The following is a 137,171-nucleotide window of genomic DNA, read 5'->3' on the forward strand; positions in this document are numbered from 1 at the left end:
TTCCGCGTTTACCGTCTGTAGAAAGCTAGGTAGTATATTGGCAACGTAATCCTCTAAGTACTGAGGTGTCTGCCGTCTACGCTGCGGGCGATCTACTTTAGGAGAACCGTTTTGTGGAGTGTTCATCATAGGCCATATCAATATTAATACCACTATATTAATATTACACTAGTTACCCTCCGGCTCGAAGGACCAATTGTAACTGAGGGGTACAATTCCCTGACTGTATTGATAAGTATGGTATCATTAAACCACTACCGCTTTATGTACTTTAATTACTGGCCATACAGTACATGATATATAAATATGATGAACACTTCCCACAATGAATCGGTTCCACACAAAGGTGTAATCAAGTATTTATTGCAGCAAAAGGTACATAATATACTTCTCTGTATTTTACTTTGGATGCGCTTATAAGGCAAAGGAATGTGCGTAGGCAAATCAATAACGAATGTCCATTCTCTGGTTACGCAGGAGGTAATTATACAACCTGAATCTTAGGGAATTATATCTATGGTACACTAGTAATATATAGCGGGAGATACTGGAAGGGTCCCCCCGGTTGTAAGCCAGCAGGGGTAGAGGATCTGTCGGTAGTAGAGAGTCTGGTCAACGATGACTAAGGAGACTCCAAGTACTACAGTCTACGGAGAACAGCTGTATTCGTCTGTGGATCAAGAGACTATTGCACCGTCTCCTGATCCACAGACGAATACAGCTGTTCTCCGTAGACTGTAGCTCCACAGTGAAGAAAGCTAGCCGGCCTCAGGCTCTCTGAGGCGCAGACTCGACTGGTCTCCTCACAGGGTAAATCCAACACGTGTAGGCGTCGGCGATTCTCCGCTCCATAAATCACAGGACCAAAACAAATATAATCCAGCCGCAAAGGGCTATGTAGTCGTCGGGTAGATTAATCCAGTGTACATGTCCACACGGTTCTCGTCTAGGTCTCCTCGGGTGAAAGCGGCATGAAAGCAGCCCAGCCTGGATAAGCACTCTAGCTGATACGAGGAAGCGTTGGTGATGCTGGTCACTGTAGAACTTTAGCCGCACGATACACTATACACAAATAGACTATTACTGACTTAATAGAAATATGTCGCACTCGACGGTATAGCGCCAAACTCTGACAATTCAGTTATTAATTCGCACGCGGTCTCAATGCTCTATTTGGGGCCAAACAGGCCATACTTCACCGCACGGAGTATCGTGGGTGAGGCTTCAACTTATTGGGTAACTCTACTTCTGTATTCACCTGCGCCATATTTATATGCACGGCGAACAATCTAGTGCCAACCTCATTTCTGTCTCGTATCCCTGGGCAAGGCCGGGCATGTACAGACATGTCTTGACGGTGGCTTTGAACCTGACTCTGGAGGCACGGCCCCGGCGCCTGTGGACCGCTGTCCAATAGGAGAATGAAATACCATGGTCTGCACTAGGCTAAAGGGATATTCCGTGTATATGTACAAGGAATATACAAGGGATATCAAACGATATACAAATACTATGCAATATATATCAATCAATAAATATATATATTCGGTTTAATCTGATCCTTTGTAACACTAACTATGTATACCTCATACTATAGTCTACCCATATAAATCTGATACAGTAGCATGTACAATAGTGCTGTATATACCATATACAGTACATACATTTATATATTTATATTTACCACTTATACACCTGCAATTATAGACCTGTTCACTGTATACATCAGACTCAGACTCAGTATGCGCGTGCATCAAGTGGGCATGGTTTCTCCATAGAGCCCCGTTGTACTTTTTTTGCACAGCAGCTCGCGCAGGTAGTGGGCAACTTAGTCACGTGACTCGGTTGGTATTGCTGATTGGCTCGAACGCGGTATGTTTGTAAACAGCGAACAGGTCTATAACCCATAAAACTCTGTATGATAGCATGTACAATAATGCTGTACATACCTTATATATATATATATGTATTCTTACCGTATATATATACTGTACTGTATAGTACGCTGCTGGCCAATATGACTTACTATCATAGTGTCTTTATACCTGTATCACTGTACATAATAATACTACAACTCTGTACATACATAATCGCTAAACGAACAATAATCACTATGCAACAACCATCAAATGCACACAGCACACACACCCACAAGCACACACTCACTCAAACAAACAACACACTGCAGCACCCACTCTCCACACTTTAGATCACACAAACACACTTACACTTTATATTTATTGATAAAGGATTTGCACTACAACTCGTACACCTACTGTGAATTGTACCTAAACTGCACCTCGTCCATTTATGCCTTGCACTATATAGTATTGTATATTAGTACACTGCACAGTATTGTATATTGTATGGTAACTACGTCTACGAACATTGTACATATGTCTAAACTGAACACTGTGACCTCTTTTTTTACTTCTAATTTTTACTATGTTTTTATTTCATACTTATCTTGTCATGCACAGTCTCTGGAGCGCAACAGTAAGAAGCATTTTGTACAAAAGTATTCTGTACTTCTGTATGACAACTATTAAAGAAACTTGAACTTGAAACTTGAACATCTGAGCACTATTACTCAGTAGTACTAATTTATATATTTGATATCCAGTTTAATCACCTGTACATTGTATATTACTATTGCACTTTACTGTTACATTTGCACTCTGGTTAGATGCCAAACCTCTTTTTGTTGTACTGTACTTCTGCTGTGTAATGATGACAATACATTTGAATCAAGTGGAATCGAATGAAATCGAAATGGAATGGAATCCAATCTAATATCATGTAAATAGTTTGAGTCAATCTCACCTACTCCCCCCTGACAGCTCTCCTCAGAGGTCCTCCCTCCGCTCTCCACTCTCACCACAGCCTTGTACAACCTCCCAGGAACCAGGCCCAGCCCGGAGAAACTGTGCTCCACAGCCTCTCGGCCCACAGCGGTGCTGGCCACCTCCTGGGACCCGTTGTAGAGAAACAGCCTGTAGTTCTCCCAGTGGCCAGAGGGGGGCGACCAGGACAGCGTCAGGCTGTCTGAGCCGCTCAGAGACGATAGAGTCAGGTGGGAGGCAGAGGCCGGAGCTGAGACCGATGAGACAAGAAGGCCGATTAGAGGACAACTAGAGACACGTATTAAATATAACAGAATGATAGGAAGACTGATTAGAGGACAACTAGAGACACAGTAACATAAAATATAACAGAATGATAGGAAGACTGATTAGAGGACAACTAGAGACACAGTAACATTAAATATAATATAATTATATTATTATTAATTTAAGATGGAGGTAACTAACTATTTATTTAGAGGTAACTACCTATTAATTTAAGATATAGGTAACTGCTTATTAATTTAAGATATAGGTAACTAACTATTAATTTAAGATAGAGGTAACTAACTATTAATTTAAAACGCTGTCGACGCCTTGAGAGAGCGCTTTATCGGCCCAAAACAGACGATAAGTGTGACCGGGTCGACCCGCCCCGCCTAGCCGGAGATGAATGCCTACAGCCGGCATGTTTTCATTAGCTCAGCTAGCTCCCCGGGGGAGCATGTCTATGTTCCCCGGGTCCTATGTTCCCCGGGTCCTATGTTCCCCGGGTCCTATGTTCCCCGGGTCCTATGTTCCCCGGGTCCTATGTTCCCCGGGTCCTATGTTCCCCGGGTTCTATGTTCCCCGCTTTGATTGATTGATTGATTGACATTTTTAGACCACCAGCCCTGATTCCAAACTCTAACCTTAACCAGTTCGAAAGAGGGCCTAAGCTTAACCGTTCGAAACAAGGCGGACATTAATAATTAATAAAATAATAAAAATTTATAAAAATTTCAATCTATTAATGATTAATCAATCAAAGCGGGGAACATAGAACCCGGGGAACATAGGACCCGGGGAACATAGGGATGATCCCTCCCCGGTTAGCTGCCGCTAACGTCAAGCTAGCCCAGACCCAGACCCAGATAGCACTGCTGCTAACCCAGGGAAGATGCTTGTAGAGAGGCAGAGGGCATAGAGCAGGGCTATTCAACTGGCGGCCCGCGGGATGATTCTGACCGGCCCGCCAAAGATTACATGATAATAAAAATAAATAAATAAATAATTTTTTTTTTTTTTTTTTTTTTTTTTTTTTACTTTTTTTTTATGTCAACGTTAACACGCACAATTGAGCCAAAAGTCACTCAATTAATGATAGATTTCATTGATAAATTGAGGGAAAACTTTGCAAGTCGATTTGATAAATTTGACATGTCCAGAGAATTGATGCATTTTGTGAGCAACCCATTTGCCAATGTAGCTGCTATTTCCACAAAAGGACAAGAGTTCCTTGCATCACTTCACATTGATGAAGGTCTCCTGCAACTTGAAATAATTGACATGCAAGCATCATCTGCTCTGAAGCAGGCACTTGAGAATGAATCCACCACAACATTTTGGATAAAGTGTATTCATGTCAAGACATTCCCCAAAATAAAAACGCTGGCAATATCTGTGCTAACAATGTTTGGCTCAACATACACCTGTGAATCCAGTTTCTCTCACATGAATGCCATTAAAACAAGCAACGTGCCTCCTTGACAAAATGAGCATTTGCATCACTGTTTGCGGGTAGCCCTCACTTCCTATGAACCCTCTTTCTCTGCCATTGCCCAGTCAAAGAAGTGCAATCGCTCTCATTAGATGTGTGTATGTAGGCTAGGCCTGTCTGCCCCCCACCCCCCTGATGTTTGAGAGTTAAGAGTGGACAATAAGTGCTATAAGATGCTGTGATTTGCTGTTGTTGCACAGACATGAAGCACTTTTTCATAAGCTCAGCTGCACTATAAATGTGTTTTTTTGTTCAAGTGTTGATGTTAGAATGTTCAGATGCACATCATGCACTTGTTTGTTTTTTATTTTATTTTTATATTGAAATGTTGAAGAGGAGATGTTGCAGTTGTTGCACAGTCATAAATGAAGCACTTTCTGCAGGAGATGTTGCAGATGTGGCACATAAATGAAGCACTTTTTTTGAAAAGTATACTACTTTTGCAATGTAGTTAAATAAAAGTTGTGAAAATGTGGTTGCGTGTTGTGTCAAGTGTACATATATTCATAGCACGGGGAGGCGCCGTGGCAGTCCGGCCCCTGGCCCCTTGGGTTTCTGACAATGTGGCCCCCTGAACAATTTAGTTGAATAGCCCTGGCATAGAGGAAGACAAGGCTCGAGGAAGAGAACGGGGTAAGTTTGAATAAAAACTTTAACACACACATAACATTATTTTATGAATAATTTGTAATATGTGAAATATATATATATAATTAATTCATTCATAACTTTCGAACAATAGATGATATTTCTAATCTTTCTGTTCCCAAGTAAGGAAAGTGCTTGAAAATTCATTTGTATCTTCAAGTTCAATTTCAACAAAGTGCAACTACATATGAAGAATAATAACAATAATACTGATGATAATCATACACATATTTTATATCATTGGAAAGCCCTAGTTGTTAGCTTCAAAATGGTACCAAATATGAGGTACTTTGACATACCCAGTAACTAATAATCTATCACAAACCGATGTACATTCAAGTTCATGAATTTTCGAACTGGGCCAGTAGTTGCAGGAGGGATAAGATAGAGGTAATTGCCTATTCATTTAAGATAGAGGTAACTAACTATGAATTGAAGATAGAGGTAAATAACTATTAAATTAAGATAGATGTTATGGTTTGTAACCGACCCCAATCGCACAACACAAGACAGGTATGAAAATAAGCCAAGAACGGGCATTTATTGAACAAACAAGAAAAACGGCACTGTCCCTTTAAGGGAGAACACCAATACTGGATAAACAAGAAAGGGAAAGGGCCCAGTGCCTTTAAGAGGCGAGCTGGCTAAGGGGAAGGCAAAGGGAAGGCTAAAGGGAAAAAGCAATAAAGAGCACAGAATAGGAAAGTCTAAACAAGACAGGAATAAGCAAGAGTGAAAATGTTCTGCTGCTCTGCAGCTTCTCCCGTGGTGGTAGTAGGGGGTAGCAGATGCTGACGTCTGAGCCGCTCTGCAGACTTCTCTCGGCAGAATCTCCGAGGTGATGCGGGACCGAGAGAGAGAGAGAGGGAGCGAGTCAACACAGGGTGCAGGTAGAACGAGCAGGAGAACGGGAGAGGTGACTTGTACCCAAATACAAAAGTTATCCAAGTGAACTAATCTTCGTGTAACACACACAGTGAGCAATGTTCCAAAACACAATCCCAAGTGAAATATCTTCGGTGCAAAAAATAGACACTGAGAGTGAAGTCCAAAAAACAATCCAATGTGATAATATCTTCGGTGTGAACAAACACACAGTGGGAGATGTAAGGTCCAAAAATATTATCCCAGTGAAAACAACAAAAAGGCACACGCTGGGTGAGTGACTGTCTGATAAAAAAGGTGGTAATCTTCAGTGTTATAAAAACACACGAAAACGGAATTTGATCAAGACAGTCAGAAAAAACTCACCCAGACGTAGTGCGTAAAGAGCGCTGGAAACAGGAACGGAACGGGTGCGTCGCCACGGGGAAGCGGGTTGTCCAAGCGGAGGTCTGGGTGGTGCGCGACTGCTTGGAGTGCGCGCCGGTACAGAGGACGCATCTGGAGAGCGTCTGCGCGGAAGAGCGTGCCAGGCTCGGAGGTCTGGATGGTGCGCGTCGCCTTGAGTACGCGCCGGTACGGAGGGCGCATTTGCTGCGCGGAGGTCTGGAGTGGAGAGCGCGTCTGCGCGGAATGCGCGCCGGTACGGAGGGCGTATTTGCTGCGCGGAGGTCTGGAGTGGAGAGCGCGTCTGCGCGGAATGCGCGCCGGTACGGAGGGCGCATTTGCTGCGCGGAGGTCTGGAGTGGAGAGCGCGTCTGCGCGGAATGCGCGCCAGGCTCGGAGGTCTGGATGGTGTCTGGGCGTCTGCTGCGCGGGGGTCTGGATGTGCGTCAGGACGCCTGCCGCGCGGAGGTCTGAAGTGGAACACTGGGATACCTCCCGTGGAAGTCTAGGGAGCGCAGTCCAGTATCTCCCTCAGGCAACGGCGACAGGAGGCGAAGGCTGGAGCACATCTTACGCCGGAGAAGAAAACAGCAGAGACAGACAGAGGACCTCCCGAAGGAGTCTTGGTGATTGAGAATCTGATACGGAATGATACGGCATGTTACTGCATGTTACAACACGACCCCACGAGGAACAGAGGGGAAGAGCCAGGTACTTAAAGGCCACAGGGGAACTAATGAGAATGCACCACAGGTGCGTGAAGGTAATTGATACTTGAAACTAAAGTGTGTGTTCGGCACAAGACCAATCAAACACACAATGACAGGTAGTCCAAGGTGTGGCCGCTGAGAGCAAACGAGAGTAACGAACGAGAGGGTGGGGGCTAGTGAGAGTGAGTGAGAAGGGAATTCCTTAACAGCAGGCTAAAAGGAACAGAGAGAGTAGGTGAGCAGCGGACAAAACCTCACAGTACCCCCCCCTCAACGGGAGCCACCCGGCGACCCAAAAAATACAGACAGAGTGGCAGGGGACAAAACAAGGCAAAAAAAAACAAAAGGTACTGGGCCAAGCCAGCAGGGGAAGCCACAACAGAAGTGGGGCAAGCAAAAGAACAGGGTAGCCGAGGGGTAACTAGAGTAGCAGAGGGGCAAGGTAGGGTAGCTGAGGGGTAACCAGAGGAGCTGAGGGGCAACTAGAGGAGCTGAGTGGTAACCAAGAGGAGCACCGGGAAAAGGGCTAGCAGAGGGAAAGGGTAGCTGCCAGGGCACTGATAGCTACAGGGCCTATGCTAGCTGTACTGCTACATCAACATAGAGGCTGCGCTAGCTGCCGAGCTAGGCTAGCAGGGGGAAAGGGTAGCTGCCAGGGCACTGATAGCTACAGGGCCTATGCTAGCTGTACTGCTACATCAACATAGAGGCTGCGCTAGCTGCCGAGCAAGGCTGGCAGGCAGGGGCCATGCTGGTAGTAGAGGCCCAACAAGCTGCAGGGGAGTCAAACAGGGCTAACAGGGAAGCCAAACCGGGGAGACTAACAAGCTAACAGGGGAGCTAACAGGGCTAACAGGGAAGCTAGAGGGGAACAAGAAAAAAAAAAAAGGCAAACTCAACATACACCGTCTGTGCTGGCTGGGGTCGTCGATTTGGTGGGGTCGTACTGTTATGGTTTGTAACCGACCCCAATCGCACAACACAAGACAGGTATGAAAATAAGCCAAGAACGGGCATTTATTGAACAAACAAGAAAAACGGCACTGTCCCTTTAAGGGAGAACACCAATACTGGATAAACAAGAAAGGGAAAGGGCCCAGTGCCTTTAAGAGCCGATCTGGCTAAGGGGAAGGCAAAGGGAAGGCTAAAGGGAAAAAGCAATAAAGAGCACAGAATAGGAAAGTCTAAACAAGACAGGAATAAGCAAGAGTGAAAATGTTCTGCTGCTCTGCAGCTTCTCCCGTGGTGGTAGTAGGGGGTAGCAGATGCTGACGTCTGAGCCGCTCTGCAGACTTCTCTCGGCAGAATCTCCGAGGTGATGCGGGACCGAGAGAGAGAGAGAGGGAGCGAGTCAACACAGGGTGCAGGTAGAACGAGCAGGAGAACGGGAGAGGTGACTTGTACCCAAATACAAAAGTTATCCAAGTGAACTAATCTTCGTGTAACACACACAGTGAGCAATGTTCCAAAACACAATCCCAAGTGAAATATCTTCGGTGCAAAAAATAGACACTGAGAGTGAAGTCCAAAAAACAATCCAATGTGATAATATCTTCGGTGTGAACAAACACACAGTGGGAGATGTAAGGTCCAAAAATATTATCCCAGTGAAAACAACAAAAAGGCACACGCTGGGTGAGTGACTGTCTGATAAAAAAGGTGGTAATCTTCAGTGTTATAAAAACACACGAAAACGGAATTTGATCAAGACAGTCAGAAAAAACTCACCCAGACGTAGTGCGTAAAGAGCGCTGGAAACAGGAACGGAACGGGCGCGTCGCCACGGGGAAGCGGGTTGTCCAAGCGGAGGTCTGGGTGGTGCGCGACTGCTTGGAGTGCGCGCCGGTACAGAGGACGCATCTGGAGAGCGTCTGCGCGGAAGAGCGTGCCAGGCTCGGAGGTCTGGATGGTGCGCGTCGCCTTGAGTACGCGCCGGTACGGAGGGCGCATTTGCTGCGCGGAGGTCTGGAGTGGAGAGCGCGTCTGCGCGGAATGCGCGCCGGTACGGAGGGCGCATTTGCTGCGCGGAGGTCTGGAGTGGAGAGCGCGTCTGCGCGGAATGCGCGCCGGTACGGAGGGCGCATTTGCTGCGCGGAGGTCTGGAGTGGAGAGCGCGTCTGCGCGGAATGCGCGCCAGGCTCGGAGGTCTGGATGGTTTCTGAGCGTCTGCTGCGCGGGGGTCTGGATGTGCGTCAGGACGCCTGCCGCGCGGAGGTCTGAAGTGGAACACTGGGATACCTCCCGTGGAAGTCTAGGGAGCGCAGTCCAGTATCTCCCTCAGGCAACGGCGACAGGAGGCGAAGGCTGGAGCACATCTTACGCCGGAGAAGAAAACAGCAGAGACAGACAGAGGACCTCCCGAAGGAGTCTTGGTGATTGAGAATCTGATACGGAATGATACGGCATGTTACTGCATGTTACAACACGACCCCACGAGGAACAGAGGGGAAGAGCCAGGTACTTAAAGGCCACAGGGGAACTAATGAGAATGCACCACAGGTGCGTGAAGGTAATTGATACTTGAAACTAAAGTGTGTGTTCGGCACAAGACCAATCAAACACACAATGACAGGTAGTCCAAGGTGTGGCCGCTGAGAGCAAACGAGAGTAACGAACGAGAGGGTGGGGGCTAGTGAGAGTGAGTGAGAAGGGAATTCCTTAACAGCAGGCTAAAAGGAACAGAGAGAGTAGGTGAGCAGCGGACAAAACCTCACAATAGAGGTAACTGCCTATCAATTTAAGATAGAGGTAGCTAACTATTCATTTAATATATAGGTAACTGCCTATTTGGGTCAGATTAAACCGAATATATATATTTATTACTTGAGATATATTGTATAGTATTTGTATATCGTCTGATATCCCTTGTATATTCTTTGTACATATATACGGAATATCCCTTTACCTAGTACAGGCCAGACCATAATATTCATTCTCCTATTGGACAGCGAACCCCTAGGCGCCACGGCCATACCCCCAATGTCTAGTTCAAAGTCACCGCTAAGACAACATGCCCAGATTTGCGCAGTAATACGAGACAGAAATAAGGCTGGTACTAGATTATTCACCTTACGTATAAATACGTTGCAGGTGGATACAGCAGTGTGTTACCCAATAAGTTGAAGCCTCACACCACGCTACAACGTGCTGTGAAGTGGGCCCGTTTTGCCCCGAAATAGAGCCTTGAGACCGCGTGCGAATTGATAGCTGAAGTGTCAGAGTTTAACGCTGTATCGTCGAGTTCGACCTATTCTATTATTAAGTAATAGTCTATTATGTATAGTGTATCGTGCGGCTACCGTTCTACAGTGACCAGCATTACCAACGTTTCATCGTACCGAGCTAGTGTGCTTATCCAGGCTGGGCGGCCTAACCTTGTGCCGTCATCCGAGGAGCCCTAGACGAGAACCGTGTGGATATGTACACTGGATAACCTACACCGACGACTACAGAGCCCTTTTCGGCTGGATTATATTGCTTTGGTCCTGTGGCTGCTGGAGCAGAGAATCGTCTACCCCCACTACCGTGTGGGATTTACCCTGTGAGGAGCACCGTCGAGCCCGCCTCTAGGACTCTGAGGCTGGCTAGCTTTCATCCATGCGGCACTGCATACCGGAGAATAGCTGTTGCTTTGTCTACGGATCAAGGGATTATTGCACCGTCTCCTGTACCTGGAGTCTCCTTATTCCTCGTTGATCCAGACTTTTGCTACCGACAAATCCTCTCCCCTGCTGGCTTACAACCGGAGGGAACCCCCCTAGTATCTCCAGCTGACCTACTAGTGTACCTTACATAATTCTTATGCTACAGGTGGTATTAATTATCCCCTTCGTAATATGCTCATGGACTTACGCTCTTGACCTATTCATGCACATTCTTCGCCTTACAAGCGCAACTCTCATTCTTAATAAATGTAAGATAATCTTGGTGCTCTTCTAATAAATATTATAAACAGTACTTTCTTGTTAAGCCGTGTTATTGTGTGGGTGTTCATCTCATATACATGTGTACTGTATGGCCAGTAGTAATGTACATAACTCAGTAGTGGTTTAATGATACCATACTTATTCAATACAGTCAGGGAATTGTACCCCTCAGTTACACTATTCATTTAAGATAGAGGTAACTGCCTATTCATTTAAGATAGAGGTAACTGCCTATTCATTTAAGATAGAGATAACTAACTATTCATTTAAGATAGAGGTAACTAACTATCTATTTAAGATAGAGGTAACTGCCTATTCATTTAAGATAGAGGTAAATAAATAACCATTCATTTAAGATATAGTTAACTGCTTATTCATTTAAGATGAAATTGAGAAGTGATCTGACCTTAAAAGTAGGGAACTACATTTCCCATGAGTCCTGTGTCTCACCTGTCCTCGCCATGATTGCTGTTTGTTTGGTTAGTGCGCCGCTCTTGGATGTAACAACAATCTGATAGGCTGATCCAGGGGTCAGCTGATCAAAGACGGCCTCTGTTGCATCAGGGGGGAGGTTCCTCTCCTGAGGGCTCGTCCCATTGGCTGAGAGGGCGATGACGATTGTGTCCAGGTCCCCCTCGGGTCGTTGCCATGACAACAACAAGGTGTTACCCTGACTGCTGTTGTTCTTGACCACAGTCAGGTTTGAAACAACAGAGGGGACTGGAGAGAGAGAGACATAAAGAGATATGAAGAGATGGAGAGATAAAGAGAGAGAGAGAGAGAGAGAGAGAGAGAGAGAGAGAGAGAGAGAGAGAGAGAGAGAGAGAGAGAGAGAGACATAGAGATATGGGGAGAGAGAGAGAAAGAGAGAGACATATATATAGAGAGAGACAGAGACATATGGAGAGAAAGAGACAGAGAGGTATGGATAGAGAGATAGAGAAAGAGAGAGAGGGGGGAGAGAGAGAGAGAGAGAGAGAGAGAGAGAGAGAGAGAGAGAGAGAGAGAGAGAGAGAGAGAGAGAGACAGAGAGATGTTTCTGTTTTACCATTCATCATTGAGCTGTAATTAACACAACACAAGCATTCAACATCTCAGATGACATCACTGGTGGCCATATTAAAACAAATTTCGGTCAAACTAAAATGAATGTGTGCAAAACCGTTGTGTGTTGTGTTGTGTGAGATAATGCGCAAAATAAATCAGAATCGTTTTTTGGTGAAGTGCCCCTTTTAAGGAGCAATATTTTTTTCCCATGAAAAAGTTCCGGTTTAAAACAGTGAAATGCCTACCTGTCTGAGCCTGGATGGTCCTGCTGTGCTGTAGTCCGGATGCCTCTGTTACCATGGTAACATTGTACTGCCGTCCCGGTGTGAGGTCATGGAGGATGTGCTGTGTTGCTGTGCTTCCCAGGGTCAGGTTGGCCACCAGCACTAAAACACAACCAGGAGATCAACGTTAGCTAGTACTAATAATACACAAGTCAAGTCAAGTCAAGTCAAGTCAAGAGTTTTATTTGTCACGGCATACAAGTATACAATGAAATGCGGGTGGTCTTGCCCGCAACGATGTGCAATACAGTGGTACAACATATAATAGAATCCAATAAAAACAACATTGTGCAATAACAGGTAACAGGTAACATGGTGTGACATCTCGGTATCTGTACATAGTTATTTACAGAGCATATAGGACATGCTAGGTAGCTTTGGTAGTGCAATACACTGTTACTGTTGCTATACTAATTTAAAGTGGCCTTTCCTTTTGGCAATAAGTGTGGGTGAGTGCGGCATGAGTGTGTGCCCGCTCATGTTAAAGTGTTAAAGTGGCTGCTAGTGCACAGCGTGCGTGTCGTGTGTGTGCTCATGTGTGCTTGTGTGTGGATAGTTCAGTGTTCTGTGGCACACAACCAGGAGATCAACGTTAGCTAGTACTAAAACACAACCAGGAGATCAACGTTAGCTAGTACTAAAACACAACCAGGAGATCAACGTTAGCTAGTACTAAAACACAACCAGGAGATCAACGTTAGCTAGTACTAAAACACAACCAGGAGATCAACGTTAGCTAGTACTAAAACACAACCAGGAGATCAACGTTAGCTAGTACTAATAATACACAACCAGGAGATCAACGTTAGCTAGTACTAAAACACAACCAGGAGATCAACGTTAGCTAGTACTAAAACACAACCAGGATATCAACGTTAGCTAGTACTAATAATACACAACCAGGAGATCAATGTTAGCTAGTACTAATAATACACAACCAGGAGATCAACGTTAGCTAGTACTAAAACACAACCAGGAGATCAACATTAGCTAGTACTAATAGGGAGCATGTCTATGTTCCCCGGGTCCTATGTTCCCCGGGTTCTATGATCCCCGCTTTGATTGATTGATTGATTGAACATTTTAGACCACCAGCCCTGATTCCAAACTCTAACCTTAACCAGTTCGAAAGAGGGCCTAAGCTTAACCAGTTCGAAACAAGGCGGACATTAATAATTAATAAAATAATAAAAATTAATAAAATGTTCAATCTATTAATCAATCAAGCGGGGAACATAGGACCCGGGGAACATAGGACCCGGGGAACATAGGGATGATCCCGTACTAATAATACACAACCAGGAGATCAACGTTAGCTAGTACTAAAACACAACCAGGAGATCAACGTTAGCTAGTACTAATAATACACAACCAGGAGATCAACATTAGCTAGTACTAATAATACACAACCAGGAGATCAACGTTAGCTAGTACTAATAATACACAACCAGGAGATCAACGTTAGCTAGTACTAAAACACAACCAGGAGATCAACGTTAGCTAGTACTAAAACACAACCAGGAGATCAACGTTAGCTAGTACTAAAACACAACCAGGATATCAATGTTAGCTAGTACTAATAATACACAACCAGGAGATCAACGTTAGCTAGTACTAATAATACACAACCAGGAGATCAACATTAGCTAGTACTAATACATAACCCGGAGATCAATGTTAGCCTATCTACGCTGTTAGTTTGCATATCATTAATTTATATTAACGATATGCAAGCTGCCTGTAATGTGAACCTGTTTCTCTACGCGGATGACTCTGCTATCCTTTCCTCCGATAAGGATGTGGACAAGCTACAGGCCACTCTCAGTAAGGAATTCTCTACCATAAAACATTGGCTCATTGACAATAAATTATGTCTGCATATGGCCAAAACAGAATACAGTACATCATCTTTGGTTCCCAACCTAGGCTGCGGAAGCTGCTCTCGCCCAGCATAAATCTCGAGGGCTGGCTTTTTGCAGCAGAAAAGTCTATCTAGGTTGCCACCTAGACAGCAGCCTGAGCGGGGAATCCATGGCTCTCAAAACTATGAGCAAGGTGAATGGCAGAACTAAATTTCTGGCCAGAAAAGCACATTTATTAGACCCTGAAAGTCTTCGCATTCTGGAAAATGCACTTGTTTCTTGTTGCTTTGACTATGCTATTTGTTCTTGGTATGGAGGTCTGACCAAAGTTTTAAAAGATAAGTTACAGGTTTCCCAGAACAAACTCATCCGATTAACTCTAGGACTAGCCTCCAGAGCACATGTGGGCAAACAACACTTCCTGTAAGCCAGGTCCGTTCAACTTCAGCTTAATATAGTTCACAACATTTATAATAATAGGGCCCCCACTTATGTTACAAATTATTTTCAGTGGAACAGGGACATGCATACCCATAACACCAGAGCCAGCATTGCCGACCTGTGTATTCCAAGGTTCAAAACAAATATGGGCAAATGTTCTTTTAAATTCTGGGGAGCCACACATTGGAATTTGCTACCTTCACAGCTAAAATGCATTAGTAGCTGACACAATTTTATTTGTATTTATTTAAATTTATAAATTTTAATGTATCAGATGACATTTTCATGCATTTAAAAAAATAGTTCGTTTTTAACATTGTTGAGGAGCCATCAGCCATGGTTTGAAAAAAGTCAAATCATGGCTGATGGCTCCTCAACAATGTTAAAAACTAGATTTTAATCGCCTGTTCGAATCCAGCTCACAGCTCCGGGGTTGTCACCAGCTTGGCTGGCCGTTCACACTAATACAATTGGCAGTATTAGAGGGTGGGAGAAGCTGGCGGGGTGGGTCCGGGTCGTTGTAAACAGCGACTCCTACAGTTCGGTCGGGGCGCCTGCTCAGCGCGGATAGGATCTAAGTGGGATAGTGTGATCCTTCCACACGTTACACCCTCTCAGTGAGAATCCGCGCTGCCAGGTGAAAAGAAGCGGTTGATTGGCTGGACGTGTGTCAGCGGAAGCACGTGGTAGCCTCCACTCTCCCAGACCGACTGTGGGGGGTAAGTGCGCAGCGACCAGGAAGGGGATTGGGAATTGGCATAACGACTAACATTGGGATGGGAGAAAATCGGAGGGAAAAGGAGGGGGGGAAAAGATAAAAAAAAAAAAAAAAAAAAACTAGATTTTAAAATGCATGCAAATGTCATCTGATACATTGTTGTCTGTGGCTACGTTTTTACTGCATTTAAAATGTACATGTCTATGTAGTTTGTCAAATTGTTATTTGTGGTCATGTTTTGTATTGCCTGTCTGTCTGAGACCAAGGACCACAATGGAAATAAGTCTTGACTTTTTTGTGTAGCATCCTTGATGTTTTCTGGAATCTTGTATTTTTTTAAATGTCAAATAAAATAAAAATAAAATAAAATCAAGCCAGTACTAAATTACTAATACATAACCAGGAGATTAACGTCAGTGAAAAAATATATAGATAATAATAAAAAAAAAAAAAAAATATATATATATATATATATATATATATATATATATATATATATATATATATATATATATATATTATTTTGTTTTATTTTCTTCAAAGACACCTTGTTTTCATGTAATAAATCAATCTGATAGGCCTACTACTAGGATAATTGGTATTATGAATAAAGATTACTAGGGCATACAGACCCTCATCTGCACCCTGATTTACACTTGCCTACTTGATCATTTATAATGTTAATTATATTGTTATATTGTTTACACAGCCTATTTTTATTTTAACATTTCTACTGTACTATACTTTTATGACCTGTATCATGTCTTCTACTATTACCATGTACCTGTACCTCCCCTCCCCCTCCCCCCTCATGCTGCTATGATGCCTGAATTTCCCCAAGGGGATCAATAAAGGCACATCTTATCTTACTGTATAAAGCTTTTTTAGAGACCAACATCACTTGACTGGACACATACAATAGTTCCTCTGACTTACCTCATTACACCTTACTGTAAATTGTACCTAAATTGTACCTCATCCCACTTCTGCTTTGCACTGTATAGTATATTGTATGGTAACTCAGTTACTTCTACTCTACATAGAGCATTGTATATATGTATATACTGAACATTTTTGTCTACGTACTTGACTTCTATTTTATACTTGCTATACTTATTTTATTATCTATCTTTGCCTAGCACAGTCTCTGGAGCGAAACAGAAAGAAGCATTTTGTATAAAAGTATTCTGTACTTCTGTATGACAACTAATAAAGAAACTTGAACTTGAACTTGAACTTACCTCGTCCAGACCCAGACCCAGACCCAGGCTCTTCCCACAGCTGCAGCCTGAAGCGCTCAGTCCTCCCTGGGCCGGCCTGCCAGGACAGACCCAGGCTTCTGGAGGTGCTGGAGCTCACAGCTAGGCCGCTGACCACTGAGGGAACTGGATAGACAGACACAGAGGTCAATAAGACATGGACATGACAACAGGTCTGGATATATCACTCATTGTAATCAGTTTTTGTGTGAATCTAGAAACAAGATTCTAAGATTAAACAGTCCGTGGTCCCTGCCTGCTTCAAGGTGTCCACTATAATCCCTGTGCCAAAAAACTCCTCCCCAGCAGGCCTAAATTACTACAGACCGGTGGCATCTTACATCTGTGCCTCCCTCCCCAGTAACACGGACCCATTGCAGTTTGCATACAGGAGACAAACAGGTCCACTGACGACGTGGTCTCCCAGATACTGCACAACACCCTTTCTCACCTTGACAGTCAGAAGGGGGGATATGTGAGATTGCTGTTCATTGACTATAGTTCAGTTTTCAACACCATAGTCCCAACCAGACTGGTTGACAAGCTGATTGATCTGGGTCTGAACCCCGCCCCAGGCGGTCAGGGTGGGTGGACACACCTCCAACTCAATCACCCTGAGCATCGGGTCCCCCCAGGGCTGTGTTCTCAGCCCCCTGCTGTACTCACTGTACACACATGACTGTGTGGCCAGGTTCAGCTCCAACTCCATAGTGAAGTTTGCGAACGATACAGTGGTGGTGGGGCTGATCTCTAACAATGACGAGAAGGCCTACCGGGAGGAGGTTGATTTGAAAGTTGGTGCCGGGATAACAGCCTACTCCTGAACATTGGTAAAACCAAGGAGCTGATCCTGGATTTTAGGAGAATACAGCAGGGGACACACAAGCCACTGTGGATAAATGGGGCTATCGTAGACAGGGTGAGCAGTTTTAAGTACCTGGGAGTCCACATCACAGAGGACCTGACATGGACAACTCACATAGACACTGTGGTAAAAAATGCGAAACAGCGCCTCTACCACCTGAGACAATTAAGGAAGTTCAGAGTATCAGGGAAGATACTCCACTCCTTCTATTCCAGGGCTGTAGAGAGCATTCTGACTGGGAACATCACTGCCTGGTTTGGAAACAGCACAGCCCAGGATAGGAAGGCCCTTATAGGAAGGACTTATATAACAGGAGGTGCAAATCCAGAGCCTGCAGAATAATGAAGGACCCTCACCACCCCAACAACAGCCTGTTCAAGCTGCTGCGGTCAGGCAAGCGCCTCCGTATACACACGGCAAGGCTCAGCTTCTTCCCTCAAGTTTCAAGTTTCTTTAATAGTTGTCATACAGAAGTACAGAATACTTTTATACAAAATGCTTCTGTTACGCTCCAGAGACTGTGCTAGACAAGATAAGTATGAAATAAAATAGTATAGCATGTAATAGAAGTAAAAATAGAAGTCACAGTGTTCAGTATAGACATATGTACAATGTTCGATGCAGAATAGAAGTAACTGAGTTACCATACAATATACAATATACTATGCAATGTACTAATATACAATACTATATAGTGCAAAGCAGAAATGGGATGAGGTACAATTTAGGTACAATTTACAGTAAGGTGTACGAGTTGTAGTGCAAATCCTTTACCAATAAATATAAAGTGTGTTTAGGTGATCTAAAGTGTGGAGAGTGGGTGCTGCAGTGTGTTGTTTGTTTAAAGTGAGTGTGCGCGTGTGGATGTGTGTGCTGTGTGCATTTGATGGTTGTTGCATAGTGTTTATTGTTCGTTGAGCAGCCTGATGGCCTGGGGATAGAAGCTTCTTCTGAGTCTTTCTGTGCTCGCCATGAGACTTCGGTATCGCTTGCCTGACCGCAGCAGTTCAATTACTTGAGTAATTGTACTTTGTTACAATACTTAAGTACTGTTTTTGGGGATTTGTACTTTACTCAAGTATTATTAGGTTTGTATACTTGTACTTTTACTCAATTATATTTCAGAGATTTTTTTTTTTTACTCCTTACATTTAAAATGCAGACCTACAAAGTACAAAGTACAAATCTCGCAGGTCCAACCATTTTAATTAGTATATTTATTTCTCTGGCCGAACTAACGTTAACGTTATTAATCCTCCGGACGCACTTTATTTAAAAACAACCAATCAGATCCCCATCAATGGAAGATTAATCCGCCCATACCCGTGCTGATTGGACCTTGTGCAAGACTAGAAAGCGGGGATCTTTGATTAAACACCTGCTATCAGAAGAATAGACAGTCAGAGTGACAAGCTACATTTTTACTTTTACTTTTTAGTACTTAAGTACATTTATAAGTAGAAACCTTTTGACTTTTACTCAAGTGTGTTTTTAGCCAGATACTCTGACTTTTACTTGAATATGATTTTGAGACAGTACCCATACTTTCACTTAACTCTTTCTCTGCCACACCCGAGATTTCTCGGGTTATCTCGCCATGCGTTGAACGCCAAAACCCAAGAAATGTTGTTGCCGAAGCGGATTTCACATATAAACGTGTATAGACATATACACTGATAATCGCGATGGCGATGCGATCACTTGGAATTATTCTTTTTGGAATACCTTCTGGCTAAGGTAAGGTATATTCTATGTCTATTTTACCGAACCTGAAACATGTTTCTGTAATGATCACAGTTTTGTGTTTTACTGGACGTAAAACATGCTTGACAAACACGATCATAGTTTTGAGTTAAAACGACCCCCCGCCCCCCTTGATGATTTTGTGAATGCACATATGTACATGGTATATACCTTTGATTTGGGAGTATTTGGAGCTTCAGGCGATCAACCAGAACGATTTGGGCTTATTGCATATAATGTGTCATATCTCACGATCTATGGAAAAAGACTAAATTAATTAACTAATTAGTCAGTAATGGACTATGAACAATGCCTGTCAAATGAGCTACTATTGTCTCCATAGCTATAATACAGAACACACTATGGGTCTACAAACATCGCAAACATTTTCAATAACACTGGCGCCATCTTTGCTAACGAAAGCTTATGGCAGTCAATGAGTTAAGTATATTTTCTGGGTACTTTTTGCACCCCTGATAGTTAGTAACAGCAAGTATAGCATAGGGACATAGAAGAAAAACTGCACATTGTATAGGAGTGTACATAGGATCCAGTGCCTTTAAGCGATTTATTAACATGTCTATTTACCATGTCTATTCTAGTATCTTATTATTATTATTACTACTATTACTATTGTTTTATTGCACAATCATAGCGGGCATGGCCAACCGCATTTCACTGTATGCCCTGGTATGTATGTGATGAATAAACTCTTGAATCTTGAATCTTGAAAACACTGTCTAGCATACTTCCTTTGTGGTGGTTTATGGCTCAGTGTGTACGTGACGACCAATGTATAAATATATGTACTCAATAGACTAGAGAGCAACCTGTGAACCTGCCTTGGTGTCACTTTGTTCTCCGAGCGCATGCAAATGCTTTTGGGTAAAACCATTCATTGATGAACTGCTATAAGTTAAGTTGAACCTTTATTAATCCCTGTAGGGGCAGCCACACAGTGCGGCACCCAGGGCCCAACTCCAGTTGTATTACCAGTACCTTGGTCAAGGGCAATGGCAGGAAACCTAGCATGCATGTAATTATGGTGTGGGAGGAAACCAGATTACCTGGAAGAAACCCACACAAACACAGGGAGAACATGTTAACTCCACACAGGCCTTGCTGTGAGGCAACAGTGCTAACCACTGCACCACTGTGCCGCCCTGGTCTGCTGATTGATCACAACCACAATGAATTCATAACATCTAGTTTCCCTGACTGAAGCAGACAGACAGCTTATTGCTCACTAGGAGCGACACAACATGCTGGGCACAAAATGGCTTCCATTGGAACCTGTAATGTAAAGTTACTGAAGGACATCTAAACTCAGTTGAACTCTGAGAGTTGTGTATTGCGTGTGTTTGTGTGTGTATGTGTGTGTGTGTGTGTGTGTGTGTGTGTGTGTGTGTGTGTGTGTGTGTGTGTGTGTGTGTGTGTGTGTGTGTGTGTGTGTGTGTGTGTCACAGCATGGCACTCAGGTTGAAGAGAAAACAGATGTCGGAGAGAGATATTATTGTTCTCTGTTTGTTTACCATGGCCAGGGTGAATACTTGATTCTGATTGGTTGGAGGGGTGTTGATTAATTTCAGATACTGCACGGCTGGAGCCTCGTCACAGTTCAAAATGATGCACTTGTACACTGGTGACCACACTCCTCTCACATCAGCTGTTCAGCTGGTCTAGCTAGCTTAGGATGACCATATTTTGATTTCCAGAAAGAGGACATGCTGGCCCCAGCCTCGAGATACATAATGTCGGGGTGGGAATCACCAGTTTCATCACGATACGATACGATATCGATTCTTTGGACAACGATACGATATTTTCCAATATCACAAAGTCTGCCACGATACGATACGATTAGATTCAGGTGCCTGCGATCGATATGAGACGATATTATATGCCCATTTAACACAATCAGTAACATTTAAATCAACAAAAAAAAAAGGCAATGGAACTATCATTTGACATTTTTATTTTTGAGCTCTTCCAGACATTTAAATGAAAAACAATCTATTGTTTTTAATACAAATAGACCTCCTGTTCACTGTTTTTGGTTCGTTTTTTATTTTTATATATATATATAAGCTATTCTCCCTCTCGTGTGTGCAGATCTTTATGCAGTTTTAAAGCACCTTGGCTTTGTTCTGAATGCACTTTGTTGTAGCTATCCTACAGAGAAAAGAAAATGCACTTGACTTTAATGCACATTTTGTTGTATGCAAAGAGAAAATGTTTAAATTGTACAATCTTTCAGCAGTCAGTCTGGAATTAATGTTTGCATTCAAAAGTGCTGAATAAATGTTTTATACATACATAATAGTGATTATTAATATTATTTAAGTTAAGTTTTGCCATAATCATGTCTTTTGTCATAATCAGGTAGCTGAAAAAAATACATTATACTGTATATATATTTCTATTAATCATTTTCGGCCTTTCGGTTTTCGGCCAACCGTTTCCTATTTTCGGTATCGGTTTCGGCCAAGAATTTCCCATTCGGTGCACCTAAAATAATCTCTCTGACAAATCTTAATGGCACAAGAATAACTTAAAAAGCAACCTGTAACAAAATAATAGCTCTCTTTTCAAGTCTTACTGGACAACAATAAATAACAAAAAAATATGAAATAATGTTCTAAATAATACCTCTTCTTTAACAAATTATCTCTGTATCTTTTCAATGTAAATAATAAAACAGTATAACCTCACAAAGATACTAATCTAATTATTTTAAAAGTGCACTATGCAGTTTTGGATTTGGACATTTGCATAACTTTCCATTAGTGAACATGACATATTTATTACCTATGCTCATTATATATACCAAACCAAAAACATTTTGAGGCACCATGAACCAAATATAAGGCTACTAAACATTTTGGCAGTGTCAGAGTCTGGAAATGTCTTTTTTCCAATCCATGCATCTGTAGCTGTTTCACAGTATGAAATGAAAACGCATTTACAGCATGCTCTGTTTTCCTGGGTCTAACAAAGAATTCGGTCAACTTTGCAGACGAACTCTCACCTTACACAGCTTTTTAACCTCTTAACCTGTGCCCCCAAAAGTGGCCTTTTTAGTTTTCATTTTTGAGGACTGCATACTTTTTTTGCAAACCAAAACAACATACTTTATCCTTATAGCACATGCATGAGCCTGGTCTCTTTTGAAATATGACATTTTTTTGTATCTACTTTTTTCTCCCATTTTTCTCCTATCCCAATTTCGTATTGTCCAATTCTACCCTCCCCTGTCTCGAACGCTGGTAGGCCATGCCTCCCACAGGTCGGCTGCAATGTGGACCAAGCCTTGCATCACGTGTCCCCTCCGGTACACGAGGAGGCAGCTGTCGCATCTTTTCACCTGCACAGCGCGATCTCTCAGCGGCGAGGGTCTGCGTGGGAGGGACACGCCGCCCCCGTTGCTTCTTGATTCTGCTGCGCAGGCGCACCAACCGACCTGTAGGAGTCGCTGTCCACAACGTCCGATCCCCACCCACCAGCTTCCCACCCCTAACACTGCCAATTGCGTTAGTATGAACGACCAGCCAAGCTGGTAGCAATGCAGAGAGCTGGGCTCGAACCCAGCATCTCCTGCATTAGTGGCGGGCGCCTTGCCCACTGCGCCATTTAGCCGCCCGAAATATGACATTCTGAAGTTTCTGATTCCAGAAAGAAAATGTAATTTTAGTGCTAACGTAATAGAGTAACATAGATCTGAACTTCAGTTGTAGAAAAACTTGTTACTCAAGTTTTTCTGTAGTAGTTAGTAGTCCAGAGGTAGTATTTCCCCAGAATGCCTGGAGGCTTACAAATCCATACGGACCCATAGCCTGAAGCCTTATGTAGTACATGTCCAAATAAAGATCCATTCAGAAATGAGTGATTAGGAGTGATTTTGGTAAACTGTGTACATAAGAAAAACTGAGTTTTCTCATAGACTTCAATTCATTCGGCTGTTTTTCTCTTCCTGTTTTCGCTCATTAGTTTTTCACCAGATCCATGATTCATACCCCATGTGGGGTATCATTGGAAAGCCACACTCATTGGCTACAACCCTCCACAATCATTTTTGAGATCGGATCTAGATTGACGGAACTAGAGCCCCAAGAGTCAGGAGTGGTATTTTGCGCAATACCGTGTACTTTGCACAAGCCTCAAATACCGGCATGTAACTCGAGAACCGCTGAATGGATTTTGTCGGATTTTGTCGCTATCGACAGGCAACAAATAAGCCTTCAATTCGATATATATATTGTATTACAAAATATGCACACCCGAGCCACTAGGGGTCGCCAAAATGCCGGTGGGCAAATCGTCCTAAAAAGGGCCCACATGTGGGCCCCCGCAAGGTAAGAGGTAATGTTTTTCTGTGTCCATGTGCCTTTTAATATTAACAGGTGGGGTACTGCGTCGGGCCGTCATGCCCGTGTGCTGAACGCACGCAAGTCAAGGCACTTTGCGAGTGTCTAGCGGCTCAGGGTTGCATTTTTCGCCGAACATATAATATACTGTTCGACAGATATATTTGTTGCTGTTTGAATGCCACCTCACTTGACCAATTCCGTGCCTCGGTTCTCGAGTTACATGACAATATGTCAGGCGAGCGTCTTTTTACGCACTGCAGTTCTTTAAAACCCCGGACAAGGCGTGAAAAGAGGACATGTCCGGGCAAAAGAGGACGTTTGGTCACCCTAAGCTAGCTACCATGACCCTCTCACATCAGCTGTTCAGCTAGTCTAGCTACCTACCATCCACTCTCACATTAGCTGTTCAGCTAGTCTAGCTAGCTACTGTTTGGTGCTCGCTATTAATGATGACACTCCATTGTAGTTCAGACGTGTACTTTATTGAGCACTCGCATCATGTCCAGCTCTGGATAATAATAGCCTGTCTTGCGGTACTCTCTGTATTGTACGCTCAGCCTCTCTGGGGTTGAGAGTGCCCTGATCCTGACCTGGAGGTATCGTAACAGGCTACCACGAGCCTCTCACATCAGCTCTTCAGCTGGTCTAGCTAGCTAGCATGACCCTCTCACATCAGCTGTTCAGCTGGTCTAGCTAGCTACCACGACCCTCTCACATCATCTGTTCAGCTGGTCTATAGGGGAGTGTATCTATGTTCCCCGGGTCCTATGTTCCCCGCTCAATATGTTGCATGTTTGTATAGGCTATGCCTATAGAATGAAATCTACTGTAAATACAGTCAGCTTTTTATTATTGCGACAGGTCCGCCATTTTGAATCACAAGCCCTTTTCACAGACATTGTGGCATTATAAGTCTTGGCTTTCAGAATATTTAGATTTTATCATCAAATGCAGATGACAAATAAAATGTTGACGCTTGTAAAGGCATGATGACAGGTGGAGAACGGAGCAACTTAACCACAGCACCAGGCTGTTTCTCCCCTGCTCCTCGCCTTTACTACAGGTGTCCCAACATCCCAAAATAACCACCACTGCCTAGCAGTTGAAAACAACAAGAAAAACAATAGCACTAGAGACAGAGAAAACCCTAGAAGCCTGAGCTTGGGACACTCCTCTACTATTGAGGGAAAAACATGAAAACAAGCATCTGAACACAGTCAATCAAACCTACTTAAAGGCACTGCACACCTGACACCAATCAGGTGGCAATCAAGCCCACACACCTGCCATGCCGCATGGCAATTAACTGCAGAGGCCAGTGATTGACAGCTGTCCCTCACAGAAAGACGAAATAGACAGCTGTCCCTCACAGAAAGACAAAATAAACTAAAATAAAACCCACATAAACCGTGATCCATCACAGTTCATAACACAGCAGGGTCATTACAATAGGCTGAAAAAGTTAATCTTTGCCCAATAATGTTAACATCGGGAAACACACAGACAGTAACTTTCCGACATCATCACAGCTGAGCCGAAAAGAAAATACAACCCTCATCCTCTACTTTAGTTAGTTCCTAGTAGGGCTGTACCGAATGCTTCGAAGCTTCGAAGCTTCGATCATAATGTTGACATTCGAATTCTAAATAAACATTCGAATTTTTTATTTTTAATAAAATAAAATAAAAACCACGACCCTGGTCCAACTAGCCACCACGACCCTCTCACACCAGCTGTTCAACTGGTCTATTAGCTAGCCACCACGACCCTCTCACATCTAGGGTGACCAGGTGTCCCCCTTTTGGTTGTACTGTCCCACCATTTGACCGAATGTCCCGCGTCCCACATATTGAGAGGATGTCCCTCTTTTCGAAGCAAAAAAAAACATTGGTCTAAAAGCCCCTCCCTACAGTAAACGTAGCAACCCGCCTCTTGTCCACACACATTGCTCTGCTTGTGTCGCTACCTCATATCGCAGATCTGATTGGTTAGGTAGTAATTTAGCGCTCTGCTCGTGAGAGTCGTGACGCTACCTCATATCGCAGATCTGATTGGTTATAGTAATTTAGCGCGCTGTCTGGGTGAGGCCGATGTCAGGCAATCCTCAGGGAGCTTTCTGTGTTTTGTGTCATAGTTCGTTTTTCAATTGCTCATGGAGGAGAATACGACTTGAAGCGCCACAGTGGACGTGAGTCTCACATGAAAGTGGCTCACCAAAAAGAAACATCCAGATCTATGGATATGTTTCTTCTTAAACCAAAAAATGATAGCCAGACGGACAAGGTCACTGCAGCGGAGATGACAAGCGTCTATCACACTGTACAACACTCCCATTCATACAGGTCAGCCGACTGTGGTAGCAAGCTAGCTCCTGTCATTTGGCCAGACTCAGATATTGCAAAAAAAATATTGTGTGGTCGTACAAAAGCTACATCCATAGTTATCCATAGTTATAGAGAAACACAATTTATTTGTATTATTATTTTTGTTCCCTATAGTGTTCCCTAGTTCTGCATGTGTTAACAGGGAATATCGAACACAAGACATTCCTGTCGAGTGATAAAGTTTGGATATTTAAAACAGATGTTAGGTGGTAACAAGCCGGCTGCCAGTGCCAAGATGAATGTGGAGAGATATAATTCTGTTTAATTAATTGTTTAATTTGTATTTATTTTCGGTGAAGACGAGTTATTCTAATAAAAAAATTTACATTATCTATCTGTCCCACTTTGTCCCACTTTGTCCCACCAAAATCTTACTGTTGTCCTGCTTTTGGACTTTTTGCATCTGGTCACCCTACTCACATCAGCTGTTCAACTGGTCTATTAGCTAGCCACCACGACCTTCTCACATCAGCTGTTCAACTGGTCTATTAGCTATGCATATTCTTCCTATGCTTCCTGGCATCCTTCCTATGATTCCTAACATCCTTCCTATGCTTCCTATGCTTCCTAACATCCTTCCTATGATTCCTAACATCCTTCCTATGCTTCCTATGCTTCCTAACATCCTTCATACACTTCTTATCATGCTTCCTATGCTTCCTAACATCCTTCCTGTCACCATTAAGGTGCTTCCTAACATCCTTCCTATGCTTCCTATAATTCTTTCTATGCGTCCTAACATATTTCCTATGCTTCCTAACATCCTTCCTATGCTAACATGCTTCCTACGCTTCCTAACATTCTTCCTGTGCTTCCTAACATCCTCCCTAATATGCTAACATCTTTCCTATGCTTCCTAACATCTTTCCTATGCTTCCTAACATATTTCCTATGCTTCCTAACATGCTAACGCTAATAACTATAATGAGAGTGGTTAGTGTGTTTGTCTGTCTGTATGCCTGGTAAAGATTTGAACTCTATAGGCCTACTGGGCGCTCCTTTCTGAATTAGACGCTGTACAAAACCCACAAACGCTCGGAGTGTGTTGCATATTTAGAAGGTCATTGTCGAGGCTCAATTGGGCACAGTAACACCCTATTTCCTCCATACACGCACGCACGCGCGCACACACACACACACACACACACACACACACACACACACACACACACACACACACACACACACACACACACACACACACACACACACACACACACACACACACACACACACACACACACACACACACACACACACACACACACACACACACACACACACACACACACACACACACACACACATAGTGAAACCAGAGATCACACACACACTCACACACACGCGTCTATACTTTCCGTAGCCGCATTTCTGGCAGACGCTCTCTGATTGGCCACTGTTGCCCAATCGCGTGACGGGCTGTGTCTTTGCCCATTTCCGCGTCAAACAGCCTGCAAACTACCTGGCGTTCTATCGCCATGCTCTAAGACAAACTCTAACCTTAACCAACTTCGAAAGAGTGCCTAAGCTTAACCAGTGTAGAAACAGGCGTCGGCCAATCAGAGAGCGTCTTGCCAGAAATGCGGCTACGGAAAGTATAGACGCCACACACACAGACACAACGCCCTTCCTCGTCGCTTTCTCTCAGTACAGAAACAATGGAGACAGGAAACAGGCCTCAGTCTGACACTCTGAGGTCTGACTTCTGTTCTGGAGGTAAGCCAGGACATGCACGCACGCACACACACACGCACGCACGCACGCACGCACGCACGCACGCACGCACGCACGCACGCACGCACGCACGCACGCACGCACGCACGCACGCACGCACACACACACACACACACACACACACACACACACACACACACACACACACACACACACACACACACACACACACACACACACACACACACACACACACACACACACACACACACACACACACACACACACACACACACACACACACACACACACACACACACACACACACACACACACTCACACACACACACACACACACACACACACACACACACACACACACACTCACACACTCACACACTCACACACACACACACACACGCACACACACAGTGCATTTTCCTGTTCTATCAGCCTCTCTCAGCAGGACTCTGGTTCCTGTCATTAATCACAAAGTCACACAGAAGGAAACTACATGAGATTCACTCAATATAACTCAATATAAGACAATAGAATAGACATTAAAGCGGCAGTTCACCCAAAATTAAAAGAATATTTCCCTGTTAAACCCTAGCCCTATTTTCTGAAAATCCGCCTAAAAATACATACCTAAGTAAATGGAAGACTGCTCCACTTCTACAAGTCCATTTGCATGTTCTTGGTATCTAGGGACATCTATGGATATCATGGAATGTATTCCCAGTGTCAGAAATATTGTGTCTGTTACCAGGCTTGAGTAAATTGTGATGAAACAAAGGAGAATATAAATTATGATTTTTCTTTGCATCTTTGACAGTGAATAACACCATGCAAAAAATTACCAGACATGAAAAACTGGGCTCGTTCAGCACCTTCTTGAGAACATGCCTACAAAAAATCTAAGCAAATTAATAAAGGGAAGATGATTAAACAGAATGTTTTGTAGATACAGTACTGAATTCTGCCATCCGGACACATGCAATTTGAAATATTATTATAGAATTTAGAATACCAGGCCTATAAATTACCTTATTATAGCCAACTCGCACATCTATGGATCGGGCCAAATCTCCTCTTTCAAATGGCAGAGTTCAATTTGGATTTAGTATCTCCAGGCGTGCAGCAAAAACCGCTAATGAAATCTACTGTATGTACAGTTCCATTCTAATAATGGATATGGCTCTGTCATTTTGGATCAGATTGCAACGCTGATTGTTGCTAAATGTTCACAGAAGGTAGACACACTATGCCAATAACGTTTTGTGATAGAGCATCCCGAGAAATAAGATAAATGAAAATAAATTTATACAGAAGTAATTTGCTTGCAGGAAGCTGTAATCGGCTAGGAAATGTAGTTTTTCGAAATGTCAATGCTCATTGAGAGTTCTGGATGCCCTCTCCTCATATGACTACAAAGGGCGATGCGATGATAATTCAAAATGGCGGATATTCGCTAAATTATGAAGACATTCCATGAACTAAAATCTCCCTAATAACACTTTAGACTATTGGTAAACAAACGTATTGTTGAAAATATACCCTTTTTTGTCATACAGTCTGGAGGCGTGTTGCTTATTAACAGCGGAAGAGTGCAAAAATGCTTCCGCATTCGTCACCGCACGCCACTACGGTAATGCGCCTTTCCTTTCACGCCGCTCAGACAAATGCATATGGCATTTTCGCGTACATTGCAACGAATCACTTGGAACCTCGGCTGTCTTTAACTATGAGTGAACACAACGCAACATTGTAACGTTAACGTGTACTTTACTATGGAATATACATGTATATTATCGTGACGCGTCGTCAGACTAAACAGTGTTGTGAACACAACACATTGTAACGTTAACGTGTACTTTACTATGGAATATACATGTATATTATTGCGACGCGTCGTCAGACTAAACAGTGTTGTGAACACAACACATTGTAACATTAACACTTTCAGTGCCACTCACGAGATTTCTCTGGTTTTTTTTATAGGTGGTTGCATGCCACTCACGAGATTTCTCGGAATTATTATTATTATTATTTTTTTGCTATCTGAAAAATTATTGCATCACCCGAGCCTACCCGAGTATAGCCGAGGGGCGCCGGCGATCACTGTGGAAAAAAGCGCCCCCTGTCGTCTCCCAGATGACATAAGTGATTTTGGAATGGACTCAATGAAAATGAATGGGGAAAAAAATCCGGTACTCCACATTTTCCAGTTCACTGATCCAGCCGGGGTTACTAGAGTTCATTCTGGAGCCTCAGATCCCCGCGGATCATGGAGTTCTACTGTATCGCGTTGGATCCATACACGTATCGATTTTTTCGAATGGTGATCAGGAATTGGAATATACCAGTTGGATACCATCTGATGTCAGGTAAGGACTCTATGTTATCAGTGGTAGGATAATCAGAGTAAGTTTGATGAAGTTATAAGCTGTTTTGTGAAATGTCTTCTTTCGGTTTCACTGTAAAAGTCCGTGAGGAAATCAACGGATCGATTATCAGTGCGCGGCCGTAATGTGCGTGCGTGCACGTATAATATTGATCATCTAGCGTTTATTTGAACGAATATCAACGTTGTGGAATATTCCACTAAAAGACGATTTTCATAGAATGCTCCAGAATGAGCTGTTTTTTATATCAAAACGGGGGCTTTTCTAACTGCTCTGAAACGGCAACGACGCGATAAAAAAACAATCTGCCTTCACAGCACTGACTGGAAAATAGTCTTTGATAATGCGATGGGCAGATTAGACACATAGCCATAATTTAAAACATAGATTAGGCGATATTAACGTTAACATTGGCGCCGATGGTGGCATTCAAGCGGTAAAACGGAAAACCAGGCATGGCGCTGAAAGTGTTAACGTGTACTTTACTATGGAATATACATGTATATTATCGCGACGCGTCGTCACAGACTAAACAGTGTTGTGAACACAACACATTGTAACGTTAACGTGTACTTTACTATGGAATATACATGTATTGTTAGAAAATGTTTTGGATCTAAATCACTTGGAGTTTGAAAGTGATATCAGAAGAAACTACTCAACCTCGGCTGTCTTTAACTATGAATGAACACAACACTCTAACTCACCATGTTTAGATAATAAAGTACTCAACCTCTACTTGTCTACTGTCTGACTGAACACAACACTCTAACTTACCATGTTTAGATAATGAAGTACTCAACCTCTACTGTATTTAACTATGAGTGAACACAACACTCTAACTTACCATGTTTAGATAATGAAGTACTCAACCTCTACTGTATTTAACTATGAGTGAACACAACACTCTAACTTACCATCTTTAGATAATGAAGTACTCAACCTCTACTGTATTTAACTATGAGTGAACACAACACTCTAACTTACCATCTTTAGATAATGAAGTACTCAACCTCTACTGTATTTAACTATGAGTGAACACAACACTCTAACTTACCATCTTTAGATAATGAAGTACTCAACCTCTACTGTATTTAACTATGAGTGAACACAACACTCTAACTTACCATCTTTAGATAATGAAGTACTCAACCTCTACTGTATTTAACTATGAGTGAACACAGCACTCTAACTTACCATCTTTAGATAATAAAGTATAACCTCTACTGTCTTTAACTATGAAGGAATTACAACCTTTATTTAATGGTTAATATTTTGATAAAAGGTAATTTACTATATTTGTATGGCATTTACACTTAAAGTAGAAAAACAAAAGTAATCTGTAAAATAATAGTGAATTTCCTGTGAAAAAACATTTATTTTTTACAGTGTACGTTACACACACAAATGCTACATTATGACACATTTTACAAAGAAAGGCCTATGTTAAAGTGCAGCTTGGCTTAGAGGATAATGTCTTGTATGAACTACCAGTAATATAAATAATATTAGCAACAAAAATGTGTTCCATCTTCATGTCAGATGATTTTCAAAAAGGAAAATGTACTACGCCTCTGTCGTCTACTCTAAGCCATCCTAGGTTGTCAAAGTGGGCAGGGGTGAGGTGGGTTCTAGACCCATGTTACTGACCAGACACTCTATATCAGTGATGTCTGTTTACTGCAGAGTGGCAGCGCTAACAGAAATCAATCAATCAATCAATCAATCAATCAATCAATCATGTACCTCGGCGCAGCTGAATAACAGTAGGAGTGATCGCCTGCTGCGTCCATCACGTGTATGGTGATTAATATGAACCAAAGCGTGATTAAATTGAACCAAAGCGTGTTAATATGTGTCGAACCAAGCGGGGATCTCATGCGCGCGCGAGCACCTCGCGGGCACCTCGCAAGCACGCCGGTGCACGCCGGTGCACCTGGGCGAAGGAAAAGGAAAGGCGCATTACTGTAGTGGCGTGCGGTGACAAATGCGGAAGCATTTTTGCACTCTTCCGCTGTTAATAAGCAACACGCAGTCTGGAGAGATAGAGATAGTCATCTGCGGTCCATCGGTGGACTGCTCAGGCTAAAGAGGTTAAAGGTGCTATAGATAAGATGTGTATGTACATTGTACAGCCACAGAGCTTTTAGAAAGGAGTGGAATAAAAGTGTTGCTCCCCCCTCCCCCCCAAAAATTTATTAAAAGATGTTGGCAGGTCCAAAATGTTATTATTCACATGTATCCCCTCCCTACTTCCCATTTCCCCTTGTGGAATGTACCTGACAAGATACACGTGCTGCTGGTTGAGAGGTCCCTGTTTCTCTGCTCCCATTTTCATAGTGGGACCAGTCAACTTTCTCTGTTTCAACCTAAAGTTGAAGCTCAAATATGTGTCTGACAACTAGTATAAACTGGTTTGGATCTGAACTTAGTTAGATGGTACAGCGTACGGTAATTACAATAATTGTTGTACCCTATGTAATCTTATGTAAGCACACCATTGTTTTGGTCTGACATGCTGGTGCTGTAGTGCGAGTGGCTGAATGTTATCTATAGCACCTTTCAGAATAATGAAATAGATTTTACACACAGTTTATGTCTTATAGCAGGTGTGCTTTGGTAGAAAGTAAAATCAGTTATTTTCATTGTCACATTTGTTTTAACATACACATACAGTATCAGTGCCCTATGTTGAAATGTTGAGAAGTTGGACCGTTTTAACAACTTTCGGGGTAAGTGTTTGACATATACTGTAAGTGGCCCGGATTTCATGTTTAGGTCAAATAAAATGCTTCTGAGTAAGTCAAATTAAATTAGTAGATGACGTACCGTCGCCCGGGAGTATCCAGTATAAACAAAGTCTCAAGCGTGTTCCTGTAGTAACGCGAGAAGTGAAGCGTTGGTCTGTGGAATCGGGGGAAACGCTCCAAGCTGCGCTAGAATGCACAGACTGGAGCGTGTTCCGCGAGAACACAGACAATATTAATGACTACACTGAAACAGTGCTGGACTTTTTTTTTTTTTTATCCACTTTTTCTCCCATTTTCTATATTTTCTCCCATCCCAATTTCGTATCATCCAATTCAACCCTCCCCTGTCACGAACGCTGTTTCTTGCCTCCCACAAGCCGGCTGCAATGTGGACTAAGTCATACCACAAGTCCCCTCCGGTACTTGAGGTAACAGCAGTTGCATCTTTTCACCTGCGCAGCTCGATCTCTCAGTGACGAGGAGTAACGCGTGGGAGGCTCACGCTGCCCCCGACACTTCCTGATTCTACTGCGCAGGCGCACCAACCGACCTGTAGGAGTCGCTGTCCACAACGCCCGATCCCCACCCATCAGTTTCCCACCCCCTAATACGGCCAATGTGTATTAGTATGAACGACCAGCTAAACTGAAAGCAATGTGGAGCGCTGGGCTAGAACAGGCGAGCCCAGCGTCTCCGCATTCGTGGCGAGCGCCTTGCCCACTACGCCACGTAGCCGCCCACAGTGCTGGACTTTGTTTGTACTCTGGTAGAAGAAACAATCCCCTCTACCACAATTAGAGTTTACCCAAATCAAAAGCCCTTGGTAGACAAATCCGTCCGTGAGGCTCTGAAAGCGCGCACCTCAGCTTATAACGCCGGACTTGTGACAGGCAACATGAATGAACACAAGGCGGCGAGATACAACGTAAGGAGGACAGTAATAGAGGCAAAACGGCGCTACAGGGATAAGGTTGAACTTCAGTTTGAACAGGCTGATTCCAGAGGTATGTGGCAGGGCCTCAGAACGATGACAGATTACAAAGGCACCTCCCTCAAACTGAACAGTGACATCTCCTTAGCAAATTATCTCAATACCTTCTATGCGAGGTTTGAGGCTGTGAATAACAACATCAGCCTACAAGCCACGGCAATGGGGGGGGGGGTCTGCCGATGGAGACTCAGTGTTCAGGATAACAGAACATGAGGTGAGGAGGACCTTTAAGAAAGTGAATATCAGGAAGGCAGCAGGACCGGACGGTATCCCCGACCGCGTCCTAAAAGTCTGTGCCGACCAATTGGCCCCGGTATTCACTGACATATTTAACCTGTCCTTAGAACAGGCTGTCATCCCCACCTGTCTGAAGAAGTCCACCATTATCCCTGTACCCAAAAAATCCACGCCCGCTTGCCTCAACGACTACCGCCCTGTAGCTCTCACCTCCATAGCCATGAAGTGCTTTGAGAAGCTAGTGAAGGGCTACATCTGTTCCTCCCTCCCCATCAACCTGGACCCCCTGCAATTTGCATATCGCCCCCCCAACCGGTCCACGGAGGACGCCATAGCCCATGTGCTGCACACAGCAGCATCACACCTGGACAAGAGGCAGGGGAACTATGTGAGAATGCTATTCATCGACTACAGCTCAGCATTCAATACCATAGTCCCCTCCAAACTCATAGCCAAGCTCAGGGACCTGGGCTTGAACTATGACCTCTGCCAGTGGGTCTTGGACTTCCTGACGGGTAGACCCCAGGTGGTGAGAGCAGGCAACTGCACCTCCTCATCCATCACCCTCAACATAGGGGCCCCCCAGGGCTGTGTTCTGAGTCCCCTCCTCTACTCGCTGTACACACACAACTGTGTGGCACAGCGGAACAACAACACAATCATCAAATTTGTAGTGGTGGGCCTGATCTCTGCAAACGACGAGAGGGCCTACCTGGAAGAGGTAGAGGTTCTGGCGCGGTGGTGTCAGGAGAACTGCCTCTCCCTGAACGTCAGCAAAACAAAAGAGATGATTGTGGATTTTAGGAGGTCGGGGGTCAGGGACTACAGCCACCTCAGCATCGACGGGGCACCGGTCGAGAGAGTGAACAGTTTTAAGTACCTCGGAGTCCACATATCCGAGGACTTGACATGGACCACACACATTGACAGTGTAGTCAGGAAGGCACGGCAACGCCTCTACTTCCTTAGGCGCCTAAGGAAGTTCATAGTGAGTCAGAAGATCCTTAAGAAGTTCTACTCATGCACAATAAAGAGCATCCTGACTGGCAATATCACCTCCTGGTTTGGGAATAGCACCGCACAAGACCGTAGCAGACTACAGAGAGTGGCCCGTTCAGCCGAACGCACAATTGGAGGTGGGCTTCCCACTCTCCAAGACATTTACAACAAGCGTTGCAGGGGTAAGGCTAAGAGAATAATCAAAGACTCTGTATTGAGCTGTACTGTACTGTACCCATTCTGCAATCTGTTAATAATGTTTTCAATCAATCAATCAATCAATCAATCAAGCCACCCAAACAACTGCCTCTTTGAACTGCTGCGGTCAGGCAAGCAATGCCGGAGTCTCATGGCAAGCACAGAGAGACTCAGAAGGAGCTTCTATCCGCAGGCCATCAGGATGCTCAACGACAATAACACTATGTAACAAACCATCAATACACTCACAGCACACACATCCACACGTACACACTCACTTTAAATAAACAACTCACTGTAGCACCCACTTTACCCACTTTAAACACTTTAACACACTTTATATTTATTGGTAAAGAGATTTGCACTACAACTCATACCTCATTGCACCTTACCCTAAGTTGTACCTCATCCCATTTCTGCATTGTACTGTATATTGTATTGTAACTCAGTTACTTTTTTTTCTACTCTGCATTGTATATTGTATATATGTATATTGAACACTTTTGTTTACACTTGTTTACATACTTTTGACTTTCTATTTTATACTTATCTATTTTTATCTAGCACACTCTCAGGAGCAAAACAGAAAGAAGCATTCCATATAAAAGTATTCTGTATTTTTGTATGACAACTAATAAAGAAACTTGAACATCAACTTGAGATCTAAAGTTAATTTCTATGGTCATTTGCCCGGCTGTGATATGAAGCTAGCAAAGTGTCGTGGACCGTGGTACATATACAGCTGTGATATGAAACCAACAAAGCATAGCGGTATATATACAGCTGTGATATGAAGTTAGCAAAGTGTCATGGTACATTATACAGCTGTGATATGAAACCAACAAAGCGTAGTGGGATATATACAGCTGTGATATGAAGTTAGCAAAGCGTAATATATAATACACACAGCAGGGAAGCAGGTTTATACATAGTTGTATACAGTAACAGCCTGAGAAGAGTGCAGGGTATGGTTTAATCCTAATTTACATGACATACCGTTGTGAGTTTAAATGCCTTTTCTATGTAAATGTAGTATATTGAAAGGGTTTTGACCCCATGACTTACTGGTGTGCAGGGTGAGGTTAGCCGTTTCCTGATCCGTCAGCGATCTGATCTCCAGATGGTAAGAGGTTCCAGGCTCCAGATTCGCCACTACACACGTAAAGACGTCTCCTAAGTCCTTATCTCCTGCATCCTTGCCCGGTATGCCCTCGTCTTCTCGATCCTCGCCTCCTATCTCATGCCTTTCCACCCTCTCTCCTCCATCATCATCTTCTCCTCCTCCTCTGCCCTCTCTGTCCTCCTCTCCTCTCCTCCTGCAGGAGTGCTGGTCGGAGCCGGTGACGTTGAAGGAACAGTGGTGTCCAGGTGTCCTCAGACTCAGACGTATGAAGTCGGCGTGAGACTCAGTTTCGCAGACTGAGATGCTGCAGGACTGTTGCTCTGTGGGGACTGTCACTACATACTGGGAGAGAGACATACAGTAGAGAGAGGTAGAGAGACACACACACACATTTGAATACTTTATTTGGTTCCACAAATTATATTACATAAGCAGGGAATCATATATATCGGGCCAAGCAGCACTGAACACTTAAGGGACACATAGCACCTCCTTCTCCACGCGGCTAAGCTGCCAATAGTAGCTGAGACAGAGCAATATTTGGCCATTTGTTTTGCTTTTCTCTTAGACATTGCAGCAATTCTCAGACCAGTCATGGTGCATTTGTATACATGGCCAAGACTTCTGAATATAAGTGCACTATATCTACACCCAAGGCCGGCCATCACATTGAGCAGTGGTTGGTATTTTTTATATACTTGTCCCAGAAAGCCTGGTCCATGTACAGGTCAAAGGCACAGCCTACTTCTATGATTAGCACCTCCATGTGGCTGGTGTCAACAAAAACAACATCAGGTGTATTTGGTATGTTAGCAAAGACATCATCATCAGAGAGAGAGAGAGAGAGAGAGAGAGAGAGAGAGAGAGAGAGAGAGAGAGAGAGAGAGGAGAGAGAGACACACACACACACACACACACACACACACACACACACACACACACACACACACACACACACACACACACACACACACACAGATGCCTTTACCCTCAGTATCTGAATGACAATGAGCTCATTCACTTGATGCTTGGTGCTAGTCCTGTAGTGGTTGCGGGTCACCATGCAGATCTTAGCATGCAGTACAAATGAGTTATTTTAGCCATTTGGGAAAGAATGTGCCTGGAAAGCTGCGACTGTTGTGTATCCAATGAGCCCATCTGTGTTCCTTGACTTATTGTGCCCTCTAAGTGAATCACACAACATCTTTACACTCATAAACCAGGGACCTGCTCTAATAAGAGGTTTGGTTTGTATACATGCATTGTCAACATAACATATCATAACTAGGGCTGTCAAAATTAATTAATGCTTTAACTTTGGAGATTAATTTAAATGATTTAAAGCATTAAAATAAATGAATCTAGATTAATCTATGGAGTGAACAATTTTCAACTTTCTGAACTTTCAGCAGTATATTTGCTTGTTCTTTTTTTGCAAAATCATCTGACATGAAGATTGAACACATTTTTGTTGTTAATATGATTTATATTACTGGTGGTAGTTCATACAAGACGGATATAAGAAAGAGGTCTAGCTTAGTCAATGTTTATGGTTTTGTTGAACATTTGTAGTTCACAGGAGAGAAACTGTATTCAAAGACAGCTATTAATATAGTCTTTGAATCTAAATATACTTTCTTTGTGTTGATTTTACATTAATTCCATGACTTTACTCAAGTAAATATCTGTTACAAGCTTCGGTCTTAAGTAGAAAAATGCTATTTTGAATCTAGATTAATCTAGATTAATTACAGAAAATTGTGAGATTGTGCGGCTGGGTGGCGCAGCGGAGATTGCGCTCGTCGCCAATGCAAGAGACTCCGGTCTCGAATCCGGGTGTCAGCATTGCCTCCGGCTTGGGCCAGCCGTCATACTAACTCAATTGGCAGAGTTAGAGGGTGGAAGTCGATGGGTGGGGATTTGGACGTTGTGGACAGCGACTCCTACAGGTCGGTTGGGGGACTCCTGCACAGCAGAGACAGGAAGTAGCAGGGGTAGTGTGAGCCTCCCACACATTACACCTCGCCACTGAGAGTCCGCGCTGGCAGGTGAAAAGATGTGACAGGCTGCCTCCTCGTGTACCGGAGGGGACACGTGATGCAAGGCTTCTATCCTCCCTACAACCGACCAGTGGGGGGCATAGTCGAGCAACGTTCAAGACAGGGGAGGGGAGAATTGGAAACACGAAATTGGGATGGGAGAAAAATAAGGAGAAAAAGTGGATAAAAAAAAGTGAGATTAATTAGTTAATTATTTTGTATCTATTGACAGCACTAATCATAACATAACAGATGTGTTATTCAAGGTCTTCAGGTCTGTATGTGGTGTTTTGGTGGGAGTCGGCATAAATGGTGCAGTAATGCAGTAAATCTGTGTAACTAATGGTATCAAGTCAAAAACCTGCAGCATGAATCTACATAACAATCATCAATCATAATGTTCAGAGCCCTCATACACTCTAAACCTAAAAGATCTTAATAGGCACAAATATAAACACGTTTATTATATATTTAAACAATGTATATGTATTAAACAATACAAATAAGTCTATTATATATTCATGAATCGAAAAAAACACTTGATTTTGCAGTGACCTTTCTATAGTGCTGGTTTACAGCAATTGCTTAAAGTCTGCTCTGTGTATGGTATACAACAGGATATCAAATTCAACCCTAACAAGAGTGTAGTTATGATTGTGAAAACTAAGGAGGACCAGAAGTAAAAGTTTCCCTCCTTCTTGCTGTCTGACTGCGCTCTAGATGTGGTGAAGAGTGTGCGATATTTGGGTCACAATATCACTGATGACATGTGTGATGATGTTGATGTGCAGCGCCAGTGCTGCAGACTGTATGCACAGGCCAATATGCTGGCACGAAAATATGTTTATATGTATACAGACAATGTGAAAATAAGCCTGTTCAGAGCCTATTGTACTCCGTTTTATACTGCCCACCTCTGGTGTAATTATAGCACAGCAAAAATGAAAAAAAAAACTGCAGGTAGCATATAATGATGCATTTAGGATCCTCCTTAGCTCCCAAGACGGACTAGTGCAAGCCATCTGTTTGTGACTAAAAATGTCCCCACCTTCTATGCTCTGCTGAGGAACTTGATGTTTAAATGTACGTGTCGACTATTACAGTAAAAAAAATTATAGTAGGTGCCATTACTGATGTCAAACAAAGCGATACAAGGTACTCCTCTGGTTTGTGGAAACATTGGAATCGATGCCTTTATGTATTTTTTATTTTAATCTACGTTGTTGTCCTTGTTTTTGTATTGTTTTTATGTGTGTAATATGGACCTTGAGTCTGGAATAAAGTCTTCATCATCATCATCATCATCATCATCATCATCATCATCATCATCATCGTCATCATCATCACATTATTTTAATGCAATTTGCAATGTTTTCTGTGTTTTATTGTGGGGACATTTGCTGGATATTGTTGTATGTGGCTACAATGTTGTGAGATGACTTTATTTTAATTTTTTATTATTATCTTTTTCCCCCCTCCTTTTTCCGATTTTTCTCCCATCCCACTGTTAGTCGTTATGCCAATTCCCAACCCCCTTCCTGGTTGTTGCGCACTCCCCCCTACTGTTGGTCCGGGAGGCCGGAGACTGTCACATGCTTTCCTCCGACGCATGTGCAGCCAGCCGGCAGCCAGCCTGGCAGCGCAGATTCTCACCGGGAGAGTGTAACGTGTGGAAGGTCACACTACCTCCGTCCAGATCCTACCCTCGCTGAGCAGGTGCCCCGACCGAACTGTAGGGGTCGCTGTCCACAACGCCCAGGACCCACCCATCAGCTTTCCCACCCCTAACACTGCCAATTGTGTTAGTATGAACGACCAGCCAAGCTGATAGCAACGCCGAGAGCTGGATTCGAACCCAGCGTCTCCAGCGTTGATGGCGAGCGCCTTGCCCACTACACCACCTAGCCGCCCGTGAGATGACTTGTTGAAACTGCCGATGAGAACCACAATCAGAATCCCAGTGGCGCTTCTAGACCCTTGTTAGGGCGCCTCAAAATAGTTACCTAAAGTATTTTGTTCCCTCAAATTAATCAATTTGAGGCCTCAAAATAGTATTTTGTTACCTCATGATTTGAACAAACCTTCACTCACTGGAAATGTCTTTTTCCCATAGATGGATATACGAAAATGTGAGTCTCTCTCTCCCTCTCTGGAACGCAGTGAGCGCTCCGTAATATGATCATGATCATTATGATCGACTGGAATAAAAAATTATAATAATAATAGGTTTACTATACTTACATACTGTAGTTGTCTCCTTAATACTGTAGTTGTTCATTAATGTTACCTAAATGTCATAAGTGAATTGTATAGAAACAACTCACCAAAATTGACTATTGGACAACTGATTTGACAAAAAGAATCACCCTCCCTTGCCTGACCATGGCATTTAGTGAAATTATGCTACTGCTCTGGGGGCTGAGCCCCCCTAAAGGTCTGATGCTAGAACCGCCCCTGCAGAATCCCAAAAAGAAATGTCTTTTTTTTTCATAAAAATATTGTGAACCAGAACGAGAATCACAACCAGAATAAAATGTTTCTGTCAAAATATTGTGGGGATCATTTGTAGAATTTGCACGCTGTCACAAAAATTGTGGGGTTAACTTTTGTTTAATTTGCATTCATTTTTGCAATTACAGAATCCTGGAGGGACTGAGATACTAAAATATATATATAATATATATATATACATTTACAGGTGTGGAATTCTAAAACAATTTTAAACTCTCTGGAAAAGAAACTCTGAACTGACTGATATCGTTCTTCATCTGCAATAGTCATGATTGAAATTAAGTATTAAATAATATTCAATTATTATTATTATTATATTTAAATCATTTGTAATAGATTAAACACTCACCATGAAGACTCCTGAGGTCACCCAGAGGGTTAAATAAAGACTTTTACATCCCAGCATTGTGATCGTTCTGCAGTGGTTTATAAATACTATTCACAGTAACCATACTCCAACCGCCGAGGTAAAGGACGCGTTTGTAGACGTCCTTCAGAAATGACCAAGAACAGATTCTAGAATTAAAAACATCCAAAGGTATCTTTTCTGAACTGCCCCGGGTTGAAGTTGTGCAAAAAAAAAAAAAAATCCAGAAAAAGAAGAATTCAACAGTTATTCCATGGAACGTTGGTCGAGAGGGAATTATAGAAGGTCCAGTCGTGTTTCTTCCTTCGGTAAATAGTTGTGTATTCTTCTATTCTTTTCTCTGTCTCTCTCTCTTCTTTGTCAATCCTTCTTTCCTCCACATGACTCTGTCAGACACAACTATGTCTGTACTAGACTCTCTCTCCAGGTCTTTCTCAGACACAAAGCTAACTAGTCCCTCTGTGCTCTTCTCTCTCTCTCATTCTAAGCTGCCCTCACTCTCCCTTTGTCTCTCTCTCTCTCTCTCTCTCTCTCTGTGTCAGACAGTTAAAAGGTTTGCAGTCACTAACGGACATCCTCAACTCTCTCTCTCTCTCTCTCTCAGACAGTTGAAAGGTTTGCAGTCACTAACGGACATCCTCAACTCTCTCTCTCTCACTTCAAGTCAATGAGTTTCATAGGCATCATGTTTTGATCATCCATGTGGCCAAATCAGTATGTCACCTAGTATTTGCGTATTATATTTTACATTCAAACATGTCACATTGTTTTGCTTTGCAACATGTGGCCACATTACTGCTGTCCTCTCCTTGAAGGGGTTAATTGTTCTCTGACCATTCCCTCTCGAATGGAGAGCAGTTTCAGCTTTATAGTCACTCTCCTGAGACAGTAGTCGAGAGGTCTGTAGTCACTAGCGGACATCCTCAATCAGTCCTACATCCCCGTGACTCACTCTAAAGGCACGACAAAACACTCTCTAGACCGCTATTAATACCACCAGGCCACAGTAGCCTATACTCATACATACATTTACATTTATTATTATTAGTCATTTAGCTGACGCTTTTAACCAAAGCGACTTACATGTTTTGTGCAACAAGTCAGTAGGAAGGGTACTCTGGCAGCTAAGGGTAAGTAACATTGTTTGTCAAACAGTGTTGAACTTGAGTGCCACAGTCTTGTGTGTATAGTAGTAAAGACATATTAGCATAGTAGGTAGTAATATAGGCCGGTAGATTCCTTAGTAGCAGAGTGAATACTAGTAAAAGACAGTACGAAGGTTATTATAAATTTTTTTCTTCTTCATTTCAGATATTGATTGAAGAAGTGTGTTTTTAGTCAACAACGGAAAATTGGGCGGGTTTCGGCAGTCCTGACTGTAGTGGGAAGTTCGTTCCACCATTGTGGAGCGAGGACCGAGAATAGCCTGCTTCTCTTTGATGACCCCCCCCCCCCCCCCCCCCGGAGCTCGGATAGGAGTGGGTCTGAGGCGACCAGAAGATGCAGAGCGTAGGGGTCTTGAGGGTGTGTAGTTAGAGACCACCACATATACACACCTAACTACAATATATATATATACCTAACTACAACATCATCAATCAGTTATACAGTTATACACACACACACACCATTTACACACCTAACTACAATATACAGTGAGGAAAATAAGTATTTCACCCCCTGCTGATTTTGTGAGTTTGCCCCCTTACAAAAATATTAACGGTCTATCATTTGCATGTTCATCTTAACAGTGAGAGACAGAATATCAAAAAGAATTCCCAGAAAATCACATTATATGAATTTTAAACATGTATTGAGTAAAACAAGTATTTCACCCCTAGCAAAACATGACTCAATACTTGGTGGAGAAACCCTTGAAACCTGGGATTTTGGCCCGCTCCTCTTGGCAGATCCTCTCCAAATCCTTAAGGGTTGAAGGATGTCGCTTGTCAACTCGAAGCTTCAGCTCCCTTCACAGATTTTCGATGGGATTAAGGTCTGGAGACTGGCTACGCCACTCCAGGACCTTAACAATGTGCTTCTTCTTGAGCCACTCCTTTGTTGCCATAGCCGTATGTTTTGGGTCATTGTCATGCTGGAACACCAATCCACAACCCATTTTCAGTGTCCTGGCTGAGGGACGGAGGTTCTCACCCACGATTTCCCGGTACATGGCCCCCCGTTCATCCTCCACTCTATCCAGGTTCTCATTGGCAAACGTCAGACGGGCCTGTACACTTTCTTGAGCAGGGCGACCTTGCGGGCACTACAGGATTTCAATCCATTGATTCTGTGGACAGGTGTCTTTTATACAGGTAACAAGTACTTTGAGTGCCAGGGACGCGTTTTGTCATTAGTTCATGCCGCCAGTTGAGTGCCACCAACGCTATATAGCGTTTGTTTGTCGTATTTTTTTTTATTAGCGATTTGAATTCATATTTCATCAATCGAGCCTCATGCTAGTGTTGCAGACTCTCTCTGAGCTCAATTGGCCACCCCCTATCGTCTCTCCCTGTGTAACTGCACCCCATTCGTTTAGACTGATGGGGGGGGGGGGGGGGGGGGGGGGCAGCCTCCTCATGTTACTTTTCCGACGAGGCATCTGAAGAGACCCAAGTTGATCGCCGGCCCGGAAAACGCGTGGAATATATATTTACAGTACCCAACGCTGAATCAATAAACGCGATCGATATTTGGAATGGCGATCAGGAATTGGAATAATCTTTTTGGATAACATCTGATCTGAGGTAAGGAATCTATTTTACCAGTATTGGGATAATCAGAGCTGTTTTCACAGAGATATCAACGTGTCCCATATGTGTGTGTGTGGCTGTGAGTGTGTGCTCGCTGATCAGGAAATGAGAATATATTTTTCAGATCGCTTCTCTAGCGTGCATAAGTACACATATACTATCGATAATCTAGCGTTTATTTGAAAACGATTCATAAATAGACCGAAAAATTACAACGTTTTTTGTGTATGCCCGAATATTCCAGTAAATGCCGTTTATCACGGAATCTTTATATTTTCCTGAAAAACGAGGGCTTTTCAAAATGCTATAAAACGGAAATGAACCGATTAAAAAACAATCCGTCTCGACAATGTTGACTGCAAACAAGTCATTGATAAACGACGGGCAGATTAGACACATAGCCATAATTTAAGACAGAGATTATGCGTTCACAACGCTATCATTGAAGAGGGTGCTGGCATTCAACGGCGGTAAGGCGCACCGCATCGCCGGTAATCAAAGTGTTAATAGTACTTACTTAATAGTACTTAATACTTAGGAGTACTAATTAAGTAAGAGGCCTAATATGTGTGCCTCCTGGTCACATAACCGGTCTGTGGGAGCCAGAATTATTGCTTGTTGGCAGGGGGGTGAAATCCTTATTTTACTCAATAAAACACAAATAAATGTTTAGAGTTAATATAATGTGATTTTCTGGGATTCTTTTTTGATATTCTGTCTCTCACTGTTAAGATGAACCTACCATGAACATTATAGACTGTTCATTTCTTAGTAAGGGGGCAAACTCACAAAATCAGCATTATTATTTTCCCCACTGTACTGTATACTGTACACACCTGACTACAATATTTACACACACCTAACTACAACATACATCTAACTACAACATATATACATAGACCTACAACTAACTACAATATATACAGTATATATACACCTAACTACAACATATATCTAACTACAACATATATACACACAAATAACTACAATATATATACACACACACATCTAACTACAACATATATACACCTAACTATACCACATATACATCTAACTACAACAGGATTGGACTGTGACATCGCCTGGTGTCCTCACAGACCTCGCTCAGTGCTGGAGTGAATTAGTTCACTTGTGTGCATCACGGTCTCATCAGAAAATGTAAATAAAGTACTAATTGACCACAGGAAAACAGGTACATAATGTATGTTATGTTATAGCCATAAGTAATGAAATTTTACGTGTTGTATAGGCAAAATGGACTCGGCAGGAGTTGACCCAACAATCATTACAGTTGCGGGCGAGTGCCCTCACCACTATCTAACTATGATTATAATTAGAGTTAAGGTTAGTTTTAACATTCGACCAACAGTTATGGTTAAGACATAAAGTTAGAGTTAAGGTTAGGATTTGATTCCCAGCAACTTAAACGTTTTAATAAAAAAAAAAATATTATTTCTTGAATATGTAATATATTACTTATTTGTAATACGTACACATGTTACATTTTAGATTACAATACGTAAATATATGACTTATGGCTATAACATAATGTACATTATGTACCTCTTTTCCTGTGGTGGATTAGTACTTTGTTTACATATTTGAAGCGAGACAAGGCTGAGATGTGGTCATGAAGCAGGTCCTCGTAGGGTTGGGTCTCGTCTTTGTGTAGGAGCCACGAGGAGGGTAAAGGGCAACAGAGACGCTTTGTTCCAGTGCTCAGTCACGGTTACTTTTAGTCCTCCAGCCCACACCTCTTTCCTTCCTTCCTGCTCGCTCTCTCCATCACTCCCTCCCTCCATTTAGAGAGAAGAGAAAAGAACTGTGGAATGTGTAGTACATGGTTACATGAACTGTGACCACACGGTTCAACTACATTACCGAATACTGTCAAACAATTTGCAATCTGTAAGAGTCTGTCTAATTTATGTTTACTTTACTGCTGTGAAGCACTTTGGGCTGCAATTCTTGTATGAAAGGTGCTATACAAATAAAGTGTATTATTATTATTTTGATGATTATACAAATAAAGTGCATTATTATTATTATACTAATAAAGTTTATTATTATCTGTAATAGTATTTCAAGCTAAACCAACTCTGAGCTGTTAAACTCTCTCTCTCTACAACCGTTATCTAACCCATAATGACGTACACTTGTCAAGACTAGGTCTGCGCCAATATCGTGTGATATAATTGATTACAGATTGATTGATTGAAAAGTTTATTAACAGATTGCAGAATGGGTACAGTACAGTACAGCTCAATACATACAATTGTTAAGAGGATGCAGACCTGAGAAAGACGTTCGTCTTGTTTCCATCAGGGTCCCCCATTTTCAATTCATCAGATGACATTCTTAAAAAAAAAAAGACCCTAGAAACCACATGATATGAAGAAAATCAGGGAATTAATTATTTGAAAATTATGTTCAACGTGATTTGATGTTGAAAACCCAGTTGTTTTATTTGCAGTAGTAGGAACATAGAAGTCCAGGTACAATTGCAAATACAGCTTTATTAGACATCAGTAGTTTTAAAGGTATACATTGTCATTTTTTATTTGAGTTATTCTTCCTTTACTAGCCACTGGTCACACTAGGGGGGTATACACTTCAATTGGTGTCCTTCAGTTTCCCTAAACATGCATCTCTAGTATTGTTAGTGTGCATCTGTTTGTTTTGTGTGTTTGTAGAGTAGAGTTGTAGTTTGCAGCTAGCAGTGTTTCTTGATGTCAACTGATTCTCTCCCCCCCCCCCCCCCCCCCCCTCCAAAATGTGCCAAGTGTCTTGCGAAGAAAAATAATAAAACTGAAAATGTACAGTTACCTCTTTAACACCATAGTTACTTAGTGATGTGAAGTCATTCTCATACTTCCACAAGTTCCTCACTCCGTGGGCTACTTCCTCAAGTACATTAGTACATATTACAGGACACAAATATAGTCACGACAGTCGTTTAAGTGGTATCCTGTTTTGTACTAAGAGAGGAAGAGGAATGACAACAAAACAGTTTGGGTATTTGTCAGCCAGACAGCAAGCCAACAAGTCAGTCAGTCAGTCAGTCAGTCAGTCAGTCAGTCAGTCAGTCAGTCAGTCAGTCAGTCAGTCAGTCAGTCAGTCATCTTCTCAGTTTGCCAGCCATTCATAAAGCAGTCAGTTAAACTGCTAGATAGCTTTGACAGTCAGTCAGTCTGTCACTGTCTGTCTGTCCATCCGTCTGTCCATCAGTCAGTCAGTCTGTCACTGTCTGTTTGTCTGTCCGTCCATCAGTGAGTCAGTCAGTCAGTCAGTCACTGTCTGTCTGTCGGTCCGTCCATTCAGTCAGTCTCTCTGTCCCATATTGTTAGATATCTCTGTGTACATCTTACTACATGTACCGATAGATAAATAAGTTACAGTACTACTATAGTAGCTAGTAAGTAGCTATATTATGCTGGACAGTCAATTCATATCACAACATTCAAGTTGATTAGTAATACATAGAAAATACAACAAGTTGTACATTAGTTACAGTACCATTATTAATATTATGGCTGAGTTAGCCGTAATGCCCACCTGGTGGATGGTTTTAAAGGAATACCTTCCGTTTTGAATTTTAGTCAATACCAATACCTTGTTTTGGCCTGGTATTGGACCGATATCAGTACATCCCTAGTTAGCGGTAATATTACTGTGTTCAAAGGTAGAATCTGTAATGCCGCCAAAGAGCAAAAGAGCCTCACTTGGGATGGATTGCACTTTGGTTACTTATTTTTTTGTTTTGGTCTGACATGTGGTTTGGAGTTTTAACTTATAATGCTGTGAATGTCTCCAGACCTCTCTTGGCAGAGCCTGAGGTGTAGCCAGCAGTAGCAACCCCTCCCCTGGCTGTACCCACACAGCTCCAACCCCCACATCAGACCATAACGGAAAACATACCAAGGGGGGTTATTTTGTCTAGGGGTTGGCAATTGATGACGGTACAGAGTCTACAGAAACAATTCCACACATGTCATTAAAATTTAAATTGTCAAGGTATTCCTTCAATCCCTATCAACAGTCGACAATATTAATGCACAGACACGTACCACCACCACAATACCATGTCAGAGGCAGTGTGCGTTGTACCTGCTACTACTGTAGGCATAAGGGTTGCCGTCAATTCACTTTGAATTTCATCAAAAGAGACGAGAAAGAAGCCTGGAAACGGTAGTTAATGTGCTAATGTTGGAGCGTTCACTCTCAACTGTTCCTCAAAGGTGTGATAGGACAACCATCACGTGCCAGAAGTGTTTTGATATTTAAATTTCAAACAAACTCCATGTCCTGAATTGAACGTGAATTCAAGCGAGTCCTTGTAGGTATGTAATACATGTAGACAATAGACTTGAATCCAAAGTCCCTTTTTCTTTGTATCACAAATAATTAGTACAATAAGAATACATTTGGGGGGGGGGGGGGGGGGGGGCAATATCAAGCTCTGACTTTTTGGAACTTAAACATTTCTGTTGGACACTCATAGTATTATGTATGCGACAACAAGCTCATTGATACATGAATCCAACACATTCTGGACCGCTGACTGCATTTGGGGGGAATTTCTCATCATGATTTCATGGGGAATGTTAATAACGTACCTTAGAGCTCAAATTAAGTTAAAGTGACTGGTACCCTGTAAAGCCTCGCTCGCTTCTAGGAAAAAGAAAAGTCAAAGACAAAACATGTTTCATTCTCCTCAGTCTTTACTTCCTGGAACTGTTGTTGAGACTATTTACTGCCTGGCAACATGAGGCCATTGAACATGCTGTGAGGAAGTATTGTTGTTGGGGCTTTTTTTTTGTTATTATTGTAATGGATAAACTATTTATTTTAAGATGGTTCAGCCATTGAAAAGAACAGTAACACATGTTGTTCTACTATACCGTTGTTCTACGGTACTGTTGTTCCATGGTACTGTTAGAAGAAGTGATGGTCTTACAGCTGCCACAATCCCTCATCAGCCATATTATTATCCATTTCAAAGGATAATTATAATTATAATTTATATAATAAATTGGTCCAAATGGAAAATGCTCACAGTGCAGATATTCTCACAATGTCATCTAAGTTTGCAGCTAAACATGGTCTAAACAAGGTCATACATGAAGTCATACATGTTATTCCTGTTAGTGAATGTTAGTGAACATGAATAACTCTCTCCCAAATCTAAAAGACTAGAGAGCTAAACTAAAATGTGTGATGTCATCAGGTATAAAGTCTGAAGCTGCTCCATAGGCAATGCATTGGGAATGATTGTATAGGTGACAATGGGACCCAGGGGAATGTTCTGAGTTCATATGCACATTTTCTGTTTCAGAACTGAGACCACTACTATAGAATCAAGTCTCATTTGATACCATCAAATCCCTTCCTTTGTTGTTATTTCATATAAAGCAGTTTAACCTCTTAACAGTCCTGCACATTTAGCATAAAACGCCTGTTGATTGCATACCCAAAGTAAATTGAAAGCTATTCTTGAACCATTTATAGCACATGCATGAGTCAGGCCTCTTTTGAAAGGACACATTCTGAAATGTCTTCCACAACAGGCATAATCACCCTGAGTGCTACTATAATAGAATTACAGAGGTTTTAACACACTGAAATAAAAGTATTTTAATTTTTTTTTACTTTTACTTATGCCTGAATTATTTTGCAAACAGATGCCTCTTACAGGTTCCAGCTGAGAGGTATTAGCTGTAAGTTGATAACAATACCACAGAAAACTTGTGTTTTACACATGTTTTTCTAATGGTATGTATAGGCATGTTTATCCAAAATGGCCATTGGCACCAATATTAAGTAATGCGCGCAGTAGATGTCGAACTAGTCTGGTCCTTTACGCAGAGAGAAAACCATAATATATCCTGGGAAATATCCCTCAAGTGAGGTATCATCGTTTCCAGAATTTCATTGGCTACAAAAATAGTCAATCATTTTCACCGCTCATTGGCTGTTTGGTCTTGTTATAACCCGAAATTGGAAGCACATAATAGGTCAAGTAGGCAAGTAGGGTGTCAATCAAACGGTGGCCATCTTAGCGGGTGGGCCATCGGAACGTTAAGAGGTTAACTGTTATGGACTCAAGTCACATGACTTGGACTTGGGTCAGACTCTAGTCACAAATTTGATGACTTCAGACTCGACTCTGGCATTACGTTTGTAATGAACACATTTGGACTTTAGTTTCAGAGTTTCAGACTTGTGACTTGCTTGAGACTTGCCTGTCTTGACTTTGGAATTGCCAGTCTTGACTTTGGAATTGCCAGTCTTGACTTGGGACTTGACTGTAAAGACTTGAGACTTGGAACTTGGGCAAAACAATGACTTGGTCCCACCTCTGCTGTTGATAGATGTCTGTACGTCAGGAGAATTTACGGAGATGTTAGAACCATTAAAAGAGTTTGGCCACACTGTACTATAGTACAGTGGAACATTGCTGCCTCCTCTCTAGAACCAGGAAGTAGCCGGATACTAACTATGACATCACCATGCCGTGATAATCTACAATCTCAAGACCGGCAAGCATAGAGTCACCAGTTACTTAGCAAGGAGCTAATATGGCTGCCGTTTAAATCTGCATTGGCCAAATTCTTATCTTTGGCTCTGTGTATGGAATGTGAGTGGGAAGCATTCATAAGAGTTTCCAGCGTGTAGGCTGAGCAATGGCTCAGTACCAATGGCTTGGTACATATTAAAACATGAAATCAACAAAACAGTATAAAAATAAATCAATTATTACTTATGTCTATTGAGCTGATGAACAACATTTAAACATGAAGTCAAAGTCACTGATAATGATCGCACCGTAATCTGGATTAATTTCACATTTTTGGTAAAAAAGCTAAAAGCGGCTTCTACTGGGGAATTGTCACTGCAGTTTACAGTTAAAAGCTATTGGCCATGTATTTAATCTATAAAACATCAGCACAAAAACCCTTTTAGTTAAATTATGAATGTGTCGCACTGTCATAATTCTTGTCTCTGACCCAATAAACCTTGGCATTGGTCAGTCTATTCACCGTATGTTTATATTCACCTACTGCCATTGTCCATTTATTTCCTGTAGCTGAACTGGGAAATAAAGATGCTAGCTAGCATAGATATACCAAAACTGAATAAATAATGCATCTATAAGCACAAAACTGTTTAGCTCATTATGCTTATAACACAGATGTCTGTAAAGAAGTAGAACAGGGGACTGGTGTTTTTCATTCAAAACTAAACAACTTTGAAGGCTAATTTAACTCCTTTCTAGATACACAAGGAAGTCAAAATCGACAGGCTGGCAGTGTCTTTGTTGCTTAGCAACATAAGGTGAATAGCAAGCCACACAGGACATTGTTCCATGATCATATTACTGCAGTTAGCGTAATAGCATTGCTTTACTACTGCAGTCATGAATGAGCAACGGATGATTAGAGTTAGCGTGGACTTGTACAAGATAACAATTATCTAGCTTATTATTAGGGGATGGCAATATTAGCTTACCAAAGGTGTAACCAACTAACAGTCATTTTCCAAATACCCTTTCATCACATAAGACAAACATTGTTACAAAATAATTAAAAAAGTCAGAAAAACTTAAAAGTGCTATTTCAACAATCTAGTAGCTTCCGTTTCAGTCGGAGAATCAGTCTATTCAGTCATCCATGACAGAAGAGAAATGAAGAGGTATGAGAGTGCAGGAAAATAATAGATAGGACAATCCTTCAAAAGGACACAGTCCAACAGTCGATAGGGCAGTGAGGAAAGTGGGCAGGTTCTTTGCTACAGGTCCACGGAAGAACCACTCGTCCATGAGACAGGAAGTAGCAGTAGTAGTAGTAGTAGTAGTAGTAGTAGTAGTAGTAGTAGTAGAGCAGGAAGTAGAGAAGAAGAAAGGGTACATTCCATTCTTGGAAATATTTGTCTCTGTCCTCTCCTTTCTCCTATAAGATTCTGAGTCTACATCTCTCCCCTCAGTCTCTCATTGGCTGTCCATGTTGTCTGTCCAACTCAACAGGCTCCTCGGCTAGACTTCACTCACTTACCCCAGGTAGCTAGCCGCTAGCCGCTGAGGAAGCGATATGACATTTCCTTGGTTAAAGTCTGCACGTCCAGTGACAACTTCCTGTGGCGTTGGGCTCTCATTGGCCGGTTTCTGAGAGGCGGGACTCGTAGAGGCTCAAGGCGTGATGGACGAATTCATACTGCTCAGCTGTCTGTATCATACCGCCTCTGAGGACATAAGACATATACACACATCAGATCACAATAGATTCAAATGTTATCGAGGTACACTGTGTTTTTATAACACAACTAAATTACTAAATAACTGTCTTGGCTGATTAGATTAAAATATATTGTCATTATACAGCACAAGTACAGTACGATGGAAATAAGTTGTCATTTAACAATAGGTTATAACTATAACCATGTTCTGTTAATAGTGGTGACGCTCGGCGTCACTCATGCACTATCCTCGCATATGTGCACGCGCACTAAATAAAATTCCACAATGTACCTTTATCCCAGTATTCGTCTGACCACACCCCTCGTTAGCTTACCTTCATAAGCAGGTGTGTGGTCACCTGCTCTCCTCCTTCCCAAGCTTTCACCACAAGTGAGATCAAGGGCTGCAGCGGCGTCGGACGCCGAGCGTCACCACTATTAACAGAACATGGTTATAGTTATAACCTATTGTTCTGTGACATAGTGGATCCGCTCGGCGTCACTCATGCACAAGGGAGGCCGAGCGGAGCCACTGGCCGACAAATACACCCCGCTGAAGGCCCCCCACAACCATCAGAACAGGGAGGGCCGAGCCCCCCCGACCCCCCCTAATGGAGGGCACCCCCCCTATTGGAGGTTTCCCGGGAGGGCGACGGACCCGACCGTGCGAAGAGGCACTCAAGCAACTCAACGCACAGGGTGAGCAGACCGTGGCCTGACCCCACGACTACACACACGCACAACCCGCATGCCACCCGGGAACGAACGGAGGGAACAACCTCGTTACTGCCCCCAGAATCACGGGGTCAAGGGCAAACCCAACCCCGTGGCAAGGCCATAGCAGCGGAGCGCGAAGGAAGGCCCAGACCCACCAAAGGCACTGGACCCCCTGGAACGGGGGCCCGGAGAAGTCCATGATGCCAGCATCAAGACCCCACCAGGTGGGCACTTAGTGACCCCGCCCCCCACATCGCCAGCGTATTCGGACAAAGGCCCCTCAGCCGAGCGGGCCCTGTCCCCCCAATAGTACACTGCCTGGCACACTGACCCTGCAGAACAGGCAGTCAGCATGGCCGTAAGCACACAAAAAGGTTAACCAACGGAAGCAGGCAGCGCACCGGGGAAAACCAGGCAACAGGCTGTTAACCCGAGCCTGGAGACTGCGGACGAGACAGGCGCCAGAGGGGACAGCTGAACACAGCCGCCCCGGCGGAAGGGGCGTATGCTGGCGTTGTTGCATGACCAAGCCTCCATTTAAAAAAAACCCACCCAGAGGGGTTGAGGCAGAGAAGGCTGACACGATTGGCAGACGTCATGAAGCGAAAAGAATGGAGAACCAGCCCCAAGCACACCGTACTTGGTATTCCCAGGCGGTCTCCCAACCAAGTACTAACCAGGACCAACCTGCGTAGCGGCCGAGATCTGACGAGATTGAGCGTGTACAGGTTGGCATGGCCGTAAGCCATTACGACAGTGCAGAGTACAAATGTACCCAACCAGGGTCTCCATAGCGCTTAACCCTGTGACACCCGGACCGACCTGGCATTTTCCCCCTGAAAAAGCCCAAGTCCCTCAGGGTACCAGAACAGCAGATCTGCATCCCCGGCGGACAACGGGTTTAACTGATCCGGACCAGCGTGACCAGAACCAGTCCCGTGCCCTAACCACGCCGACATGCCTACTCCAGGAGAAGGGGCAGATATGCGTGTTGATCTTAAACATGAAAAGAAGGCGCCACCCAGACGTTCGGTGCGAACCGCGCCCGGTGGCCCACCCCCAGGGCGTGAGACCCCTCTACATATGTTCAGATCCATTCCGTCATCATCCCCCAGATATGAACGAGAATCCGTCGACAACCAAAACAGGTCGTCGGAAGAGGAAAACCTCCATCCCAGTTGCTTTATAAAAACGCTGTTTTAACCCCAAGCAACCAAGGCGTGCCAGTCAGTCGCCTGATTACAGAACACCCCGAGCTAGCACTATACGTGCGTCGGGACACAACCACATCAATGAACAGGCTATTTAGACCTGTCATTGAATCCCCAAGGCGCCCAGGGGAACGACAAGAGGGGTGTGATGCTCCCTAACTCCAACTCTTCTCAATAGAAAAGAAGGAAGCACCAACAGTATGTATCCCAGTCTACACAGCCGGGGGTAAAAAAAATTCACATTTTTACATCCCACCACCCTCCCATAGGGAGGAGACGGAAATCCCCAGAGAGACTTCCCACGCGAGCTGTACAGATTGAAAAGAATATATTGCCCCTTGAGCCATGTAAAAGTTAGGTTTTAGGGCTCTCCGGGGAGGAGGCACTGAACCCATACACACTCAATAATCGAATTGAATCGAATACACACACAATAGAGTAGGACTCCTTCTTGAGGTTCCACTCACCTTGACAATCTGAGGAGGAGGCTCTGTACTCTGAGGAGGCTCCCTCACATGGAAGGAGAGTCCCAACTCACAGAAGGCCCGAATAGGAGCTTCGTGAGGAGGAGCCCTGACCACCCCCCGAAACAGATCCATCATATGGACCTGAACAGCACACGGAAGTCCTACCAACAGAGACGCGCACAGTGACGTACTCTATGGCGGGGGAATTTCTGCGGTGCACAATATTCCAGGGCGTGGGACCAGGAAACTCCCCCCCCCCCCCCCCCCCTCACCCCGTAACGTGCCGAACCGCAACGTGACAGGAACCTTGAAGGACAGGTGGGTTTACCCCTGACCAACAGAAAAAAGGGGGGAGGAAAGGTTACCAGTTCACCCCTTTACGACCCCACACCCATGATACGATGTAATGACAAAAAGAGTATGACGCAGTCATAGTCAGCTCCATGAAGCGTCTAACAGCTTCACACAGCGCATGTGCTAACCTGCTATCTGATTTTTACTAAGGAAAAAACACAGAATAGAGAGGGCCCTCCAAGAGCCCTGGTACCAGACTTACACATGTGCTTCTGTGGCCAGCCCAACCCAGTTGTAGGTCACACGACACACACAACCCATTATCACCTACAAAAAATGGCAAAAACACTCTACAGAGGAACGCCGTTTTTCATAATGAGAAAATACACAATTCTCGATTAGTATCGGCCACAGGCCTTGCTAAGCACACACGAAAAAGTTACCAAACAATCTTTTCTTTAGGAAAATAAAGTTTCTCAAGCAGTTAGCACAACCCCAACAACTAAGCCAAGGGTTACATCGTATCCCTACCACACAGTGACACAATATAGTGTAACATGTCTGAAAGGAGGATGAAGAAGTCCCCAGGGAACCGGGGGGAAACACAACCCTCCTACTTTACCCTTAATACGGCCAGTTAAACAGGTAAACCTGTTAATATGTGAACACACTGTTCATTGTCATTACAGGCTGAGAAAAGAATCATTCTTTACTCATATGTCACTAAGCATAGCTTTATAGGTTAGTTTAACCCCCTTAGTTGTGAGTACACAAACCAGATCATTTTCACATCTGTAACAATAACCCGATTTGCATGGAGACCAGTGACAAGACAATTCACACATAACTCGCGTCGTATCCTAAATGTAGTGCAGCAACACTCGTTTTGGAAAACATCGTTATTTACAAAACATTTAGAAGGGAAAGCAAGAAGAAGTGTTCAAGGTCTGGTCAGAACCTTGCCTACCGGGAGCGCAGATCAACCGATTTGCAGTCTCTAACATGGCACCGAAGTAAACACAGCCTCCTGTGTTTGACGACACGGGCAGCTCGCTGCTCCAACCCGCCGCTACGGTGCTCCTTGTTGACGCAGTCCTCGCTGGCCTGGCTCCGGGCAGGTTCGATGGACATCCTCTGTCAAAGATGACGTCGTAGTCAAGAGTGTTTAAAACATGTTATAGTCACAGCACGTTCAACAGTGTAGCATTAAGCCAACGGCCGCTCTCGGCCGATAGCAGCAAGCTAACGTTACCTAGCCTAGCACAACAGGCTTGGTAAACAAAGCGAGCTAGCGCCGCAGCTAACAGTTGACTGGCTAACACAGTAGGCCACAACTAGCACGCAAGCTAATTAGCTACCACCGGAACTCGTACACAACGATACAACAAGTCACACTCAGACAGGCCACCGTTCTGAAACCCTCCTCACCTTTTAAGAGAGAAGAGAAACGAGATGTTAACACAGTTTTACAACGGTGAGTTTACCAACATCCGGCGGCGCCAGCACAAATCCCATCTGGGCTGTAGCTGACTTGAACATGGATTTTCCGATAATGAACATCCATGCTCACATTTCCTCGTTTAGGGTAAACTCTCATTTGCATATGAGAGACGGGGCCTATACGGTGACAGAGAAGTACCCACGCATCCAGAGATCCTGGGATCACCAGTTACTGGTCGTGGCCCATTAGTTGCTATAATGGGCTTCAGACCAAGGTCCTCCGCTGTTGCCTAAGAGGCTGAACAAAGGACCCTAATCTGGGGCCGGTGTTCGTAAACATTGTCAGCTAGCCCCCATAGCACTAACAGACAAGTGGAGCTCGCAAGCAAAACATTACTCACCAACCTGGAACCCACCGCTTCTCACAACAGCGGCGCGTCCTACAGTCCAGCTGTGTCCTGAAAGGTTTTACCGCAACCAGCCACAGCAAGAAACTGCAGTTGGGAGGCATGCAGCGGCGTGCTCCCAATACAAAAACTGGTGGAGGTTTTTAGAATGATCACCATCTTCCAGACACTCCAGTGACAAAGACAATATCGCCGTATTTTCTCGAAAATAGTGAGAGAGAAAATAAAGATATGATGTCAACGTATCTCTTGTTTTCCAACTCTTCTCCTACTATCACATCACGTCAAGTGGGGTACTACCGAAGGCACTTCCTTGTGGTGAAAGCGAGAAAGGAGGAGAGCAGGTGACCACACACCTGCTTATGAAGGTAAGCTAATGAGGGGTGTGGTCAGACGAATACTGGGATAAAGGTACATTGTGGAATTTTATTCAGTGCGCGTGCACATATGCGAGGATAGTGCATGAGTGACGCCGAGCGGATCCACTATGTCACAGAACCAGAGTGCAAATGTAACAGTAAAGTGCATTAACAATATACAAGTTATTAAATGATATACAGTATATATATATATATATATATATATATATATATATATATATATATATATATATATATATATATATATGTACACCTATACACTCTCTGGCTACCTATTACAGCAGTGATATAACTAAATCACACTGTCTGGCTTCCTATTACAACAGAGATATAAACAAATCACACTGTCTGGCTACCTATTACTGCAGTGATAGAACTAAATTACACTGTCTGGCTACCTATTACAACAGAGATATAAACAAATCAAACTGTCTGGCTACCTATTACAGCAGTGATAGAACTAAATCACACTGTCTGGCTACCTATTACAACAGAGATATCACACTGATTGTCTATCTATTACAACAGAGATGTCTATCTATTACAACAGAGATAAAACAATCTAACAATCAGTGTGTGTGTGTGTGTGTGTGTGTGTGTGTGTGTGTGTGTGTGTGTGTGTGTGTGTGTGTGTGTGTGTGTGTGTGTGTGTGTGTGTGTGTGTGTGTGTGTGTGTGTGTGCGTGTGTGTGTGCGTGTGTACCTGTCTGCTCGTAGTTGACAGACTATCCCCACTACATCCACCACTCCTTCCAGTTGGAGCTGTCGACAGCCTATCGTTGTGGCGATGAAGCAGCCTGTCCGACCAATCCCGGCACTGAAAAACAGAGGAGGGGATGGGCTTAGAGATGCATTCCTTTTTTGGCCTACTGGGCTGTCGATCATCAGTTACATCAGATTGTTGTTGTCATGACAACCTTATATCTCCAAACAGTAAACTGACAGAAAATGTACCTTGTTCTCTGATATATATTCTATGAATATTTATTTCGAAAATAAATTATAAATAGTATACGTATGTATTACCTGCAGTGTAGTATAACAGTATGGTAGTATGTATTACCTGCAGTGTAGTATAACAGTATGGTAGTATGTATTACCTGCAGTGTAGTATAACAGTATAGTAGTATGTATTACTAAGTACCTGGGAGTCCACATCACAGAGGACCTGACATGGACAACACACATAGATTATGTGGTGAAAAAGGCGAAACAGCGCCTCTATCACCTGAGACAGCTAAGGAAGTTCAGAGTATCAGGGAAGATACTCCACTCCTTCTACTCCGGGGCTGTAGAGAGCATTCTGACTGGGAACATCACTGCCTGGTTTGGAAACAGCACGGCCCAGGACAGGAAGGCCCTACAGAGAGTGGTGCGCTCAGCTGAGCGTACTATGGGTATTGCACTACCACCCCTGCAGGACTTATATAACAGGAGGTGCAAATCCAGAGCCTGCAGAATAATGAAAGACCCACACCACCCCAACTACAGCCTGTTCAAGCTGCTGCGGTCAGGCAAGCGCCTATGCACACACGCAGCAAGAACAGAGAGACTAAGGCTCAGCTTCTTCCCCCAGGCCATCAGAAGATTGAACACTGAACTCTCCACTCACAAGTACACACGAGCACACACATACACACATGCTGCAACTGATGTGGTTCTTGTATAGTATAATTTAGAAATAGCAAGTATAGCATAAGGACTTTAGCATGTCTATTTTATGTCTATTTTATTACCTGTTTATTATGTCTATTTTATAGGGCTGTTAACTCTGGAGATTAATTTAAATTCTTTAAAGTGTTAAAAAAGAAATTATCTAGATTAATCTATGGAGTGAAACATTTTCAATATAATATAAGAAAGCGGTCTAGCTGAGTCAATGTTGATGGTTTTGTTGAACATTTGTATTTCACAGGAGAGAAACTGTATTCAAAGAAAGCTATTAAAATAATCTTTGAATCTAAATATACTTTCTTTGTGTTGATTTTACATTAATTCCATGATTTTACTCAAGTAAATATCTGTTACAAGCTTCGGTCTTAAGTAGAAAAATGCGATTTTTAATCTAGATTAATTACAGAAAATTGTGAGATTAATTAGTGAATTTTGTTTAATCTATTGACGGCACTAATTATTGTGTATTGTGCGTTTCACTGTGCCCTGGTATGTATGTGACAAATAAACCTCTCGACTCTTGACTCCTACCTGCAGTGTATTATAACAGGACCCATGGTGGTGTTACTGTGTCTGTCTGCCTCTACGTCTCTCATCAGCTGAAGCAGAGGTTGTGCCAAGTCTGGTGTCTTGTGGTCCGGCCACGACGTGTACCAGTAGTGCTGCAGCACGTGGGTTAGAGACCCACACTGTAAACACACACACAGACAAATAATAGGTTTAAAGAGGTGTTAATGATGATAATTGTATCTGTAACAGTACAATTGTGTGTACATATATACAGTATATAATATATATGCATGTTTGTGTGTGTTGTTACCTTGAGTGTGAGTTGGCGTGCGGTGTAGTGCTCACTCTCTCTCACACTGTTCACCAACACCTCCACCTTACCATAGATACCTCTCCTCTCTGGCCAGTACAATACACACTTCTACAGAGAGAGAGAGAGAGAGAGAGAGAGAGAGAGAGAGAGAGAGAGAGAGAGAGAGAGAGAGAGAGAGAGAGAATGAAAACTCATTCCCATGTTACTTCATAGCTGATACATGTTATATTAACTGCTCCACTCAGTTCAATCCCCTGTTTAACAGAAAGACAATCATTCATTAAATCCAGCAGCTCCTGTGTCTTCCCTACCCCTGTGTTTCTCCTGTCTGTCCTTGTTTGTGTGTCAGCTGAGGCAAGCAGCTTCCTGCAGCCCATATATGGGAAGCTTCCTGTAATCAACTAATTCCACTCACCTGCTCAGCAACCGCACCTGCCTGCCATCTACTCATCAGCCCTGCAGTACATGTACCCCGGTTCTTCAGTCACTCTTTGTCAGATCGTTAACTCGGCTACTTGGTAGTGACGTTGTCCATTTTCAGTGTTTTTGGTGCTTCGCTCATGCTGTATTTCTTTTTGTCTCAGGATCACCATTGCCTGCCTGCCTGCCTGCCTGCCTGCCTGCCTGCCTGCCTGCCTGCCTGCCTGCCTGCCTGCCTGCCTGCCTGCCTGCCTGCCTGCCTGCCTGCCTGCCTGCCTGCCTGCCTGCCTGCCTGCCTGCCTGCCTTCAGTGTAACAACCACAACCTTCTCACCTCCAACCTTCCCCCATTCTTTAATACATATCCTTTATATCACTACAGTGTCCACCTGCATTTTTGGGTCCCCCAGGCCTGGTCCTGACAGGAATTACATATAAAACTAGTACAGTAGCTATACAAAATATACTATATATATATTCTTTAAGATAACTACAATACTTAGGGCCATATGTTTTCAGTTTCACAAAACGTAATCACAGAATATTGAATGCCAAAGAGAACTCTTTTTTTTATCCACTTTTTCTCCCATTTTCTATATTTTTCTCCCATCCCAATTTCGTATCATCCAATTCAACCCTCCCCTGTCACGGACGCTGTTTCTTGCCTCCCACAAGCCGGCTGCAATGTGGACTAAGTCATACATAGCACAAGTCCCCTCCGGTACTTGAGGTAACAGCAGTCGCATCTTTTCACCTGCGCAGCTCGATCTCTCAGTGGCGAGGAGTAACGCGTGGGAGGCTCACGCTGCCCCCGACACTTCCTGATTCTACTGTGCAGGCGCACCAACCGACCTGTAGGAGTCGCTGTCCACAACGCCCGATCCCCACCCATCAGTTTCCCACCCCCTAATACGGCCAATGTGTATTAGTACGGACGACCACCTAAACTGAAAGCAAATGTAGAGCGCTGGGCTCGAACTGACGAGCCCAGCGTCTCCAGCATTTCGTGGCGAGTGCCTTGCCCACTACGCCACGTAGCCGCCCGCCAAAGAGAACTCTTAAGGTTTTGGGGAAATTGTTGCAGAAATAGTGGCACAGTGATGATGATGATGATGATGATGATGATGACATACCTCATTCTTCTCCTTGAGTTTGGTGATCATGACGATGACGGGAGCGGCTTCCTGCCAGGCCATCTGCCAGAAGTCGTTCACCGTGTTCACCATGGGGCCCTGTGTGGCGACGTACGCCTTCTCGTCGCCCTGGTAACCCTGAGGGACCAGCCAATCACAGGTCATCAGCAAGCAAACTAATTTCATTAGGGAGATGATTCATATAACCCTCTGATATGAATGGTCTCGTTGGAATGTTGCATTACATTCGGAGGGTATTTTCCAGTTAAGCTTCTATAAACGTCTAGATACTTCTTATAACTTCTAAAAACAACACCTTTCTTCTTGTGCAATCTCCATGTTACCCAGTGTCTCAACTGTCCAGAGGCTTTCAAACCTGTCTAACGTCTGTCTACTATTAATGTCCATGTCATGTCTTCATGAAGGGCATATGAAGTACATGTTATAGATACAGTACACAGACAGACAGAGGGGAGGTGTCACATTCTATACATTCTTTATTAAGGTGTCACACTCTATTCCCTCACCAGTGGTCTGAAAGAGAAAACTGCTGGTCTGTTTTCCTGGCAAGAAAACGCTCTATTGTCTCATTGTTCCTGAAAGGTCACTACACACTATTCCACTATGTGTGTGTCTATGTCTGTGTTGATGTGTGTGTGTGTGTGTGTGTGTGCGCACGTGTGTCCCCTCTCTCAGTAAAATAAACATCATTCTGTTCACATTCCAGTTATATGTGGTAATACTGTAGTAACACGCTGCTAGAAATAGCCAGTTTTATGAGTTCACAATGGTTGCATAGCAACACACAACTGTAAACAAACAGCTGGGTTATAGGTTAAATTAAGGTTTGGATTAGGTTAAGGTCAGGTTAAGGTTAAGTTAGGCAAGGGATGAATGCAAAGCAATGCATTGTCCCGAACTAAAGTAAACGTGTGTGTGTGAAATAGCATGATTAGTTGTCAGGATGTGTGTGCGTGAGAGAGAGACAGACGGGGAGAGAGAGAGAGAGAGAGACACAGAGAGAGAGAGAGAGCAATAGAAGCAGAGAGACATTCTTTAATAAAATATCTCAACAAAAAGAAATGCCCAGTAGAGACAACATGCCCACATCTTCATAAAACCAACCTTTACCCACACTCACACATGCGCGCACTCACCCACACACACAGACCCACACACACACACACACGCAAAATACATCCTAAATATATCCCAACATATATCTTCAGCGTGCATAAGCACAATTGACAATCAAATGCATATATGGTCAGCCTCTCCTCCCACAGTACATATTGCATTCCCCAGTCCCCAGACATTGGCAGCTCCCCGACCTCAATGCATTCCCACAAGACGCGAAACGAGACCATCAACCCCTGGGGCGTGACCAGGAGTCATTTGGGAGTCTGCCTTCACCAAACAGTGTGAGTGTCCACTTCAGTCTTTTGTACACGTGAAAAACGAGGAAGATCCCTCTGCAACGTGTCGGTACACACAGGGTCACAGTGTTCAGCCCCATTCAGAATAAGACAGACAAACAGCCTCCTCCTGCCACAGATGTCCATTATATAAAATTCAAAAAGTGCATTTTGCTTTTCCTCGCACAGATTTTTCTCCAAACCAAAGAAAAAAGAGCTAGGAGCATCCATTTCCCTTAGCATGGTGAACCTAGCTCTCACAAGCGCACCCTGCTCTGTCCTGGAGGACACCCCCAGCATGGTGAACCTAGCTCTCACAAGCGCACCCTGCTCTGTCCTGGAGGACACCCCCAGCATGGTGAACCTAGCTCTCACAAGCGCACCCTGCTCTGTCCTGGAGGACACCCCCAACATGGTGAACCTAGCTCTCACAAGCGCACCCTGCTCTGTCCTGGAGGACACCCCCAACATGGTGAACCTAGCTCTCACAAGCACACCCTGCTCTGTCCTGGAGGACACCCCCAACATGGTGAACCTAGCTCTCACAAGCACACCCTGCTCTGTCCTGGAGGACACCCCCAACATGGTGAACCTAGCTCTCACAAGCGCACCCTGCTCTGTCCTGGAGGACACCCCCAACATGGTGAACCTAGCTCTCACAAGCACACCCTGCTCTGTCCTGGAGGACACCCCCAACATGGTGAACCTAGCTCTCACAAGCACACCCTGCTCTGTCCTGGAGGACACCCCCAACATGGTGAACCTAGCTCTCACAAGCACACCCTGCTCTGTCCTGGAGGACACCCCCAACATGGTGAACCTAGCTCTCACAAGCACACCCTGCTCTGTCCTGGAGGACACCCCCAACATGGTGAACCTAGCTCTCACAAGCACACCCTGCTCTGTCCTGGAGGACACCCCCAGGTCCCTTTGTAGCTCTGATGGATTCTCCCGTAGCCCCCCACTGCCCCTTCCCACTAACTCAACCTCCACCTGTCTTAGGGCGTTTTCACATTAGGAGCGGTTGCCTCCGTTCCGTTCCCGAGAACGATAGTCCCCACTCCCCCGCTGGCCAGCTTTCACACTACCAATCTCGTTTAGTTTCCGAGCACACTTGAGGGAGCAACACCCCGATGGTGGTAAAGCGGGCACTGCCACAGACACGCTATAGCTGTGGCACTTCAACGCTTCTTTGCTCTCGGAGAAAGCATTTATGGAAACGAATGATCCCGGTGATGTCTCTGACGCTACATTGTGGGAGTCTGTTAAGGTGGTATTGAGAGGGCACATTATATCTTCTGAAGCCTCTGAAAAGAGAGACATACGTAAGCGCTTGGCTGAAATTTAAACACAGCTTCCCTCGTTGGAGCAGGTTTACAGACTCTCACAATCCCAAACGGACCTAAATAATATTTTAAAATTGAAGTATGAATACAACTCTATTCTGGGCAAGCAGGTCAGCACCCTCCTCCTTAAACTCAGACAGAAGCACTTGTTACAGCAAGCCTCTTCCATGTTTTTCTACAGTTGTGTCCACACTTGAATCATTCCGTGCCCGTTCCGTGCCCGGGGACGCCTGAATCGTTCCCCTTTTCAAGTGGTCCTGGCCACGGAACGGTTATCCGTTCCCGGCGACGGAACGCAGCGTTCACACTACACGACTTTGGGGGCAATCATGCTCGGAAACGGCCCCGGATCCCGGGTCCCTAGTGTGAAAGCAGCCTTATGCTCTGCTCCAGAGCCTCCAGGGCCTCCAGGGCCCTCCTGGACTCAGTTGAGGAGAAGGCAGTGTACTGCTGACTAGGGCTGACCTTTGATTTTTTTTTGGAATTCGAAGCTTCGGGGGGCCGAGATTCGATTTTAATTCGAAGCTTCGAGAAAAAAAAAGAAAACAGATAAAGAAAATGTTATAATTATATTTTTTTCTTGGGACTTGTACAGCACTTTGTTCAACTTTGTCAGTGCTGTAAAGTTTAAACCTTTTTAAATCTTAGACAAACAAAACACTTTTGCTGCCGTCATTTGAGGCTTCATAAAAGCAGCACAATGAACACAAATCTGTCAGTGCCGAGTCCGACCTCATCTTAAATAACAAACGGAATTGCTTGTTGTAATTAACAAAGAGAGGCAGAGTTGATTTAGCAAAAAGAATTAAAAAAAAATGTAATTCATATATATATATATATATATATTTTTACATAATCAAATTTTATTTTTTATATTCGAATCCCATGCCCATCGAACGAAGCTTCGAAGTATTTAAGACAGCCCTACTGCTGACAGAAAAGCCTTACGTACGCTTTGCCAGTATCCCACCACTGCCTCAGATAATCACACTCTCTCTCTCCCCACCTCTCCCAAAACTCCTGAAAGCTAGAGCAAAATGTGGCATCATGTAAAAGCTTCACATTACATTTCCAACAGGCAAAGCAACAGGGTAAGGGTTCAGACAGGATAAATGATGATTGATGATGACTGACTGGGCTATATTTCAGCTTTCACCAGCCTATTGCTATGCTGTCTGAAAATATAAACGCGGGCAAGGCGAGCTGCACTCACCCTGTCCCCCAACATGAGGTTCTACTCCACTCCTATCCAGGGTAGAATCCATGGTACAGTTCCATTCCCCCCCCCCCCCCATCACTAACACTGTGTCAGGATTCAGATCTGACAGCTACTGTCTCAGCAACCCAAATAGGGCTATCCTCTCCCTGCCTGTATTATTATATTCATAAACACAAACTCTCTATTTTTAATGCTAGCCCTCACCAATAGCAGCCAGCCTTGATACACCTTCTGTAAGATTATATTAACCCCTTCACTATGTAAGGGATAATGTATAGCTACGAGGTCATTGTCGCAAAATAATTGACCAACACAGAGTTTAGAATACCGAGGCGCCTCGCCGAGGTGTTTTAAACGTAGTGAAGGTTTTTACACCATCGACAAGACGAGATCAAATGCAGACGCAGTTGTTCTGTGGCTCTGTCAGCCCAAATAAAGTGATTATTATTATCGCCGGCAGCCGGCAGGTGTGTCTGATTGCACTGATGCAGTGTGTGTCAGTGGGCTTGATTGCTCCAGCTGCGAAAAGCAATAATCACCGGTGATTATTGCGCGTTGCCCATGGCAGCGGTCAGTTATCGAAAAAGAATTCACCGCTGTCGGGGGCTATTGACCAATCACAATCAAGCATTTCGGCGAATGTTAAAACGCCATGTAATAAATATATTTATTACATGGCGTTTTCACATTCGCCGAAATGCTTGCTTGTGATTGGTCAACAGCCCCCCGACTGCGGTCATTATTTTTCGATAATGACCGCAGATTTTTCAATAATGACCGCAGAGCGCAGCTGTTCGCAATCAAGCCCACTGACACACACTGTTTCAGTGCTGCCGGCGATGACAGGGGGCGGAGCAACGAGCGGAGCCTGAACACAGCGGAGCCAGAACAGAGGCTGCTGCTCGCGATAATAATAATCACTTTATTTGGGCTGACAGAGCCACAGAACTGCGATTTGTCAAATGAATTAGGTATATTGTTAGTAAGTTAGCCATGTAATAAGCGGGATAATGTATAGCTTTACTCGGTCATTGTCGCAAAATAATTGACCTTCACTCCGTTTAAAACACCTCGGCGCGGCGCCTCGGTATTTTAAACTCCGTGTCGGTCAATTATTTTGCGACAATGACCTCCTAGCCATACATTATCCCTTACATATAGAGAGAGAGTGATAGAGGCAGGGAGAGAGAGAGAGCGAAAGAGAGAGTGAGCGATAGAGGGAGACAGAGGGTGGGTGATAGAGAGAGACATAGAGAACATGTCTGATTTGTAGTCGGGTGAGAAGGTCTTGAGGGTGTGCGTGTATGTTTGCTTTTATGTGTGTGTGTGTGTGTGTGTGTGTGTGTGTGTGTGTGTGTGTGTGTGTGTGTGTGTGTGTGTGTGTGTGTGTGTGCGTGTGCGTGTGCGTGTGTGTGTGTGTGTGTGTGGATGGCAGATTTAACCTGTGCACACAATTACCTCAATTTGCAACAGGTGCGCAGCCACACTTGCTCCCAGGTCTGATTAGCTTGACCCAGGGCAGGTGTGGCTGATCCCAGGTCTGATTAGCTTGACCCCAGGGCAGGTGTGGGTGCTCAAACCAGCCATCCCCACACCACAGTAACTATTTAGGAGCCTATGTACCTACGTAGCATGCAGGAGTATGTACATAGCATGCATGTCTTTGATGGTGTGGGGGGAAACTGGAGAACATGAACAACAACTCCACACAGAAATAACTCTTGCTGGGGTTTGAACGCACAACAGTGCTAACCACTGCTGCACCGTACTGTGTGTGTGTGTGTGTGTGTGTGTGTGTGTGTGTGTGTGTGTGTGTGTGTGTGTGTGTGTGTGTGCGCGTGTGTGTGTGTGACTCACCCGTATGTAGTTGGCGTTGATGTAGGAGCTCAGAGGGTCGGTGGATGTTTTGTTCTTTAAAACCACCCTGGAGTGAGGATCTGACAGAGAGACAAAGAAAGAGATAGACAGAGCGATAGAGAGACAGACAGATACATATAGACAGAGAGATAGAGAGACAGAGAGAGAGAGAGGTATATTATTTATATTACTGTAATTCATTCTACATTTAACTTTCACTTACAAGAAAAAGACACAGAATGGACAGAATAGAATAGAAACAGAAAGAAAGATGGAATAAAATACTTGCTAAATTGATAAAAACAGATGATGATTTGAAGGGAAAACAGAGCAACGTCAGAATGAAAGAATGTCTGTTTGTCTGCTGTCCTTGACTAGATTCCTATTGATCTGATCTGAGGGTTCCGTATGAAAATACACTAAAATGTCTGTAAATTGGAAATTGAACATACTGTGTTGTTGTTTTTTTGCATTGTCAATTTTAATCAAATCAAATCAAATGAATGTTTGACAAGCCCAGATCTAACCTATTGGATACCACCTGTCTGAGCTGTATGACCTGTGTGACACGTTCAACAGAACATCATAAAGGAAAGGGGGACATTAAAGGGGACCTATCGTGAAAATGGCCTTCTCCTGTGTGTTGTATTGTATTTACAGAATGAGGGGTTGTCTCAACACTGAGAACATGGTAAATGTGTACATTGTGTGCCTTTTCTGCAGTTCAGTTGTGACAAGAACCCTCCCTCTTGAAACGAGCCATTCAGAATTGCGGTAACACTCGCTAATAGTTAATAACGTGCGTATGAAGATATCTTGATAAATTGCGTGTGTACAAGATGTTTCTGACAACATTTCTAATGGTAAGATTGCTATGCTCTTGCTGGATCATGAGTCATATTGATCTTCAAAGTCTCGTCTGAAAGTTGGATCTGAATGTTGTTTGATGGTACAGGCTCACGCACAACTGCTAGATGTACGATAATTATCGTATTTGTACGATGAAAGTGGCTCGCTCGTTACAGGCACAGAAAAAGCCCATTGAGAACAGGACTGTAAGAGGTATTGAGGCTGCTAGAATGCATAATTCTGCTAATTCTCAGCAAAAAAACTTCAAAGATATGTTATGGGGACCTCAAACCTTTATTTCAACTTATGAGACCCTCATTTACAGCGACAATGAGCTTACAAAACAAAGTTAACAGTAGATTCATACATATAGGCACAACCAATAAGAAAGAGGCAGTTACAAGTTAATACACAGTGGTCGGAGATCATACTTTTAAATGCACCAAGAGAAGAAAGAATCTCCAACTTCAGAGTCAGTTGGAGGGCATTCCAGTTGTTGGAAGCATTAAGGGAAAACATACTGAGGGATGAGTAGGCTTCCGTAGATCATCAACCAGTGCAAATCACAGAATAGCATGGCCTTGAGTGTATTATTGCTATTATACCACAGTTTAACCAACAATTCTATTAATAACAAATGGTTGTTTTGCTGAGTGCAGCCATAAACAAAAAGTCTTGCTAGGTTACAACAACTAATATAGTAGTGTGGTATAATACGTCTTACAGTATTCTTACTAGAGGTCTCGTAGTTTATAACCTCCTCACTACGACTAATAGTAGTGTGGTATAATAAGTCTTACAGTTTTCTTACTAGAGGTCTCATACAGTAGTTTAAACACTCCTCGCTACAACGGAGAACAACAACACACTGGAACACAGGAAATCCTTGATTGACTGCAGTGTCGGGTGAACCTTCCCACCACTTGATTGGCCGGAAGGAAGGAAGGAACACCCCCGCCCCCTCCCTCCACTGTATTGATAACCCCGCCCCTCTCTGTCTGAATCAGGAAGTATACAGAGCCACGATAACCACTCTGAGAGAGTGTGTATGTGTGTATGTGCTTTAATTCCTATTTAAATATTTGCAGGACTATTGTATGTGTTGTACAATAATTATAAATCATGTATAATAATCTTTGGATTAAAATGAAATGCTTTTTTGTGAGGTGTCATCTTTCCAGAACCTAAATGAAATGTGTGGTGTGAGGCATGGAAAATAATACAGTATATGGTACATGTCATATAGAATATATATAGTAATATACACCCTCTATAGGAATATATGTTCTATAAAACTTATATATTAATAATATGTTATATAAAACCTATAGAGGCATATACTGTATGTTGTAAAAAACCTATATAGGAATATATCATCAATAGAAAAGTGGCCACATTCATGTTTTTCATTCATCTGTATTATAAAAAAATTCTAAAAACCTATTTACAAAGCTATACATGAGGACCGGAATTAGTGATGTGTGTGTGCGTGTTATATAATGCTATAATCAGGCTAAGTGTTAGACAAACACACTGAGAACAGACTGTACTAATGAGAACAATGGATTGTTTAAAGTGTGTGTGTGTGTGTGTGTGTGTGTGTGTGTGTGTGTGTGTGTGTGTGTGTGTGTGTGTGTGTGTGTGTGTGTGTGTGTGTGTGTGTGTGTGTGTGTGCGTGCGCGTGCGTGTGTGTGCACGTGTGTGTGTGTGTGTGTGTGTGTGTGTGTGTGTGTGTGTGTGTGTGTGTGCGTGCGAGAAATATTTGACCTCCGCTTGTTACCCTCTGACTTTTAGCCCCCCCCATACTGGTTCACCAACAGGGAGCAGGCATTGGCTGGAGACATGGTTACTTAGCAACTATAAAGCCCATTCTGACACAAACTAAGGAGTTGAGATGAACCCTCAGATGCATAGTATGGGTCAAAGGTCGCGTTGGGTATAGAATGTAAACGATACCCTAGTCAAAAGTGACATCAAGTGAATTATTTTGTTCAATAACACAATCATCAAATTAGCTGATGACACAGTAGTGGTGGGCCTGATCTCTGCAAACGACGAGAGGGCCTACCTGGAGGAGGTCAAGGTTCTAGCGGGATGGTGTCAAGAGAACAGCCTCTCCCTGAACGTCAGCAAAACAAAGGAGATGATTGTGGACTTTAGGAGGTCGGGGGTCAGGGACTACAGCCCCCTCAGCATCGACGGGGCACCGGTTGAGAGAGTGAACAGTTTTAAGTACCTCGGAGTCCACATATCCGAGGACTTGACATGGACCTCACACATTGACAGTGTTGTGAAGAAGGCACGGCAACGCCTCTACTTCCTCAGACGCCTAAGGAAGTTCCAAGTCAGTCAGAAGATCCTTTTTTTTTTTTTATCCACTTTTTCTCCCATTTTCTATATTTTCTCCCATCCCAATTTCGTATCATCCAATTCAACCCTCCCCTGTCACGAACGCTGTTTCTTGCCTCCCACAAGCCGGCTGCAATGTGGACTAAGTCATACATAGCACAAGTCCCCTCACACTTGAGGTAACAGCAGTCGCATCTTTTCACCTGCGCAGCTCGATCTCTCAGTGGCGAGGAGTAACGTGTGGGAGGCTCACGCTGCCCCCGACACTTCCTGATTCTACTGCGCAGGCGCACCAACCGACCCGTAGGAGTCGCTGTCCACAACGCCCGATCCCCACCCATCAGTTTCCCACCCCCTAATACGGCCAATGTGTATTAGTATGAACGACCAGCTAAACTGAAAGCAATGTGGAGCGCTGGGCTCGAACAGGCGAGCCCAGCGTCTCCGCATTCGTGGCGAGCGCCTTGCCCACTACGCCACGTAGCCGCCCACCGTCAGTCAGAAGATCCTTAATAACTTCTACTCATGCACAATAGAGAGCATATGACTGGCAATATCACCTCCTGGTTTGGGAATAGCACCGCACAAGACCGTAGCAGACTACAGAGAGTGGCCCGCTCAGCCGAACGCACAATTGGAGGGGGGCTTCCCACTCTCCAGGGCATTTACAACAAGCGGTGCATGGGCAAGGCTAGGAGAATTATCAAAGACTCGAGCTACCCAAACAACTGCCTCTTTGAACTGCTGCGGTCAGGCAAGCGATACAGGAGTCTCATGGCAAGCACAGAAAGACTCAGAAGAAGCTTCTATCCGCAGGCCATCAGGATGCTCAACGAACAATAACACTATGTAACAACCATCAAATGCACTCATAGCACACACATCCACACGCACACACTCACTTTAAACATACAACTCACTGCAGCACCCACTTTAACCACTTTAGTACACCTAAGCACACTTTATATTTATCTGTAAAGAATTTGCACTACAACCCATACCTCATTACACCTTACTGTAAATTATATTGTACCTAAATTGTACCTCATCCCACTTCTGCTTTGCACTGTATAGTATATTGTATGGTAACTCAGTTACTTCTACTCTACATAGAGCATTGTATGTATATATGTATATACTGAAAATGTTTGTCTACGTACTTGACTTCTATTTTATACTTGCTATACTTATTTTATTATCTATTTTTGCCTAGCAGTCTCTGGAGCGAAACAGAAAGAAGCATTTTGTATAAAAGTATTCTGTACTTCTGTATGACAACTAATAAAGAAACTTGAAACTTGAAACTTGAATAATTTTGTTCAATATTGTTGCATGTTATGTATTTTATTACTCAATATTTAATTAATTCCTCAACTAAGTATTTTTTTACATCAGACATTCATTTTCTAATGTATTTATTTTTCCTTTGTTTTGATGTATTTTCTTCTGTTTATTTATATAATGGATTTATGTTTTAGTTGTTGGTGTGTGAGAGCATGTACATGTGTATATGGTGGGTGGGGGGGTGCACACTCATGCAGGTGTGTGCGTGTGTGTATACATGCAGTACTTCTATTCTATTCACATAATATGCTTACTACATAATCTATTCTATTCACATATATGCTTACCACTTGTATCTATTGCTATGTCCGCCCATCACAATCACACAAACTGTCTAACGCCTGTCCCGTCTCCCTGTGAGTGGCTGTCTCGGAGTGATGACCGGAGTGTTGGACGTCCCGTGATGATGACCGGGAGGATGCGACCCTCTCTGCGCCGCCCCTTTGCCTCAAATAGATCCGCTATCAGCTCTATCTTTAATCTTTCAAAATGTTCAGTTGCTATCGCATGCAGTTACTCACACATGTGAGTGCATGCTTTACCAATTGCTCGCCTGTTTTACTGCAACACTACTATCACCGACATCTAAGAAGGAAGATCCCCCTTGAATGGCCCTTCTAAGGTTTCTCTCCTCCACATTGCCTGTGGTGCATTTTTTCCTATTGCTAGGTTTTAGTGAGTTTTTCCTTACCTTCGTGTGGGGTATGTCTGGGAGTGTTGCATTAATTTAAAACAATTTTGTCTTTATGTTGTCTTGTTCTTGACCTATTATGATGTTTCTTCTTGACTTATTTAAAGAAGACGTGTCCGGCCCATGGGGACATTAACGTGTGTTGTCGGGCCTTACAAATAAATTTGATTTGATTTGATTTGATATGTAGATACATGTACATGTCTAATAGGAATGTTTGCATGGACCGGTATGTGTGTATGTACATACGGGTGTAAAGGTTGAGCACTCGCATAAAAGAGAGAAGGGAAGACCAAAAGCTGGAAAAATATATATTATGTTCTGCTGAATGGAAATACTTGACAATAAATATAATTTTCATGTTGTTTTATTTATGTTTTGCATACAAAACTTTTTTGGATCGCTACCCCTATAATGCAAAGGCTTCGGGCCCGTATGTTTTAAGATAAGAGATAAGATAAGATATTTATTGATCCCTTGGTGAAATGTGGGTGTCATAGCAGTATGGGGGAGGTGGAGGGGAGGTACAGGTATGGGCAGGGTAATAGAAGAAAGACATGAATATAGGCAATAAAATAAACTCTGAATATAAAAATATGAGAAAAATAAACAGTGTAAACAAAGGTGCAGATGAGGGTCTGTAAGCCCTATCCGTCATAATATATGTTGCAATAAATATAGGCAATACAAAATTTGAATGTGAACATATGCGTAAGAGTAAACCGTATACACAAGGTGCAGTATACACAAGGTACCCTAACTGGCATGATATACGTCATACGTTGTTGTCTGTGCAGGTTTTGGTGGTTAACACTTTCACGGCCACTGGGATGCGTCTAATATCACTCTAGACGACCAGCATATGTAAACAGACTTGCACAGTCCGTGGGGCTGTTTGTAGAGCTAAATCTATACTTTATAGTATTGCTATGTGTCCATTCTCATTGTCAATTGAGACCATAAACCGTCCCTTCAAAATGGATTAAAGAAATAATTTTTTCATCAATATGTTCTCATTTTATAGCGCCGTGAATATAAGCGTTATACAGCATTTGGTCTAGTATATTTCCTGGAAGGCGAGATAAAGGGCTAATAGCTACTAACGTTATATCCAATGGCATTTCCGTTATACAAAAGCTACAGTTAAAACTCAAACTGCATATGATCGGTACGATCCTCAAGCATGTATGCATGAAAGGGGGGGGGGGGCGGGGGACGTCGTTTCTGATGATTGATTACCAATAACTGCGTTAGCCTCATTAGCCTCATAGGCCGAACGCCTGGATGGCTATCAAAACAAGGCCCGATCGGGATGTACTTTACGTGAAAAAGATCTTACCTTGGGATCCCCCTGAGCATTTCCCCGTTATCGATCGCCATCTGGTAGATCGATATGTCCATTGGCTGATGATAAATCCCCTTATTGCATGGTGAAATCTGCGATGCAAAACGTAATCCAAGCTACAGGCTGCAGATCCAGAATCGAGCTAACATAAAACTCCATTGAAAGTAAAAAAAAATAGTCCACCGTTCGGCCACAGGGAACACTGCATTATCGCGATAGCGCCCCTAAGAGGATCTGGCCGGTATTGCACTTTGTCGAATTCAAAGAGTAGGGTAAATCTGCAGTGCCGCTCGGTGACCTTGAATAGGTTATTAAAATGGAATAAAAGCAATAACAACTTGCCACGGATTTATCCATGCTTCTGTCCACAACGGGTGGAATCGAAACACGGAGATCTCCGTTGTTCGTCCCTGTTGTGAAGGATCAGATTAAACCGAATATATATATTTATTTATGGATATATATTTAATAGTATTTGTATATCGTTTGATATCCCTTGTATATTCTTTGTACATATACACTGAATATCCCTTTAGTCTACTACAGCCCATAATAGTTCATTCTCTCATTGGACAAGAACCTGGCGCCAGCAGACAAGCCCCTTGAGTCAAGTTCAATAGTGCCGACGAACATGTCCCAACTAGCCCTGGTTCCGCGTAGGAATACGGCTACCGAAATACGAATGGTACTATTTGTTCACCGTGCATATAAATATGGCGCAAGTAAAGTAGAACTTTCTTTTAGTCCATTAGTCCTTTACCCTCCAACCTAGTAACAGACGTGAAGCCTCACCCACGACCCACGTGTGGTGCAGTATGGCCTATTTGGCCCCAGAATAGGCATTGAGACCTCGTGTAAATTCATAGCTGAATTGTCATAGTTTGGCACTGTACCGTCGAGTGGGACGTATTTCTATTAAGTTAATAATAGTCTATTATGTATGGTGCATCGTTCGGTTAGAGTTCTAAAGTGAGCAGCACCCCCATCGTTTCCTCGCGTTATCTAGAGTCTTAACCAGGCTGGGCAGACCACGCGTGGTGCTTTCATCCGAGGAGTTCTGGGCGAGGACGAGTGGACCTGCACATTGGATTACCTACCCGGACGACTGCTGAGCCTATACGGCATGGAATATCTATTTGCTTTGGGTGCTTTGATTTGTGGAGCGGATAACAGCCAACGCCGGTGAGTGTTGGAATTACCCCCGAGAGGAGCCCAGGTGAGACGGCGCTCAACCCAGACCGAGGCCGCCTCGCTTCTCCTTCGTTGTGGACCTACAGCCTACAGCTACCGTCTACAAGAGGGCCCAAGTGTATTCATCTGTGGATCAAGATCCTGCGGGCACTGTGTTCTGTACCTGAATTCTCCCCAGGAATCGTTGGCCAGATGGGATGCAGCTGACGGCTCTCCAACCCCCCCCCCCCCCCCTACTGACTTACAACCAGCAGGACCCCTTTTAGTATCCCGCTATAATCTTTAAGTACCATCGCTATAGTTCCCTAAAGAACCAGGTTGTATACTTGCTTCCTGCGTAACCAGAGATTGGACATTCAGTGTTGATTTGCCTACGAATACTCATTTGCCTTACAAGTGCATTCAAATCATAAATGTAATTAAGTGAATGTTGTATATACCTTTTGCTATATTAAACCTTCGACTGTTATATTTGTGTGGACCTGATTTCATATGTGGGAAAGTGTTCATCATACTTAGATATCGTGTACTGTATGGCCAGAAGTTAAAGTACATCAAGCGGTAGTGGTTTAATGATACCATACTTATCAATACAGTCAGGGAATTGTACCCCTCAGTTACAGTCCCCATTGTGTTAACAGTCTTAGAATTGCATTATGTAATTGGGTGAATTTTAACCTGGAACTACAGGATCCACAGGCCAGACCCGTTAGCAGGTGATGGTTGACTGTGACCGACTCATCAGTAGTTTAGTCACCCTCCTCGCCAAGACGTGCGTCCTTTTGTCCACGCTTGCACTTTCCTGGGGTTAAGGCACGGAGATCCCACCCCCATTGCTACGTAAACCTGGATACGGATTCACAGGGCAGTGAGATCCCACCGCTGCCACCAATGTAACCGAGTGGATTTGAACCTGGGAATCATAGGAGGATCCACAGGTGGCCGCACTAACCAGCTGAGCTTAAAGGCCCGACCCATTAACAGGTGCTGGTTGACTGCGACTAGGGCTGTGTACAGAATAGTTCGAAGCTTCGAAGCTTCGTTCATAATGTTGACATTCGAATTCTAAATCAACATTCGAATTTAAAAAAAATTATGAAAAAGAACATGTATATATTTTATGTGTCTATTCATTCTGTTTAAACCAATGGGGTTTTTCTTCACAGTTGCAGATAAAGATTAGGCTACACTAATATTATAGTATTATACTATTATAGTATGACTCATCATAAAAATGTTAATAAAACATTTATCATAAATGATGTAGCCTATCTGCATCCGCTTGGTACTCGGCGCTCCATCAAGACGTCACCATCACTTTCGTACCAACCGTGCCCTTATTGGATTATTTATGGTGAAAAAACTGACGAGTTATATTCATTAAAGAAAATTGATTTAATAAAAAATAAAAGACACATTTAATCAGATTAATCACTTTATTAAAATTGAGGATTTGTGTTTGAGGATATAATAATTTTTTTTATAAATTACATTCGGTACAGCCCTGACTGCGACCGACTCATCCATTAGTTTACACATAAATTGCATGTATGACTGGAGAAGCTGAGACTCTTGTGGATCAATGACCATGTGTGATGATGAATAGATGAGTTAAGCCTAATTCATTAGCACAGGTCATTTTTTACTCATGCATTAAAAGTAGGGATGTCAGATATTATCGGCCGATATTGGCATTAAAATGTAATATCGGAAATGATCGGTATCGGTTAAAAATGTGTATTTAAATTTTTTACATTTATTTATCCAGGCAAGCAAGTAAGAACAAATTCTGATTTAATTTATTGTCAAAAGTATGCATAATGTTGTGTTAATTCCACGACAAGAGATATGTAATGTTTTTTACCTGAAATTATCCCGTTTTTTGGGGGGGGGGGACCCCTCATATATCGGTATCGGTTGATATCGGTATCGGAAATTAAGAGTTGGACAATATCGGTATATCGGTAAAAAAGCCAATATCGAACATCCCTAATTAAAAGCTTTTGAATATGCTCTGCGTCTTAAAGTGCAACAGCTGTAACATTTGGCAGCATGTTTAGATGAACCCTCAGAGGGTCAAAGGTCGCGTTGGGTATGGAATGTAAACGATAACCTAGGTCACTTGTTCTCCATGTTGCTGTGTGCAAAACAACACGTTGAGTAACAAAAACATTATTATTTGACTTATTAGTGGATCATCCTAGATTGTCTCCACGGGGACTAATCACATGTATATTTTACCCAACGGAGTTGCACTTCCGCGTTCGGTTTGCACCATCTGATTGGCCGCTGACGTTTTTTTCAGCGCCAATCGCGTTACTCCTAACAATCGCGCCAGCAGGCTGTTACCCTAACCCTAACCCTAACCCTAACCTTAACCAACTAACCCTAACCTTAACCTTAACCAACTTCGAAAGAGAGCGACTTCGAAAGAGTCGCCAAGCTTAACCAGTTTGTTAGGAGTAACGAGATTGGGGCTGAAAAAAACGTCAGTGGCCAATCAGATCGCGCAAACCGAACGCGGAAGTGCAACTCTGTTGGGTAAAATATACAGGCGGATTAATCAGTAACATTATGCAACATTATACACATAGTACTCACTAGGCAGGATGGTCTTGTATCTGTTCTTGGTCCCGTGGCTTGGAATGTCCAGCTCCTTGGGATCAACAAAATTCATGGGAATTTCCTGAGAGGATGGAAACACACAGACATCACACACACACACAGACACACACACACACACAGACACACACAGACACACACACACACACACACACACACACACACACACACACACACACACACACACACACACACACACACACACACACACACACACACACACACACACACACACACACACACACACACACACACACACACAAGACACAAGACAAAGGAAAGGGTGTGTTTAGACTCACAACCATCAAAGCATCTTCAGACCTGCTTTGTAACACCAGAACAAAGATTAAGTTAAGATAAACACTGCACCAGAGTCCCTGCATGGTTCAGTAGAACTTTCAGAAGTCTTACCTCTTATCTAAAGTCATCTACTAGTAAACTAGTGACCACTGATGTCCCTGCCGTCTTCTGTCAACACCACCATTCCTCCCAGGTGTCATTCACATCCATTCATTTTGGGGACCAAGTCTAAATATCATACTTCTTAAGTATACACAAACTATACAGTAATGGTACTCCCAAATTATGATTATAGGAACAATTTCTCGCTTGAGGTGTAGTTTGACTGTCAACTTCTTAAAGAATGTCTAGAATCTTTCTTTCAGCAAGGCAGCAGATGGTAACCACTCAAACATCCCATGCAGGTCAATTAAGGATTATACCACGCGCAGGAGTGTGTTATGAGAATTAGAGCATGCCTAGGGGTGGTTGTTAGACCCGAGGCACAGCCGTGTGTTACTGGAATGATTGATTGATTGATTGAACATTTTATTAATGTCCGCCTTGTTTCGAACTGGTTATGCTTTGGCCCTCTTTCGAAGTCGGTTATGCTTAGAGTTTGGAATCAGGGCTGGTGGTCTATCGCCCTGCTCTAAAGATAAACTCTAAGCATAACCGACTTTGAAAGAGGGCCAAAGCATAACCAGTTCGAAACAACAAGGCTTCAAAGCATGCCGTCTAACAGTGAAGTGAGCGTGTGTTATTGGATTGATTGATTGATTGATTGATTGAACATTTTATTAACAGTGAAATGAGAGTGTCCTTTTGATGAATGGCATCTAACAACACACTTCGCGCGATTTATATTTTGTTTAACAATGAGTCATGACCAACCAATTACATAATCCAACATTGTGTAAGCAACTAACACATTCCATGTGACAATAGTTTTTGAATGAGTCATTATGACGCTATCAGTATCCATTCATAAAGATTATTGTCCGCCATCTTGGTTTCATTCCTAAAACCACGAACGGCGGAGTGATTGTAATTCGGTTGTGGGCGGGTTCTGGGATCACGAGCGTGTGTTATGATAAATAACAACGTCTAACTTGACTGTTTCAGCAAATCAGAATTGAGAAATGTGCATGCCATTGTATAAAGATACATAGCACACCTACAACAAACTGACTGGATCTGCTTTTATTTTTCAAAGGTAATAAATCTGTAAACAACACACATCAACCTTAGACTCAGAATTGTCTGTTTTATTTTATACTTATATTGTCTGTTTTTGTTTATACTTCAGAAGTATGATTGAAATATGAATGGAAGCAGGGGCATAACTAAAGGGGGGGACACATGGGACATGTACCCTGCATGTTTTCTTACTTACTTACTTATCCTCTTCGTCCCGGTTGGGGCATAAGTCCGCAATCATACACTGCCACTGAATCCTGTCTCGTGCTTTGGCCTGTGCTTCGTCCCAGGAAAGACCCATCTCCTTCAGCTCCATCATCACTGTTCTTCGCCAGGTGTTCTTTGGTCTACCCCTCTTTCTCTTCCCAACTGGGGTCCATCTCAAGGCAACTTTGGGTAACCTTTCATTGGGCATCCTCAATACATGGCCGAGCCATCTTAACCTCCGTCTCCTTATCTCAAGGGACATATGCAAGCTGCCTGTCTTCTTATAAAGTTCCTCATTCGAGATTCTATTTGGCCAAAAGATGTTGCAGATCCTACGTAAGCAGCTATTGTGGAAGATGTCAACCTTTCTCATATCCTGTTTTGTTACTCTCCAGCACTCAGAGCCATATAGCAGGACAGACTTGTTTTCAGAATGCAGTTATTGTCCCCTGCACGATAATAAACGGTGACGCGACGTGATAGGACCACACGGAAAACGGCTGCTTGTGCATCTCTGAGCCATTGTCATGCAAAGTCAAGTAGCCAGGTGAGCACCCGGCGCTAAGTACTACCGACCACAGCTGTCTTTGCATATCAACAACAGCCCAGTCTTCAGGGCCCTATTCCCCGTACCTGGTTCAACTAAGTCGATCAAGATGTCATTATCCAGATTCAGTTAACCCGATGTTTGAAGCCGGGATTTTCCTGTTCCTCGAAGGTGGATTCAGTCTCGTTAACTCAAGCCAGACTTGAGACCCAGGATAAGTGCGCGTGCCCGCCTCAGCCGAGAAGGCAGCAAGTGTCGAGAGCAGAGATCCTGATTCTCTAGCGGCATTGATTGATTAATTGATTTAAAACTTTAGTAACATATTGCAGTACGGCTCAATCGCCTCGCCGACAAGTTAAATGCATTATCTATAGGCTAATTTTAAGTCCCTCATTACCTCAATCAATCAGATTATATTTATTTAAACTTGCCTGCTGGATTGAATAATCAAATGAGATCTTGCTAGCGAAAATAATTAGTTGAACTGTTATACAGAATAACGATACGGCTCTCTTCCCATTGATTGATGTATGGTCGATCTTTTACTTATCTCCACTGTGGTCTAACGGGTTCTTCTTTTGACTTTCACGCAGACGACCGGGGTTCGAAACCCGGTCTTTTCCTTCTTTTTGCGATGTAGGAATAATTCAATTTGGTGCACGTTGAGAGCTATATAAAGAATGACATCCTCAATGCATGTAGATTTATAATATTTTAACTTACAACTAGGCTACTTTGGCGTATAATCATTAATATTATATTCCAAAAAATTATATTGGAAACACGGGGATTCGAACACCGGTCGCTGGGTTGGCAGGTTTGAGCACTACCGCTGCGCCACTGTGCCAGATGGGATAAATTCATTGTTTATACATTAATGAACGAGAGACCCGTGTTTAGAATATTCTTTATTTTGAATGAAGTTTTCTCTCTTTATCCTCATTCATTAATGTGACGTCAACGGCTCATTCAATTTCTCAAATCCGTCAAACAGCGCATCTCATCAGACATCTTAATCCCAGTTACAATTAAAATAACCACATAATGTGTACATCGCACCGAGCGAGCGCCACAGTATATATAACGTGCATTATTTAGGACAAAGTGAATTTAGTATCAGCATTTTGGGTCTATTTTACATTTCAAAAGCCCCCTCTGGAAGAATGGAGCACAAAAACGTAATTCAGAATGGTATAAAGCAGATCCTAGACTGTGGGAATAATTTCAGGAAACGCGCTGTCACTTTCTTTGCGGGGGCGTGGCTGTGCTTCATCCGGCTAACTTGAACTTAAACCCTGCTTTCGACCAGGCTCAAACTTTTGGATCTGTTGTCATGGTGATTTGGACAATCCAGGTACGGGGAGCCGGAAAGTCCGGCTTAAGTCAGACTTAACCGAAAGTTATCCGGCTAACTCAGTTATCCAGGTACGGGGAACGGGGCCCAGGTGTGCTCAAATAGGCCACATAACACCCCTCCCCTCAAAGTTTGGTGTGAAACTGTGAACGACTGAGATTGCCATGAAATGCAACAGCATTGCTTGGTGTCTGTGAAATATCTGTCTGTCTGTCTGTCTGTCTGTCTGTCTGTCTGTATTTAAAAGCCTCTAGGCTGTTGTTTTACACATTCAACCAAAATTGACTTGCACAACTGATTATTTTTTTTAAATCTACGAAAGGGGGGGAACCACCCCTTTAACCCCCCTCCCCCACCCCGCGACCATACAACTATACGTAGCACCCCTCCGCCACTGACCACAGCCCCAAATGTGTCCCCTCCACCACTGACAACAAAGTTACGCCCTTGAATGGAAGTGAAATAGATCACTAGTTTACTTGTAGATTACTTTAGATAAGAGGTAAGACTGCTGAACCTTGACAAGTTCTACTAAAGTAGACGTTAGCTAGCTCCTCATAGAGGGGGTGGGAGGGGTTTTCCAGTATAGCATTCAGATTTGTCCTCATCCTCCTCTCGGCCACCACCTCTAGTTTGATCAGTTCGACTCCCACTACGGAGCTAGCCTTCCTCACCAGCTTGTTCAGTTTGACTCACTACGGAGCTAGCCTTCCTCACCAGCTTGTTCAGTTTGACTTACTACACAGCTAGCTTCCTCACCAGCTTGTTCAGTTTAACTCCACTACGGAGCTAGCCTTCCTCACCAGCTTGTTCAGTTTGACTCCACTACACAGCTAGCCTTCCTCACCAGCTTGTTAAGTTTGACTCCACTACACAGCTAGCCTTCCTCACCAGGTTGTTTAGTTTGACTCACTACGGAGCTAGTCTTACTCACCAGCTTGTTAAGTTTGACTCCACTACGGAGCTAGCCTTCCTCACCAGCTTGTTAAGTTTGACTCCACTACGGAGCTAGCCTTCCTCACCAGCTTGTTAAGTTTGACTCACTACAGAGCTAGCCTTCCTCACCAGCTTGTTAAGTTTGACTCACTACGGAGCTAGCCTTCCTCACCAGCTTGTTAAGTTTGACTCACTACGGAGCTAGCTTTCCTCACCAGCTTGTTCAGTTTGACTCACTACGGAGCTAGCCTTCCTCACCAGCTTGTTCAGTTTAACTCCACTACGGAGCTAGTCTTCCTCACCAGCTTGTTCAGTTTAACTCTACTACACAGCTAGCCTTCCTCACCAGCTTGTTCAGTTTAACTCCACTACAGAGCTAGCCTTCCTCACCAGCTTGTTCAGTTTGACTCCACTACGGAGCTAGCCTTCCTCACCAGCTTGTTAAGTTTGACTCCACTACACAGCTAGCCTTCCTCACCAGGTTGTTCAGTTTGACTCACTACGGAGCTAGCCTTCCTCACCAGCTTGTTCAGTTTGACTCACTACGGAGCTAGCCTTCCTCACCAGCTTGTTCAGTTTGACTCACTACAGAGCTAGCCTTCCTCACCAGCTTGTTCAGTTTGACTCACTACGGAGCTAGCCTTCCTCACCAGCTTGTTCAGTTTGACTCACTACAGAGCTAGCCTTCCTCACCAGCTTGTTCAGTTTGACTCACTACGGAGCTAGCCTTCCTCACCAGCTTGTTCAGTTTGACTCACTACTGAGCTAGTCTTACTCACCAGCTTGTTAAGTTTGACTCCACTACGGAGCTAGTCTTCCTCACCAGCTTGTTCAGTTTGACTCACTACGGAGCTAGCCTTCCTCACCAGCTTGTTCAGTTTGACTCACTACGGAGCTAGCCTTCCTCACCAGCTTGTTCAGTTTGACTCACTACGGAGCTAGCCTTCCTCACCAGCTTGTTCAGTTTGACTCACTACGGAGCTAGCCTTCCTCACCAGCTTGTTCAGTTTGACTCACTACGGAGCTAGCCTTCCTCACCAGCTTGTTCAGTTTGACTCACTACAGAGCTAGCCTTCCTCACCAGCTTGTTCAGTTTGACTCACTACGGAGCTAGCCTTCCTCACCAGCTTGTTAAGTTTGACTCCACTACGGAGCTAGCCTTCCTCACCAGCTTGTTAAATTTGACTCCACTACACAGCTAGCCTTCCTCGCCAGCATGTTTAGTTTGTTAGTGTCTCTTGAGTTGATGTTACCCCCCCAGCATACAACAGTGAAGAAGAGGACACTGGCTGGCTACAGACTGGTAAAACAGTCTATTGGACACATTGAAGGACCTGAGTCTCCTCAGGAATAACTGCTCTCTGCTCTGTCCCTTCCTGTAGATGGCATTGGTGTTGTCCTCTGTGTTTACCCTGCAATGACCTCTTTGCTCATTGTTGAGATATAGATGTGTAGAGTGATGTCATAGAGATGTATAGAGTGATGTCATAGAGATGTATAGTTCAGTCTATTTCAGTCAGAATTCTCCTCCACTTCCTCTATCTGCGACACTATTTTTCAAGGGCACCGTCGCTGCATCCTGGGCTTAGCGCCACCCAGGATGATTGTGATTAGTTTAAAGAAATACAAACAAGCCAGAGCGTTCCCCCCCCCCCCCCCTATAGTGGAATGATAATGGGTTCAGCCAGACCTCTCTCCAGCGCTGGCACAGCGCTAACATAGTGTGGAGAGATGTCTGGCTATGCAAGGCAAGTTCTCTACTGAGGTTACTGGTTCCAATCATTGCAGTAATGAGTAAAGTTCAGTGTTCCACCACTGAATCTCAGACCAGGAAGAAGCAGTGTCTTCTGGGTAGAAAACAGGTGGAGTTTTCTGATTTGGACTCTAATGGTGCGGTAGCAGTGGGGACACCCTGGCTGGACAGGAAGTGCTCACTCAGCTTTTTGATGTTGACCTACAGCCCAAAAGGTCGGGCCACTGTATCATAGCCCTAGGAGATATGCATACTGCCGTATGTGTGTATGTGTGTGTGTGTGTGTGTGTGTGTGTGTGTGTGTGTGTGTGTGTGTGTGTGTGTGTGTGTGTGTGTGTGTGTGTGTGTGTGTGTGTGTGTGTGTGGTTAGCTTACTCACAGCAAACTCAGCATGCAGGGTGTGTGTGTTGGTGACGACATCACGGAGCTGCTGCCGCGTCATTGGTCGGCCGGCGGTCAGCAGGTATTCTCTGGCCGCTGTCTCCCTGGGTGTTACCACGGCAACGCTGAGGGGTTCCACTGATCCCAGAGCTGACATGTCCAGTACCAGAGATACATTAGAACCACGTCTGAAAGAGAGAGAGAGAGAGAGAGAGAGAGAGAGAGAGAGAGAGAGAGAGAGAGAGAGAGAGAGAGAGAGAGAGAGAGAGAGAGAGAGAGAGAGAGAGAGAGAGAGAGAGAGAGAGAGAGAGAGAGAGAGAGACTAACTTTTTTGTAGTATTCTACAAAACGTAGAGCAGACCATCTTTACACCCTCCATACACTCATCAGGGAACATGTCTATCAGAGAAGCAAGGGCAAAATCCTTGCCTGTTTTGTTGATTTCAGAAAGGCCTGATTCAATTTGGCATAAGGGCCTATTTTTTATTTTAATTTTTTTTATCTTTTTCCCCCTCCTTTTTCCTCCGATTTTCTCCCATCCCAATGTTAGTCATTATGCCAATTCCCAATCCCCTTCCTGGTCGCTGCGCACTTACCCCCCACAGTCGGTCTGGGAGAGTGGAGGCTATCACGTGCTTCCTCCGACACACGTCCAGCCAATCAACCGCTTCTTTTCACCTGGCAGCGCGGACTCTCACTGAGAGGGTGTAACGTGTGGAAGGATCACACTACCCCCCTTAGATCCTATCCGCGCTGAGCAGGCGCCCCGACCGAACTGTAGGAGTCGCAACGACCCGGACCCACCCCGCCAGCTTTCCCACCCTCTAATACAGCCAATTGTATTAGTGTGAACGGCCAGCCAAGCTGGTGACAACCCCGGAGCTGTGAGCTGGATTCGAACAGGCGAATCGAGCGTCTCCTGTGTTGGTGACGAACGCAATCTCCGCTACGCCACCTGACCGCCCGTAAGGGCCTATTTCTTAAACGTCTTCATTAAACGTCTCCGTTACAAAATGACCACAAAAAAACTACAATTCCCATGGTTCAAGGCTTTACAAAATGGTCGCCTCTCCCGGATTATACAGACATTCCAAAGAAGAAAATCTATCTATATAGCACTTTAACCTATTCCTAAACTAACGTATTGATGATAATACATTCTGAATGCTGTTGTGACATGTTCATGATGTTTATACTTGAATATGTTTGAAATGAAAATTGCTAGTTTTATAGAACAGTCCAGAAATATTGATTTATGACCATTCCGTCGGGTGGAAGAGGTTACGCACCCTGCAGAGGTGCCTCTCAATTAGTCAGAGGTGGGCAATGTGCCTGGCACACAGAGAGGCAGGCACACAGACAACACACTTCATAGCTAGGACATAACAGAGCTTTTAAGTGGTTGAGCCTTTATTAATCCCCTTGGGGAAATCCGTCCTCTGCATTTGACACATCCTCACTGTTTAGGATCAGTGAAGTCACATAGTGTGGCTCCTGTTGTAATGTCAGTACCTTGGTCAAGGGCAACGGCAGGAAACCTAGCATGCATGTCTTTTAATGTGGGAGGAAACCGGAGGAAGCCGGGGGTTTGAACCCAGGACCTTCTGGTTGCTAACCACTGCGCCACTGTGACACCGTTTTATGATTGTTTTAGAAGCAGGAGCCTCTCTGTGAAACATTCTGCACTCGCACTCGCACAAACGCACCACAGGTCACTTTAAACACACAAGAAAAGGACACTTTAAAGGAAGGAAAAGGACACTTTAAGAAAATAACTTGTTGTGGTTGTTGTATAGTATAGTTATTAACAGCAAGTATAGCAAAGGGACATAGAAGAAACACTGCACATTGTATAGGTATGTACATAGAATCCAGTGCCTTTAAGCGATGTATTAACATGTCTATTCACCATGTCTATTCTAGTTATCTTTTGTATTATTATTACTATTACTATTGTTTTTCGAAGCGGGCATGGCCAACCACATTCACTGTATGCCCTGGTATGTATGTGATGAATAAAAACTCTTGAATCTTGTGGATGGATGAACCTCACTCGGTCAGTGTGTCCATGAGGAACCACTCAGTCAGTGTGTCCATGAGGAACCACTCGGTCAGTGTGTCCATGAGGAACCACTCGGTCAGTGTGTCCATGAGGAACCACTCGGTCAGTGTGTCCATGAGGAACCACTCAGTCAGTGTGTCCATGAGGAACCACTCGGTCAGTGTGTCCATGAGGAACCACTCGGTCAGTGTGTCCATGAGGAACCACTCAGTCAGTGTGTCCATGAGGAACCACTCAGTCAGTGTGTCCATGAGGAACCACTCGGTCAGTGTGTCCATGTTACGACATGTTTTAGAGCAAAATTCAAACGAATAAATCTGTGACTCAATCAATTGTAGCTTTAATCTAGTCCACATTCAGATGGCCCTCCTGGTGTTCCCTGGACCTCGATTTGAGAACCATTCAGCACCACGGATGGTACATTGTATTGTACATGATGAGAGGGTCTTGAGATGTAATGGACTGGAGATAAAAGGGTGGACAGGGGGATGATGCGAGGGGGGTCTCCTTAACCTTGCTACGTGTGAACTCACTTCCTCTCCAGGATACCACTACTTCCTGTCCGTTTGATTGCTGACTGGCTGCCGTCCAGGAAGGACAAGACACACACACTCACTCACGCACACACTCACACACACGCACGCACACACACACACGCACGCACACACGCACACACGCAGACACACAGACACACAGACACACAGACACACAGACACACAGACACACACACGCACACACGCACACACGCGCACACGCACACGCACACACACACACACACACACACACAGACACACACGCATGCACGCACACACACACACACACACCAAGAAAAACATCCTGTTATCACCTCGTGCTGGTGGGCCATGAGACTCATTATAATATTATACTAGTATAATATTTAACAGAATACCCAATAGAATGAGGAGATTCATTATAATATTATAATATTTATCAGAATACTAGTAATTATTGTGTCATGTGAGATGGGAGAAGCATGAATGCATGATGTTATAACCCCGAAAAAAGGTACAGTAGTAGAGTCTGTGACCATCCACCCTCAGCCCACTATGAGTTACAGTATAACAGGTAGAGTCTGTGACCATCCACTCTCAGCCCACTATGAGTTACAGTATAACAGGTAGAGTCTGTGACCATCCACCCTCAGCCCACTATGAGTTACAGTATAACAGGTAGAGTCTGTGACCATCCACTCTCAGCCCACTATGAGTTATAACAAGTAGAGTCTGTGACCATCCACTCTCAGCCCACTATGAGTTATAAATCGTATAGCTTTACGCTATGCTCTATTGGAACTATCCCTTTAATCATACTAACAATGAAAAAACGTTCTCCACATGTACACACCTACTCAAAAAAAGTCAACCAACGAACTCGATTCTTGTACCGGATCTCCTCTCTGGTAAACAAGAATACCCTGAAGACTCTGGCAGGAGCACTCATTCAAGGGTACTACGACTATGCTTGCACCTCATGGTACCAAAGCACCTCAAAGGCGCTAAAAACAAAATTACAAACATCTCAAAACAAACTGGTCAGACTACTGCTTGACCTTACTCCTAGAACCCACCTCACCCCTGCCCACTTTAACAACCTAGGATGGCTTAGAGTAGACGACAGAGTACAGCAACTTGCAATGGGCCTGGTCTACAAGATACACTACACGACCAAGGTACCCATGTACATGTCAAAATACTTCCCAAAGGTCAGTGAATACAACAATCACAACACCAGAGGGAGCTCCACAAATCATGTTAAACCCAGATTCGGCTCAAACAAGGGACTAAACACGTTTCGCAATTATGCCACATCAATGTGGAACGCCCTACCTACCCAAAGCTGTAAAGGTATGTGAATCACTACCCACTTTCAAAACCACTCTCAGGGAACACCTATGGGAGACTGCAATTCAAAACTGGCCCCTGTAAATGTCTTAACCCAACCCCCTCCAATGTACAGGTTTGCTTGTTTGTACAGTGTTTCCCCCCCCCCAACCCAACCCCTCCCTACCCAACCCCCCCCCCCACACAACCCCACCCAACCTCCTCCAATGTACAGTTTTTACGTCAAATGTATATACTCCCTTTTCTGGACTCTTTTTGTATCACATGGCTGGTTGCTGGCTAACTAACGTGGCTAATCGTTCTGAGAGCTAACGTCTCTGCCTGGCTGGATGCTGGCTAACTAACGTGGCTAATCGTTCTGAGAGCTAACGTCTCTGCCTGGCTGGATGCTGGCTAACTAACGTGGCTAATCGTTCTGAGAGCTAACGTCTCTGCCTGGCTGGTTGCTGGTTAACTAACGTGGCTAATCGTTCTGAGAGCTAACGTCTCTGCCTGGCTGGTTGCTGGCTAACTAACGTGGCTAATCGTTCTGAGAGCTAACGTCTCTGCCTGGCTGGTTGCTGGCTAACTAACGTGGCTAATCGTTCTGAGAGCTAACGTCTCTGCCTGGCTGGTTGCTGGCTAACTAACGTGGCTAATCGTTCTGAGAGCTAACGTCTCTGCCTGGCTGGTTGCTGGCTAACTAACGTGGCTAATCGTTCTGAGAGCTAACGTCTCTGCCTGGCTGGTTGCTGGCTAACTAACGTGGCTAATCGTTCTGAGAGCTAACGTCTCTGCCTGGCTGGTTGCTGGCTAACTAACGTGGCTAATCGTTCTGAGAGCTAACGTCTCTGCCTGGCTGGTTGCTGGCTAACTAACGTGGCTAATCGTTCTGAGAGCTAACGTCTCTGCCTGGCTGGTTGCTGGCTAACTAACGTGGCTAATCGTTCTGAGAGCTAACGTCTCTGCCCGGCTGGATGCTGGCTAACTAACGTGGCTAATCGTTCTGAGAGCTAACGTCGGTACCTGGCTGGCTAACTGGCTATCGTTCTGTGATTTGTTTACTTGGTAACACGGCCGGGTTGCTAAGGAATTTAGGTGCGAGGTTGAAGAAAGTGCACTTTTAGGTTGAAAGAACGGCCCTAATGTCAACGTGTCTCAATATAAGCGTTATGTGATGGTAATAACGAGTATATTGTTAGCTCCGCCCCCCCCCCCCCCCCCCCCCCCCCCCCCCGCTGATGAAAATGAAAGTCATACCATAAATCATAAAAAAATTATACCGCCCAAGCCTAGCGCGCGTCGCTGAGCAATCCCCGCCGGCATTGTCTCCGGCTCTGCAGCTGGATACTATGCCTCGAGAGGCGGTCGGCTATGTGAGAGCTGACGGTCTCTCTGGGCGGGTGGGGTTTTGCGACGCGGGCCTCAGGTGTGCAGATGGTACAAAACTCAGCCGCCCGCCTCCTCACTAATACCCGGTCCCGCTAAAAAACACATCACTCCTGTCCTCCACTCCCTCCACTGGCTCCCGATCAAGGAATGCATCAACTTCAAAACACTACTCCTCACCTTCAAAGCCCTCCATAGCCTGCCCCCCCCCCCCCCCTACCTGACTGTCCTCCTTCTCCCCTACCGCTCCACCCGTTCCCTCTGGTCCTCTTCCACTCTTTCCCTCACTGTCCTGTCATCCAAACTCAAACGTTTTGGTGACCGCGCATTCTCACGAGCTGCACCCCGACTCTGGAACTCCCTCCCTCAGAGTCTCCCTCACTCTCCACCTTCAAATCCAGACTCAAAACCTACCTGTTCTCCCTAGCATTCAACCTTCCTTACCCATAACCACCCTCCTCCAACCCACCACAATTTTCCCCTGCCCTACGTTCTCTCCTCTCCTGCCCCCCCCCCACCCCCCCTTGGTTTTCCCTTACTCTCTTCCCGACTGTCTCCCCTACTCACTCCCGTATTTGTTAGTCGTGGTTTTATGTTCCTGTGTATTCTTATTGTTCTCGTGGTTCTATGTTTCTTTGTTTTCTTTGTTTCTTTTATGCCTATTGTCAGTGACTTTGGGTCTTTGAAAAGCGCTATACAAAATAAATGAATTATTATTATTATTATTATTATTATTATTATTATTATTATTATTATTATTATTATTATTATTATTATTATTATTATTATTATTATTATTATTATTATTATTATTATTATTATTATTATTATTATTATAGTTGTGAGGGGGCAGCTGCACAGCTTGCGTAAGGTCGGCTCCAGGCTAGAATCCCTTCGTTGCCTCTCCATAGCGGCATGGAGGGGGTTCTAGTTTGATGCCCCATGATAAAACAGTGCTCCTCCTCAGAGAGGTTGTAGCTTTGTTTTCCTGGGGCCGTGATTCCGAGTCTGCGGTTCAAGTCCTCGGGTCTCTGAAAACGGATACCCTCTGCCGCCGCGCTGGCCCCGCTTTTCAAGACGAAAACACCCGGCATGGAGGATGCAAGCTTGGTGTTTCATTATGAGAATATCTCCGAGCTCAGGACGGCTGTAGCCCGCGTACAACGAGGCTTACTGCCGATGCCGCTGTGTCTGGTAAACACTGTTCTGTGAGAGGGACGTGTGTTGCCTTTCCCTTTTTCTTTTGGATAAAAAGAAGGAGAGACAGCGGCTGTCTGAAGTGTTGGCTTGTATCGCTATTCCTCACGTTATACAGCTTCAGTAGTAGCTTGCTACTGCGTTAGCTGGTGGCTATCGATAGCCGGTAAAAGCTAACTGTTAGCCAGTTAGCTGTTAGGCTAAGCCGTTAGGCTAGAAATGTTAGCTTGATGCTATCAGTCAGCCCAGAGTTAGCTGTTAGCTTGTGCTATAATCATTGGCGCTAGCCGTGAGGGAGTAGCGGGCCCTGAGCACTCTGACTACGGCGTCATCTCTGGCAGAAGATGTCGTCGGGCCTGCACCATGACCGGCCGCAGGATGGGGCCGTCGCGCCGGAGCAAGGCTCCAGCCGTCGCCGCTTCTGGTTCCGCCAGCGAGAGGCCTCGTCAACATGGTGGACCAACCTGTTGTTGTGGCCATTTCGTCCTGCGTCCGGGGGTTCAGGTAGGAGTCCGTAGGACATTACACTATGCCCCACTCTTCCTTCCTCCCCCTCCCGAATGTTTTTGGTTAATATCGATGTCTTTGTTTAACAAAACATGTGTTACTTCACTGCATTTGGGAGATACGACGTGTGCTATGTGAACTCGCAGTTAGAAATGCTGAGGTTGCTTTTTCTTGCTTTGAGTGTTGTACAGTTTTCTTTGAAAATTGTGTTGGTCGCTATTTTGTATAGCTTAGCAAGGTTGTAAGTTCTAGCATTTGGCCATGGCTTATGTCTTTCTCTCTACTTAAAAACAGCATTCTTCTTACGTGAGTAAAATGAACTCGGTTTTTATTGTATGATGAGAAGTTGTCTGTGTGTTTCATGTAACGTTTAGGAAACGTGGCTTGAGTCCGCAACTGGCTGGGTGTTAACCTACAGAGTTGTACATAGTGGTGGCATATGACCAAGGGCTTGACTCCCTCTCTTTAGCTTGTAATTTTTTCTTTGCTTAAGGGTAATGATAAAAATAACGGGTGGCAAGTTTTTCACACATAAGCCAGAGCCGTGGATAAAACCTGTTTTTTACACAAACGAGGTTATCGGCTGTGGCTGGCGTGCATGATGTAAAGCTTTTACTCTACAGGTAAGTATGTGCTTTCATCTGGCGCGCCATGCACCTGGTGGCACGGCTCTGCTTTCTTTTGGCGTCGTATCAGGGGTGAGGTGGTGAGGGGGTGGGTAAAATAAACCTCTCCCCTCCCGGATATAGTTATATCCTTACGAAACTGATTGGCCGAGATGTTGTGCCTTTCTACCTATCAGTCTCCCTGTCGAGGGCGTTCTCTCTCTCGTTCTCGGGGGGATTTTCCTGTCTCCCACACCGAATCAGGGTAGGTGGGACACGGGTTTCCCCCGGCCATTTGAAAACGTCACAGGCGCGTTTTCTTATTGGCCAAGAGACATGTCCGTGAGTTACAGGGCCTGTGCTACAGACCGCTGTCATTGTAAAGGATAGGTGATGCAATGCAGTAGAGACAATTTATCTTCTACTCTGCTCCGTACCAGTAGTGTATATTGGGTCAGAGCCTCCTCTTCAGGGAGTTCAGAGCCTCCTCTGAGTTTCAGAACTTCCCTCTCAGTGTGAGAGCCTCCTCAGAGTTTTCAGAGTCTCCTCCTCAGAGAGTCTTGGTCCAATGTGTTACATGAACCTTTTTCAATTGTTTTTACTCACGTTGTGGTCTCTCTGGGAGAATCGCTGTCTTCTCCTCTTACGTGAAGAGCAGAATTGACGCGTTTTTATTCCCAGGCTCGAGAGGCCATTGAAGCACAAGCACGTTTTTTTTAGTGGCCAAGAGACATGTCCGTGAGTTACAGGGCCTGTGCTACAGGCCACTGTCATTGTAAAGATATGTGGTGCAATGTAGTAGGGACAATTGTCTTCTACTCTGCTCCCTACCAGTAGTGTATATTGGGTCAGAGCCTCCTCCTCAGGGAGTTCAGAGCCTCCTCCTCAGGGAGTTTCAGAGCCTCCTCCTCAGAGAGTCATGGTCCAATGTGTTACATGAACCTTTTTCAATTGTTTACTCGTGTTGAGGTCTCTCTGGGTAGACCGCTGTCTTCCCCTCTTACATAAGGAGCAGAATTGACGTGGTTGTTATTCCCAGGCTCGTCATGTGAGGACCCGTGTCTGTGTCTTTTGTAGACCAGCTCCCTGCTGCTCGTCCCAGACAGCGAAGGGAAACGTTGTGAGGCTCTTTCTTGTTAGAAATTCGCTGTCACTGTTCTTGGGTTCTTTGCGAGCATATACGCTGTTTATAAAATCAGCGTATGGTCTTTCGAGACCGATTGGCGCTGGCCCTGGGTGCTTTCAATGTTGAAACCACTTTGTAGGCCGGCGCACCTTGGTTGACCAAACATCATAAAAACGGCGTTTTTTATGCGGTTGGCTGGGAGGGAGACCTACCCCCGTCTTAGGACTGGGGAGGGCGGCGTGACTAGGACACGGGACTGGTTCTGGTCACGCCGGACCGGATCAGTTAACCCCTTGCCCGCCGGGGCGCAGATCTGCAGTTCTGGTACCCCGAAGGACTTTGTACTTTTCCAAGGGGGAAATGCCGGGTCGGGCCGGACGTCGCAGGGATTGATGTCATGAATGTGTGTGTCATATGGATGCCACCACGAGTTGCCCTTAACAGTGTCGTGCTTGGTCCTTACTGTGTTGTACCTTGCACTATGTTAGGGGGCTCGGTCCTTCTCCATTTGTTTCACCCCTCCCTCCCTGCTAAGCCGGGGATAGGAGGGGGCTGTCGAGGAGGTTGCCTGTCAACTCCTCTATGCATCCCTGTGTAGGTCCCGGTCCGCCAGGCCCAGGTCGGGCCTCGTCCTCGATAACCTGTTGGCCTGGGTTAACCCTTTTGCAACCTGAAACGCTTGAACTGCTTGTATAGCCTGTGTATACGCGCATGTTATGTTTCTGAGTTTTCTTAGTGGGTTAAGGGAGCAACCGCCTCCTGTTAAACTAAACATAGGGGGGTGTTTGGCTCCCCGGTGTGTTGGTAGCAGAGTCGACTCTCGGGTTGAGGCCGGGCCTGACCCCGTCTGCCCGAGAGTATGCCCCTGCATCTTTCATGACGTTTACCAATTGTGTCAGCCTCTTTCTCTGAACCTCGACCCCGCAGGATTAATAAATTGGCGGGGTCGGATTTCGTGGAGATTGTGACATAGTGCACAGCATACCGAACACCCCTTCCGCCGGGATACTGTTTTTACAGTAGACCCCTTAGGCACCTGTCTAGTCCGCAGTGCTCCGGGCACAGGTCGAGTTATGCTCTTGGGACCTGTTGCCTGGATTGAGGGATCAACCTCCTTGGAGGGTTGTCTCCCCGGCACGCCAGCTGGCCCCACAGTATTGTGGGGGGGTAGCCTCCTTGAAAAAGAGTGGTTCAGAGCGGCGTGCCAAGGGGGGAAGGGCCTTCACCTGATTTAGGCCCTGTCCGATACGCTGGCGATGTGGGGGCTGGTGTCACCAGTGACCGTCTGGTGGGGTCTCGATGCCGCAGCCTCGTTGGCCTCACCAGGCCCCTTTTTCAGGGGGTCCTAGTCCTCGGGTTGTGGCCTAGGGCTGGGACCTCCTCCGCGCTTCGCTGCTACGGCCTTGCCACGGGGTTTGGTTTCTTTTGAACCCCGACCCCATGATGTTGGGGGCTGTGACAGGGTTTTTTTGCTTCACGTCCGTTCCCTGGTGGCATGTGGGATCCGCGCTCGAGTGGTCGCAGGCCCTTCTAAACAAAGGTAAGTCCCACGGTCTGCTCACCCTGTGCGTTTGAGGTGCTAAACCCTCTTCGCACAGTCGGGTCCAATCTCCCTCCCGTCCCCCGCTAGGGGGGGCCGGGGGGCTCAGATCCTCCCCGGTATTCTGATGGTTGTAGGGGGCCTCAGCGGGTACATCTGTCGAGCTTTCCGCTCTGCTCAGCTCCTGTGTTCCAATAGAGCAGAGCGTAAAGCTATGCAATTTATAATGAAGGTTATTCTATAACCCTAGTTATATGAGTTTAGCGAGCGCTCTGCTCTGACTCACTGAGGACCCCACGGTCTTCCCTTTTTGGCGGTGAAAGACTGGGGAAGGAGCTGATTGTGTGGCCACGACCCCGCTTATATAGGAGCAGATGTGGGTGTGGCCAGGCAGAGGTGAGTAGGTGTGTACATGTGGAGAAAGTTTTTTCATTGTTAGTATGATTAAAGGGATAGTTCCAATAGAGCAGAGCGCTCACTATACTCATATAACTAGGGTTATAGAATAACCTTTGTTATAACAAGTAGAGTCTGTGACCATCCACTCTCAGGCCACTATGAGTTATAACAAGTAGAGTCTGTGACCATCCACTCTCATCCCAGTATGAGTTATAACAAGGGCTGACCCCTATTAGTCGAATAGTCTACTAATCGATCGAAAGGAGCCGTAGTCGATTGCCAACCTCTTAGTCGAAAAAATAAATAAAAAATAAAAGTATTATAGGCCTCCTTTTTTGTATTTTTTTGTATCATTCTTTCCAAAAGAAAAGAGGCCTAGAAGCGTGGCTAACGCTAATGGCACGCATACCAGAGGCTAACTGCCTAAGAAAACAAGGCACAGAGGCACTGAAAGAGGATTTCACCCATCTAATGAACACACTAGACTAGACAAATATCAAGATGTATCCATCAGTGGACCAATTGCATGCTTTTGCAGAGGACAAGAAGCCTTCCGTCGACTCCTTCAGACATTAAGCACCCCCACAGCCCAAATGGAATGAAAAAAAAAGAAAAAAAGATCATTTAAAATTATACTTTTTTCTTCTCTTTTTTCTTTTTACATAGTCGAATAATAGTGAACTATCGGCTCATTTCGGCCAATCAAAGTCGACTATCCAAATCCTTAGTCTGGGACAACCCTAGAGACTGTGGCCATGCACTCTCAGGCAACTATGAGTTATAACAAGTAGAGACTGTGGCCATGCACTCTCAGGCCACTATGAGTTAACTTATAACACCCAACGTCTTGGCAGCCATGATGTTGAGGTCAGGTTGAGGTCATGACATACGAGGGCGTGGCTCCAGGCAATAACGTGACTTACTGTGTTGACTCATTCTCAGAGATAGATGAATGTAGAGGCAGAGTGACAGCTCAATACAGGCACTGTTATTAATGTGCTACTTCTACATATCTGTTCTACAGGAAATCAACCCACTCCCTTCTCCATAAACAACAGCGTGGCCTGACACAGAGCACACACACACACACACACACACACACACACACACACACACACACACACACACACACACACACACACACACACACACACACACACACACACACACACACACACACAGAGAGATGGTTGAAACAATGTATACATGTAGAGGTGTCGGGGAAACCACACATTTCCCTCCATGTAAACACTATCATGAACCCTGATGACCCTGTAACATGAAGACAAGCACACACACACACAGACGCACACACACACACACGCACGCACGCACGCACGCACGCACGCACGCACACACACACACACACACACACACACACACACACACACACACACACACACACACACACACACACACACACACACACACACACACACACACACACACACACACACACACACACACACACACACACACACACACACACACACACACACACACACACACACACTCCCATATACTATTGCCCCCATCTCTCCCTCTCTCTCTCACGCATCATACCACCTGACAGTTGGAACAATCACAGGTTAAAGGTTAAAGGAACAACGTCTTGGACCACCCACTTCTATCTGAGATCCAACAATAACATACAGACCGTTGTGTCTTTATGTTTCATAACCTGACTGAGATCAAAATAAGGACACACAGTGCATTCTCACATACAGTAGTCTTCCGATTGTAACCCACACCTTGATGTCACTGCCTCAGACATACTGTAGTGACTTTTCACCTTGATGTCAGCACCCCAGACCTACTGTAGTGACTTTTCACCTTGATGTCACTGCCTCAGACCTGCTGTAGTGACTTTTCACCTTGATGTCACTGCCTCAGACCTACTGTAGTGACTTTTCACCTTCATGTCACTGCCTCAGACCTACTGTAGTGACTTTTCACCTTCGTGTCACTGCCTCATACCTACTGTAGTGACTTTTCACCTTGATGTCACTGCCTCAGACCTACTGTAGTGACTTTTCACCTTCGTGTCACTGACCTGCTGTAGTGACTTTTCACCTTGATGTCACTGCCTCAGACCTACTGTAGTGACTTTTCACCTTGATGTCACTGCCTCAGACCTGCTGTAGTGACTTTTCACCTTGATGTCACTGCCTCAGACCTACTGTAGTGACTTTTCACCTTCGTGTCACTGACCTGCTGTAGTGACTTTTCACCTTGATTTCACTGCCTCAGACCTACTGTAGTGACTTTTCACCTTGATGTCACTGCCTCAGACCTACTGTAGTGACTTTTCACCTGGATGTCAGGCCTCAGACCTACTGTAGTGACTTTTCACCTTCGTGTCACTGCCTCAGACCTACTGTAGTGACTTTCCAAACCACCGCCCTAGATGAGCGAGAGGCTGAGTATATGACTCATATGAACAGAATCTCAAAGTTCTTGTTCCTTCCTTTTATAGACATATCACTCAGCAGTGTTACAGCAAATGCACTTATTTGATAGGAATACACAGGGAAATGCATATCTGTGAAATAACCAATATGCCAGGAAACACATATCTGTGCAATAAACAACATTTGGAAGATCCATCTTGATATGTTTAGTTTCCTTACTATGCAAGAGTATTCTATACACCAAACAGCACTGTCCGTGGTTCTGAAACAACAGCTACTTTCCCTCCTCTCCTCTCTCCTCTCCATTCTTCACCTCTCCACCCCCCCCCTCCCCTCCTCTCCTCTCTCGCTCCCTCTGTCTGTGTGTCTCTCTCTATGTGTCTCTCTCTATATATGTCTCCCTCTCCTTCTCTATCTCGATGTCTCTCTCTGTAAATGGTAAATGGTAAAGGGTGCATTTATCCAAAGCGCTTTACAATTTGTTCCTCACATTTTACCCATTCACTTGTCTTACACATTCACACACCGACGGTGGAGGCGAACAGCAGTAAGGGGTTAAGTGTCTTGCTCAAGGACACTTTGACACGCTGCCCAGGAGGAGCGGGAATCTAACCGGGAACCTCTGGATTACCAGATGACTGCTCTACCTCCCAAGCCACTGTCGTCCTGTCTCTCTCTATGTCTCTCTGTCTCTCTGTCTCTCTCTCACCTCTCCTGTAGTCCAGCAGCAGTTTTCATTTTGAAAGGGGAAGGGCAGGGCTTCAGCTCCTTACTGCTGGTGATTGGAGGAGCACTCAGGGGGGCGGGGTCTCTGTTGTCGGTAACAGGAATGGGTACAGGCCTAAGAGAAAAACAGGATATTAGAATAAATCGTTAACTAAACATTTGTATGTGTTTTGATACCGTAACAGATATTACACCACGCTTAGTTCAAAGTGCTGAACCCTCATGGCGATGCACCTGTAACCATAGCAACACTGCCTTGCTAAAGCATCACTCTGCTTCCCTTACATTAGACTGACACGTTGGACCAGTGACACAAATTCACTTTGTAATTACAGTATAATAAAATAGTTAATAAAGCTGTTATATATATATATATATATATATATATATATATATATATATATATATATATATATATATATAGTAATATACTGCAGCCGCAGCACAACACAGCTAACATTGCCTTCAGTGTATTAATTCATAGCAGAATTCACCCTTCAGTGTATTAATTCATAGCAGAATTCAACCTTCAGTGTATTAATTCATAGCAGAATTTGGTGCAGTACAACTATATTTACCTGCATTATGGTCAGCAACATTCTCTGTATGCTGAGGCTAACATTCTCTGTATGCTGAGGCTAAAGGCCCTCCCATAGTCGAGAGGAACGTACGAGGAGCGGACTCCATGGAGGTCCGCGCGGACTCTTTGAGCTTTCATAGTCGAGCGTACCTCCGCGTACCAATTTCCTACATGTCTCGCGCCAGTTTACACAATTTGTCCCACGCTGTTTAGACTTCTGTCATGTCATCGTCATCCGATGTCAAAATAAAGAGTCTAGGTTATCTCCGTTTCCAATATTTCGAAATAAAACTGGCAGTTTTACACACTTCTTTTTGAAAAGCCATTCAAACATCTCAAATGTCTTCAGATGATGAAAAAAAACATGGTCCAAATGTATATGAATTGGAATGGATGACGATTAGCGATAGTAAAACAAAATTTAGCGTCATCTACCTGCCGACGTTTTACCGGACCAATCCTACTCATTTAATCATGATCCTGCCCTACTCTTTGTGTGACACCAAGTGAGCGGACGTCCGCGCGGTTAGAAAATTGGAGCTTCGCACTTGGAGTCCACTTTGAGTATGTTTTGAGTCCGTGCGGACCTCCGCGGAGTCCGGTCCGCATACGTTCCGCTCGACTATGGGAGGAGGGCCTTTAAGGTGTTAAGTTACCATATTGGACCATGATAGGTTCAACCTATTAGTGACATCACACATCACAACTCAGATTTCAGGGAAGTACAGAGAAGCTCTCCAGAGAAGAATGGGAAAAAGGTTCTCTGGCTCTACTACACCATCTAATAACAATCTGTACAGTCAAAACCATGCCTCAAAGAGGAGTTGACCACAAAAGGTTTCTGAGTGGAGAGGGGAAACAAGTTCATCCAATCATTTACCTCGGCAGGGGGGCAGTGGGAGGAGCTGGGAGGCGGCAGGCTACGATTGGCTGCTGCGGCAGAGTGGGTGTGGATGTGGTTGGAGGGAGCTCGGCCTGGACCATGCATCCTGAGGTCGCAACCTTTAAAAAACAACAATAATTTGACTTATTTAAATGATTGAAAATTATTTATTAGAGGAGAACTTGCCACTTTCCTCTCAGGATATCTAATGTCACTTCAACGAGATGTTTGGTATTTTATGCTGCAGGGCATTCCCCATGTGATTCTGACTTACCTTGGTGCCCTTTGACCTCTGGGCAGGGTCAGGGGAGGAGGTTGGGGTCAGGTGGAGGTTGGGGGGTGGGGCTTTCAACTGAACCTTCTCCTTCAGACGATACACCACCTGAAGAGAAGAGAGAAACAAATAAAATAATGAATGGAGGAACACAGAACTATCTATCTACAATGTTTTAAAGAATTATCTATCTAGAATGTTTTAAATTAGAGAAGTAATTAGAAATCTATAATAAAAGTCCAGGTCCGGATGGATTTTCTAACGATTTCTATAAGACATTCGTGGACATTTTAGCCCCCTTGTTACTGAAGGCATACGACCACTCATTCCAGACAAACACACTCCCTGAGACGTGGGGGGATGCTATTATCACAGTAATACACAAAGAAGGGAAAGATGCAACACTATGTGGGTCCTACTGTCCAATAAGTTTGCTCAACTGTGATTTAAAGGAGCTCACCACTATTTTAGCCCGGAGGATGAACTCGGTTATAAAAGAAATTAGACACCCTGATCAAACAGGATTCATCACAGTTTAGCCTTCCTAGTACTGACTTTTTCAGATGTCTCCAATTAAGGCATTTTTTTGAAAACCAGGAAGATTGGGACAAAATTCGACACCCTTCTGCAATAGAACGCTTCATAGATAAAATCCAAATTGATGCTTCAATACAAAAAATTATTTCTAAATTATATCAACCTAATATCAATTAACCCCAACGACTCGCTATACATTAAGTTGAAGTGGGAGGCTGAGCTCCAACAGGAGATCTCACAAGAGGAGTGGTTCAATGTTTGTACTGAAGCACATAAGGTGACTAATTCTAATTCCTGCAGAGAATATAAATGGAAGGTCATTAGTAGGTTTTTCAAGACCCCCTTATTGACCGCTAAAGCAGGTACGACTCCCACAAGCGAATGCTGGAGGGGATGTGGTGAACAAATAGGTAACCATACACAAATTTTCTGGACATGCCCAAAATGATGTCACTTCTGGGATGATGTATTCAGGGATGTAAAAAAAAGTATTCGACATGGACATCCCACAAGATTTCAAAACTGCCATCCTCGGAGTCATACCGGAGGGCATTGAGGGAAGGAAAAGTGTGTATCTTCTTCAAATACTGTTAACTGCTGCCAAGAAAATGATCACAATTAATTGGTTGAAGCCCAGTCCCCCAACACATAACCAATGGCTAAACAAAGTTAAAGAAATTCAGGACATGGAGAGGATGACTCATCTGATTAGGTTGCAAGGTGAACAGTTCGATAGAAAGTGGGCTTGTATAGAGCGTATAGGGCTATAAAGGCACCGTATTGTTTTTATTTTCATATTATTATCTTATTTCCCATTTTATTGTCATTTTCTTTTTAAAATTGTATGATTTGATCTGCGCTTCGAGCCTTCATATAGGGTGGTTATGACATCATGGACCGACACATGGGTTTAAAACCAACAGGGAATGACAGATTGGTTCCATGAGGAAGTTTCACGCCAATGACAAGGTTGACTGAGGTTCCTACTGTACTACACCCAGAGAAGAGAGGGTGACTAAGGTTCCTACAACACCCAGAGAAGAGAGGTTGACATGTAGTATTCTTTTTTTTTGTATGTTCCCCCAGGCCCCTTCCCCTTCCCCAAGCATAGCTGTCTCTTAATGATACGGTACAGACATGATGTAAATTGAGAACGTGTTGTGTGTGTTGCTAACATTATTTTATGCTGGACTATGAAGAACATTCCGGACTGGTTGACCGTGGAATTGAGTATGTCTGTCTTTGACAGGGGAGAATAACGAACTATTAAGGCCTATTTACGAGCAGCCACTGGGAAAATGAAAATTGGTAACCTTGGACTTGGTCAATAGCTGCAATTGAACATTTGCTGTGGAACCCGAGATTCTGTTTTCCCCCAGCCCTGCACAATGGTGCGATCCCTGTTGAGGTCCCTGCTGCGATTGAATATTTATATGACTCATTTGATTTATTAGGACAACGTTGTCTACTAACTACTATCTGTTACACCTTCTGTGTGCTTAAACCTTGAACAGTTAACATGCATGATCTAGACAGAGACATTGACCCAGAGAGGAATTTCTTTAATAATGTGACTAGTAATTGCTGCTACTACACCGATGACCAGTTCAAGGAAAAATTCCAACTTGAACACAACATATCGATCATACATTTCAATAGCAGGAGTTTATATGCTAATTTTAATAAGATTAAAGATTATCTTGAACAGTTCACCAAACCATTCAGCATAATCGGAAACCTGGATCAACATGGAGAAAGGGGTGGATTTTGAGTTGGAGGGATATAATTTTAACTACATGAATAGAGTAAATAAAAAGGGAGGGGGAGTAGGACTATATGTAGACAGAAGGTTAAAGTTCAAAAAAGTTGAAAGTATGACGATGGTAATTGACGATTTATGTGAATGTATTGCTATTGAAATGGACATGGGAAAAAGGAAGAACATCATTGTCAGTTGAATTTACAGAGCTCCCAGCTCTAGCATAGAAAGATTCAGAGAAACAATGGAAGGTATGATTACAAACACTGACCAGAAGATTACTTTTATTTGTGGTGATTATAATATAGATTTTTAAAATCCTAACAAACTATCATTGATAGAAGAATTTAAGGATGCAATGTATAGTAGGAGTCTATATCCTATTATTACAAAACCGAGTAGAATCACATGTCACTCAGCAACATTAATAGATAATATACTTACTAATAATTAATAGATAATATAGAGAGTGGACTATTAATAAACGACATTAGTGACCATTTACCGGTGTTTGTAGTCTATCATTGTGATGTTAAAGTGGTTGATAGTAAAGTAATCGTGCAAAGGAGATTAAGAACGGAGGACACTTTAAATAGGTTCAGAAAAGAACTATTATCACAGGATTGGAGAAATGTATATGAATCAATAGATGTGGATTCTGCTTATGATTCTTTTCTGAATATGTTCCTGCTGTTATATGACAGAAGCTGTCCAATGCAGCAAAGTAGAACAAATGCAAAAAACCCTGGATTACAGGAGGTCTGTTGAATGCTTGCAAAAAAAGAACACCTTATATAGAGAATTTATAAAACATAGAAATAAAGAGAAAGAAATTAAGTATAAACTATACAAAAATAAACTAACTGATATTGTTAGAAAATGTAAGAAAGAGTACTATAATAATGTATTAGAAAAAAAATTAAATAACATAAAGGGAACATGGAATATATTAAACTCAATTATAAGAAATAAAGCAACTAGTTCTGGCTTTCCAGATGAATTTATAGATGAGGGAAAGTCAGTAAGTAAGAAAAATGAGGTGGCAGAAGGATTCAACAGATTCTTTGTTAATGTGGGGCCCAAATTGGCAGAGGAGATAACCCCGCCACAAGGGGGAGGTGTTTCTAATTATTTTGAAGAACGAAACCCACGTACTATCTTCTTGAGAAAAACGGATACAAATTAAATTAAGAATAAAACATTAACAGATTGGAACGGCATTGACATGACTTTAATTAAGCAAGTAATAATAGCCATAGCAGACCCCTTAGTGCATATTTGTAACCTCTCATTCAAACTGGGTGCCTTCCCCACCAAAATGAAAACTGCAAAAGTGATACCGATCTTCAAAGCCGGTGAGAAAAATCTATTCACCAATTACAGGCCGGTTTCTCTCCTTTCCCAGTTCTCAAAGATAATGGAAAAGGTATTTGCTGCACGATTGGACAGTTTCATTGATAAACACGCATTACTTATAGACAGTCAATATGGATTTAGATCGAATCATTCAACGTCATTGGCACTAATGGACCTAGTAGAAGAACTGACAAGCATAATTGATAATAAGAAGTTTGCAATAGGGGTCTTCATAGATCTGAAGAAGGCGTTTGACACTATAAATCATGATATTCTGCTACTAAAATTGGAAAGGTATGGGATCAGAGGAGTAGGGCTCAAATAGTTAAAGAGTTACTTAGAACAAAGACAACAGTTTGTGCAGTTGGGGGAGTACAGGTCCACTCAGTCAAACATAATCTGTGGTGTGCCGCAAGGGTCAATTCTGGGCCAGAAACTATTCATGTTATGGTTTGTAACCGACCCCAATCGCACAACACAAGACAGGTATGAGAGTAAGCCAAAACAGGGCATTTATTTATTATGGAACAAAAAGCGGCACAGTCCCTTTAAGGGAAAACACAAAAACACTAGAGTCAAGGAAATATGGAAAATGCGGCACTGTGCCTTTAAGAGGCGAACAGGCTAAGGGACTAAGGCTAAGGGCCAGGGCTAAGGACCAGGGCTAAGTGTCAGGGCCAGGACCAGGGGCACTGGCGAGGGGGACAGGGACAGAGGCCCGGAGAGGCGGGCTGGAGACAGGGACAGAGAACCGTGGACAGGGCGAGGGCCAGAGCTGCTTACAGGGATGAGGACAGGGTTCCGACGGCGGAGGCCTGGCACGGGAACAGGGGCCCGACGGCGGAGGCCTGGCACGGGAACAGGGGCCCGACGGCGGAGGCCTGGCACGGGGATCCTCCTCCTCCTCTTCGGATGCTGCAGACGGGCAGCGCAGAACAAAGGGGGTCCCAGGGGACCGGGATGGGAACACGCCGTCCTCCCGTGGAATACTAGGGAGCGACGACGAGCCTGGGTCCAAGGGGAACGGGATGGGCACACGCCGTCCTCCCGTGGAATACTAGGGAGCGACGACGAGCCTCACCCCCAGGAACGAGGATCACGAAGAGACGCCTTCCTCCCGTGGAATCGGGAGCGATGACGAGCCGGCTTGACGTCTGGAGTGGGAACACTGGAAAACCTCCCGTAGAGAATTAGAGAGCGAAGACGGTGTCCCACTCCAGGCAAACGGCGACAGGTGGTGATGGCTGGCACGTCGTCTCACGCCGGAGACGCGGCAGGTGATGGTAACGTACAGGATGGTAACGTACAGAACTCCATGAACACAGAGTGAACACAGATACAGAGTCCAGAACACAGAGTCCAGAACACAGAGTCCAGAACACAGAACAACCCGACAAGGACTGGAGGGGAGTCTGCAACCTATGTACTCTCCCGAGGTGATTGCAAACTCCCAACAGGTGCGTGAAGGTAGAGGATCAAGGATGTCCAAGGGTGGGGGCTGGTGAAGAGTAGAGGAGAGTAAATCATCGCAAGGGTGGGGGCTGATGAGGAGAGTAGACAGGGAAAACACAGGAAAAAGGTCCAGGGACAGGCGAATCCTCACAATTCATACTGTATATAAATGATATAGGTAATGCGTCTAAAATATTGATGATACAAATGTCTTTTGTGAGGGAGAGAACCTCCAAATGCTTTTAAAGAATGTCGTAGCTGAGCTAACCAAGCTGAAAGTGTGGTTTGATGTAAATAAATTATCATTAAATATAAAAAAAAACTAATTCATGATATTTGGTAAATGTGATATACAAGTAAATACACCGGTTGAACTAATGATTGATAGTATTAAACTGGAGAGGGTATTTGAGAATACATTTCTGGGTGTGATAATAGACCACAAACTCAACTGGAAACCTCATATCAAATATGTCAGGACTAAATTGGCACGGAGTGTTGATGTTTTATGCAAGATAAGACACATTCTAAACCAAAAAACACTGTATACACTGTACTGTACACTCTTCCTACCATATATGACCTACTGTGCGGAGGTGTGGGGTAATACCTACAAAAGCACTCTACAGCCAATATGCACCATGCAAAAAAAAACAATAAGAATAATCAACAATGTAGGATATTATGAACTTATTTATAAAGCTACAAGCATTGAAATTTATGGACCTAGTGGATTTCAAAACTGCCCTCATTGTATACAAAGCCAGATACAAACTAATCCCAGGCAACATTCAAAAATGGTTCAGAGACAGGGAAGGAGAATATAACTTAAGAGGGAGAGGGAATCTTAAACAACCAATGGTACACACCACGCTGAAAAGCATGTGCATATCGGTGTGTGGAGTGAAGTTGTGGAATAATTTACCCGAATACATCAAACTGAGTAAACATGTGGCACAATTTAAAAAGCAGCTAAAAAAATACACATTAGAGAAATACAGAAATGAATATTGAGGATAAACAAAGTTATGTTATATTGTGTATGTAGTGCTGTACTATATTCACTGCTGTCAAGTGAATCAAGTTTTTTCTTTTAATCTTTTAATATAAGTAAAAGTATATTCTATATTGTAATATACTAAATTATGTTATATCTAGTAAAATTAATGGAAGAACAAATATAAATGTAAGGGGGTAGGGATCAATAAGCTTAGCTTCCCTCTACTCCTTTTTTGGACATGTCTGCTAACCAAAACACATTGCTCTTGACCTTTTGTTTATAATTCCTTTTTTTTCTTTTTTTTATGTTTTTTTTTTAATGTTTTTTAATTTGTTGTTATGATTGTTTGGTTTGACGGAACAAGATACCGTGAGTTGTTTGGAGAAATATGGAGAATAACATGTTCAAAAATAAACTTTTCATTCATTCATGCATTCATTCATTCATTCATTCATTCATTCATTCATTCATTCATTCATTCATTCATTCATTCATCCATTCATTCATTCATTCATTCATTCAAGTATATCTGTACTGTCTTGATTTTGTGCTGAATAAAAAAAAATATGATGAGAATGTTTTAAATAACTATCTATCTAGAATGTCAAATTATATAAATCTTTTCAAACTTTTCAAACGTTCTAAATGGACCCACGTGTATTTTCTGTTGCAGTGTTTGCTAACGCCAATAGCTGACAGGAAATAATGTGGAGCCAAAACTGTTCCCCCTAGCAACAGAATTCTTCTGCAAAGGTCTATTGTTTATATGTACACAATACAGTGTGATGATGTGTTTTGAAGGAAGTGAAGGAATCTTTACCATGTTTATATTAGGTTAGTGGTTCCCAAGGGACTCTGATTAGGCACGTTAGGCCCTGGACCCCGACTGATAAGGTTTGACAAGACATTTATGGTTAGATACGACTTCATCCATAATTCAATACGTGTCGATAGGCCTACTGTAGGTGAGGAGATAAATGGTGAATGGGCTGCATTTATATAACAACTTTTATCCAAAGTGCCTTATGCCTCACATTCACCCATTCACTCACACATTCACATACAGACGGCGGAGGCGACCATGCAAGGTGCCAACCTGCTCATAAATGTAATTGTTTATATGAGGGAACTCCACTCTGTGAGTTCTATCTACTTTTATTTTTATTTATAATGTATTATTATTATCTTATTTTCTCAGATTGAAATGAAAAACAGTGACTGGATCTTCCCAAACTAATGAAAACATCTAACTTGTTAGACAATATGAAACCTGCCACGCTGAACATATTGGTTTGATTGTAGTCCTGTACGGTATGTCATTAAACATCACGCTGCAAGGCAGACCTTCACCAACAAGAGCCTTGGTAATGTTTATATATGTATTTAAATGTGGATATATTTACCTACCTACCTGATGAAGGACTGACAGACCCCAGTCCTACTAGCACCATGCTAGTTTATATGGAGAAGTGCTCCCTCGTGTGTGACAAAGTGGTACTACAACAAAACTGAACTACTGAGAGAATTATTACCTGTCTACAGCCCATGTCTGCATTTAGACACACAATAGATGATCAATGGTGTTAATCATTTTTAATAAACTGTAGCCTATTTTATACAATAGCCTACTGTTAGTCTACTGCTACAGATGTGAATAAACATAGCACAGTCGTTTTCGTGATTTGAAATACATGAAGTGAATTACTCATCTGCTCATTGAATCATTGAAGCGATCTACCAAAACAATGATGGCCGCAAGGTGAATAAGGTGAACTGCACTTTATAATCTTTTTTTTATTTGGTCTGATGTGTGGGTTGGAGTTGAGTGAGGTCTGGAGAAATTCACACTAAATAAGTTACTATATGTATATTACGGAAGCCCTAAGAGGCCGTACATTCATACATTTTATTTGCTCCGTTTTCCCGTGATAACGAGTTAATTTAATTAGTTTTCTCATGATAACGCGATAATTGCACTCGGTGCATCACAGTCACGAAAAGGGCTAAGCAGGAGGATATTGATCACTGTGTCACATATCTCTTCAATCAAGGCCTGACACAGGCTGAAATAGCTTTATGCCTTGCTGTTACAGATAATATATATACACATTAATGTGCCTCAAAGTGCAATCAAAGTGAGCTCTCAAAGAGCACCTGGCTACAGGAGGCTGCAACGTGAAACTGGCCCCCGTATGTCCAAACCCCTCCCACCCCCTCCTAATGTACAGTTTCCTCCCCATCGTATGTATATTTTCTGTTAGGATCTCTGTTTAACAGTACTGTATATTTGCATATCTTGTATGTCGCAAATGTAACAGTACTGTGTATACCTGTATGTCATGTACCCCCGTGAAATAAATTAATCCGATTTAATTAGTTTTCTCGTGATAACGTGATAATTATCTCGTTATCACGGGAAAATGAAGTCCGTTTTCTCGCTATCACGGGAAAACAGAGCAAATAAAATTTATGAATGTACGGCCTCTTAGGGCTTCCGTAGTATATATTATATATCATATATATTATATAATATTACCATGTTATAGATATATAGTAACTATATGTATGTATATCTATGTCTATATCTGCATGTATGTATTATCTATATGTGTGTGTATCTACATGTATATGTGTGGATCTATGGGTATATCTATATGTGTGTGGATGTGTGGATCTATACGGTATGTGTGTGTACATATCTATGTGTGTATCTTTATGTGAATATATCTGTGTTTATATCTATGTCTGTATATCTATATGTGTGTATATAATGTGTATATCTATGTGTGTGTGTGTGTGTGTGTGTGTGTGTGTGTGTGTGTGTGTGTGTGTGTGTGTGTGTGTGTGTGTGTGTGTGTGCGTGCGTGCGTGCGTGCGTGCGTGCGTGCGTGCGTGTGTGTGTGTGTGCGTGCCCCTGGATGTTTGTGTGCAATGAGGGTAAGGGTAAAGATGACGGTGACCCTTGACCTGGCTCCTAATTGGCTAATGACACCTCAAAGCCCTAACCAACCAGAATGAACCTCTCAGGTTACGAACGGTCAGGGGAAGTCATAGATGACCCTGATCTCTGAGGGTGTATGTGTGTGTGAGGCGTCACAAGACAATCTTTGACGAAAGAAAACCTTGGTCGACTAGCAGTCGTCAGTTGTTCTGACCAAGCGCTTGGTTGAAACTTTTCTTATTTATTTAATAAATACTTATTTTTTTATTTGTTTTCATATCATATTTACAATATGTTCCATTCAGAGGAGTTGTGTCCATCTGCCTCAATTGGATGGTGAGCACTTCTGTTGCTCAGAAAACGTACCATCAAGCAGGTGACGATGATGATGAAGACGGTGAAGAGGAGCACGATGGTGTAGACGCCCTCTCTGTTCCACATGTGATCCTTCTGTTGACCAGACAGAACATTCTAGGGAAAGAGAGAGAGAGAGAGAGAGAGAGAGAGAGAGAGGTAGTGAGGGAAAGAGATAGAAAGAGAGAGAGAGAGAGAGAGAGAGAGAGAGAGAGAGAGAGAGAGAGAGAGAGAGAGAGAGAGAGAGAGAGAGAGAGAGAGAGGTAAAACAGAGTCCATTCTCTTCGGATCAAATAACAAACTCAGCAAGACCGACGGCTTCTCAGTTACAGTGGGTGTTACGGACGGTGTCCTTATGTATGTGTATAGAGGGAGTAATGTATGTTATTTGTTGTATATATAGGCATGTTTTGTTTGTTGTTGTCTTGTCTCCCTCTTGTGTCTACAGTACATATCCCCACTCTCAGGTGTCTCAGGCCATGTCCTCACGTATCTGGATCTTTTTCCAAACGGATATTCTCAGGCTCCGTTTAAAATAAAATCCCCGTCCACACCACAGTGTAAAAAAAAAAAACTCCATCCAGACACAAACACATAAACGCATATGAATTGCTCCAACAAGCATGCGGGCCAGCAGGTGGCGATAAGCGATATCCCAAATACCACGGTGGTACGAGCGGTCAGGACGACAGACAAATGATCTGTTTCTCTATAGGTCATTCAAACTGTATCCTTTTATAACTGTGACGGCACCACACATGTGAACAGTAACAATGCAATTGTTGTAATTATTATACAGTACCTGATGTAGTCTTCTTGAAGCGGATTAAGCTTTTTTTGCTCCGATTTGACATCAGTTTAAAACCCATTGTGCGCTGTAGAATTGTCAAATAGTAAGTGCTTTTGACCCTTTTCATTTGTAACTTCATCCTTCATCTTTCAATATCTTATTTGACGTTACTGTATGATATAAGTATCAAGTGTGTATTAGAATACGGAGCTGTTAATGCGTATGAATGTCTGTGTCCACGGGCAAGCTATATTCACGTAACTCACATATTCAAATGATTCCTGTAATTCCTATACAGTAACTATTCAACTAATAACATTAAGTTATTATTAGGTCATTCTGGGACCACTCACGCGTGATGCCAACATCCTCAACTATCCGCAACATCAGAGCGCATCAGGTGCAGACCTCTTCTGTCGCGAGTCTATTAACTGAATTTAGAATGCAATTTGGCTTTTAACTGAAGCAGGGTGCAAAACTAGACATGTTTAGCAAAACATTAAATATCTTTGCAACAGTTTGTGATAATGCCTTGCCTTATTTTGTTTCGGAATCGCGATATTGTGATCTCAAGGTCTCAACATTGACATTGTATGATATCTCTCGAGAAATAAGCGGACGAAAAAAACGCCACTCACCACTTAAATAAATCAAAAGCGTGTGTTTAACAACCTCAAAAACTTTCGAAAACACGGTTTATATTAACTAAATAAATAAACAGAAACGAAAAATCTACTTATGTAAACGAAAATGTCCAGTATAACTAAATAACAGATACATCTCTATTACACGCAAGCAGCGTCTGATGGCCGGATCTGTCGGCACTGGAGTATACAGTAGCTGTTACATCTAGACATTCATGAATGATATACAAGATATACAAATATACAGTACTGCTTAAGAGGCAGAGATCAATAAGAGAAAATATATACATTCGAGGGGGAAGAAACTACATGCTATTTCTGTCTGTCATTTCAGCACCAGGCGCTGTCCATCTTATTGGCTCCATGCACTTCAAGGCTACGGGTGCCTATTGTATTGCCATAGATAGAACAACAGTCTGAGCATGCGTAGTGAGCTGTGGCGTCATCGTTTATCTAGACTATGCGTTTACAGTGGCTGCACGGATCCACTGAACAGATATTTTGGAAAATCTTCACTTTAAAATGCGTTTAAGAAAGTCTCCGTTTATGTCTCTGAAAACACCCTTTACGTGTGGATGAGAGGCCCAATCGTGGAATAAAATGTGCGTTTGGCAAAAGATCCATATACGTGAGGACATGGCCTCAGTTCCAGCAACAACAGCAGCAGCAGCAGCAGCAGCAGCTGAGGCTCGTCAGGCAATCAGACTCCACACTTCATATACCCATTTGTGTGCAGTGTTAGTGAGCTCCCTGGTTCGTTTGGTTGTGGTAACTATGCTGTGTCTGTGTGGGAGAGCTCTTTGATGTGTTTTGGTATAGAGCTGAGGCTCTTAGCTAGTTTTGGTGTGAGAGCTGGTCAAAGCTCTGTGTGAGCTCATTGTGTGTGAGAGCTGGTGAAAGCTCTGGTTCATTGTTTGTTAGCATAGGAATTATTGTCAGTGTTGTGTATTTGGTGTAGAGCTGGTACCTGAAGCTCTGGTTTATTGTATTGTATTTAGGTCATTAGTTTATTGCACATTTCTGTTAACATTTGTTCTCTTGTGGGGCGGCTAGGTGGCGTAGTGGGCAAGGCACTCGCCACCAATGTGGAGACGCTGGATTCGCGTGTTCGAATCCAGCTCTCCACATTGTTTTCAGTTTGGCTGGTCGTCCGTACTAATACAATTGGCAGTATTAGAGGGTGGGAAACTGATGGGTGGGGATCGGGCGTTGTGGACAGCGACTCCTACAGGTCGGTTGGTGCGCCTGCGCAGTAGAATCAGGACGTGTCGGGGGCAGCGTGAGCCTCCCACGCGTTACTCCTCGCCACTGAGAGATCGAGCTGCGCAGGTGAAAAGATGCGACTGCTGTTACCTCAAGTACCGGAGGGGACTTGTGCTATGTATGACTTAGTCCACATTGCAGCCGGCTTGTGGGAGGCAAGAAACAGCGTTCGTGACAGGGGAGGGTTGAATTGGATGATACGAAATTGGGATGGGAGACAAATATAGAAAATGGGAGAAAAAGTGGATAAAAAAAAAAAACATTTGTTCTCTTGTATCACCCAGCCTATGGTGATTGTTTTTCTTTTGTTTATTAATCTTTTGTTTCGCACACAGGGACATTGAGGACAGGAAGATACCCTGGGTCTACATTTTGCATCACGTAGGTGACTTACTGACACCAGCCTTAGAAGTGAGCACCACCACCTGTACTTTGGGGCGTCCGCACCTGTAAAGGGGGGGGGGGGGGGGGCTTTTATTTCTTTTTGATATTTCATTTGGTGCTCACTGGTAAGTCCTCTTTGCTCTCTGTGTTGCCGAGTTTTGTGTTTGTGAAATAAATATTATTATTTTGCAAATCGTTTCTTGTGTTTTGTGTCACTGCACCCTCACCTACCCTGTCTGTGGCCTTGTGTTGCGTCTCCCCACTGGGGTACGTAACAGTGGGTGACAATATTGTCACAAGGAAAGATGAAATTACCTACCTGGGTTCCATCCTAGAAGCAAATCTTTCCTGTGACAAAATGGCATCCAATGTAATAAAAAGTCAACCAACGAACTAGATTCTTGTACCGGATCTCCTCTATGGTAAACAAGAACACCCTGAAGACTCTGGCAGGAGCACTCATACAAGGGTACTACGACTATGCTTGCACCTCATGGTACCAAAGCACCTCAAAGGCCCTAAAAACAAGATTACAAACATCACAAAACAAACTGGTCAGACCTGACTCAGACCTGACTCCTAGAACCCACCCCACCCCTGCCCACTTTGACAACCTAGGATGGCTTAGAGTAGACGACAGAGTACAGCAACTTGCAATGGGCCTGGTCTACAAGATACACTACACCACTAAGATACCCATGTACATGTCAAAATACCTCCCAAAGGTCAGTGAATACCACGATCACAACACCAGAGGGAGCTCCACAAATCATGTTCAACCCAGATTTGGCTCAAACAAGGGACTAAACACGTTTCGCAATTATGCCACAACAAACTGGAACGCCCTACCCACAGCTGTAAAATGAATCCCTACCCTCCTTCAAAACCACTCTCAAAGAGCACCTACGGGAGGCTGCAATTCTAAACTGGCCCCTGTAAATGTCCTAACACAACCCCCCCCAATGTACAGTAAATGGCCAAGTATGGTCCTGTCTATGTTGTCTATGGTCTATGTTCTTACAAAGGTATTCATTATCATAAATATGTTCTTACAAATGTCTTAATGATCATTAATTTGTTCTTACTAAGGTCTTAATGAGACAGTGAGGTAAACTACCTGGTTGGCTGGGTTTACTGGGTTTGCTGGCTTGGCTGGGTTTGCTGGGTTTACTGTGTTTGCTGGCTGGGTTTACTGGGTTTACTGGGTTGGCTGGCTTGGCTGGGTTGACTGGGTTGACTTGTGAAATCATTTTGATGATTTAATTTTCTTTAGATTATTGCAGTAGTCAAATCATCAGTGATTGTACTAGCTAGCAAGTTTACTAGCAAATGAAAACATATAGGGTGCTAGCTCTTTTTCTCTCTGCTAGATCTAACCATTAGAAAAGGCCTTGCCAGCTAACAGACATGCATCTACAAATAGATGAGCACTTAGTGGTATAAATAGAATGGTTGTTCAACTTGGAACATCATGTATCATAGGGTGACCAAACGTCTTCCTTTGCCCGGACATGTCCTCTTTTCACGCCCTGTCCGGGCTTTTCACTGCACTTTGCGAGCGTCTGAAGGCTCGGGGCTGCATTTCTCGCCGAACATATAAATGAAAGAAATAAAGCGCTATTTGTTGCTGTTCGAATGCCATCTCAATCGACAAGATCCATTCCTCGCTTCTCGAGTTACATGCCGATATGTCAGGCGAGCGTCTTTTTACGCGAGGCAAGTCAGATTATCACCCTGCACTCCCGAGGCTCCAGAAGTCAATCATCCGCCGATTGCGAAAATGATTGGTCAGCGTTGTAACTTGTAGCAAACAATGAGTGTAGCTTTCCAGTGATATCCCACGTGGGGGTGTACGAATCAAGGATCTAGGTGAAAATTGACAAACGAAGACATGATCAAGTGATACAAATTCCGAATGAATTTACTTGGATCAGGAAATGGAGAGATGGAGAGCTTTTTTCTTGGCACACGGTTTACCCGGATGTCTCTAGATTAAAGACTAATTTCTGAACGGATTTAAAAAAAAGAATTGGACCTGTACTACATAATACTTCAGGCTATGGATTTGCTGTGTTTTCCAGCTTATACAAAAAAATATATATATATTATTTTGGAATATTGCAACTAAAACGTGAGTACACAAGTTCAAGTTCAGCCCTATGTTACTCATTAGCACTAAAAGTGATTTTTCTTTATTGTGTAAGAAACTTCAGAATGTTATCTTTCAAAAGAGACCAGGCTTATGCGTGTGCTATAAGCATAACGTATAAAGATAAGCTTTGCAAAAAAAGTATGCAGTCCTCAAGTTCAAGTAAAAGAAATTGCCACTTTTCTGGGCACATGTTATGTGGTTACATTTGGGATATTGCAACCACTACAGAAAAAGGTGAGTACACAAGTTCAAGTTCAACTCAAGTTCAGACCTATGCTACTCTATTTCATTAGCACTAAAAGTGATTTTCCTTTTTTGCATTAGTAACTTCAGAATGTTATCTTTCAAAAGAGACCAGGCTTATTTCTGCATGTGCTATAGGGAGGTGTAGTCTGACGTCACTTTGGACCGCCCGCACGGTCCACCCGTATAGTGATTTATCACTGGGAAAATGTATTATCGGCTATTGTTATAATTCTGCCTCATGAACATTGGCAAGCTTTCCATTTTTTGCACAAAATGTGTTCCCTTCTATCACTAACATTATTGTTTAAGCTTTTTTGGTTGAAATTAAATTCAACGTAATTATTTTATGATTAATTGCTAATAGTTTCATGTTGAGCTATAGATTGTCGATGAATACACACAGAAAGGTACACCATGCCAATGTTCATGCTTTATTTGTTTTAAACGAGACGATTTACAAATGTGTCCATTGGAAATACATTGCAATTTCAAGCGAGGTGGACCGGCCGGAAACAACAATGACGTAACCACTACACCTCCCTATAAGCATAAAGTATAAAGATAAGCTTTGCAAAAAAAGTATGCAGTCCTCAAGTTCAAGCAAAAAAAATTGCCGCTTTTCTGGGTTATGTTATGAAGTTAAAACAATAAGGCATCTTTGTGTAAACTTTGAGTAGAGATTCAAGATTCAAGAGGTTTATTCCTCACATACATACACAAGACATATAGTGAAATGAAGGTGGCCATGCCCGCTTCGATTGTGCAAAGTATCATTAAGTATCTCAAGGCTGGGGCCAACATGTCCTCTTTTTTGGAAATCAAAATATGGTCACCCTAATGTATCATCATCTTTAGATAAGCGGTAAGACTGCTGAAACTTGATATGTTCTACTCAAGTGAAATATCCCTTTAAGTTCATAGCCCACCACCAATTTCATAAAACACAAATGGGCCATAATAAAATAGTCACCGTGAGAAATAATGTCTTTCCTAGAGTGGTGTTTCCCTCATCCTTTCCCTCCTATTCTTCCTTCAGTCTCTCCCTCAGTCTCTCTCCTCCTACTCTCGCTCCCTCTCTTCTCTCTTGCCTCTTTTCCATTGCATAGTACTTACTCGACTCTACCCTACTCTACTCTACTCTACTCTACTCGCTTTAGGTACCTGGTACTTACTGTGTGTCTCCCTCTCCCTCCCTCCTCTCTCCCTCCTCCTTCTCTCTCTTTCTGTGTCTCTCCCTCCTACTCTCTGTACATCTCTCTCTCTCTCCCTACTACACACACACACATAATCTCTCTCTCTCTCTCTCTCTCTCTCTCTCTCTCTCTCTCTCTCTCTCTCTCTCTCTCTCTCTCTCTCTCTCTCTCTCTCGCCCTGCTCTGAAGATACAGTAGCCTACGCTGCCCCCTGGATGAGCGTTTACATTCAGATTCTCCTAACAAGACATTTATCTGTAGAGACTGATGCGGTTCAGTGTTATGTCTGCTGTTTCTTAATGATTTATTTCTGATTTAGACTTGCCTCACCCGCTCTCTCTCTCTTCCCTCTCTGTCTTTCTCTATCTCTCACTCTCTGTCTTCTCTCTCTCTCTCCTCTCTCTCTCTCTCTCTCTCTCTCTCTCTCTCTCTCTCTCTCTCTCTCTCTCTCTCTCTCTCTCTCTCTCTGTCTTTCTGCCCCCCCCCCCAACAGCAGAGTGAGTGATGGTATCATTATAGCTCTATTAAAACTAAAGTGATTCCTCTCTCCATCAGAATAACACTAATGATAATCTTCTCTGTCTCTGGGTCGCCATGGTGACTAACAAGGCTGTTTAACAAGTGTCACAGGGCTGGCTAACGAGCTGAGCTGTTAAGGAGGAGGTAACGAGGTGTGGAAATCACAGGTAGAAGATACATCATACAACACAACAACATAAAGCATAAATCTCTATCTCTCTCGCTCTCTCTATATATATATATATATATATATATATATATATATATATATATATATATATATATATATATATATATATATATATATATATATATATATATATATATATCTTTCTCTCTCGTTCTCTTAGTCACAAACACAAACACTAGTGCTGCACGATTAATTTAATTTAATCGCAATTGCCAGCCTGTGCCTGTGCAGTTATATACTGTATGCTGTTACCAAGCTCCGCACCATGGGGGCGACCCGGCCTTCTGCTCGGCTGCTCCTCGCCTGTGGAACGCCCTCCCTGACTACCTGAGAGCACCACAGACCACTGCTTCCTTTAAAAGAGGACTAAAACTTACCTCTTCACCAAAGCTCTTTCTTAGTTTTAACCTTTTATACATGCCTTTCTGTATTTTATCCCCTTTTTTATGCTTTTATGTAGGGATGTCCGATATTATCGGCCTACCGATATTATCGGCCGATATCGGCATTAAAATGTGATATCAGAAAATATCGGTATCGGTTTAAAAGAAATATTATAATAATTTTTACATTTCTATAGAAATGATGTCCGATATTATCGGCCTACCGATATTATCGGCCGATATCGGCATTAAAATGTGATATCGGTTGGTATCGGTATCGGAAATTAAGAGTTGGACAATATCGGTATATCAGTATCGGTAAAAAAGCCAATATCGAGCATCCCTACTTTTATGCCATTTTTTTGGTATTGCCTATAAATCGAATGTATTATTATTATTATTATTATTATTATTATTATTATTATTATTATTATTATTATTATTATTATTATTATTATTATTATTATTATTATTATTATTATTATTATTATTATTATTAATGTCTATATATACACCATTAGTAAAGAGACATGGTGTCTATATATACACTGTTACTAAAGAGACATTGTGTCTATATATACACCATTACTAAAGAGACATGGTGTCTATATATACACCATTAGTAAAGAGACATGGTGTCTATATATACACCGTTACTAAAAAGACATGGTGTCTATATATACACCATTACTAAAGAGACATGGTGTCTATATATACACCATTAGTAAAGAGACATGGTGTCTATATATACACCGTTACTAAAGAGACATGTCTATATATACACCATTACTAAAGAGACATGGTGTCTATATATACACCATTAGTAAAGAGACATGGTGTCTATATATACACTGTTACTAAAGAGACATGGTGTCTATATACACCGTTACTAAAGAGACATGGTGTCTATATATACACCGTTACTAAAGAGACATGGTGTCTATATATACACCGTTACTAAAGAGACATGGTGTCTATATATACACTGTTACTAAAGAGACATGGTGTCTATATACACCGTTACTAAAGAGACATGTCTATATATACACCATTACTAAAGAGACATGGTGTCTATATATACACCATTACTAAAGAGACATGGTGTCTATATATACACCATTACTAAAGAGACATGGTGTTTATATATACACCGTTACTAAAGAGACATGGTGTCTATATACACCGTTACTAAAGAGACATGGTGTCTATATATACCGTTACTAAAGAGACATGGTGTCTATATATACACCGTTACTAAAGTGACATGTCTATATATACACCATTACTAAAGAGACATGGTGTCTATATATACACCATTACTAAAGAGACATGGTGTTTATATATACACCATTACTAAAGAGACATGATGTCTATATATACACCGTTACTAAAGAGACATGGTGTCTATATACACCGTTACTAAAGAGACATGGTGTCTATATATACACCATTACTAAAGAGACATGGTGTCTGTTGTGAAGGATCAGATTAAACCGAATATATATATTTATTTATGGATATATATTTAATAGTATTTGTATATCGTTTGATATCCCCTGTATATTCCTTGTACATATACACTGAATATCCCTTTAGTCTACTAACAGCCCATAATAGTTTCATTCTACCATTGGACAAGAACCTGGCGCCAGCAGCCAAGCCCCTTGGTTCAAGTTCAATCGTGCCGACGAACATGTCGTTACAAGCCCGGTTCCGCGTAGGAATACGTCTGGCGAAATACGAATGGTACTATTTGTTCACAGCGCATATATATATGGCGCAAGTAAAGTAGAACTTTCTTTTAGTCCATTAGTCCTTTACCCTCCAACCTAGTAACAGACGTGAAGCCTCACCCACGACGCACGTGCGGTGCAGTATGGCCTACTTGGCCTCAGAATAGGCATTGAGACATCGTGTGGATTAATAGTTGAATTGTCATAGTTTGGCACTATACCGTCGAGTGGGACGTATTTCTATTAAGTTAATAATAGTCTATTATGTATGGTGCATCGTTCGGTTAGAGTTATAAAGTGAGCAGTACCCCCATCGTTCCTGGCGTTATCTAGAGTCTTAACCAGGCTGGGCAGACCACGTGTGGTGCTTGCATCCGAGGAGCTCTGGGCCAGGACGAGTGGACCTGTACATTGGATTACTTCACCCGGACGACGGCGAGCCCTCCACGGCTTGGATTATCTACGTGCTTTGGGTGCTTTGATTATGCCATGGATAACGGCCAACACTGCTGAGTGTTGGAACTACCCCCCCGAGAGGAGTCCAGGTGAGACGGCGCTCTACCCCGAGTGAGGTCGCCTCACGTCTCTTCGTTGTGGACCGGCAGCTACCGTCTACAAGAGGGCCCAGCTGTATTCATCTGTGGACCGAGGTTCTGTGGGCACCGTGTTCAGCACTCTGAATTCTCCCAAGAAATCGTCGGCCAGATGGGATATCGCCAGCGGCTCTCCTAACCCCCCCCCCCCCTACTGTCTTACAACCAGCGGGACCCCCTTTTAGTGTATCCAGCTATAATCATTTAAGTACCATCGCTATAGTTCCCTAAAGAACCAGGTTGTATACTTGCTCCCTGCGTAACCAGAGATTGGACATTCAATGTTGATTTACCAACGAATACTCATTTGCCTTACAAGTGCATTCAAATCATAAATGTCATTAAGTGAACGTTGTATATACCCTTTGCTATATAAAATATTCGATTTATACATTTGTGTGGACTTCGTTTCATCAGGTGGGAAAGTGTTCATCATATCTACATCATGTACTGTGTGGCCAGTATTTAAAGTACATAAAGCAGGTAGTGGTTTAATGATACCATACTTATCAATACAGTCAGGGAATTGTACCCCTCAGTTACAATTGGTCCTTCGAGCCAGAGGGTAACTAGTGTAATATTAATATAGTGTTATTAATATTGAAATGGCCTATGATGAACACTCCACGAAACGGTCCTCCTAACGTAGAACGCCCGCAGCGCAGACGATAGCCACCTCAGTACTTAGAGGATTACGCTGTCAGTCAACTACCTAGCCTTCGACAAACGGTAAATGCGGTAAAAGTAGAAAGTAAAATTATGTCTGACCTTAACGACCAGGTTACCCCGACCACAGAGGCCCTAGTGGGTTCTAATGTAACTGACCAAGCTCACGGTGGGGACCAGGAGGGAGCTGACATGCCTTTACCCCCCGCCAATACCGAAGAAGTAGTCCCCGACCAGCCCCGGGAGGAAGACAACCCTACAGAGAGAGAACTCTGCACGGAAGAAGAGGAGGAGAGCGCCGAGGAAACAGAGCTCCGGGACTCCCCAACGAGTACAGCCAGGAGCGGCTCACCTCAACAACCGTCTTCCCCCAGCGAAGCGGAGAGGATGCTATCACAGGCGTTCCTCGTCAGCCTGACAGCCTCTACCGAACGCGATCGACTTCAGGGTGAACGCGATCGACTTCAGGGTGAACGCGATCGACTCCAAGCACAGATGCTTATCGAGCGCGAACAACTCCAAGCGCAGCAACGGAGCGAAGAAGAGCGCATACGCCTGGAGATGAGACGCCTTCAGACGGAAGAGAATATGGCAAGAGACCGGGCCGACGCCCAGCGCGCCGCTGCCGGTGCCCAAAGAGAAGCAGATCTCACCAAGCGCGAAGCCGAGCGCGACAAGCTACAAGCGCAACTAATGGAGCAGCTGATCCTCAAGGCAACACCCTCTCCCTCCGCCAGGGGTTCAAGGAACTCGTCGAGACAACAGTCAAGGACAGCGTCTCCTAACCGAGCAAGCGACCCTGAACTTGACCAACAGACCAAGCCTATACCCCCCGCAGACCCCCTTCCCAGACCGGTCCAAGCGAGACCCAGCTACAAGGAAGGAGCGGCATACACTGCGGAGAAGCTAAATAAATGACTACAGGATCTAGAGGACCTGATAGAAGAAGAAGAGGGAGAGGAGGAGAACCAAGCCCGACGACAGCACAGTACTCCACCGGACCAGGAGGTCCAGTACAGCCCAGGCTATACCCCCGCGGCGCTGCGCTACAGACCCCCGACTCTATTCACGGGTGAGCACGACGCACGACCAGCCCCGAGGAATAGCACCTGGACCAGCGGGCCATGGTACCCTGCCGGTACCAGCCCACAGAGAGGCGCAAGAGGAGACTCGCCTAGGAGGTCTCTCCCCCAACGCTCGCCGATGTATCAGCCATCCACGGCGTCATACATTGCCACGCCGACGTTTCCAGACTTCACCTATGAGAATCGAGCACAGTACACGGAGCTCCGGATGTGCTTAGAGACAATGATGGTGGATGTCGTTGATGAACGTCACAAGTATGCAATATTACTGAAGCACCTGAAAGTACCGCGAGCGCACAATATAGCGCTAGCCTATGCCACCTCTACGACCCCATACGCCGCGGCTCTAGCAGCGCTGGACCAGAGATATGGACGTATATGGGATTACGTAATCCAAGAGATAAGGCATATTGATCGCCTACCCCCAGCAACAGACAATCGCTCATTAGACGACCTGTCTATAAAAGTGCAGTCCCTGGTAGGGATGCTGGGAGCGCAACGGGAAAAGGGAATGCACGAGCTATACGCCATCTCTAACGTCGAGAGGATTTTAGAGAAGCTGCCACCCGCCAGACAAGAGCGCTTCAGGCGGCAGAGAGACCACCGTGATCCTAACGGTCCCGAACCATCCCTCCTCGATCTAGCCGACTTCCTGGCGAGAGAAGTCAGCAGCTTACGACTGGATACGTTCGTGCGGAGCACACCAAGCTCCAGAGAGGGACCCAGGAGAATAAACGATGGAAGAAGATCGGTGACTGTCATGCACCAATCAGAATCAGTACCGAGCAGTAAGACCCACAGTACCCCCTCGAGAAAAGAGAAGTGGAAGATGGTGTGCCCCTACTGCGAGAAGGAACACTGGCTGTCACAATGTGACCTGTTCACAAAGATGAATGCAGAAGAAGTGAGTCAATGGATAAAGTCCAACAGGCGCTGTTACCGATGTGCGCGCAGTCACATGGCAGCCGAATGCCGCCTAAAGAAGAGGTGCAGTCGGTGTGACGGAGCCCATCTAGATGTACTACACGACAGTAACAGAAGAAGGCCTGCACCTGCACCATCGAGCAGCACCAAGGCAAGTGTCATGTACATTGACCCCACCAGCAGCAGCGGCGCCCAAGTGCTCTTAAAGGTAGTCCGTGTAACATTGAGCTACCAAGATAAAGTCATGGACACTTACGCCGTCCTTGATGACGGGTCAGAGAAGACCCTTCTGCTCGCGTCCGCTGCGGCCCAGCTGGGACTGCGGGGGAGCGAGAACCAAATGACGATTCGGACAATAAGAAGAGATTTAAAGACGATAAAGGGCGAGAATGTCTCCTTCACTATCGCAGCAAGCGGGCAGCCAGAGCGACGGTATAGGATTACAAATGCTTTCACCAGCCAAGAAATAGGACTATCGCAGTACACCTACCCCATCGCCAAGCTGATGGATAAATATGTGCACCTGCGTCAACTACCTATCCCGCTCATAGACGGCGCCACCCCGACCCTGCTGATAGGCTCCGACCATGCAGACCTTATAGTCCCGATAGACCGGGTCCATACAGGACCCCGAGGTTGTCCTGCAGCAGTCGAGACCCGCCTAGGGTGGACACTACAAGGCCCCCTCGCTAAATCTCTCAACCGAACAGCAGCCACTAGCTGCCTCCACTCCAGAGCGACAGAAGAAGACACCACTCTCCTGCAGCATGTCGAGAGGCTATGGACACTAGAGACAATGCCCTTTAAGAACGAAAAGAAAGACATTCGTCCTAAAGAAGACATTTACGCCATCAACCTCCTCGAGCAAGGGACAAAGAGAGTCACAGTCGGCGGAGTGATGAGATACTGAGCAACTCCACTCCTGAGGCGAGAGGGAATGCCCACCTTTCACGCAAAGAAAGACGCCACGGAGCGGTATCTATTGAACACAGAGCGGCGCCTAGCCAAAGACCCCGCTCAAGAGAGTGTGTACCGCGCTGAGATTGAGAAGCTAATCACAGCGGGACACGTGACAAAGATTGACATTAAAGAGGCCGATCAGACGACCGAATCATGGTACGTGCCGCACCACAAGGTCCACCACAACGGCAAGGATCGCATTGTGTTTAACTGCAGCTACCAGATCGGATCCCAAAATCTGAATAAAGAGCTCTTGCCCGGCCCCACACTCGGCCCCTCTCTACTAGGCGTGCTACTACGCTTCCGCCAGGACAAGGTGGCTATCAGCGGGGATATCAAAGGGATGTTCCTGCAGGTGAGACTAGTGGAGGAGGACAAGCCCCTGCTGCGGTTCCTATGGAGAGAGAGGATCGGAGATGAGCACCCAGCCATCTACCAGTGGGAAGTCCTCCCCTTCGGAACCACATGCAGCCCGTGCTGTGCTACATTTGCACTACAGAAACACGTCGCAGAGGACCCAGCAGCAGATGAAGAGGTCCGACACAGTGTGAAGAACAGTTTCTACGTGGACAACTGTTTACAAAGCGTTTCGACTCAAGAAGAAGCCGAGGCTCTCCTAATCAAGCTACGCGCCTCCCTGATCAAAGGCGGCTTTGATCTCAGGCAGTGGGCCAGCAGTGACCCGCACGTATTGCGCAGCCTCTCCCCCGCGGACAAGGCTGCCAGCAGCGAGACCTGGATGGCGACAATCCCAGGAGAAGCCCAAGAAATGACACTAGGACTAGTCTGGCGCTTCAAAACAGACTCGCTCCACTATAGACACAAACCCCTGACCACGGAGCAGGGAAGGTCGACGGCGATACCGACCACCAGACGGAGTGTGTACAGAACACTCGCCAGACAATATGACCCGTTGGGATGTATTCTACCTTACACCACCAGGGCAAAGATGATTGTACAAGCACTATGGGACAAGGACCAGGGCTGGGACGACCCAATACCCGCACACCTTGCCTCCACATGGAGAGAGTGGGAGACGGAGCTCCGCTCACTCCCAGGCGTCAATATACGCCGCAGCTACTTCCCACCCACAGTGAGGCCAGAGACATGCAAGATGGATCTACACGTCTTCAGTGACGCCTCCGAAGTAGCCTATGGATCGGTGGCCTACTTGCGTGCCCAAGAGAAGGGAGGAGAGATACACACTGCTTTCATCCTGGCTCGCTCAAGAATAGCCCCACGAAAGCAACAATCTATCCCGCGTCTAGAGCTCTGCGCAGCCCTAGCAGGAGCGCATCTAGCCACGTTAATCCAACGTGAACTCACCATTCCGGTGCACAGAACAATCTTGTGGTCAGATTCCACGACAGTACTCACATGGATCAAGTCTGATTCATGCAGATACAAGGTCTTCGTGGGAGTCAGAGTCACCGAGATTCAAGAGTTAACAGAAGCAGCGAGCTGGCGGTATGTGGACACCAAACACAACCCAGCTGACGTCATCACCCGGGGAATGTCCCTGGATGACCTCACCCGTCGCAACATCTACAGTGACGGACCAGAATTCCTCAAGCTCCCGGAAGAAGAGTGGCCTACGCCCACCCCACGGGAAGCGAGTAAAGAGGAGGCTGAGAACAAGAAACCTATGTTCTGTGGACTGAGCACAGTCGCCTCCACAGACCCCAACATAGATGATTGCATTACCCTACAGAGTGCGCAGCTAAAGACATTCCTGTGGCACCACCGAGAGATTCAGTCCACTGCCGACATTTCAGCAGCTGACTACGAAGATGCAGAACTTCTTCTACTACAACGAGCCCAGAGAGACTCGTTCCCCGATGAGCTAGACTGTCTACAGGGAGGAAAGCCCGTCCCATCAGACAGCAGACTGCTCCACCTGGCACCCAAGAGCGACGCCCATAATCTCATCAGAGTGGGTGGTCGTCTGCGGAGAGCCCCCGATCTACCGGATGACGTTAAGTACCCGATAGTCTTGAACAGCCGACACAAGGTCACAGAGCTGATCATAAAGAAATACGACGAGGATGTACACCACGCAGGAGCAGAGAGAGTCTTCGCGGAGATCAGACGTCGCTATTGGATACTTCAAGGAAGAGAAGCAGTGCGACGCTTCCAGCGAACCTGTCTAGACTGCCGAAAGTGGCGCGCGCAGCCCAGCATACCCCGGATGGCTGACCTACCTCCCTGTCGCCTCCGACTCGGCGACAAGCCATTCCACTCCACAGGCATGGACTGTTTTGGCCCGCTGTATATAAAGAAAGGAAGAGGAACCAAGAAGCGGTGGGGTATTGTATTCAAATGCATGACCACCAGAGCGATACATATCGAACTCATTCCAACCATGAGCACAGACTCATTCCTTATGGCCTTCCGAAGATTCACATCACGGAAAGGAAAACCGTCTACATTGTTGTCTGATCACGGGACAAACTTCAAAGGCGGAGAAAGAGAGCTGAGAGAGAGCTTCCAAGCTATGGGCCCAGAACTTAAGACCCACCTCGCTCCATCCCAGATTGACTTCCAGTTTAATCCCCCGAACGCACCCCACTTCGGTGGAACCTGGGAACGAGAAGTACGTTCTATAAAGACAGCCCTGTACGCCGTGCTTGGAGCCCAGACTGTGGCGGAAGAAGTCCTAATGACAGTCCTCACGGAGATCGAGGGAGTATTGAACTCAAAGCCCCTCGGCTACGTCTCAAGTGATGTAGCAGATGTCGACCCAGTCACCCCCAACACACTCTTGATGGGGCGGCTGGACCCCGCGCTACCCCAGACAATGTACAGGCCTGAAGAAGCGAACGGCCGAAGAATGTGGAGGTAGGGCTGGGCGATATGACGATATTATATAAATATCGGGTACAGTTCATTAACGATACACTTTTTCAACGTATCGTGGATATCGTGATGTTTTGCCCAAGAGGATTGTGTCGCGTCAATCTGTCCACACGTTACTCGTTCATATCTCAGCCTGTGCTGAGATATGCCCATTCCGCGGTCTGTTAATAAAGTTTTCAATCAGACAGATGTATGGAAAGGCTTTTATTATAACATTCGTTGTAGTAAAATCATTATGCCTCATTTAGTCATCCTGTGAAGCACTGGTCTCCTACTAGTCGGTCGCGGGGAGCTAATGTAAGTGGCTTTGTTGATGTCAGCACACCGGACATTCAGGAAGTCAAAAACGAATAACGCTTGCCGATTGGTGCTAAGAACAGCAGGGCGGGTGCAAGCGGTGTGACGTCATTGGCAGACTCGACTGTCAATCAAAATGATTATGTTTCCGTCAGAATGATGAATGAAAACTGTATTTAAAGGTTGCAGTTGCAGAATGGGTACAATACAGTACAGGAGGATGAAGACCAGAAAAAGACTTTCGGCTTTTTTACATAAGGGTCCTCCATTTTCAATTCATCAAAACATTTAGAGACATACATATATATATACAGTAGTTTCATAAAAATGCTAAAATGCTATTTATTGATTGATTGATTTAAAACTTTAACATATTGCAGAATGGGTACAGTACAGCTCAATACATACAATTGTTAAGGGGATGCAGACCAGAGAAAGACTTTAGTCTTGTTTACATCAGGGTCCCCCATTTTCAATTCATCATATTTCATATCTAAATCATATATCTCATATGCAATATATAATCTAATAATCTAAATCTAATATAAAAATGCTAAATGCATGGGTATTTTATTTTGTCTTTAATGTTAGCTTGCAAACTCAAATACTGTCTTGGTAAGCCTCATAATGAATTGTTTGGGGTAAAAAAGAAAAACATCGTGATGTGTATCGTGTATCGCCGAAAGGTCAGAAAATATCGTGATATCATATTTAGGCCATATCGCCCAGCCCTATGTGGAGGTACAGTCAAGTACTAGCTGACAAGTTTTGGAACAGCTTTCTACTCCACTACCTACCGTCTCTACAGACCCGCCAGAAGTGGGTAAAAGAGAGAGACAATTTGACAGAAGGAACAGTCGTCATGGTTATCGACCAGTCACTACCCAGAGCTATGTGGCCGGCTGGCCGCGTAAGCAAAGTGATCACCGGTGCCGATGGCAAGGTCCGAGCAGCCGAGGTGCTCGTCCAAGGGCGAACTTACACACGACCCGTGGCGAGGCTAATAGAACTGCCCAGACTCCCAGACACTATCGATGACGACCATGACCCCATGACTTTGTGAGTTGACTGACCCTTACAGCGGACCTTGAGTGGTAGACAGTGCGGTTAATCTGTCTCTGCTTAGCTAATTAGGTGGGACTAATTAGGGGGCGGCTGTTGTGAAGGATCAGATTAAACCGAATATATATATTTATTTATGGATATATATTTAATAGTATTTGTATATCGTTTGATATCCCCTGTATATTCCTTGTACATATACACTGAATATCCCTTTAGTCTACTAACAGCCCATAATAGTTTCATTCTACCATTGGACAAGAACCTGGCGCCAGCAGCCAAGCCCCTTGGTTCAAGTTCAATCGTGCCGACGAACATGTCGTTACAAGCCCGGTTCCGCGTAGGAATACGTCTGGCGAAATACGAATGGTACTATTTGTTCACAGCGCATATATATATGGCGCAAGTAAAGTAGAACTTTCTTTTAGTCCATTAGTCCTTTACCCTCCAACCTAGTAACAGACGTGAAGCCTCACCCACGACGCACGTGTGGTGCAGTATGGCCTACTTGGCCTCAGAATAGGCATTGAGACATCGTGTGGATTAATAGTTGAATTGTCATAGTTTGGCACTATACCGTCGAGTGGGACGTATTTCTATTAAGTTAATAATAGTCTATTATGTATGGTGCATCGTTCGGTTAGAGTTATAAAGTGAGCAGTACCCCCATCGTTCCTGGCGTTATCTAGAGTCTTAACCAGGCTGGGCAGACCACGTGTGGTGCTTGCATCCGAGGAGCTCTGGGCCAGGACGAGTGGACCTGTACATTGGATTACTTCACCCGGACGACGGCGAGCCCTCCACGGCTTGGATTATCTACGTGCTTTGGGTGCTTTGATTATGCCATGGATAACGGCCAACACTGCTGAGTGTTGGAACTACCCCCCCGAGAGGAGTCCAGGTGAGACGGCGCTCTACCCCGAGTGAGGTCGCCTCACGTCTCTTCGTTGTAGACCGGCAGCTACCGTCTACAAGAGGGCCCAGCTGTATTCATCTGTGGACCGAGGTTCTGTGGGCACCGTGTTCAGCACTCTGAATTCTCCCAAGAAATCGTCGGCCAGATGGGATATCGCCAGCGGCTCTCCTAACCCCCCCCCCCTACTGTCTTACAACCAGCGGGACCCCCCTTTAGTGTATCCAGCTATAATCATTTAAGTACCATCGCTATAGTTCCCTAAAGAACCAGGTTGTATACTTGCTCCCTGCGTAACCAGAGATTGGACATTCAATGTTGATTTACCAACGAATACTCATTTGCCTTACAAGTGCATTCAAATCATAAATGTCATTAAGTGAACGTTGTATATACCCTTTGCTATATAAAATATTCGATTTATACATTTGTGTGGACTTCGTTTCATCAGGTGGGAAAGTGTTCATCATATCTACATCATGTACTGTGTGGCCAGTATTTAAAGTACATAAAGCAGGTAGTGGTTTAATGATACCATACTTATCAATACAGTCAGGGAATTGTACCCCTCAGTTACAGTGTCTATATATACACCGTTACTAAAGAGACATGGTGTCTATATATACCGTTACTAAAGAGACATGGTGTCTATATATACACCGTTACTAAAGAGACATGTCTATATATACACCATTACTAAAGAGACATGGTGTCTATATATACACCATTACTAAAGAGACATGGTGTCTATATATACACCGTTACTAAAGAGACATGGTGTCTATATACACCGTTACTAAAGAGACATGGTGTCTATATATACCATTACTAAAGAGACATGGTGTCTATATATACCATTACTAAAGAGACATGGTGTCTATATATACACTGTTAGTAGAGACATGGTGTCTATATATACACCGTTAGTAACTGCGTTGCCATCAGCATTGTGTCTCTGTGCGTCCGTGCTATTTGTGGGTATTTAAATTAGGTAATATAGGGGCGGAACATGTGCCCCTTTCTATGCAAATGAGCATCATTGCATCACCCTAACAGCAGGACGACTGAACCAGACATCAGCCTAACAGCAGCGCTACTGAACCAGACATCAGCCTAACAGCAGCGCTACTGAACCAGTCATCAGCCTAACAGCAGGACGACTGAACCAGACATCAGCCTAACAGCAGGACGACTGAACCAGACATCAGCCTAACAGCAGCGCTACTGAACCAGACATCAGCCTAACAGCAGGACGACTGAACCAGACATCAGCCTAACAGCCGGACGACTGAACCAGACATCAGCCTAACAGCAGCGCTACTGAACCAGACATCAGCCTAACAGCAGCGCTACTGAACCAGACATCAGCCTAACAGCAGCGCTACTGAACCAGACATCAGCCTAACAGCAGCGCTACTGAACCAGACATCAGCCTAACAGCCGGACGACTGAACCAGACATCAGCCTAACAGGTGGACGACTGAACCAGACATCAGCCTAACAGCCGGACGACTGAACCAGACATCAGCCTAACAGCCGGACGACTGAACCAGACATCAGCCTAACAGCAGCGCTACTGAACCAGACATCAGCCTAACAGCAGCGCTACTGAACCAGACATCAGCCTAACAGCCGTACGACTGAACCAGACATCAGCCTAACAGCAGGACGACTGAACCAGACATCAGCCTAACAGCAGGACGACTGAACCAGACATCAGCCTAACAGCAGGATGACTGAACCAGACATCAGCCTAACAGCCGGACGACTGAACCAGACATCAGCCTAACAGCAGCGCTACTGAACCAGACATCAGCCTAACAGCAGCGCTACTGAACCAGACATCAGCCTAACAGCAGGACGACTGAACCAGACATCAGCCTAACAGCAGGACGACTGAACCAGACATCAGCCTAACAGCAGCGCTACTGAACCAGACATCAGCCTAACAGCAGCGCTACTGAACCAGACATCAGCCTAACAGCAGCGCTACTGAACCAGACATCAGCCTAACAGCAGCGCTACTGAACCAGACATCAGCCTAACAGCAGGACGACTGAACCAGACATCAGCCTAACAGCCGGACGACTGAACCAGACATCAGCCTAACAGCCGGACGACTGAACCAGACATCAGCCTAACAGCAGCGCTACTGAACCAGACATCAGCCTAACAGCAGCGCTACTGAACCAGACATCAGCCTAACAGCAGCGCTACTGAACCAGACATCAGCCTAACAGCAGCGCTACTGAACCAGACATCAGCCTAACAGCCGGACGACTGAACCAGACATCAGCCTAACAGGTGGACGACTGAACCAGACATCAGCCTAACAGCCGGACGACTGAACCAGACATCAGCCTAACAGCCGGACGACTGAACCAGACATCAGCCTAACAGCAGCGCTACTGAACCAGACATCAGCCTAACAGCAGGACGACTGAACCAGACATCAGCCTAACAGCAGCGCTACTGAACCAGACATCAGCCTAACAGCCGGACGACTGAACCAGACATCAGCCTAACAGCAGCGCTACTGAACCAGACATCAGCCTAACAGCAGGACGACTGAACCAGACATCAGCCTAACAGCAGGACGACTGAACCAGACATCAGCCTAACAGCAGGACGACTGAACCAGACATCAGCCTAACAGCCGGACGACTGAACCAGACATCAGCCTAACAGCCGGACGACCGAACCAGACATCAGCCTAACAGCAGCGCTACTGAACCAGACATCAGCCTAACAGCAGGATGACTGAACCAGACATCAGCCTAACAGCAGGACGACTGAACCAGACATCAGCCTAACAGCAGGACGACTGAACCAGACATCAGCCTAACAGCCGGACGACTGAACCAGACATCAGCCTAACAGCAGGACGACTGAACCAGACATCAGCCTAACAGCAGCGCTACTGAACCAGACATCAGCCTAACAGCAGGACGACTGAACCAGACATCAGCCTAACAGCAGGACGACTGAACCAGACATCAGCCTAACAGCAGCGCTACTGAACCAGACATCAGCCTAACAGCAGCGCTACTGAACCAGACATCAGCCTAACAGCAGCGCTACTGAACCAGACATCAGCCTAACAGCAGCGCTACTGAACCAGACATCAGCCTAACAGCAGCGCTACTGAACCAGACATCAGCCTAACAGCAGCGCTACTGAACCAGACATCAGCCTAACAGCAGCGCTACTGAACCAGACATCAGCCTAACAGCAGGACGACTGAACCAGACATCAGCCTAACAGCCGGACGACTGAACCAGACATCAGCCTAACAGCCGGACGACCGAACCAGACATCAGCCTAACAGCAGCGCTACTGAACCAGACATCAGCCTAACAGCAGCGCTACTGAACCAGACATCAGCCTAACAGCCGGACGACTGAACCAGACATCAGCCTAACAGCAGGATGACTGAACCAGACATCAGCCTAACAGCAGGACGACTGAACCAGACATCAGCCTAACAGCCGGACGACTGAACCAGACATCAGCCTAACAGCAGCGCTACTGAACCAGACATCAGCCTAACAGCAGCGCTACTGAACCAGACATCAGCCTAACAGCAGGACGACTGAACCAGACATCAGCCTAACAGCAGGACGACTGAACCAGACATCAGCCTAACAGCAGCGCTACTGAACCAGACATCAGCCTAACAGCCGGACGACTGAACCAGACATCAGCCTAACAGCAGCGCTACTGAACCAGACATCAGCCTAACAGCAGCGCTACTGAACCAGACATCAGCCTAACAGCAGCGCTACTGAACCAGACATCAGCCTAACAGCAGCGCTACTGAACCAGACATCAGCCTAACAGCCGGACGACTGAACCAGACATCAGCCTAACAGCCGGACGACTGAACCAGACATCAGCCTAACAGGTGGATGACTGAACCAGACATCAGCCTAACAGCCGGACGACTGAACCAGACATCAGCCTAACAGCCGGACGACTGAACCAGACATCAGCCTAACAGCAGCGCTACTGAACCAGACATCAGCCTAACAGCAGCACTACTGAACCAGACATCAGCCTAACAGCCGGACGACTGAACCAGACATCAGCCTAACAGCAGGACGACTGAACCAGACATCAGCCTAACAGCCGGACGACTGAACCAGACATCAGCCTAACAGCAGCGCTACTGAACCAGACATCAGCCTAACAGCAGCGCTACTGAACCAGACATCAGCCTAACAGCAGGACGACTGAACCAGACATGAGTGAGAGAAAACAGGCAGAGTAAAGATAGACAGGACAGTGAAGTGATAGCGAAACAGTCCCGGAAATAATTACTAAACTGAAACACCCAGGCAGAGTGAAAAGTCTGCAAACAAAAATGTAAATGAGAGAAAGGTAGGTGGAAGAGGAGGCGTGGAGATACAGGAGGAGGAGGAAGAGGAGGCGTGGAGATACAGGAGGAGGAGGATGAAGAGGAGGTGTGGAGGTACAGGAGGAGGAGGAAGAGGAGGCGTGGAGATACAGGAGGAGGAGGATGAAGAGGAGGCGTGGAGATACAAGAGGAGGAGGATGAAGAGGAGGCGTGGAGGTACAGGAGGAGGAGGATGAAGAGGAGGCGTGGAGATACAAGAGGAGGAGGATGAAGAGGAGGCGTGGAGATACAGGAGGAGGAGGATGAAGAGGAGGCGTGGAGATACAGGAGGAGGAGGATGAAGAGGAGGCGTGGAGATACAAGAGGAGGAGGATGAAGAGGAGGCGTGGAGATACAGGAGGAGGAGGATGAAGAGGAGGCGTGGAGATACAGGAGGAGGATGAAGAGGAGGCGTGGAGATACAGGAGGAGGAGGAAGAGGAGGCGTGGAGATACAGGAGGAGGAGGAGGAAGAGGAGGCGTGGAGATACAGGAGGAGGAGGATGAAGAGGAGGCATGGAGATACAGGAGGAGGAGGAAGAGGAGGCGTGGAGATACAGGAGGAGGAGGATGAAGAGGAGGCGTGGAGATACAGGAGGAGGAGGAAGAGGAGGAAGCGTGGAGGTACAGGAGGATGAGGAAGAGGAGGCGTGGAGACACAGGAGGAGGATGAAGAGGAAGAGGAGGCGTGGAGATACAGGAGGAGGAGGAGGAAGCGTGGAGATACAGGAGGAGGAGGATGAAGAGGAGGCGTGGAGATACAGGAGGAGGAGGAAGAGGAGGAAGCGTGGAGGTACAGGAGGAGGAGGAGGAAGAGGAGGCGTGGAGATACAGGAGGAGGATGAAGAGGAAGAGGAGGCGTGAAGATACAGGAGGAGGAGGAAGAGGAGGAAGCGTGGAGGTACAGGAGGATGAGGAAGAGGAGGCGTGGAGACACAGGAGGATGAAGAGGAAGAGGAGGCGTGGAGATACAGGAGGAGGAGGAAGAGGAAGAGGAGGCGTGGAGATACAGGAGGAGGAGGAAGAGGAGGCGTGGAGGTACAGGAGGAGGAGGAAGAGGAGGCGTGGAGGTACAGGAGGAGGAGGAAGGCTCACCTGTACAAAACCAGACACCTAATACAAGGGGCTCTCAAGCCAAGAAAGAGCTAAAAGTCAAGCATCTAGTAAAGAGGTTTAGTAAACGTTCTGCTGCTAAAGTAAATTGGGCGACGAGTGAGTGAGGCCCTGGAGGTGGGAGAGTGGTCTGCAGGGTTTCCCTAAGCTGCCAGGAGGGATACTTTCAAAGAGAGGGGGTTTCAAGTACCTAGGAGTGTTTTAGGAGATGAACAGACCACCAAGAAAAACTGGGAGTGTGGTAGAGAAGGTGGAAGGAAGACGAGCAAAGTGGAAATGGTTGGTACCGAAAATGTCTTATAGAGGAAGGGTTTTAATTAGGGATGCTCGATATTGGCTTTTTTACCGATACCGATATTCCGATATTGTCCAACTCTTAATTTCCGATACCGATATCAACCGATACCGATATATGCAGGGTCCCCCCCCCCCCCCCCCCCCCCCCCCCCCAAAAACTGAATAATTTCAGGTAACTAATAATTTCACTGGATATATATATAACAAATATTGTTATTGTTTTTTTCTTTTTTTAAACCGATACCGATATTTTCCGATATCACATTTTACTGCCGATATCGGCCGATAATATCGGACATCCCTAGTTTTAATCATTAATAATTTAGCAGCCTCCACCCTCTGGCACAAGCTTGCTTGCATGGAGGCCCCTTCTTTTTTTTTTTTTTTTTTTTTTAGAAAGAGTACAATCTATTCTGGTTGTATTTCGGCATAGCTTACATTGGGGTACCACAAAGTGTACTATACCTACCAAAAGAGAAGGGAGGGCGGGGATTAGTGCATCTAGAGAGCAGAGTAGCAGTTTTCATCAGCAGTTCATGCAGCGGTACCTCACAGGAAGTGATGTGTTGTGAGCCCTCTCATGAGCCTTATTGTAAAGAATGTACATTGGTTGGGTTTAGCATCTTTGTTTTTGACTGAATGTATTTTCAAGACTGTGGAAGTGAATGATTTGTCACCTTAAAGGACAGTTTAGAGCCGGCACTCTTTTTAAATGGTGCAAGATGGAGCCTACAACGTCACTGTTGTGGCTCCTGGAGGGGCCTTTAATCCAGGGGGCCAGGTTGGACATTCAAGAAAACAGCAGGTCTACACAAGAGACTGCTCCACTGAAGCTGTTAAACTGAAGCACATAGTGGATGTGGCAGGTTACTCTTATGTTACTGGGCTTGAGGTCAAGCCGGCACACCAGGGACATTCTGAATGCTTGGCTAAGTAGACTCACGGATGAGGAACTGGACGTGTTGCTTTGGGGACCGAGATGCCTGATAATACGGATCCTTTCCCTGAGTTGGGTCTTGAAGTAGACTTGACCAGTTTGGCAGGGCCTTTGCTGGACTCTAATTCAAACAAGGAAAAAAATACTATAATTTTCTTTATGGGAAAATGTTGTATAAATATTGTAAAAATATGTTGAATGGGAGAAGGGACACTGTATGGAAAGAAACGTTAGAAGTGACTGTAAGCCAGTGTGGATGCTGTTTAATAAAGACCCACTGAATAAAAGGTCAGATGTATCAAACAAGTGTCCTTTCTGCAGGTGCTTTTTGAAGCTTTAAAAGCAAATTTCTCACATTGTGATGATAATTGGTCTTTTAAGAGTTTTGTTTTTGGAGCTAGTTACAGGAGCAGCAAAGTGGCAACTTCTGAATTTTGTAGCGGGACAAGCTAAGTCGGTGGTGCTCAACCTTTTTACACCAAGTACCACCTGAGAACGTAGCTGGCTCTCCAAGTACCACCATATGGCCGGCGTTAAAATACAGTCTATTCAGCTATGCACAGTTCACGCAGGAGGCAAATGTATTCCTAATAACATTATTTATTGTTAACTTTTGTCAGACACAGCCACAATGTACAAAGGGGTAGCACTAGACTAGCAAACTCTTCCACACAATTATCATACAATGCAAGGGGCATTGAGAACATAATAACTAACATTATCACATAGCACCTCAGTAGAAGAGGAGGTTACATGGTTCATAATGTCACTGATCTCTCTCTCCCTCTCTCCCTCTCTCTCTCTCTCTCTCTCTCTCTCTCTCTCTCTCTCTCTCTCTCTCTCTCTCTCTCTCTCTCTCTCTCTCTCTCTCTCTCCCCTCTCTCGCTCTCTCTCTCTCCCTCTCTCTCCCTCTCTCTCTCTCTCTCTCCCTCTCTCTCTCCCTCTCTCTCTCTCTCTCTCTCTCTCTCTCTCTCTCTCTCTCTCTCTCTCTCTCTCTCAAACTAAATATTTGTATTGTTTGCGGTAATTTGTGTTATTTTAAACCCCAATTTCACCTTATTTCACCCCAAACCCTTATTTTCATTCGTTGTAGTATTTTGATAGTATTACTGTACAACATGTTTTTCCAATTGATTTTAAAGTTGGTTTTCATTTCATTTTTGAAAACCATTGAGATTCCAGGGATCCTCCGAGTACCACCAGCAGGGGGCCCGAGTACCACCAGCAGGAGGCCCCAGTACCACCAGCAGGAGGCCCCAGTACCACCAGCAGGGGGCCTCCGAGTACCACCAGCAGGGGGCCCCAGTACCACCAGCAGGAGGCCCCAGTACCACCAGCAGGGGGCCTCCGAGTACCACCAGCAGGGGGCCCCAGTACCCACCAGCAGGAGGCCCCAGTACCACCAGCAGGAGGCCTCAGTACCACCAGCAGGGGGCCTCCGAGTACCACCAGCAGGGGGCCCCAGTACCACCAGCAGGAGGCCTCAGTACCACCAGCAGGGGGCCTCCGAGTACCACCAAGCAGGGGGCCCCAGTACCACCAGCAGGGGGCCCGAGTACCACCAGCAGGGGGCCCCAGTACCACCAGCAGGGGGCCCCAGTACCACCAGCAGGGGGCCCCAGTACCACCAGCAGGGGGCCCGAGTACCACCAGCAGGGGGCCCCAGTACCACCAGCAGGGGGCCCCAGTACCACCAGCAGGGGGCCCCAGTACCACCAGCAGGGGGCCCCAGTACCACCAGCAGGGGGCCCCAGTACCACCAGCAGGGGGCCCCAGTACCACCAGCAGGGGGCCCGAGTACCACCAGCAGGGGGCCCGAGTACCACCAGCAGGGGGCCCAAGTACCACCAGCAGGGGGCCCCAGTACCACCAGCAGGGGGCCCAAGTACCACCAGCAGGGGGCCCAGTACCACCAGCAGGGGGCCCCGAGTACCACCAGCAGGGGGCCCGAGTACCACCAGCAGGGGGCCCAAGTACCACCAGCAGGGGGCCCGAGTACCACCAGCAGGGGGCCCAAGTACCACCAGCAGGGGGCCCCAGTACCCACCAGCAGGGGACCCGAGTACCACCAGCAGGGGGCCCAAGTACCACCAGCAGGGGGCCCGAGTACCACCAGCAGGGGGCCCCAGTACCACCAGCAGGGGGCCCGAGTACCACCAGCAGGGGGCCCGAGTACCACCAGCAGGGGGCCCCAGTACCACCAGCAGGGGGGCCCAAGTACCCAAGTACCACCAGCAGGGGGCCCAAGTACCCAAGTACCACCAGCAGGGGGCCCAAGTACCCAAGTACCACCAGCAGGGGGCCCAAGTACCCAAGTACCACCAGCAGGGGGCCCAAGTACCCAAGGTACCACCAGCAGGGGGCCCGAGTTGAATATTTATTGG

The 137,171-nt window shown here is 44.5% G+C and overlaps 1 protein-coding gene and 1 pseudogene across 2 annotated transcripts in view; both read right to left on the minus strand.

Annotated features, from left to right (window-relative positions):
• LOC311242116 (receptor-type tyrosine-protein phosphatase beta-like) overlaps positions 1-41,881 on the minus strand; it is a 119,090-nt pseudogene extending 77,209 nt beyond the window's left edge. Inside the window, exons 1-6 of the transcript XR_014620995.1 lie at positions 41,402-41,881; positions 36,445-36,844; positions 16,749-16,892; positions 12,448-12,588; positions 11,606-11,875; positions 2,824-3,093 (exon numbers count right to left, since the gene is read on the minus strand). The product of XR_014620995.1 is annotated as a receptor-type tyrosine-protein phosphatase beta-like (transcript). The remainder of the gene's footprint in view (positions 1-2,823; positions 3,094-11,605; positions 11,876-12,447; positions 12,589-16,748; positions 16,893-36,444; positions 36,845-41,401) is intronic.
• A 10,411-nt stretch (positions 41,882-52,292) lies between these two features.
• Positions 52,293-113,523, minus strand: LOC311242117 (receptor-type tyrosine-protein phosphatase R-like; the record flags this gene model as incomplete). Its single annotated transcript, XM_084331072.1, has 13 exons — positions 52,293-52,410; positions 58,023-58,136; positions 59,525-59,682; positions 59,814-59,924; positions 61,369-61,506; positions 67,206-67,285; positions 77,576-77,660; positions 84,252-84,441; positions 98,040-98,171; positions 99,517-99,638; positions 99,794-99,901; positions 109,205-109,309; positions 113,359-113,523. 13 exons carry the CDS (start codon positions 113,521-113,523, stop codon positions 52,320-52,322), a joined length of 1,599 nt encoding a protein of 532 aa, XP_084187198.1. The 3' UTR covers positions 52,293-52,319.
• Between the last annotated feature and the right edge of the window lie 23,648 nt (positions 113,524-137,171).

This window comes from Notolepis coatsorum (genome assembly GCF_963971535.1).
Source record: "Notolepis coatsorum genome assembly, chromosome: 15".
In the NCBI taxonomy this organism is placed as follows: domain Eukaryota; kingdom Metazoa; phylum Chordata; class Actinopteri; order Aulopiformes; family Paralepididae; genus Notolepis; species Notolepis coatsorum.